Raw genomic sequence first — 112,850 nt, 5'->3', positions numbered from 1 at the left:
AATCCGTTCAGTATGCATCAGTTCAGTCCCTCTTACGGTATTTGGCCAGAGAAAATACCGCAGCATGCCACAACGCATTCATTTCCATTGAAATACATTAATGCCGGATTCGGTACCTAGTGTTCTGGCAAAACGGATCCGGGTTCCTGGTCTGCGCATGCGCAGACCTTTAAAAATGCGAAAAGATAAATAAATACCAGATTCGTTTTTCCAGATGACACCGGAGAGACGGATCCGGAATTTCAATGCATTTGTCAGACGGATCCGCATCTGGATCTGTTTACAAATGATATCTGTTTGCAACGGAACTGCCTGCCGGATCCTCACAACGCAAGTGTGAAAGTTGGGAGGTATGTGAACGGGTTAAAAAAAAACTACATAACATACTCATTACAAATACAGTCGTGTACACGAAGCCTGTTCACATTTCAGAGCCGGGCGCGTTACCGGCATAGCATGCATGTGTTTTTCTGCGCGTGCTCACTACTACGGTACCTACTCGGGCGAAAACGAAATGAAATTACGACAGCCCAGAGCCTGACTCCTCCCACACATGTGACAGATCACATGATCATGACATCACCAAAGGTCCTTGAGCTCAGCAGGATCTAGCATCTACGGTAAGTTTTGGGAAGCTGGGCCGGTGAGTACAAGACAGGTGTAGACCCCGGAGTATACTGTGCCCTTTGTGAATCCGGTACAGGGGAGGCGTCTACCTGTACAATGGCTGGCCGCAGGGTTGGACGTGAGCAGCCAGTGCCAGTTTCTGGAATACTGTTTGTTACTGTCACCCCTTAGACGTTATGGTTTGTTCTATAAAGGCAAGGACTTGAAGTATGGACTGATCCAAAAAAGCGCTATCTGGGGGAGGCTAATAACTGGGTTTCTAAGTAATGATCCCACTTTAGTGTGAAGCCTGGATCTAGTAAGTGTAGCTAGCCACAGGCAGGGTGGCAGTGTGACCAGTGTCAGTGCGCTGCTTGTAAAGCTTGTGCTCTGTAATAACGATGTTTCTTTGTTTAACTGCCAAGTGCTTGCTGCTTTCTCATGGCCTGAACATCTTCACACCCCAGGGCAGTGATCTGTAACCTGTGGCTCCAAAACTACAACTCCCAGTATGCCCTAATGGCTGGTGTCTGGGACTTGTAGTGTCACAACACCTGGATAGCCTCAGGTCCCTGATCACTGCAGTTTTGTCAGTGTGTAATATGTGTATTGTATCCATAAAGTGACACAAATGTGGCCTCAAAAGGGAGTGGATTGGACTCCGTTCAGACCTGGTTTTTATGCCATCCTCGACAAGCCCAGTGTAGAGATCTCTGCGTCCAGATGCATACAAGACCCACTGATGCTTCTCCCATGCCCATTGTTCCTAATTAGGACAATGATTGCACTGGATTATATGAGTGTTGAAGGGGTTCTCCGGGCTTTGGTCAAAATCCTCCTGGGTGCTGACCTGTGGAGGGAACAGAGTCTCTTCCACTCAGGTCAGCACCAGATGTAGTCCTGAGTCTTCCTGTTCAGCTGCATTTACAGCACTCCAGGTGTTGTGGAACTACATCTCCCATCATGCACACTCGCTTGGCTGTTCTCTAAACTTTCACACAAGTGGAAGGAGCATGCTGGGAGTTGTGGTTTCACAACAGCTGGGAGTGCCGATGGTTGCTGATCCCTGACTTACAGTATGCAGGAACACATGTGGTCGGGACCCAGCTGCCAGTCCCGGTGGTCACGTGAGCACACTATTTTTCCCCAAACCCCTTTTAAGTAGTAGTCCGGCCTAGAAGCAGAAAATTCCTGTGGTCCTAACGTGTGGCCCATAACAAAACAAAAAACCACACACCAGGAAGTGGCCTTGTCCCGTGACAACTGCAGTGAGTTCCAGTCCTTAGTGGTCACCAGTGATGGCCAGTTCGCCAGCGAACACATGCGGGCTGCCATCTTGACTCACCCGTCCGGCAATGCACAGGTAAGCCCTTGCCTGCGCCGCGAGCCGATCTGAAACAAATGCGGTCACCGGGAGCAGGCAGTTCAGAGAACAGCCCGATGAAGGCCCCCGGCGGCTGTTCTCGGAACTGCCTGCTCCCGGTGACCGCATTTGTTTCAGATCGGCTCGCGGCACAGGTAAGTACTTACCTGTGCCTCGCCGGACTTGTGAGTTAAGATGGCAGCCCGCATGTGTTCGCTGGCGAACACTACGAACTGGCCATCACTGGTCGTCACATCTGCTTGAACGCTATGGCGCTGTGACATATCATTCAAGCAGATGTGACCACTGAGGACCAAACGAACCACACGTTAGGACCATGAGGATTGTTGGCTCCTAGGCTGGACAACTCCTTTCAAGCCTCGTGCACATGACCGTGTCCATGTTTCCATCAGATACTTTCCATGTGCGCTCTGCATTTTTCTCACTCCCATCAGTATAACTGACGGTTCTCATGTGCCATACGGGCCAGAATAATATATGAAGCGGATGTACGGGTCTTTTTTTTCTTTTTCTTTTTTTGGTGGACGACCCATAAATAAACGTGTGTTATCCACAAACTATGTGGATGCAAAATACGGTCTTGTGCATGAGGCCTAGAGCTCGTATAAGATCCAGTCCTGAAGTGGGAGTGAAATAAAAAGAAACAATATAAAGAATTGTTTAAAAATATATCTTTTTTAAAAGCCATCACACTGCTCAATCACCAGAAGAGAGCAAGATAAAACGTAAAAAAGGAATATACGCAGAGTGCATATGAAGTGTGGGGGCGCCAAAGAAATGCCAATCCTAGGTGTGTTAGCTAGTGAAGAATTACAATAAATCCCCTTCCTCAGGAGCAAGATATACAAGCTTGTACGTCTTGCTCCTGAGGAAGGGGATTTATTTACTTCCCCGAAACGCGTCAAGCTCATTTTAATTGGCATAAAGTAACCTTCTGATCCTGTGAGGTCCCTGTTTTACCACTCTGGGATAAGGAAGCCATCTCGGTAAGGGTACGAGTGTATTGAGTTTATCTCGTACTCCCCTCCTTGGTAAAGTACATGGTTAATATACCGTTTCAAAACCAGTATATCTACCTCACTCAGAAGTAGGTCGATTTTTATCTTTTACTTTGTAATTCTTCACTAGCTAACACACCTAGGATCGGCATTTCTTTGGCGCCCCCACACTTCATATGCCCTCTGTGTATATTCCTTTAAGTTTTATCTAGCTCTATATTGACAGTTCACCCGTTTGGCGCATTTACACATACGTAGATTTTTACGGACCACGGTCTGTGAAAACCCATCCTGCTGAGTGCACGAGCGCTCGGCGTCCTTGGTTGCTATGACACCGTGCGCTTCGTGCTGCCACTACTACATCAACTAGTTCTTTCTGTAGTGCTGAGCTGCAGAATGAAGTTAAAGGGGTTGTCCCATCTTTGTATTTATGGCTTATCTACAGTGTGAGTCCCATCACTGGGATATGCCATGAATGTCCAGATGGGCATACCCCTTTATCATATCATTTATATTGTACAGTGAACGCCATAAGTTTTTCAAAACGCAATGAAATAAATTCAGCTCTTTCCTTATGGCTTTTAGGAAGACAGAAAAAGTTATGGCCCCTTGGAATACGATGGTGGGGAAAAAAAAAACATAAAACACCGTGGTGCCCTGAGGGCCAAAACAGGCCTTGTTCACATTTCCGTGTCCACCCATTAGGATCCGTGTGTCCATTTTTTACCCTCTGTGTGTCATCCATATTTCACGGATGCTGCTCATCTGAAAATCAATTTCCAGAGCATCTCCTATCGGTGGTCAGTGAAAAACGGACACAACAAGGATGCCATTGTAGAATTCAATGGGCGTGTTTGGTCCACATCACGGACCAAAGTAGTGCATGTCTCTGTGATTTTATTTATTTTACTGACCCACAATCAGTAATAAAATACTGATATGTGCACAGACATATTAAAATAAATAGGTACGTGTGCTGTCCGCATTTTCCACGTCAGTGGAAATGTGAATGAGGCCTTAGAGGGGATTTTCTGATATTTAGTAAAATTAGTTGAGGGGCAGTGTAAAGTAAAAAAAAATAATATATACTTTCTAGTAAAATATTTAGTACCGCCACTCCAATCCCCGCTTGGCCTGCAGCGGTCCAGTGGGCCAGCGACTGTAGGAACTGTATATGTAACGTAATCAGTTATTTTGCTGATAAGAGAGACTTCAGGTTCGGATACTTTTTAGGCCTCTTGCACACGACCGTATGGCTTTTTCAGTATTTTGCGATCCGCAAAAAATACAGATGACGTCCGTGTGCATTCCGTTTTTTGTGGAAAGGAACAGCTGGTCCCTGATAGAACAGTACTATCCTTATCCGTTATGCGGATAATAATAAGACATATTCTATCTTTGAACGAAAATACGGAAACGGAATGCATACGGAGTACCTTCCGTTTTGTTTTTTTTGCGGATCCATTGAAATTAATGGTTCTGTATACAGTCCGTATATGGAACGCAAAAAAACCTGAACGGAAACAGAAAAAAAAAACGTTTGTATGCAAAAGGCCTGAGGCCTCTTGCACACAAACTTTTTTTTGTTCCGTTTTTTGAGGCCTAAGGCCTCTTGCACACAATTTTTATTTTTTTCCGTTTTACGTCCTGTTTTCTTGTGTTCCGTATACGGACCCATTCATTTCAATGGATCCGCAAAATACTGAAAAAGCCATACGGTCGTGTGCAAGAGGCCTTAAAGAGAGACTCTTAGGCTACATGCACACAAACGTATTTTGTTTCCGTGTCCGGTCCGTTTTATTTTTTTGGGGGGTTTTTTTGCGGATAGGACGCGCCCATTCATTTTAATCCGTGTGCTGTCCGCATCAGTATGTCCGTTCCGTAGCCCTGCAAAAATAATAGAACATGTCCTATTCTTGTCCGTTTTAGGCATTGTTACAATGGATCCGCAAAAAAAAAAACAATGGCATACGGATGACATCCGTTTTTATTTGCGGACCTCAAAACACATATGGTTGTGTGCATGTAGCCTTAACTGAACTAGGGCTATACTTCAAAGGAAGGTTTATATTTTATTAAATATAATAAGTAGTATATACATATAGCAATATAATCTAATATATAAAGCTGAGTGTATGTCCGCTAAAGGAATCCGCACCGTCGCATTTACAATCACGAAATTTGGCACACAGGTACATCAGGTGTCCGGGACGGTTTTAAAATAAATTGAGTATAGCCCAGTCCATGGGTTTTATCTCAGTCTGTGACAATTGAAGCCGTTGATGAAGTATGGAGTATGTTTTAAAGCTTTTTTGTGTTCTTTACTTCCCACCACCCGCTTCAGGTGGATGAAATAAAACCAACAATTAGGACTTTTGTCGGTCCAGCACTGCTTTAAAATACCATTGCCGAATAAAACCACTGAGATCCTCTGCTAAAGCAAAATCCATTTTTCTAAACCCTATACCTTACATAGTTGTCTGTATATTAAGAAATATACACCTGTTCTCAACTCCACATATAATCAACTGGTAATAATTCTTCAAACAAAAACAAACCGATATATTTAGCAATTTGGCCTTCATAATGGTCATCTTCATTCTTGACACATTAAATAAACAATGGCAAACCATTTTCAGAACACATTGTGGTGTAAGAGAAAAACACATTTTCTTCACTATAAACCTTTTAACCACTAATATCAGTCTAATCATATGCCCTTAATTATTATAGGCTGTTTGTTTATATTTTTTACACTGCTAGGCAGATACTTTCACCTAGCAGTGTTCCCGGTGATGTCGCCGGCACTGATGGGCGGACTTTGGCACTGCCCTAGCCGTTTTACAGACTAGGGCATCGCTAAAGCCCGCCCAATAGTGTCGGTGACGTCACCGGGCTCACTGCTAAGCAGAAGCCTCCCCCTAGCATTCTTTGTGGAGAGCCCGGGACGTTAACGGATCTCCAGAAAAAAGCCTTTGCTGTGCGTGATTCAGCACACGGCAAAGGAGTGCTGATATCTGAGGGGCTGCCTGGGTGAAAACGGGGATATGTCCGGGTTCAGCTCTGAACCCGAACAACGCCTTTTACTTTAGTTAAAAGCTTTGTCCTTTTCCATAAGAATATATACACTGCTCAAAAACATAAAGGGAACACAAAAATAACACATCCTAGATCTGAATTAATAAAATATTTTCTGAAATACTTTGTTCTTTACATAGTTCAATGTGCTGACAACAAAATCACACAAAAATAAAAAAATGGAAATCAAATTTTTTAACCCATAGAGGTCTGGATTTGGAGTCACACTCAAAATTAAAGTGAAAAAACACACTACAGGCTGATCCAACTTTGATGTAATGTCCTTAAAACAAGTCAAAATGAGGCTCAGTAGTGTGTGTGGCCTCCACGTGCCTGTATGACCTCCCTACAACGCCTGTGCATGCTCCTGATGAGGTGGCAGACGGTCTCCTGAGGGATCTCCTCCCAGACCTGGACTAAAGCATCTGCCAACTCCTGGACAGTCTGTGGTGCAACGTGACGTTGGTGGATAGAGCGAGACATGATGTCCCAGATGTGCTCAATTGGATTCAGGTCTGGGGAACGGGTGGGCCAGTCCATAGCATCAATGCCTTCGTCTTGCAGGAACTGCTGACACACTCCAGCCACATGAGGTCTAGCATTGTCTTGCATTAGTAGGAACCCAGGGCCAACCGCACCAACATATGGTCTCACAAGGGGTCTGAGGATCTCATCTTGGTACCTAATGGCAGTCAGGCTACCTCTGGCGAGCACATGGAGGGCTGTGCGGCCCTCCAAAGAAATGCCACTCCACACCATTACTGATCCAATGCCAAACCGGTCATGCTGGAGGATGTTGCAGGCAGCAGAATGTTCTCCACGGCGTCTCCATTCTCTGTCACATGTGCTCAGTGTGAACCTGCTTTCATCTGTGAAGAGCACAGGGCGCCAGTGGCGAATTTGCCAATCTTGGTGTTCTCTGGCAAATGCCAAACGTCCTGCACGGTATTGGGCTGTAAGCACAACCCCCACCTGTGGACGTCGGGCCCTCATATCACCCTCATGGAGTCTGTTTCTGACCGTTTGAGCAGACACATGCACATTTGTGGCCTGCTGGAGGTCATTTTGCAGGGCTCTGGCAGTGCTCCTCCTGTTCCTCTATGCACAAAGGCGGAGGTAGCGGTCCTGCTGCTGGGTTGTTGCCCTCCTACGGCTTCCTCCACGTCTCCTGATGTACTGGCCTGTCTCCTGTTAGCGCCTCCATGCTCTGGACACTACGCTGACAGACACAGCAAACCTTCTTGCCACAGCTCGCATTGATGTGCCATCCTGGATAAGCTGCACTACCTGAGCCACTTGTGTGGGTTGTAGACTCCGTCTCATGCTACCACTAGAGTGAAAGCACCGCCAGCATTCAAAAGTGACCAAAACATCAGCCAGGAAGCATAGAAACTGAGAAGTGGTCAGGTCACCACCTGCAGAACCACTCCTTTATTGGGGGTGTCTTGCTAATTGCCTATAATTTCCACCTGTTGTCTATCCCATTTGCACAACAGCATGTGAAATTGATTGTCACTCAGTGTTGCTTCCTAAGGCTGCGTTCACACGGGCGAGATTTCCGCGCGGGTGCAATGCGGTAGGTGAACGCATTGCACCCGCACTGAATCTGGACCCATTCATTTCAATGGGGCTGTTCAGATGAGCGATGATTTTCACGCATCACTTATGCGTTGCGTGAAAATCGCAGCATGCTCTATATTCTGCGTTTTTCACGCAACGCAGGCCCCATAGAAGTGAATGGGGTTGCGTGAAAATCGCATGCATCCGCAAGCAAGTGCGGATGCGGTGCGATTTTCACGCACGGTTGCTAGGTGACTGTCTATACACTGTATTATTTTCCCTTATAACATGGTTATAAGGGAAAATAATAGCATTCTGATGACAGAATGCATAGTAGGTGATCAGTTGAGGGTTAAAAAAAATAAAAAAATTAACTCACCTTCTCCGTTTGTTCGCGTAGTTCTCCCGGTCTTCAGTTCTTTAAAAAGATGAACTATGGGCTAAAGGACCTTTGATGACGTCAGATCACATGCTCCAATCACATGGTCCATCACCGTGGTGATGGACCCTGTGATTGGAGCATGTGATCTGACGTCACCAAAGGTCCTTTAGCCCATAGTTCATCTTTTTAAAGAACTGAAGACCGGGAGAACTACGCGAACAAACGGAGAAGGTGAGTTAATTTTTTTATTTTTTTTAACCCTCAACTGATCACCTACTATGCATTCTGTCATCAGAATGCTATTATTTTCCCTTATAACCATGTTATAAGGGAAAATAATTACATCTACACAACACCGAACCCAAACCTGAACTTCTGTGAAGAAGTTCGGGTCTGGGTACCACAGTCTGTTTTTTATCACGCGCGTGCAAAACACATTGCACCCGCGCGATAAAAACTGAACATCGGAACGCAATCGCAGTCAAAACTGACTGCAATTGCATTCCTACTCGCGCGGGTTTGCCGCAACACACCGGGACGCATCCGGAACTAATCCGGACACGCTCGTGTGAACCCAGCCTAAGTGGACAGTTTGATTTCACAGAAGTGTGATTGACTTGGCGTTACATTGTGTTGTTTAAGTGTTCCCTTTATTTTTTTGAGCAGTGTATAATACAAAATGTAGTCCAAATGATCAGAAACGACATCTTCACGCTTTATCAGTGTGGGACCAGACTGGCATGTAATATATTTTGCTAAGTATCCAAAAAACCACTAGATATGACTGGTATAGAGTTATAGCCACAGAACCGTTGCAGAGGAATTGCTGATAATAGCTGAGTAAAATGGGACCTCGCAGCCCAATGGAATTTTTTGTGAGTTTGAGCACAGGCATCCGTTTTCACGGACGATGGGTGTGTTTGGTCCACATCACGGACCGAAGCTGTGCATGCCTCAGTTTTGTTTCAGTGGAAAACCACAGATTTCTGAATAAACATATTCAAGTCAATGAGGTATCTTCAAAAAAAAACTGGGGTAAAGGAAAACCGAAAGCAACCAGATTCCACCTTTCATTTTCCAACAGAGCGCTGAAAAATGAAAGGTGGAATCTGATTGGTTGCTATGGGTTTTCCTTTACACCAGTTTTGATGAATCTCCCCCAATGTATCCATGTGCTGTCCATGGACGGCACTCATCCAGACTCTACTGACGTGTAATAGAGGCCTTAGACAGGTAGGACAGACCACGGTTTTGGCAGTACTTGTCCTTATTTTTGAGTTTCAAGGTGTATGATGCCTTCCTGCGCTTGGTCGTGACTTCTTTTACTGCATGATAGGCCTGTCGGGGGTTGTGTGAAGGAGGAGAAGCATGTAAATGCATGTACTGTACGTTGCCAGTATTATGAGTGCTTGGTTATTGTTTTTCGGCAATGATTAACTGAGCGGTAGGCCGAGCCATGAGACAAACATTTACTTTAGCTATTGCTGACCTGTGAGGAATGCTACTGGGCTCCAGCACTGAGCTGCATGCTTCCTGTAGGTGCACCCGTATACCCGCATGCACGGAACACGCACACGCCTAGAAATCATGAACCAGGGGTCTCCGCACATATCCCCCTGGAATCATGAAAAGGCTTCATACACTTGATCTTATTACAGCTCCATCCCGCTGCTCTATGGTCCAGACATGTCTGTAATTGTATTTCCCATCATATATAATGGATCGTCGCTTCTTAGAACTCTGTATTGTGCTGTTCCTCCTAGAAATGGAAGTAGATGAGAAATTGCCTGTTGCCAGTCTGGGGGGGGGGGGGGGGGGCTCGTAGGCAGTCTGACACTGTCCGGTCAGTTCTGCTAGTGCCAGACTGTGCAAAGACTAGGAGAACGGTAACACACAATTGTCAGCTGAATAAAACATTTCTAGGAGAAGTAATAGAGGAACCGATGAACCAGCTTTATGAGCAAAGTGTTTACTGTATCGGGCAAGGCAGGTACTAATGTTATCTTATGCTGATTTCCACATCTGTGTGACACTGTACCTTTGTATCTGGGTTTTCCGCAGTCAGAGGCAGATCATGGCCATAATTTGGCCCCTTTTTAGCAATCTGGACCCCCCTCCCCCACCTTCCTGCACTTCAAGTTAGGGTACTTTCACACTAGTGTTATTCTTTTCCGAAATAGAGTTCCGTCCTAGGGGCTCAATACCGGAAAAGAACTGATTAGTTTTATCCTAATGCATTCTGAATGGAGAGCAATCGTTCAGGATGTCTTCAGTTCAGTCTTTTTGCCTTTTCAGGACGGAGATAGTACCGCAGCATGCTGCGGTACTATCTCCGTCCAAAATTCCGGTACACTTGCCGGATCCGGGATTTTTTCCCATTGACATGCATTAATGCCGGATCCGGCCCCTGCATGCTTAGACTACAGAAAAAGTGAAAAAAAAAAAATGCCGAATCAGTTTTTCCGGATGACACCGGAGAGACGGATCCGGCATTTCAATGCATTTGTATCCGCATCCTGATCCGTCTGACAAATGCCATCAGTTTGCATACGTTTTGACGGATCCAGCGACGGAACTGCCTGCCGGAATCCTCTGCCGCAAGTGTGAAAGTAGCCATAACTGAACAAATAAAAAGCATAGTCGACATTGCCTACGTATTCAGTTGTGGTGTGAACATAGCCTTTATTCATTCAATATGCATAATGGATCAGCCTCAAATTTTGGCTTTTATCAAGCCTTTATAAAATTTTTACACATTTGGGTCTGAATTCACACTTGTGGTTATTATTGTTATTTTTTGTAGTGCTGCATGTGCTGTGAATCTGCTACATATTTTTTTTAAGCAGTCTGTGGACGAGATTAAAGGGACACTCCTTGTCTCTGCATGAGCTTACTTCTACAAAATTATACCGGAAGAATTATAAATCCTCATCAATACCGTGCACTCCTGCAAAACCAGCAGTGTCCATAACGGGAATCGCACACGGAGCGTGATTCCTGCACAGGACCCGCTCAGTCACATGTCTGTCAAGCAGAACCGGCAGAGAACAACCTGCCATATCCGACATTGCCGCATTCTCTAGTTCACCACTGGATCCCTATTGACTGTAATGAGGTCCGGCAGTGATCCGGCCACTTTGTCATATATGGCAGATTTCGGCAGGACAAAAACCGTTGCACACGCCTTTTATTTTTTTGTCCAGGTGACAGCTGCCGTTTGTGCAGGATCTGCTTGACGAAGATGTGAACGAGGCCTAAAGTGCGACGCTCTAAGCCACTCATCCCCCTTTACTCTCTGCCCATAGTGAAGCTGACATTAAGAGCCCGGACAGGAAGTAGAATACGTGGTGTTAAATCCAGAAAATTATATCCAGAAAACCATTCAACCATTAAAAAATGTAGAGGATTTACACATAGGCTGTTAATATGTAATACAAAATGTTCATGGGGTGTCCCTTTAAGTAAAATCTCATCACTTTGCTGTAAAATGCTGTGGATTTTCCTCCCAAAATTCTGCAACAAAAAATCTGCATTGTATTTGCTGCGTGTGAACATACCATTAGGGTACGACAACAGACAGAATTTTCATGCATGGCTACTTACGAGACTGCTGACGGCCATTGCAATCGATCGTTCTCGCAGTTGGATGACATCGTCGACTCCTGACAACTTTTCTCTCATGTGTATGGCCAAAATCAGGTGTGGATCATAAAAGGAGAGAAATTAAAAAAGACAAATAGTAGTTTATTTGAATCTTGCCCCAAAAAACCCATTCTTGCAGAACCCCTTTAAGCTGATCTTGAGAGATTAGGTGCCTTCTCTATAAACAGCTGATCGGTGGGGGTCCTGGGTGTTGGACCCCCACGATCAGATACTGATGAGCGAATCGAGCTTCGGATCATAGTGCCGCCCTGATGGAGGCCAATAGGACACTCTTGGCCTCAGCTGAGGAGAGCCTATGGGTATGTTTGGCATGCATTATATTTCCCAGGAGTGATTAGAGCTGTGGCCTACCTGAGTTCTACCGATACAGATATTTGCTCTGGTGTTCATATTTCTATACCCAAGTATTCCCTCATTACTGTAGCATAATGATGACGCAGACAGTGTGGTAATATCGTGCTCGGTTTTCTCTGGTCTTCTCGGCGTGTGACAATTTAATTTGTAACCTGTCGAAGGAAAGTATAACTTTAGGCCAAATTTCTCCTTTACAGCAGATATGGCTATGACTGAGCAGACTCCATGTTTCCCTATGAGCAACCACACAAAGGAGCGGGTTACCATGACCAAGATGACGCTGGAAAACTTCTACAGTAACCTCATCGCCCAGCATGAAGAGCGAGAGCTCAGGTATGTGGTGCATTCAGCTTCTGTCTATGTGATCAATCTGTCCATATATGTAACAATAATTCAAGGGGTTTTCTGGGACTTTGAAGGGCATTTGTCAGCAGATTTCTACCTAGGACACTGGCTAACCTTTGCATGTGTGCTTGGCAGCTGAAGGCATCTGTGTTGGTCCCATGTTCATATGTGCCCGCATTGCTGAGAAAAATGATGTTTTACTATATACAAATGAGCGTTTGGGAGCAACAGGGGCGTTGCCATTACTCCTAGAAGCTCCACTGTCTCTGCAATGGCCGTGCCCCCTGTACTTTCATTGGCAGGACCAGGCAGTGAAAACGTCATCAGGTCTGGCCCTGACTTTTCCTAAAGTCAATTAAAGTGCAGAGCGTGTGGAAATTGCAGAGAGAGCAGAGCCTCTAGGTCTAACAGCAACATCCCCAGTTGCTCCTAGAGGCTCATTTGTATATATTAAAACATAATTGTTTTCAGCAATGCGGACACATATGAACATGGGTCCAACACGGATGCCTTCAGCTGCCAACAGGTCATCCAGTTTTATAGCTACACACCTGCTGATACATGCCCTTTAATATTGATAGCCTCTTATTAGGGCAGTCCAGTGTTAGATTGGTGAGGGTCTGACTCCCGGATTCCCCACTGATCAGCAGAATGAAAGGGTAGCTTCACTCTAGTTTGGTCACCACAACCAACTTTTTATTTTATTTAATATTTTTTGTATGTCGACCTCGCTGTGCTTGTTTTTTTTGCAGAACAAGTTGTACTTTTTAATGGCACCATTGAATGAACTATATCAAGTATTGCGAAAAAAAATTATTAAAAATATTTTGTGTGGTGGAATGGAAAAAATACACACTATTCTGCCATTTTTGGGGAAAGGTTAGTTTTTATGGCATTCACTATCCGGTAGAAGTGGCATGCTGATTTTATTCTATGGGTCAGTACAATTACGGTGATGCCACATTTATGTCGTTTTTGATTACTACTAATATATTTAAAAACTTTAGTTTTTTACAAAATAAGTTTCCAGGCTGCCGTAGCAACCGCTCAGCGCCCAGTTTTATGAGATGGGGAGGCTGCAGCATCTAGGGAGTTAGGCCCCTGTCACGAGCGTGACGGATTAGGTTCGGATGCGTTCAGGGTGCGTTCAGTGAAACTCGCACCATTTTGCAAGCAAGTTCAGTCTGTTTTGTCTGCGATTGCGTTCAGTTGTTCAGTTTTTTCCGCTCGAGTGCAATGCATTTTGATGCATTTTTCACGCACGTGATAAAAAAACTGAAGGTTTACAAACAACATCTCCTAGCAACCATCAGTGAAAAACGCATCGCACCCGCACTTGCTTGCGGATGCAATGCTTTTTTCATGTAGCCCTATTCACTTCTATGGGTCCAGGGCTGAATATAGAACATGCTGCGATGCAGAAGAGATGCGTGAAAAACAACGCTCATGTACACAGACCCATTGAAATTAATGGGTCAGGATTCAGTGTGAGTGCAATGCGTTCACGTCACGCATTGCACCCACGCGGAAAATTCGCTCTTGTGAAAGGGGCCTTAATGACCAGGATCAGGGTTCTCTCCAATCCTAGTCGTTGGTGTTAGCCGGCACCTGAGGCCTTTCCATATTTCTCTTGGGCTTTCCCACTGTACAGCAGATGTCGCCATGGTTTAACCCCTTAAAGGGGTTGTCCGAGTAATTTTTTTGTTCTTTGTTTGTTTCTAACTAATCAAATGTAACCGCTTTACCATGCACTTACTGCATCTGTAGTTGCTCCTTTCTCAGATTTCACAGATTTCTCTACCTGCTCTGATAATGTTTCGTGCACAAAGCCTGAGAGAGCAGTAATGAGTCTGTACACCAGAAGTCGCAGTGCTGGCCACGCCCCCCTGCACTGCCTTATTGCTCTCTCCCTGGATTCTTAACCCCTTTCAGGAGCACAGACTCATGGCTGAAGGCTTTACTGAGTAGCTGCAGGCAGTGAGGAGACAAATGCTGGGCACAGGAGCTGACAGATGAGTTCTGCAGAGCATTGCACAACAGGTAGGGGGAAGATCCTGTGTGTATCAGCACTGTCATTATACAGCTGGGACCTGTAGTCCTACACATACAGCATGCTGCTGAGTATCCCAGTAGTCAGACATGTCACTCAGGGCAGACTTATTCACTCCCTTTGCAGGGGTAGAGATTGTTGTTATTGCAGGTAAACCGAGGGCTAGAAGAGAACCAGAGAAACTTGCTTAGCTCAGGTATATATTGCTGCCTATCAGATTTACAGTGCTATAAAAAATATAAAAAAATTCATAACTCGGACAACCCCTTTAAAGACTTTTTTTTTTTTTTTTTCTTTTCTTCTTTTTATTTTTGAATTTTCCACCCCACATTCCAGTAGCCATAACTTTTTAACCCCTTAACCCATAGCGCCGTATATAATATGCATCTGCATGTGTATTCAGAGGGCCCGCTCCATACATGGCGGGTGCTGGCATATATCATATAGCCAGCACCCGCCCGCACTGACAGGAAGTGGCGATCGTGCCGCAATCAGCGATCACCTGTGATCGGAGCCCCAGCAGTGAAATCGCGGCTGAAGCGAACCAGGCCTGCCATGGCTTTCTCAATACTGAGCTGTGCACGAGACATAGCTCAGAATGGAGAGGGTATCAAAAGATCCCATGTAACAGGCCCCAAAGGGGGCTAATAGTTATATAAAAAATAAAAAAATACCATATACCGTATTTTCCGCTTTATAAGACGCACCCCAGATTTTAGAGGAGGAGAATAAGAAAAAAAATATTTTTCATAAGACCTCATATCGTGTCCTAAGATCAGACCCCCATAAATATCAGGACATCACATTAGACCCCCATATCAGGACATTATATCAGACCCCCATAACAGCCCTCCATGTCATACCCCCATCAGACCTCAAATCAGCCCTTTATTTCTGACCCCCATCAGACCTCATATCAGAATAAAATAAAAAGCTCCTCTTCATCTTCGGCAGAAGTCGCGCTCCCCTGTCTTCTCCGGCCCGCGCTGCACTGTCGCCTGACAGCGTGCAGCATCAGGTCATAGTGGGCGCATTACGTCCTGATGCTGTACAGGGTCAGGACAGTGTAGCGCTGGCACCAGCAAAGAAGACCAGTGATGGTGAGTACCGGAAGCACTTGCAGCGCTTCTTCTCTGCTCCTGGCACCTAATGCATACTAGTGAGCGCTCACTGGTGTTCACTTTCTAAGACGCACAGCCATTTTCCTCCCACTTTTTTGGGGGGGGGGGGGGGGGAGTGCGTCTAATACAGCGAAAAATGCGTTGTATTAAAAGTTTAACCACCTCCCGACCGCCTAACGCACGGATGCGTCCGGAAGGTGGTTGATTCATTCCTCCTGGACGCATCCGTGCGTCATCTCGCGAGACGCGAGATTTCCTGTGACCGCGCGCACACAGGCGTTCACAGGATCGGAAGGTAAGCGAGTGGATCTCCAGCCTGCCAGCGGCGATCGTTCGCTGGCAGGCTGGAGATGCGATTTTTTTTTTTAACCCCTAACAGGTATATTAGACGCTGTTTTGATAACAGCGTCTAATATACCTGCTACCTGGTCCTCTGGTGGTCCCTTTTGTTTGGATCGACCCCCCCTGTCACTTATTAACCCCTTATTAACCCCTGATCACCCCATATAGACTCCCTAAACACCCCCCTGTCATTGATCACCCCCCTGTAAGGCTCCATTCAGATGTCCGTATGATTTTTACGGATCCACTGATACATGGATCGGATCCGCAAAACGCATACGGACATCTGAATGCAGCCTTACAGGGGGGTGATCAATGACGGGGGTGATCACCCCATATAGATTCCCTGATCACCCCCCTGTCATTGATCACCCCCCTGTCATTGATCACCCCCCTGTAAGGCTCCATTCAGACATTTTTTTGGCCCAAGTTAGCGGAAATTTATTATTTTTTTTCTTTCAAAGTCTCATATTCCACTAACTTGTGTCAAAAAATAAAATCTCACATGAACTCATCATACCCCTCACGGAATCCAAATGCGTAAAAATTTTTAGACATTTATATTCCAGACTTCTTCTCACGCTTTAGGGCCCCTAGAATGCCAGGGCAGTATAAATACCCCACATGTGACCCCATTTCGGAAAGAAGACACCCCAAGGTATTCCGTGAGGGGCATATTGAGTCCATGAAAGATTGAAATTTTTGTCCCAAGTTAGCGGAAAGGGAGACTTTGTGAGAAAAAAATATATATATCATTTTCCGCTAACTTGTGCCAAAAAAAAAAATTTTCTATGAACTCGCCATGCCCCTCATTGAATACCTTGGGGTGTCTTCTTTCCAAAATGGGGTCACATGTGGGGTATTTATACTGCCCTGGCATTCTAGGGGCCCTAAAGTGTGAGAAGAAGTCTGGGATCCAAATGTCTAAAAATGCCCTTATAAAAGGAATGTGGGCCCCTTTGCGCATCTAGGCTGCAAAAAAGTGTCACATCTGGTATCGCCGTACTCAGGAGAAGTTGGGCAATGTGTTTTGGGGTGTCATTTTACATATACCCATGCTGGGTGAGAGAAATATCTTGGTCAAATGCCAACTTTGTATAAAAAATTGGAAAAGTTGTCTTTTGCCGAGATATTTCTCTCACCCAGCATAGGTATATGTAAAAAGACACCCCAAAACACATTGCCCTACTTCTTCTAAGTGCGGAGATGCCACATGTGTGACACTTTTTTGCAGCCTAGGTGGGCAAAGGGGCCCACATTCCAAAGAGTACCTTTCGGATTTCACAGGTCATTTACCTACTTACCACACATTAGGGCCCCTAGAATGCCAGGGCAGTATAACTACCCCACAAGTGACCCCATTTTGGAAAGAAGACACCCCAAGGTATTCCGTGAGGGGCATGGCGAGTTCCTAGAATTTTTTATTTTTTGTCACAAGTTAGCGGAAAATGATGCTTTTTTTTTTTTTTTCTCCTTACAAAGTCTCATATTCCACTAACTTGTGACAAAAAATAAAAACTTCCATGAACTTACTATGCCCATCACGAAATACCTTGGGGTGTCTTCTTTCCAAAATGGGGTCACTTGTGGGGTAGTTATACTGCCCTGGCATTTTAGGGGCCGAATGCGTGAGAAGTGGTTTGAAATCAAAATCTGTAAAAAATGGCCGGTGAAATCCGAAAGGTGCTCTTTGGAATGTGGGCCCCTTCGCCCACCTAGGCTGCAAAAAAGTGTCGCACATGTGGTATCGCCGTACTCAGGAGAAGTTGGGCAATGTGTTTTGGGGTGTCTTTTTTCATATATATCTTGGCAAAAGACAACTTTTCCCATTTTTTTTTTTTTTATATACAAAGTTGGCATTTGACCGAGATATTTATCTCACCCAGCATGGGTATATGTAAATTGACACCCCAAAACACATTGCCCAACTTCTCCTGAGTACGGGGATACCAGATGTGTGACACTTTTTTGCAGCCTAGGTGGGCAAAGGGGCCCACATTCCAAAGAGCACCTTTAGGATTTCACCGGCCATTTTTTACAGATTTTGATTTCAAACTACTTACCACACATTTGGGCCCCTAGAATGCCAGGGCAGTATAACTACCCCACAAGTGACCCCATTTTGGAAAGAAGACACCCCAAGGTATTCGCTGATGGGCATAGTGAGTTCATAGAAGTTTTTTATTTTTTGTCACAAGTTAGTGGAATATGAGACTTTGTAAGAAAAAAATAAAAAATAACAAAAATCATCATTTTCCGCTAACTTGTGACAAAAAATAAAAAGTTCTATGAACTCACTATGCCCATCAGCGAATACCTTAGGGTGTCTACTTTCCGAAATGGGGTCATTTGTGGGGTGTTTGTACTGTCTGGCCATTGTAGAACCTCAGGAAACATGACAGGTGCTCAGAAAGTCAGAGCTGCTTCAAAAAGCGGAAATTCACATTTTTGTACCATAGTTTGTAAACGCTATAACTTTTACCCAAACCATTTTTTTTTTTTACCCAAACTTTTTTTTATTTTTATCAAAGACATGTAGACAATAGATTTAGAGAAAAATTTATATATGGTGTGGCAAAACCAACCTCGCCACTGGGTTTTGGAGAGGACTGGCTGCTGGCCTCTTGCCCCTGGATTATGGGCCATATACTAACCCCTGAACCTATTCAAGTGAATTTTGGATAGGTTTGTCCCAAAGTTATACTGTTTAAATTGATGTTAGATATATGTGTGGCCAATGTAAACTCACAAAGTTGTAACAATTTATAATAAGTGTAACTTGTCAGCTTGGGAGGAAAATGCTGGGTGTGTTTCTATTGTGCCATTGTCCCATTGTGTGTTTAAATAGTGATGTCTGTTCTGTTGTCCTCACATGTGTATTGGCGATCTCCCTTTGTCCTCAGAGATAATTGGATTGCTCCTCAGGTTGTCTCCGGGACAGAGAGGAGGAGACCATGATGCATTGTGGGGATATGTTGTATTTGTCCTATGTCACAGTCTTCATTCTGGTCCTCTGGGGGCGTGAATGATTGGTTGCTGTAGTTACATTGTATGTGTTGTAAATTACTGATTGGTTGTATTTCAAACCCCTGTGGGCAGTACTATGTTTGTGGTTTATGAATAAAAGAGGCTGTACGTGAAGTACAGTCAGACCACTGCTTGACCCTCAACACGGAGCCTTGTCTCGTTATTGGGGGGATCCGCTGTATGCTGTTAGAGGACCGATTGCCAGAAGTGTAAGATCCCTGTTCGTCTGCTAGCAGCTATTCGTGAGGTTCCAGTTTGGAGTGCTATTTTGTATCTAGTTCCGGAGTTTGGTGTATCCTGCAGTAGCTGTGCCGGTCTCTCAGAAAGGGGCTTATCGCCTAAACGGATTTTAACCCCTTGTCTGCTGAAACGGTCCGTTACATATGGATATCGTTTTTTTTGCAAAATTTTACAACTGAAAGTGAAAAATGTAATTTTTTTGCAAAAAAATCGTTAAATTTCGATTAATAACAAAAAAAGTAAAAATGTCAGCAGCAATGAAATACCACCAAATGAAAGCTCTATTAGTGAGAAGAAAAGGAGGTAAAATTCATTTGGCTGGTAGGTAAGTTGCATGACCGAGCAATAAACGGATAAAGTAGGGTAGGTCAGAAGTGTAAAAAGTGGCCTGGTCATTAAGGGTGTTTAAGCTAAGGGGGCTGAGGTGGTTAAATCACCCCCCTTTCCTAATTTTACATATAAAATATATAAACAATAAAAAAATAAACCTATTAGGTATCGCCGCATCCAAAAATGTCTGAACCATTAAAAAATTAAGAACATGTGATTTGCCTTTTTTTTTTTTTTTTTTTTTTTTCATCCTGTCCCCCAAAAAATAACAATGATCAAAAAGTCTTACATACAACAAAAATGGTACCAATAAAAACTAGTTTGTTACGCAAAAAACACACCCTCATACAGCTCTGTAGACCGAAATATAAAGAAGTTATGGTTGTCAGAATATGGCGATGCAAAGAAAAAATATATATTTTTTTTTCCAAAGGTTTTTATTGTTTTAAAAGTAGTAAAACAAAAAAAAAAAAATTCAAGTTTGGTATTGCCGCATTTGTATTCAGCCGCAGAATAAGGACGTCAGGTCATTTTTAGTACATTGTGAACGCTCTGATGTCAAAACCCCAAAAACCTTGCCGGAATTCTGTTTTCTTTTCAATTTTGCCCCACACAGAATTTTTTTCCCGTTTTCTAATACAAGACATGGTAAATTAAATGGTGGCATTAAAAAATGCATCGTGTCCTGCAAAAAATAAGCCCTCATATAACTATGTGAACGGAAAAATAAAAAAGTTATGTCTATTGGAACATGGGGAGGAAAAATCTAAAATGCATTTTTTAATGGCACCATTTAATTTACCATGTCTTGTATTGTAAAATTAAAAAAAATTAAAAATCTCAATTCCGCTAACTTTTTTTTAGGTTTTGAAAAAATGCTATATGAATTTTAAATGTGGAAACTGCTCCTAAAGGCCCCTTTACACTGGCCAAACATCGGCCAGATAATTGCTAATGAACGTTCCTTCGAGCAATCTGCCTGTTTAAAGGGGCCACGGAAAATCTCGTTCATTCAGTAATGTGGTCACAAACAATCTTATTCAGCTTTTGCCGGCAGAAGATCGTGCCACCTTAAAGGGAGTCTTTCAACTCCATATTGCCATATACAGGTGAAACTCGAAAAATTAGAATATCGTGCAAAAGTCCATTTATTTCAGTAATGCAAACTAAAAGGAATTGCATTAATGCAGCTTAAATTAGAATGTTGTGAAAAGGCTCAATATTCTAGGCTCAAAGTCTCACACTCTAGTCAGCTAATTAATCTATACCCCCTGAGCAAAGGATACCTCAAAATTGTGACTTTGGGGTTTCTTAAGCTGTAAGCCATAATCATCCAAATGATAACAAATAAAGGCTTGAAATATCTCGCTTTGCATGTAATGAGTCTCATATGTTAGTTTCACCTTTTAAGTTGCATTACTGAAATAAATGAACTTTGCACGATATTCAAATTTTCTAAGTTTCACCTGTACAGTGCTTACATTGTCCTGTAGCACACCTATACATGAATGTAATGGTACCTTTTGTCTTTTTCTTTACGCTTGCTGAAGCTGCAAAAACAAGCAAGCAAGTGCCCAGGGGCGGCGTTCACTGTGTTAGAGCCCAGGCTGCTCTGCCTTTTTTCATTGTTTCCCTGCCCCAGCCTCTGCCCGCCCTCATATTCCCTTGCGTCATCCTTCGGTCCGGCCGAGATCCCGCGCCTGCACACTCCCTCGCCGGGCCGGTATATGCACACTGCGATGCCCATTGTGGGCATGGCATCGCTTTAACTACTGCGCAGGTGAACAGCGCAAAACTAGCGGCAAGGGGGCGTTCGGCGGCGCATGCGCAGTAGTTAAAGCGATGCCGTGCCCACAATGGCAGCGAGGCAGTGCGCAGGTGCAGGATCTCGGCCAGACCGAAGGATGATGCAAGGGAATAGGAGGGCGGGAATAGGCAGAGGCTGGGGCGGGGAGACAATTAGGGCTGAAACGATTAGGCTACGTCTACACAACGACATTTTTCGCGCAACATTTTGTTGCACTAATGTCGCGCAACAATTTTTATAATGGCAGTCTATGGTGTCGCACTACAACATGCAACATGTTTCGACTGCGACAGTCGCAGAAAATCCATTCGAGATGGATTTTTCTGCGACTGTTGCGTCGCAGTCGCAGCATGTTGCAGTGCGACACCATAGACTGCCATTATAAAATTGTCGCGCGACATTAGTGCAACAAAATGTTGCGCTACAAATGTTGCAGTGTAGTTGTGCCCTATCTGTCGCGCGACAAATGTCGTCATGTAGACGTAGCCTTACTCAATTGAATTGAGTAATTCGACACAAAAAATCCTTGATGCAAATTTTTTGCATTCAGGATTCGTTTGTGTCATGTGACCACAGAGGGTGAAGAAAGCGCTTGCTATTACTCACCGCTCCGTGGTCACCCGCCAGCCCGTACCGCGCTGCAGTTTCCTGACACATTGTCAGGTCATAGTGCATGTAAGCGCGCACTATGACCCGACGCTGTGTGACTTCAGGAGGACTGTACACCACGCGGAGAAGAAGATGGAGGATCTGTGGAGCGGCGCCCCTACAGGAAAGGTAAGTACTAGCGCTGGGGAGGGCTAGGAGGGGGAGATGGTGGCACTGGCGGGCAAGCTGGTGGCACTGGGGGGGAAGCCTGATGGCACTGGGGGGCAACTGGTGGGGGGCTGATGAGTTTTTATAAAGAAAAACATTCTTTTAATAATTTTTATTACAGTACTCGATTAATCGTTGGATTAATCGATAGAATACTCTATTACAAAAATAGTCGATAACTGCAGCCCTAGAAACAATTAAAGAAGGCAGAGCAGCCTGGGCTCCTACACACTGAACACCGCCCCTGGGCACTTGCGAGTGCTCATTTGCATATGAATTAAACTTCGTTTTTCCAGCTTCTGCAAGTATAAGGTAAAAGACAAAGGTACCATTACATTCATGTATAGGTGTGCTACAGGACAATGTAAGCACTGTGTATGGTCATATGGAGGTGACAGACTCCCTTTAACAGCCTCTGCTGTCGGCAAACAATGATTGTGTATGGGGACGAGCAATGGCTTTAGTGGTCATTCATCCCCATACTGTGGAGGAGATCGCTGAATGTAAATGTCTCCTCCACTGACGAGCCGGTGATTTTCAAGAAGGAGCGTCTGCTATATCTAGCAGTGTAAAGGGACCTTAAAGGGTTTCTGTCATCAGAAAAATCGTTATGTAGCTGGCTGACATTAGCGATGTGCTAGTGTCAGCAGAACATAACTGTATGACTTATATCTCCCAGCCTGCCACCGTTCGCCCTAAATAATGACTTTAATAATATGCAAATGAGCCTCTAGGTGCTAGCGGGGCGTTGCTGCAGCACCTAGAGGCTCCGTCCTCTTGCCGTTTGGCACGCCCTTGTAAAGGTGATTGACATCCTCGGTCTCTTCTGTGCCCCGCAAATCCCGCGCCTGCGCCGTCCATTTTAGTATTAGGCTCATTTGCATATTATAAAAGTCATTATATAGCGCGAACGGCGGCAGGCAGGGAGATATAAGTCATACAGTTATGTTCTGCTAACACTAGCACATCGCTAATGTCAGCCAGCTACATAACGATTTTTTTGATGACAGAAACCCTTTAAATCCGGGCAGCAATAAAACCGTTGTGTTGCGAGTGAATGGGGTGTTAGGCTAGTTTCGCATCTGCGGCAACAATTACAGCAGCCTGCCGGAATTCTCTGGATCTAGCACTGCTGGATGCAACCAGAATGCCTGCCATCCACATTAACTATAATGGGGTCCAGCAGAGATTAGGCCGCAATCTAGCAAAAAATGCTGAGATTTGGCCAGATGGAAATTGCTGCAGTTTGTGTTTGGCCGATTCCCGACATTCTCTGCCGGAAACTGGGGGCCGGATCACAATTCTGCAGATGTTAAGGTAACCTAACATACCCTATTCAAGTCTGGATAGACTATTGACCATGCTATAGTTTTTGTTTGTTTTTTTAATCCTCTGCATGCTCATTCATGTGGATTCTGTACAGAGCAGCAATCCCTGAAAATACATACCCTACACTGATCTTTCTGGTGTCAAAATAGGGATAAACACTCCAGAAATGGCATTTAATTCATTGTGGCCGGAGAAAATTCATAGGGCATTAATGGTACTTTTCAGCAGAAGTATGATTGTATTGTGGGAAACGGCTTTATGTTTATGGCCACTACCCAAACAGTTGGATTGTCTGATCGTGGCCACATCTTTACGTGTATCGCCTTTTAGCGCCTGTCTCTTTTTCATTAGCTGATGTGAAGTACTGAAAATCGGCCCCAGAGAATGCTGCAGGCAGGTCTGCCAGCCCTCAGGCAATAATGTGGATTTCTGTAATGGAAATTTTCCGCCATGTCTGAACACTACAATTCTGTCTCGAAAAATACACAACAGAATTCGTGGCAGAAATCCAAGGCTGACCCATGTATTTTCTGTAGTGCTTGCTAAGGATAGCCCCATTAAAAGTGGCTAAGCCCGTTTTTCCACCTGTTTCTGCATGGCACAAACCTCTCGTTGACAAAAATGGGAGATGGATTTCATCAGTTAAAGGGGTTGTCTCACTTCAGCAAATAGCATTTATCATGTAGGCAAAGTTAATACAAGGCACTTACTAATGTTTCCAGATGTAAACTGGAAAACCAAAATAGCTAGTTCTGCCAGGAGTACGGATATTCTAAATTCCCTACTGGGATTATCTCTACAGCAAGTAGTGGAGGAGCCAACCCGGAAGGAGGCCATTTTAGATTTAGTATTCACAAATGGGAATTTGGTATCTGATATTACTGTAGGGGAAAGCTTGGGATCTAGTGATCACCAGTCAGTGTGGTTTACTATAAGTACAGTGACTGAGTCACACCACACAAAAACAAAAGTTTTAGATTTTAGAAAAACAGACTTTTCTAAAATTAGATTAGTGGTATACAAGTCCCTATCAGACTGGAACAGTTTCATTGGAGTCCAGGAGAAATGGGACTACTTAAAAGTGGCACTATTGAAGGCAACAGAAAATTGCATTAGGCTTGTCAGTAAAAGCAAAAAAAGGAAGAGACCACTGTGGTACTCAGCAGAAGTGGCCAAAATCATTAAAAATTAAAAAGATAGCATTTAGGAATTATAAAATAAAAACAAAACGAGGATGACAGACAAATTTATAAGATTAGGCAGAGAGAGGCCAAACAAGTTATAAGAGCTTCCAAAGCACAGGCAGAAGAGAAATTAGCTCAGTCAGGGAAAAAAGGCGATAAGACATTCTTCAGATACATAAATGAAAAAAGGAAACTAAAACAAGGAATTACCAAATTAAAAGCAAAAGAAGGAAGGTATATGGAAGAAGATAAAGAACTAGCTGACTGCCTCAATGAATACTACTGTTCAGTTTTTACAAAGGAAAATGGAGGAAAAGGACCTCAGTTAGGAAAGAAGACTAATGAATCTTTTGATGCATGTGTCTTTACAGAGGAAGAGGTTCTAAGTCAGCTGTCTAAAATTAATGCAAATAAGTCACAGGGGCCTGATGGGGGACACCCAAAGCTATTAAAAGAGCTCAGCGGTGAACTAGCAAAACCATTAACAGATTTATTTAACCAATCACTGGCAACAGGAGTCGTCCCAGAAGATTGGAAATTAGCAAATGTTGTGCCCATTCACAAGAAAGGTAGTAAGGAGGAATCGGGCAACTATAGGCCAGTAAGCCTGACATCAATAGTGGGCAAATTAATGGAAACCATACTTAAGGAGAGGATTGTGGAACATCTAAAATCCCATGGATTGAAAGATGAAAAACAGCATGGGTTTACTTCAGGGAGATCATGTCAAACTAATCTTATTGATTTTTTTTGATTGGGTGACTAAAATAATAGATTGAGGAGGTGCAGTAGACATCACTTATCTAGACTTTAGTAAGGCTTTTGATACTGTCCCACATAGAAAGCTTATCAATAAAGTGCAGTCTTTGGGCTTGGACTCCCATATTGTTGAATGGATTAGGCAGTGGCTGAGGGACAGGCAACAGAGGGTTGTAGTCAATGGAGTATATTCAGACCAAGGTCTTGTTACCAGTGGGGTACCTCAGGGATCTGTTCTGGAACCCATATTGTTTAATATCTTTATCAGCGAAATTGCAGAAGGCCTCGATGGTAAGGTGTGTTTTTTTTTGCTGATGACACAAAGATTTGTAACAGGGTTGATGTTCCTGGAGGGAAACGCCAAATGGAAAAGCACTTAGGAAAACTAGAGGAATGGTCAAAAATATGGCAACTAAAATTTAATGTTGATAAGTGCAAGATAATGCACCTGGGACGTAAAAACCCAAGAGCAGAATATAAAATCAGTGATACAGTCCTAACCTCAGTATCTGAGGAAAGGGATTTAGGGGTCATTATTTCAGAAGACTTAAAGGTAGGCAGACAATGTCATAGAGCAGCAGGAAATGCTAGCAGAATGCTTGGGTGTATAGGGAGAGGCATTACCAGTAGAAAGAGGGAGGTGCTCATTGCCGCTCTACAGAGCACTAGTGAGACCTCATTTGGAGTATTGTGCTCAGTACTGGAGACCATATCTCCAGAAGGATATTGATACTTTGGAGAGAGTTCAGAAAAGAGCTACTAAACTAGTACATGGATTGCAGGATAAAACATACCAGGAAAGGTTAAAGGACCTTAACATGTATAGCTTGGAAGAAAGACGAGACAGAGGGGATATGATAGAAACTTTTAAATACATAAAGGGAATCAACAAGGTAAAAGAGGAGAGAATATTTAAAAGAAGAAAAACTGCTACAAGAGGACATCGTTTTAAATTAGAGGGGCAAAGGTTTAAAAGTAATATCAGGAAGTATTACTTTACTGAGAGAGTAGTGGATGCATGGAATAGCCTTCCTGCAGAAGTGGTAGCTGCAAATACAGTGGAGGAGTTTAAGCATGCATGAAATAGGCATAAGGCCATCCTTCATATAAGATAGGGCCAGGGGCTATCCATAGTATTTAGTATATTGGGCAGACTAGATGGGCCAAATGGTTCTTATCTGCCGACACATTCTATGTTTCTATGTTTCTATATTGTTATTATCCATATTACTTCCTTTGATAGCTTGATTTTTCCATTACATTATACTCTTCTCATTTCCATGGTTAAGACCACCCTGCAATCCAGCAGCGGTGGTCGTGCTAGCACCCTATAGAAAAAAGCGCCGGCCTCTCTGGTGGCTTGGACTGTGGGAGTGCGCATAGGTTGTGCATGCGCAGCAGCTCCTCTCCCAGCAACCTCATATATGCGCTGCAGTGGTCGCCATAACCGCTGGAAAGAAGCTGTGTATAATGCGATGGGGGAAAAAAATTAATCAAGCCAGCAATATAAATAATAACAATACATTAGTAAGTGGCTGGTATTAATTTTGCCTGCATGATAAATGCTATTTACTGAAGTGAGACAACCCCTTTAAATCACACTGAAATCTGCATGGAATATCCGCCATGGAAACCTACCTTACTGCCTTGCTGACTGTTATCGGAAGGATGGGATTTCTGCAAGTTATGCCATTCGTGACTTATTTTATCCTAGTGAAATATGAAATATTATTTTGTAAATTGTCTTCTCAAACTGTGGGGCAAAATTTCTGCACCGGTTTTTTACGCTACTATTGCTTCTGTTTTTAGACAGAAGAGGCTAGAAAAAGTAATGGAGGAAGAAGGCCTCCGAGATGAAGAGGTAAATGTATAGCAACTGCATTGAATTCATTATAAATGACTGTGTGATAAAATCTGTATCCCAGGAACGGTGACCCGCATGGCAAAAGGGTCTTCTCACTATGATAAAAATCCTCATGCTTGTCTCTCTGCATTAAAATTCATCCAGTTCTCAGACTGCATTTGTCAACACACGTTTAGACTTTTTAAAAGTTGTGTTCACTTACACAACTAACTTTTTTGCATCTAAAATGAAAAAAATGAAGCAAATTTGCAAATAGTATGATTCAAAAAATGACTTTTTATTTGTCTGCAGTATCTATGTGGTGGTCTGATACTCCTGTCTCATCTCTCCCCTACTTACTAGCATATATTTGGTAAATTGGCTAGAAGTAAGGTATGGATGGAAGAGAGTATGACTGCAGAATCAGAATTTTTATTGAGATTATTTGCACTATTTTAAAAACCAAAACCTTTCTTGCACTTTTGACATACACAAATAATACCAGAAATACAAAAAAATAAAGATGTAATTTATATCCCATTCATATAGAGAAAGTTAATACAAGGCACTTACTAATGTATTGTTATTATCCATATTGCTTCCTTTGCTGGCTATTCACGGCTCGTATCCAGGAGTTACGACCACCCTGCAAACCAGCAGTGGTGGCCGTGCTTGCACACTATAACAAAAAAAACTAAAAACTACCAGCCTATGTTCATTCCTATGGCCCCGGCCGGCACTTTTTCCTATAGTGTGCAAGCACTGCCACCACTCATGGATAGCAGGGTGGTCATAACCATGGAAAAGAGACAGCAAAGGAAGCAATATGGACAATCACAATACATTAGTAAGTGCCTTGTATTAACTTTTACACTATTATATGTTAAATGGCGTTTGCTGAAGTGAGACAACCCCTTTAAGTTAGAAATTAAAACGGAGCCTGAAGCTGGTCATTGAGACATTTATCAGTAGATTCTTTTTGCACACAGCTTATTCTGGTAACATCTAGTCTTGGGGTAAATTTATCATGAAGGGAATTCAGTTCGTTTTGCAGGAGCCTTTATTGCTGTAATTTGCGCCAAATTGATGAAATGTTGCACAAGGTTTGATAAATTTGGTGGATCTTTAAAGGGAACCTGTCACCAGTTTTATGGTGTCCTAACTAAGGGCAACATAAATAAGTGATTGATTCTCTTAGCACAATGCTGGGTCACTTTCTTTAATAGACCCAGTTAATCTGCCAACATCTTGTATTGAAAAGCTCCAGCTGATAATGATGAGTCATGAATATTCATGAGCTCCTGACTCTCCCCGCCACCTGCTGCTGAATGACAGTTTGTTTCCATATGAACCAGCAGCATGTGGGCAAGGGAGTGGCTACAGCTCTGAATTAAATATACGCTGGACTCAATGACATCACGCTGGACTCAAAATCAGCACATTGGCATGCGACATCTTTGTGTGTATATTATGAGATAACCATCTGTCACACCAGTAAGTGAATACATCTAAGGTACTTTTTAGTAGTTAATTATTGTATATAATTAGTTAGATTATAATCAAATATCCACATGACAGGTTCCCTTTAAGTCTAACACTTCTGTCTTGATGGTAATACATGTTTTACTCCTCCCTTTCCATAAGTAAGATGACGACAGTCTTTGCGACTTTAAAAATTAGCAGTTGATAAATCTGGCTTAAGCCTCCTGCACACGGACGTATTCGTTCCGTTCCGTGCATTGGGGACTGCAATTTGCGGTTCCTAATGCACGGGGAAACTCTGTGCGGCCGCCGGGACGGATCCAGACCCATTCAACTTGAATGGGTTGGCATCCGTCCGTTCCGCAAAAAAGATAGAGCAAGTTCTATATTTTGCGCGACGGAACCCCACAAAAGCACTCCGTAGTGTTCCGTTCCGCATCTCTGGATTTGCGGACCCATTCAAGTCGATGGGTCCGCATCCGTGATGCGGAATGCACACGGTATGGTGCCCGTGTATTGCGCATCCGCAGTACGGCAACAGGACACCTACGTTCGCGTGCAGGAGGCCTTAAACCGACGAGGCACCATGCCTGCTGTCCCAGTCACTTCTCAAAAGGGAGTGAGTGGAGTAAAAATGCATAATGTTGATGCAGACAAGTCCAAAAACCTGTTTTGCAACTTTTTGAAGCCAGAATTGTAAAGCGCAGGGCTTGATAAATTTCCCCCTTAATCTTTTGTGTTTGTTTGGCTACGCAGATTGTCGGCAGATATCACCAAATTTAGCTTGATCTGCAGATTGCTATCTCCTGTATGGCTGCCCATGCACATTAGATAGCTGTTGGCCAAATGTCCCTTCAGCCGCCAGCTCACTCTCTTTCATCCCCTCCATGCATGTCCAACTTGGCAGTGTCCTGAATGGAGAGAAGGAAAATGGCTGCTGCTAGACACCTTTGGCAGCTGCTTGCCCCCCCTAGAACCGATCCTCATCACCCCCGCTATGGTGTGATTAGATGTGCCACCGCTTATCTCCACCACCTCAGAGCATATGCAACCTACAGAAAATTTCTGCAACTCTCCCATTCATCTGAAGTGTTTCTGCCACATGTGAGTACTGTGCCAATGAGAGAGCACGGTTAGCGAGGTGTCACACAGAGAAGTACATGAAGGTACAGAGATAGCTTGTGGCAGTTGGAGTGAAGGCGTGCAGACAGCTATCTCTTTCTACACCACGTCTATTAGTTTATAGCTGCCACACCTTTCTAAGAGTATGAGGAAATGAAGGCACCAGATGTTATGCAATGCTGGCACACGCTTCTTCTGTGCCCTCAGAAGTGTTCCACAGACCATCTCCTGCCTTTCCCTGCAGTTACGTACCTAGTTACACTATCTGATCTTTTCATCCTTAGAATATTCTTTCAGACTGAGGGTATTACATAAATGGCATTTGCTATGTCGCCAAAAAAAGTTGTAAATGACATAGCAACAACAAAAGATTGAAACTTGCCATCCATTCAGAATATTTGTGTATTTTGGTACTGGAGATGAAATGGTGATTATTTCAAGAGATGACTGGTCGTGTCATAAAAAAAAATCAGAGGTCATCCTTTGCCTGTTGATGAAGTGCTGTGCTCTTTTATGGGGGTAATCCCACCTCACCATTCATGGTTGAGTTTGGAATACCCATTTTATGCAGAGGCCAGATTGGCTGGAGTTACAGAGACAGCTCAGTGCACCTCTCATAGATCTGAATGGGAGCTACAGAAACAGAGTAGCACAACCTGCTCAGCTGCCCCCGTTCCTCATGCCACCCAGGGCTGAGATAAGGATACCCCTTAAACTGACACCTTTGCAACCAAGTAAGATCAACTTGAATCAAGAAGATGTCAGCTTAAAATATCATTGAAGGGAAATTTTCACCATGAAATTGAGTGTAATCTACAGGCAGCATGTTGTAAAGCAGGAGGAGCTGAGCTGATTGACGTATAGTTTTATATGACTGACAGCTATCTCTGTATACACAGTCGTACAAGGAAGGCTATCAATCACTGATAGGACTGCTTCCTCATAGAGAGAAGGCTGTCATTAGCTGTTAGCCTTCCTTCTATGAGGAGGAGGTCCTATCAATCACTGATAGGGCTGCCTCCTCATAGAAGGAAGGCTATCAATCACTGATAGGACTGCTTCATCATAGAGAGAAGGCTGTCATTAGCTGTTAGGACCTCCTCCTCATAGAAGGAAGGCTATCAATCACTGATAGGGCTGCCTCCTCATAGAAGGAAGGCTATCAATTACTGTTAGCCTTCCTTCTATGAGGAGGAGGTCCTAATAGCTAATGACAGCCTTCTCTCTATGAGGAAGCAGTCCTATCAGTGATTGATAGGGCTGCCTCCTCATAGAGAGAAGGCTATCAATCACTGATAGGGCTGCCTCCTCATAGAGAGAAGGCTATCAGTGATTGATAGGGCTGCCTCCTCATAGAAGGAAGGCTATCATTGATTGATAGGACCTCCTCCTCATAGAAGGAGGGCTATCAATTACTGTTAGGACCTCCTCCTCATAGAAGGAAGGCTATCAATTACTGTTAGGACCTCCTCCTCATAGAAGGAAGGCTAACAGTAATTGATAGCCTTCCTTCTATGAGGAGGAGGTCCTAACAGTAATTGATAGCCCTCCTTCTATGAGGAGGAGGTCCTATCAATCAATGATAGCCTTCCTTCTATGAGGAGGCAGCCCTATCAATCACTGATAGGACCTCCTCCTCATAGAGAGAAGGCTGTCATTAGCTGTTAGGACCTCCTCCTCATAGAAGGAAGGCTATCAATCACTGATAGGGCTGCCTCCTCATAGAAGGAAGGCTATCAGTGATTGATAGGACCTCCTCCTCATAGAAGGAAGGCTAACAGCTAATGACAGCCTTCTCTCTATGAGGAAGCAGTCCTATCAGTGATTGATAGCCTTCTCTCTATGAGGAGGCAGCCCTATCAGTGATTGATAGGGCTGCCTCCTCATAGAAGGAAGGCTATCAATCACTGATAGGGCTGCCTCCTCATAGAGAGAAGGCTATCAATCACTGATAGGACTGCTTCCTCATAGAGAGAAGGCTGTCATTAGCTGTTAGGACCTCCTCCTCATAGAAGGAAGGCTATCAATCACTGATAGCCTTCCTTCTATGAGGAGGCAGCCCTATCAGTGATTGATAGCCTTCCTTCTATGAGGAGGAGGTCCTATCAATCACTGATAGGGCTGCCTCCTCATAGAAGGAAGGCTATCAGTGATTGATAGGACCTCCTCCTCATAGAAGGAAGGCTATCAATCACTGATAGGGCTGCCTCCTCATAGAAGGAAGGCTATCAGTGATTGATAGCCTTCCTTCTATGAGGAGGAGGTCCTATCAATCACTGATAGGGCTGCCTCCTCATAGAAGGAAGGCTATCAATCACTGATAGGGCTGCCTCCTCATAGAGAGAAGGCTATCAATCACTGATAGGACTGCTTCCTCATAGAGAGAAGGCTGTCATTAGCTGTTAGGACCTCCTCCTCATAGAAGGAAGGCTATCAGTGATTGATAGCCTTCCTTCTATGAGGAGGAGGTCCTAACAGCTAATGACAGCCTTCTCTCTATGAGGAGGAGGTCCTATCAGTGATTGATAGGGTTGCCTCCTCATAGAAGGAAGGCTATCATTGATTGATAGCCTTCCTTCTATGAGGAGGAGGTCCTAACAGTGATTGATAGGGCTGCCTCCTCATAGAAGGAAGGCTATCAATTACTGTTAGGACCTCCTCCTCATAGAAGGAAGGCTATCAATCAATGATAGCCTTCCTTCTATGAGGAGGCAGCCCTATCAATCACTGATAGGACCTCCTCCTCATAGAGAGAAGGCTGTCATTAGCTGTTAGGACCTCCTCCTCATAGAAGGAAGGCTATCAATCACTGATAGGGCTGCCTCCTCATAGAAGGAAGGCTATCAGTGATTGATAGGACCTCCTCCTCATAGAAGGAAGGCTATCAATCACTGATAGCCTTCCTTCTATGAGGAGGCAGCCCTATCAGTGATTGATAGCCTTCCTTCTATGAGGAGGAGGTCCTAACAGCTAATGACAGCCTTCTCTCTATGAGGAGGAGGTCCTATCAGTGATTGATAGGGCTGCCTCCTCATAGAAGGAAGGCTAACAGCTAATGACAGCCTTCTCTCTATGAGGAAGCAGTCCTATCAGTGATTGATAGCCTTCTCTCTATGAGGAGGCAGCCCTATCAGTGATTGATAGGGCTGCCTCCTCATAGAAGGAAGGCTATCAGTGATTGATAGCCTTCCTTCTATGAGGAGGAGGTCCTAACAGCTAATGACAGCCTTCTCTCTATGAGGAGGGGGTCCTAACAGCTAATGACAGCCTTCTCTCTATGAGGAAGCAGTCCTATCAGTGATTGATAGGGCTGCCTCCTCATAGAAGGAAGGCTATCAGTGATTGATAGGACCTCCTCCTCATAGAAGGAAGGCTAACAGCTAATGACAGCCTTCTCTCTATGAGGAAGCAGTCCTATCAGTGATTGATAGGACTGCTTCCTCATAGAGAGAAGGCTATCAGTGATTGGCAGCCTTCCTTCTATGAGGAGGAGGTCCTATCAGTGATTGATTGCCTTCCCTCTAAAGAGCCTGTCCTATCAGTGATTGATAGCCTTCCCTCTGAGGAGGCAGTCCTAACAGCTAATGACAGCCTTCTCTCTATGAGGAAGCAGCCCTATCAGTGATTGATAGCCTTCCTTCTATCAATCACTGATAGGGCTGCCTCCTCATAGAAGGAAGGCTATCAGTGATTGATAGCCTTCCCTCTATGAGGAGGAGGTCCTATCAGTGATTGATAGCCTTCCTTCTATGAGAAGGCAGCCCTATCAGTGATTGATAGCCTTCCTTCTATGAGGAGGAGGTCCTAACAGCTAATGACAGCCTTCTCTCTATGAGGAGGAGGTCCTATCAGTGATTGATAGGGCTGCCTCCTCATAGAAGGAAGGCTATCAATCACTGATAGCCTTCCTTCTATGAGGAGGCAGCCCTATCAATCACTGATAGGACCTCCTCCTCATAGAGAGAAGGCTGTCATTAGCTGTTAGGACCTCCTCCTCATAGAAGGAAGGCTATCAATCACTGATAGGGCTGCCTCCTCATAGAAGGAAGGCAATCAATCACTGATAGGGCTGCCTCCTCATAGAAGGAAGGCTATCAGTGATTGATAGCCTTCCTTCTATGAGGAGGAGGTCCTAACAGTGATAGCCTTCCTTCTATGAGGAGGCAGCCCTATCAGTGATTGATAACAGTGATAGCCTTCCTTCTATGAGGAGGAGGTCCTAACAGCTAATGACAGCCTTCTCTCTATGATGAAGCAGTCCTATCAGTGATTGATAGCCTTCCTTCTATGAGGAGGCAGCCCTATCAATCACTGATAGGACTGCTTCATCATAGAGAGAAGGCTGTCATTAGCTGTTAGGACCTCCTCCTCATAGAAGGAAGGCTATCAATCACTGATAGGGCTGCCTCCTCATAGAAGGAAGGCTATCAATCACTGTTAGCCTTCCTTCTATGAGGAGGCAGTCCTAACAGCTAATGACAGCCTTCTCTCTATGAGGAAGCAGCCCTATCAGTGATTGATAGCCTTCCTTCTATGAGGAGGAGGTCCTATCAATCACTGATAGGGCTGCTTCCTCATAGAGAGAAGGCTGTCATTAGCTGTTAGGACTGCCTCAGAGGGAAGGCTATCAATCACTGATAGGACAGGCTCTTTAGAGGGAAGGCAATCAATCACTGATAGGACCTCCTCCTCATAGAGGCAAGTCTAACAATCACTGATAGGACTGCTTCCTCATAGAGGGAAGGATATCAATCACTGATAGGACTGCTTCCTCATAGAGAGAAGGCTGTCATTAGCTGTTAGCCTTCCTTCTATGAGGAGGAGGTCCTATCAATCACTGATAGGGCTGCCTCCTCATAGAAGGAAGGCTATCAATCACTGATAGGACTGCTTCCTCATAGAGAGAAGGCTGTCATTAGCTGTTAGGACCTCCTCCTCATAGAGAGAAGGCTGTCATTAGCTGTTAGGACCTCCTCCTCATAGAAGGAAGGCTATCAATCACTGATAGGGCTGCCTCCTCATAGAAGGAAGGCTATCAATCACTGTTAGGACCTCCTCCTCATACACTGCGTGCAGAATTATTAGGCAAATGAGTATTTTGACCACATCATCCTCTTTATGCATGTTGTCTTACTCCAAGCTGTATAGGCTCGAAAGCCTACTACCAATTAAGCATATTAGGTGATGTGCATCTCTGTAATGAGAAGGGGTGTGGTCTAATGACATCAACACCCTATATCAGGTGTGCATAATTATTAGGCAACTTCCTTTCCTTTGGCAAAATGGGTCAAAAGAAGGACTTGACAGGCTCAGAAAAGTCAAAAATAGTGAGATATCTTGCAGAGGGATGCAGCACTCTTAAAATTGCAAAGCTTCTGAAGCGTGATCATCGAACAATCAAGCGTTTCATTCAAAATAGTCAACAGGGTCGCAAGAAGCGTGTGGAAAAACCAAGGCACAAAATAACTGCCCATGAACTGAGAAAAGTCAAGCGTGCAGCTGCCAAGATGCCACTTGCCACCAGTTTGGCCATATTTCAGAGCTGAAACATCACTGGAGTGCCCAAAAGCACAAGGTGTGCAATACTCAGAGACATGACCAAGGAAAGAAAGGCTGAAAGACGACCACCACTGAACAAGACACACAAGCTGAAACGTCAAGACTGGGCCAAGAAATATCTCAAGACTGATTTTTCTAAGGTTTTATGGACTGATGAAATGAGAGTGAGTCTTGATGGGCCAGATGGATGGGCCCGTGGTTGGATTGGTAAAGGGCAGAGAGCTCCAGTCCGACTCAGACGCCAGCAAGGTGGAGGTGGAGTACTAGTTTGGGCTGGTATCATCAAAGATGAGCTTGTGGGGCCTTTTCGGGTTGAGGATGGAGTCAAGCTCAACTCCCAGTCCTACTGCCAGTTTCTGGAAGACACCTTCTTCAAGCAGTGGTACAGGAAGAAGTCTGCATCTTTCAAGAAAAACATGATTTTCATGCAGGACAATGCTCCATCACACGCGTCCAAGTACTCCACAGCGTGGCTGTCAAGAAAGGGTATAAAAGAAGAAAATCTAATGACATGGCCTCCTTGTTCACCTGATCTGAACCCCATTGAGAACCTGTGGTCCATCATCAAATGTGAGATTTACAAGGAGGGAAAACAGTACACCTCTCTGAACAGTGTCTGGGAGGCTGTGGTTGCTGCTGCACGCAATGTTGATGGTGAACAGATCAAAACACTGACAGAATCCATGGATGGCAGGCTTTTGAGTGTCCTTGCAAAGAAAGGTGGCTATATTCGTCACTGATTTGTTTTTGTTTTGTTTTTGAATGTTAGAAATGTATATTTGTGAATGTTGAGATGTTATATTGGTTTCACTGGTAAAAATAAATAATTGAAATGGGTATATATTTGTTTTTTGTTAAGTTGCCTAATAATTATGCACAGTAATCGTCACCTGCACACACAGATATCCCCCTAAAATAGCTAAAACTAAAAACAAACTAAAAACTACTTTCAAAAATATTCAGCTTTGATATTGAGTTTTTTGGGTTCATTGAGAACATGGTTGTTGTTCAATAATAAAATTAATCCTCAAAAATACAACTTGCCTAATAATTCTGCACTCCCTGTAGAAGGAAGGCTATCAATCACTGATAGGGCTGCTTCCTCATAGAGAGAAGGCTGTCATTAGCTGTTAGGACTGCCTCCTCAGAGGGAAGGCTATCAATCACTGATAGGACAGGCTCTTTAGAGGGAAGGCAATCAATCACTGATAGGACCTCCTTCTCATAGAGGCAAGTCTAACAATCACTGATAGGACTGCCTCCTCATAGAAGGAAGGCTGCCAATCACTGATAGGACTGCTTTCTCATAGAGGGAAGGATATCAATCACTGATAGGACTGCTTCCTCATAGAGAGAAGGCTGTCATTAGCTGTTAGGACCTCCTCCTCATAGAAGGAAGGCTATCAATCACTGATAGGGCTGCCTCCTCATAGAAGGAAGGCTATCAATCACTGATAGGACTGCTTCCTCATAGAGAGAAGGCTGTCATTAGCTGTTAGGACCTCCTCCTCATAGAGAGAAGGCTGTCATTAGCTGTTAGGACCTCCTCCTCATAGAAGGAAGGCTATCAATCACTGATAGGACTGCCTCCTCATAGAAGGAAGGCTGCCAATCACTGATAGGACTGCTTCCTCATTGAGAGAAGGCTGTCATTAGCTGTTAGGACCTCCTCCTCATAGAAGGAAGGCTATCAATCACTGATAGGGCTGCCTCCTCATAGAAGGAAGGCTATCAATCACTGATAGGGCTGCCTCCTCATAGAAGGAAGGCTATCAATCACTGTTAGGACCTCCTCCTCATAGAAGGAAGGCTATCAATCACTGATAGGGCTGCTTCCTCATAGAGAGAAGGCTGTCATTAGCTGTTAGGACTGCCTCCTCAGAGGGAAGGCTATCAATCACTGATAGGACAGGCTCTTTAGAGGGAAGGCAATCAATCACTGATAGGACCTCCTTCTCATAGAGGCAAGTCTAACAATCACTGATAGGACTGCCTCCTCATAGAAGGAAGGCTGCCAATCACTGATAGGACTGCTTTCTCATAGAGGGAAGGATATCAATCACTGATAGGACTGCTTCCTCATAGAGAGAAGGCTGTCATTAGCTGTTAGGACCTCCTCCTCATAGAAGGAAGGCTATCAATCACTGATAGGGCTGCCTCCTCATAGAAGGAAGGCTATCAATCACTGATAGGACTGCTTCCTCATAGAGAGAAGGCTGTCATTAGCTGTTAGGACCTCCTCCTCATAGAGAGAAGGCTGTCATTAGCTGTTAGGACCTCCTCCTCATAGAAGGAAGGCTATCAATCACTGATAGGACTGCCTCCTCATAGAAGGAAGGCTGCCAATCACTGATAGGACTGCTTCCTCATTGAGAGAAGGCTGTCATTAGCTGTTAGGACCTCCTCCTCATAGAAGGAAGGCTATCAATCACTGATAGGGCTGCCTCCTCATAGAAGGAAGGCTATCAATCACTGATAGGGCTGCCTCCTCATAGAAGGAAGGCTATCAATCACTGATAGGGCTGCCTCCTCATAGAAGGAAGTCTAACAATCACGGATAGGACTGCTTCCTCATAGAGGGAAGGATATCAATCACTGATAGGACCTCATCCTCATAGAGAGAAGGCTGTCATTAGCTGTTAGGACTGCCTCCTCAGAGGGAAGGCAATCAATCACTGATAGGACAGGCTCTTTAGAGTGAAGGCAATCAATCACTGATAGGACCTCCTCCTCATAGAGGGAAGGCTGTCAATCACTGATAGGACCTCCTCCTCATAGAGGGAAGTCTAACAATCACTGATAGGACTGCCTCATAGAAGGAAGGCTATCAATCACTGATAGGACAGGCTCTTTAGAGGGAAGGCAATCAATAACTGATAGTATTTTCTTTATAAGAAGGCGGTCCTATCAGTGATTGATTCTCTTCCTTCTACGAGGATCCGTTCCGATCAGTGATTGATAGGACCTCCTCCTTATAGAGATAAGACTATCAATCACTGATTTGACCGACTCCTCAGAGGGAAGGCTATCAATCACTGATTTGACCGACTGCCTTCCCTCTGAGGAATCAATCACTGATAGGACCGCCTCCTTAGAGGGAAGGCTATCAAACAGAGCGAGGGGCTATGAATGAGTCATAAGAAGATAAATGCAGGCTGCATAAGACAAACTGTTGAAAATCTTTAACACAATTACAAACATGAATTTTATCACATACCACATTCAATTGGATATGGAAAATACATTTAAGGTATACATAGCCTATAACCTGTTCTAGGTTCATATTAAAGGTTCTAATGTCACTGAAGCAAATGTTTGGGTTTGTCCCTGTAATTTGCTGAAAATAATTTTATGGTTTGGCATTTATAAAAGCATTTTGAGTATTGGGGATGATGCACACAACCTTGTCCATATTTCAATCTGCAAACCACAGCCCCATAAAATACGAATACCTTCTGTGTGCACTCCTCATTTTTCTCAATCCTCAATAAAAATGACTATTTTGATCCACAATGCATACCAGGGGCGGACTGGGAACTTAAAGTGGCCCTGAAAAAAATATTAAAAGTGGCCCGTTTTGTAGTTGGGTTCAAATTAATGGAAAGCAGGGCCAGCAATATCCATATTGTGGCACATTATACCATCCTAACAGATCCAAATACCACAAAATACTGCCACCAGCACAAAATACATTTCCGAAAACTTCCACTGGCCGGCCCCTGGGCTTCGGCCCACCGGGAAATTTCCCTGTAAGATCGATGGTCAATCCACCTCTGATGCATACAAGAATAGGACATGCCCTGTAATTTGCTGAAATGCCGCATGAATCCACAAAAAAAACTGATGTGTGCAAAGTCCCATAGAAATGATTGGGTCAGTGTGCCATCCACCAAAAATGCGGATAGCACGTGGATGAATTATGGTCGTGTGCATGAAGCCTTATTGAGCCAATTTAATATCATTTTGTATTTTTCATCAATTTCTAAAAAAAATTATTCAGTTGCAGGTTTTTTACAACCAAGACTCTCTCCGGTGCTAGTTATCAGACATTCTGTTAACAATTAGCATGCCTAGAAAATCGTCCTAGGAATTCAAATTATTGGAAAATAAATGAGTACAGTCTTCTCAGCAGCAATTACCACGAAAAATGAAAGTGTACTATTCCAAGAGGGTATTGGCGCAGAGTTTTTGTTTATCCATAATTCAGTACCATTAAAAGTTGCTGTATATTTACTGCCGATAACTCGACCATATCTCGTCCTTTGAGATCAGTAATGCCTTTCCCAATATACTGACCTCGCACAGGTTTAGGATCAGATCGCTTCATTAGTATAAACTGTGTGACTCCTGCACACTGTGCACTGTACCTAATTATGTATCTGCTTAGGTAGATCAGACCATCTAACGTTGGTAAGCATGGGACTAATTTTACCCTGAGTTCTCAATTATTATTTTTTTTACGCAAAATCTGAACTGCATACATGAAGACAATAACATGACATTTCTGGGTCCAAACAAGCAAATTTTACTTATTTATTTTTTTGTGCTATATTTGCACCAAAATGTACAGACCCAGCGTTATCCCCTCTAGGCCATTTCTGATGCTTCTAAGCCATGGTCAGGACATACCTGGTTTGCTGTTCAATAATCAGCATGTCAGAGAAATTTTTCCTTAGACTGTTCAAATGAATTTAGAATTTACATTGGCCCCCTTTTCAGCCAAAACTAGTTAGAGGTAACACTTTCCTTCCTGGCTTTGGCCCCTTTAGAAACAAACTGCACCAAACCCCTCTATGAAAATCTGGCTTTAAAGGGGGTTTACAGGTTGTAACAATGAGTTTTAGATTTCGTATAATGTGAAAATAAAAAATGTGTAATCTAATCCTCTTAGGCTACTTTCACATATGTGTTTAAACTGTCCGACAGGCTGTTCTGTCAGAGTTCATCGTATCCGCATAGCTGGATAGGGCCAGAACACTGCCAGACCCCATTGACTAGAAGGGGACCTGGCAGGCCTGTTTCTGGCACTAGTGCAAGCACCGTTTTTTTTGTCTAGCCCAATCCCGACACTCATGCCGGAAACGGGCCAGATCACCACGTCTCGTTCTAATCAATGGGGTCTGGCAGCCCTATCTGGCAATGTTGAATACGGTGGGACCCAGCAAAGATCCAGCCTGCTTCCGGCATTACTGCAGGATTCACCTGGACAAAAACCGTTGCTTTTACTAGTTTTTGTCCAGTCAAATACCGTCAGGTCCCGGAAACAGGCCAAATCGCCTCCAGGTCTCATTCTAGTCAATGGGGTCTGGTCGTGCTCCGGCCCTATCTGGCTATGTTGGATATAGTGAACTCCGGCAGGCTGTTTCTCTGCCGGATAGTTTATATGCATATGTGAAAGTAGCCTTATTTAGCTATTCTATTCCTGTACCGCTTTTTGACATCAGTACCTTGGTCCCAAAACAAGGATCCGTTTTGTAGACTACTTTTCACTAGCTAACATATTTTTATTGCATACAAAACTAGAAAAAGATGCGAAGGTCGGCACATGCTCGAAAAGAAACAGAGTTTCTACGACTGAAGAGAACACGCTTGGGATTAGAGGACTTTGAATCCTTGAAAGTAATAGGAAGAGGAGCTTTTGGGGAGGTAAGAAGACAAAATGTATTGCTTTCAGTTATTAGTATAACACATATAGAAATATGAACTGATGGAGAAAATTAGTGTGAATCCTAAAAAAATCTAAGTGACTTTTTTTTCTTGTAGGTCAGACTGGTTCAGAAGAAAGACACTGGTCATGTGTATGCAATGAAGATTTTGAGGAAATCCGATATGCTGGAGAAAGAACAGGTAAGCAGAAGCATCCTGTGTAGCTTATTTTAGTTGGATACTAGAGAGAGGTTGTTGATCCAGGGAGTTATTCTGATTGTCGGGAAGGAATTTTTTCCCCCCTCAAATTGGGAAAATTGGCTTGTACATAAGTTGTTGCGTGTTTTTTTTTTTTTTTTTTTTGCTTTCCTCTGGGTCAACTTGCAGGATAACAGGACGAACTGGATGGACAAATGTCTTTTTTCGGCCTTATATACAGTCATGTGAAAAAATTAGGACACCCTTTGAAAGCATGTGGTTTTTTGTAACATTTTTAATAAATGGTTATTTCATCTCCGTTTCAACAATACAGAGAGATTAAAGTAATCCAACTAAACAAAGAAAACTGAAGAAAAGTCTTTTCAAGATCTTCTGTAAATGTCATTCTACAAAAATGCCTATTCTAACTGAGGAAAAAGATAGGACACCCTCACATGTATTCCCTCTTAAATTGGCTCAGATCTCACACCAGGTGCACATAATTAGTAGATCGTTACTCTGCATGTTGAATGAGGCTTGCCCTATTTAAACCTCAGACATTTAGTTTGGTGTGCTCCTGACTGTTGAAGTGAGAGTGAGCACCATGGTGAGAGCAAAAGAGCTGTCAGAGGACTTCCGAAAAAAGATTGTAGCAGCCTATGAGTCTGGGAAGGGATTTAAAAAGATCTCAAAAGATTTTGAAATCAGCCATTCCACTGTCCGGAAGATAGTCTACAAGTGGAGGGCTTTCAAAACAACTGCCAACATGCCCAGGACTGGTCTCCCCAGCAAGTTCACCCCAAGAGCAGACCGCAAGATGCTAAAAGAGGTCTCCAAAAACCCTAAAGTGTCATCTCGAGAACTACAGCAGGCTCTGGCTACTGTTGATGTAGAAGTACATGCCTCTACAATCAGAAAGAGACTGTACAAGTTTAACTTGCATGGGAGGTGTGCAAGGAGGAAACCTTTGCTTTCCAAGAGAAACATCGAGGCCAGACTGACATTTGCCAGAGATAAAGTTGACAAAGACCAGGACTTCTGGAATAATGTTCTTTGGACAGATGAGTCCAAAATTGAATTATTTGGACACAACAGCAGAGGACATGTTTGGCGTAAACCAAACACAGCATTCCAAGAAAAGAACATCATACCAACTGTGAAGCATGGAGGTGGAAGTGTCATGGTTTGGGGCTGCTTTGCTGCAGCAGGACCTGGTCAGCTCACCATCATAGAATCCACGTTGAATTCTACTGTGTATCAGAAGGTGCTTGAAGAACATGTGAGACCATCAGTTAGAAAATTAAAGCTGAAGCGGAACTGGACCATGCAACATGACAATGACCCAAAACATACTAGTAAATCAACCAAAGATTGGCTGAAAAAGAAGAAATGGAGAGTCCTGGAATGGCCAAGTCAAAGTCCAGATTTGAATCCCATTGAGATGCTGTGGGGTGACTTGAAAAGGGCTGTACGTGCAAGAAACCCCTCAAACATCTCACAGCTGAAAAAGTTCTGCATTGAGGAGTGGGGTAAAATTTCCTCAGACCGATGTCGAAGACTGGTAGATGGCTACAAGAACCGTCTCACTGCAGTTATTTCAGCCAAAGGAGGTAACACTCGCCTATTCTAACTGAGGAAAAAGATAGGACACCCTTGCCCCTAATAGCATTTTTGTAGAATGACATTTACAGAAGATCTTGAAAAGACTTTTCTTCAGTTTTCTTTGTTTAGTTGGATTACTTTAATCTCTCTGTATTGTTGAAACGGAGATGAAATAACCATTTATTAAAAATGTTACAAAAAACCACATGCTTTCAAAGGGTGTCCTAATTAAGTCACATGACTGTACTATATTACTATGTTACTAAATTTGGAGAGAAATACACTGCCTGCCCCAAAAAAGGCAAGTCGCCACCTGGATTTAACTAAGCAAATAGTTAGTTATAAGCCTCCTATTGGATAATTACTGTATGGGCGATTATCTTTCAGCTAGCAACAAGTTATTTAACCCCAACTGGTGCAATGAGTTGCTTCTCATTTCTTAAACAACCATGTCTGTTTGAGAAGGGTGAAATCATTGGCATGCATCAAGCAGAGAAAACATCTAAGGAGATTGCAGAAACTACTAAAATTGGGTTAAGACTGTCCAATGCATTATTAAAAACTGGAAGGATAGTGGGGGACCTATCGTATTCGAGGAAGAAATGTGGCAGGGAAAAAATCCTGAATGATCGTGTAATCAAATCGAAGAAAAACAGCATTTCCACACACACAATGTGAAGGGAACTCAAGGGATTGGGACTGAACAGCTGTGTAGCCGTAAGAAAACCACTAATCAGTGAGGCAAACCAGAAAAAAAGCTTCAATTTGCTAGGGAGCATAAAGATTGGACTCTGGAGCAATGGAAGAAGGTCATGTGGTCTGAGGAGTCCAGATTTACCCTGTTCCAGAGTGATGGGCGCATCAGGGTAAGAAGAGAGGCAGATGAAGTGATGCACCCATCATGCCTAGTGCCTACTGCACAAGCCTGTGGGGGCAGTGTTATGATCTGGGGTTGCTGTAGTTGGTCAGGTCTAGGTTCAGCAACAGTATGTGCTCCAATAATGAGGTCAGGTGACTACCTGAACATAGTGTATGACCAGGTTATTCCATCAATGGATTTTTTCTTCCCTGATGGCACCGGCATATTCCAAGATGACAATGCCAGGATTCTTTGGGCTCAAATTGTGAGAGTGGTTCAGGGAGCATGAGACATCATCTTCACACATGGATTGGCCACCACAGAGTCCAGACCTTAACCCCATTTGAGAATCTTTTTTTTTTTGGACAGGCAGGCAGTGTAGTTATCTATGACTAGGGCTGCAGCTATCGACTATTTTTGTAATTGAGTATTTTATCAATTAATCGAGTACTCTAATAACAAAAAACGAATTAAAAGAATGTTTTTCTTTATAAAAACTCATCAGCTGCCCCTCTAGCCATGTCCCCAGCTCCAGTACTTACCTCTCCTGTAGGGGCGCCGCTTCACAGCTCCTCATGGTGTCACAATCGACAACTAACAAACCCCTATAATTAATACCTATAATAATAACGACTGACAACCAATTGTGGATAAATAAGGCCGCGGTCTTTATTAAATCTGGGGGCACCAATAAATATTACCACAATAAATTAATCATACTGAGTTTAAATGAAATAAATACCAAACAATCCCTTAAGTTAATATCCGTCCACCCAAAAGACTGGGCGACTAACCCCCCCCCCAAATTCAACAAGACCGCAACAAAAAACAGGGAGGGCGGGCGGGGGATGCTTCCTTCTTGATTGAAGATTCCGACAGCCAAGACCCAGGTGAGTGACTGACCTTAAATAGTGGTCCAGTTCCCGCCACAGAACCTCCAGGCCAATCCTTGATTCGGGCTAAAAATAGCCTAAGCCCAGCAACCGGACAGCAACCCTCCTGAGCCAATCACCTGCCGTCCAGTTGCCAGCTTAACCTGAGGAGAAAAACAGGGAGAGAAAAGAGAAAGGGGGGGGGGGAGAAAACATGGCCAAACCATACAATGTGTCTCAATGACACCATGAGGGGCAAGCGCCAATTTCGGCCTTGCCCCTATCATCATTTTCTCTGCACGCTGTCGCTGCACTATCGTCCTGACGTCACACAGCGTCGGGTCATAGTGCGCGCTTACGTGCACTATGACCTGACGATGTGTCAGGATACAGTACAGAGCAGCACGGTGAGGGCTGGTGGGTGACCATGAAGCCTTGATTAATAGCAAGCGCTTCACTCCCGCTTCGTGGTCACATGACACTAACGAATCCTCAATGCAAAAGATTTGCATTGAGGATTTTTTTGTGTCTAATTACTCGACTCAATCGAGTTATCGTTTCAACCCTATCTATGACACTGTTTGGAAATAAAAAAATGTCTTTAGTCTTAAGTTCATTGTAAAAGATGATTCAGTTAGTTTTTAGGAATATATTGGGCATCCAACATGGTATAAAGAGGTTTTATAATGAGCTGTTGGGTCACAGCAGTACAGAATCTATTGATTGTTATTCATACTATTGTCACTGAACACCAAGGTAGTTTTCCAATGGACCTCTCTGGATTTCCATTATTGTGATGCATAACCTAAGGTTATGTAAAATGAACAGAATGGTGTTCCCAGAAAAAATTCAACCAGAAAATTGTACTCACTTACATAGCACTGACTGCAGCACTTTACAGACATTATCATCACTTGCTGTGCCCAGTGGAGCTCACAATGTAAGTTCTCTAGCAGTATGTCTACAGAGTATGGAAGGAAACCAGATTATCTGGAGTAGACCCAGACAAGCATGGGGAGAACATGCAGATCTTGTCCTGGTTTGGATTTGAACCTAGGACCCCAGGGCTGCAAGGCACTAGTGCTAACTACTGAGCAACCGTGCTGTTCAAAAAAGTCAGATCTCTGGAGGTCTAGCATGGGATCTGTAGTGATGTTAAAGAGGACCTTTCACATATCCTGACACTGTGAACTAACTATACAGACATGGAGAGCGGCGCCCGGGGATCTCACTGCACTTACTATTATCCCTGGGCGACGCTTCGTTCTCCCGCTATGCCCTCCGGTATCTTCGGTCACTAAGTTATGGTAGGCGGAGTCTGCCCTTGTTCTGCTGTAGCGCTGGCCAATCGCAGTGCAGAGCTCACAGCCTGGGAGAAAAGAGGCTCCCAGGCTGTGAGCTCTGCACTGCAATTGGCCAGCGCTACAGCAGAACAAGGGCAGACTCCGCCTACCTTAACTTAGTGACCGAAGATACCGGAGGGCATAGCGGGAGAACGAAGCGTCGCCCAGGGATAATAGTAAGTGCAGTGAGATCCCCGGGCGCCGCTCTCCATGTCTGTATACTTAGTTCACAGTGTCAGGATCTGTGAAAGGTCCTCTTTAAGAAAGAGTTAGTCTTGGGTTGTTTTCAGAGAAAAGATCGCTATTCATACTCCTAATCGTGTCCCACACCCCAATCGAATTGTCATTATTTCTTACTGCAAACAATGATTGACTTGCAGGACCCTTCCCTGATAAAATCTTTCTTTTAGAACATTGTGGGACCTTTTATTAAGTGATTTGTGCCCTTTTGTGGCATAAAAAGTCATAAATTATGGTCTTAGTGAGAAAAGTGGGCAGGGGTTATCCGAGAGGTGCATAGCTGCCATTTTTCCATTAAATTTACCAATCCTAAGAACAGAAAGTGTTGCAAATTGTACTGCAAATTGACCCCTGTCTTTAGGACAACTAGAGATAAGCCAGATTTATTAAGCGTGTGCCATTGTCCTCTGTATTGTTTAGGATTGTCAACTGACACTGTAGCTCAGTGAAGCTTATCTGTGACCATCCAACTGTGGTAATGAAAAACGATTGTCAAATGAATGGGTGACCAAGTGAGGGGAGTACAACTCTGTCCCCCACTATGATGTCCACATAGCCCCCTTGAAGCTTCTTAATTCTTCTTTAGTGGATGATTTTGCAACTTGTGCTAATGTTAAAGGGCTTCTGTCAGCCCACTAAACCATTTTTATTTTTTTTGCTTAATAATAATCCCTATACTGCGATCTCTGCATACATAAGTTAAATAATCATTTTGGTTCAGTAGAATTTGATAAAAAGCGATTTTTAAAATATGCAAATTACCTTGCTACCAGCAAGTAGGGTGGCTACTTGCTGGTAGCAGCCGCATCCTCCGATCCTAATGACGCCCCCTCCGCATTGTGATTGACAGGGCCAGGGAACGGAATCGTTCTCTGCTGGCCCTGCCTGTTGGCATTCAAAATCTGGCGCCTGCGCCGCGGCCGTACCTTATCTTCAATCTGCGCAGGCGCACTGAGAGACGGCCACTCGCTAGGCCGCTCCATCCTCAATGCGCCTGCGCCGATGACGTCACATCTACACCCGGCGCATTGAGGAGCGAGCGGCCGCCTCTCAGTGCGCCTGCGCAGATTGAAGATACGTACGGCCGCAGTGCAGGCGCCAGATTTTGAATGCTAACAGGCAGGGCCAGCAGAGAATGATTCCGTTCCCTGGCCCTGTCAATCACAATGCGGAGGGGGCGTCATTAGGATCGGGGGATGCGGCTGCTACCAGCAAGTAGCCGCCCTACTTGCTGGTAGCAAGGTAATTTGCATATTTTAAAAATCTCTTTTTATCAAATTCTACTGAACCAAAATGATTATTTAACTTATGTATGCAGAGATCGCAGTGTAGGGATTATTAGTAAACAAAAAAAAAAAAAACGGTTTAGTGGGCTGACAGAAGCCCTTTAAAAGTTCTTTATTACCGTGATGATAAAATTGCCTTTCTGTACTCCGTTATGTCTTCTCTAGTATGTCTTTGAAGGCTGCAGTTAATTCTTCCTCAAAGCGATAGAGATGTGTTGGAAGCGCGTTGGTTAAAAGGAAGTAGGGAAATGGGTGTAGCAGTTTAACTATGATGATTTCAGAGTCTGCACTACAACACAAAACCATTTACAGTTTTATAAAGCACAATGAGATTCAGCACAGAGGGAAGGAGCCCTTTCTCTACATATCTACATTTCTAACCAATACTGGTTATTTTTATTTATTTATTTTTTTTCACCCACAATATTCTTTTGTATTGTATCACACCAGTGTAATGCAAGGCATACATAGCTCCTCACATTTATGCATTGCAATACTGCAGTGTACAGTACAGACCAAAAGTTTGGACACACCTTCTCATTCAAAGAGTTTTCTTTATTTTCATGACTATGAAGGCATCAAAACTATGAATTAACACATGTGGAATTATATACATAACAAACAAGTGTGAAACAACTGAAAATATGTCATATTCTAGGTTCTTCAAAGTAGCCACCTTTTGCTTTGATTACTGCTTTGCACACTCTTGGCATTCTCTTGATGAGCTTCAAGAGGTAGTCACCTGAAATGGTCTTCCAACAGTCTTGAAGGAGTTCCCAGAGATGCTTAACACTTGTTGGCCCTTTTGCCTTCACTCTGTGGTCCAGCTCACCCCAAACCTGTCACGTGTCTGTGCGCGATGTCAGCGTTGGAACCTGGTAAAGAGACCAGCAGGAGACCAGGGAAGCATTAGTATTAGTCCTCTTTTAAGAACATTTGCACTGTAATCCAGGTGCAGGGATATTTATCTGTGGCTTGAGTTGTGATTAAATTCTGTGCCCCCCCCCTCCTTTCATACTTATCAAGTGTTTGTCAGACTGATCAATCTTGTAAAATGTTACACTGTAGTGGTCGTGTAGGTTACACAGTGGATAAACTAAACCAAGCAATGTGTTAGCACCTACAATAAAGCACTGTAAAATCACTGGCATGTGTGTTCAAAGAGCATTGCCCAAATTGGCAGCTATTCATTTCCTTAAGGGCGTGCTCACATTGGTCTGATTTAAAATCCGACCTGTAATATCCATGGCAGAGATCTGAGCAGACCCTCAAATTTCTATTGCAAATGTGTAATTTTAATTACTGTGATTAGCCCCATCGTCATTCAGTGAGGCTAATCTTCTGCTTTTCTTTGCAGAGTCCATGAAAATAAGTAGTAAGCCACTTATTTCCATGGCTGCCCCTCAAATCTGCATGGGAGTTTTCTGATGTATGCAAGCAGAGTTTGCACACTGATATGCATGGGATGCAGGTAACAAAATGGCTAATCCAACCACTTTGGGTCTATTCGCAAGTGTTTATTAGATAAAGATTATGGCGCAGATTCCACACCAATATCTGGAATCTGCTCCATAATCTTTATCTAATCCAACACTTGATACTCTGATTTTGTTCAGCACTGGTCCAACCAAGTGCAGGGGGTAGGGTAGTCTGATGAATAAGAGACATAGAATTAGAGAGACTGCAGCAGAAAGGTGAAAAAGGAGGGCACATGATAATTTACCTTGAGCATGTTATGTGAAATGTTGAGGAGAACCACAGGGTTTAAATTTTTAGGCTGTAGTGGTCATGTAGGCTACACAGTGTACAAAATGTCTTACAATCTTTAAAGGGTAACTGTCATATTTTTTATTTGCTAGTTTATTAGAGCTAGGCATGTATATCTGAGTTAGTCTGTCAATGATTGTCAGAAGATCTGTAATTACCTTATAATAACAGCTTTCATTAATGTCCCCTGTCCCTTTCCACTGCTCCCTTAAAAGACCATTGTTAGGGCTTGTCTGTCTCCGGCTAAGAAGACAGGAAGACGGAGGGGCGGTCCTTCACACTGCATGCCTGCATTAGGCTTCAGAGTGAGGAGGCGTGTCTCTCAGTAATCCAATCTGATTGGCTGGCAGGGAGCTGCTGGCTACAGCAAGTATGTATGGGAAGTGAGGGAAAGCAGTTTTGGCCTCAGAGAACTGGCAGAGGAGCCATCTTGAGAAGGTCCTCATATTGTAAATGTTTAAACAGCCGTAACTAAGGTAAAAACTCAAGGAAAACAGTGGTATGTGGAAAAACTAAAGATTTTTTTATGCATAATTAGGGCTGAAACGATTACTCGATTAAATCGAGTAATTCGACACACAAAAATCCTCGATGCAAATTTTTTGCATCAAAGATTTGTTTGTGTCATGTGACCACTGAGCGGGAGTGAAGCGCTTGCTATTACTCCCGCTCCGTGGTCTCCCACTGCGCTTGGAATACTCACCTTTCCAGCGGGGGGCCTCCGGAAACTTCACAGCACGTCCATGGTCCCTTGCTGCACTGACCTGACGTACGCACGCCGTGACCTGACATGCTGTGTGACGTCAGGAGCAGTGCAGCGCGGAACGATGGAGTGTCGGTGGCACCCCTGCTGGAAAGGTAAGTTGGTGAAATCGAGGGGGTGGGGGCGTGACTATGGCCGGGCGCCCGGAGTGCACATCGTCATAGCAACCAATGACGCTGTGCAATCCGGGTGTCAGGAGGAGCAGGGCAGCAGAGACTATTGCACAAGGGGGGAGAGCTGATGGCCCAGTGGGGGGAGAGCTGATGGCCCAGTGGGGGGAGAGCTGATGGCCCAGTGGGGGGAGAGCTGATGGCCCAGGGGTGGGGGAGAGCTGATGGCCCAGGGGTGGGGGAGAGCTGATGGCCCTGGGGTGGGGGAGAGCTGATGGCCCTGGGGTGGGGGAGAGCTGATGGCCCTGGGGTGGGGGAGAGCTGATGGCCCTGGGGTGGGGGAGAGCTGATGGCCCTGGGGTGGGGGAGAGCTGATGGCCCTGGGGTGGGGGAGAGCTGATGGCCCTGGGGTGGGGGAGAGCTGATGGCCCTGGGGTGGGGGAGAGCTGATGGCCCTGGGGTGGGGGAGAGCTGATGGCCCTGGGGTGGGGGAGAGCTGATGGCCCTGGGGTGGGGGAGAGCTGATGGCCCTGGGGTGGGGGAGAGCTGATGGCCCTGGGGTGGGGGAGAGCTGATGGCCCTGTGGTGGGGGAGAGCTGATGGCCCTGTGATGGGGGAGAGCTGATGGCCCTGGGGTGGGGGAGAGCTGATGGCCCTGGGGTGGGGGAGAGCTGATGGCCCTGGGGTGGGGGAGAGCTGATGGCCCTGGGGTGGGGGAGAGCTGATGGCCCTGGGGTGGGGGAGAGCTGATGGCCCTGGGGTGGGGGAGAGCTGATGGCCCTGGGGTGGGGGAGAGCTGATGGCCCTGGGGTGGGGGAGAGCTGATGGCCCTGGGGTGGGGGAGAGCTGATGGCCCTGGGGTGGGGGAGAGCTGATGGCCCTGGGGTGGGGGAGAGCTGATGGCACGGGGGGAGGGGGCTGATGGCACTGGGCGGAACGGATGCACTTGGGCTGATCGACCAGGGGGGAACGAAGGGTGTTTTGGACTAATGGCAGGGGGTCTTATGAGTTTTTTTATAAAGGAAAACAGTCTATTAATGCATTTTTTCTTATTAGATTACTCGATTAATCGTAAAAAATAATCGATAGAATACTCGATTACTAAAATAATCGTTTACTGCAGCCCTACGCATAATGCTGCTGCAGCAGTAACGTATGCTAAAATTGATTTTTCTTTTAAAGAGGACCTTTCCCCGATTATGACACTATGAACTAACTATACAGACATGTAGAGCGGCGCCCGGGGCTCTCACTGCACTTACTATTATCCCCGGGCGTCGCTCCGTTCTCCTGCTATGTCCTCCGGTATCTCCGTTTCCCACGTTATGTTAGGCGGAGTCTGCCCTTGTCCTTCTGTAGCGCTGGCCAATCGCATTGCAGAGCTCACAGCCTGGGAGAAAATAACCTCCCAGGCTGTGAGCTCTGCGCTGCGATTGGCCAGCGCTAGAGCAGAACAAGGGCAGACTCCGCCTACCATAACTTAGTGACTGGAATCTCCGCCTACTATAACTTAGTGAGCGGAGATACCGGAGGGCATAGCAGGAGAACGGAGCGGCGCCCGGGGATAATAGTAAGTGCAGTGAGATCCCCGGGCGCTACTCTACATGTCTGTATAGTTAGTTCATAGTGTAATAATTGGTGAAAGGTCCTCTTTAATGAAAACATGACAGTTACCCTTTAAGATTGAGACCTGCAAGTCCGCCTTTTCAGTATGGTGCCAGCGGAGGACCTGTTATGGTGAAACAAGACTTCCATCCAAAGTCATGGCACACAACAGAATGTATGAGTTTACGTCATCTTTTACTTCATTTGTGTCAAGTGCATCCAGAAAAATTTCAGGCAATTAGTCAGCAAGTAGAAGAAAGATATCAAGTTGACAACTTTCTAAACACTAGACATTTTGTTCCCTCTAGATCTTCTTCAACATTATGTCTTGTGGCTCCCTGCCAGCACAAGCTAACATGTAGTCTTACAGGGAGCCACAAGTTATACCCTTGAGGAGGGTACATTTTAAGTCTTTGTAAGCATATCTTTCAATCCTCTGAGTACATCTTGAGCCACGTCTCCTGCCAGAAATTACAGCAGGGGACACATCGGAGAGGGCAAGTAGACCGGGTGCCTTTGCTGGGAGGCTCTCCTAGTGATGCTTACAGTACAATTGCCTAGACATCCAGACTGCTCTGTCTGCTGCATGTCGCTCCTTCACCTTTATACTTCTGGCTCGAGATGCAATCAACCCTACTTCTCTAGGCATACTGCCTGGTAGGGTTGATCCCAATGATTAAAATGATACCTATTCTTGTGAAAACATGTTGCGGTGTTCCTGAGAAAAGAGACTTTTGTTCTTCATGCAAATCAGGAACAGGGTCAGTTCAGGAAGCTGAGGTGCACAGAGGGTCTAAGCCCTGCCCCTCAGTGCCCTAAAGCCCTCATTTGTATACAGCTGGCACCCGCTGTGTATGGAGTGGTTTCAGCTTAAATACCCTGTGCGTGTATGTCAGCTATATCTGTCCTAGCACAGAGGAGTTGAAAGCATTGTCTGAGATAATTTGAAACCGTGGACAAGCTTTGGAAAACTGCCTTGAGGAAGTGTTGGTATATGTCTTCAGCAGTGACATGTACGTACCTGCAGGTCACAGTGTCATACCACTGCACAATATAAACAAGCAGCGGCGGGGGACCAGACCAGCACGGTAGTAGAGAATGGCCCTGGAGAAAGTGGCGAGTATAGTTTATTTTCAGATATTGTAGGGCTTGTTTGAGATTTTTAATTACCTCAGACAATCCCTTTAATTAAGCCTGGTAATATTAGTAACAATAGTCCCTATACAGACAATTGAACTTCTCCTAGGATAGTTATTATCTGTTCTGTACCTTTTTTATGTCTGTTTTACCTCTTTGCTATGTGAAATCGCTAAACGTTCAGATCTGAATACTTTGCTGGACCAAACTCTCCCTCTTTATTTCCCTCTATTGCTTTTCACATTCAGACTTCTCTACTGAGGGACTTCTTGGGTAGTTCAGTTTCTTGCAGTACTCGGTCTCCCTTTTCTGTAAACTGTAATGTAGTGTAGTATGGGCCAAGGGCAGCAGAATGGACGTGTAGTTTCTCACCAGACAATTCTCACCATAAGAACAGATGCTACAAGAATTGTTACTAAAACGGACATTGCAGTAGAGGTTACAAGTACTCTTTAAATTAAAGGGGTTATCCCACAAAGATGATAACAGATGGTGGGGACCAATCACCCATGTGATTTCAAAAATAAGGAATCCTCTTGTCCCCTCCACGAATGGGATGTATTTCAGCTGCCCCCCCAGAAGTAAATACCCTTCACTTATTTTGTTATCAGATGTTAAATAGTTTTCATGAGATAACCCCTTTAAGGTTTTCAGCTGAAGTGATATATATATATTTTAATCTCTGGCACATGAGATAAGCTTCAGTTGTATGTATTCATATGCCCTTGTGTTTGCTCAGTACACAGTGTGTAGCTGTTCAGAATGGAGCCATCAAAGCAACATTGTCTAGGATTAGTCCTCCGGATGTCTTGCCAAGATAACACAGTAATCAGGAAGTCCATTGCTCAAGCACTTTTAGCAAAGTCATTTTTTTGTTCTCACAGTTCAACTGTCTAATAACCCTGAACCCGATGAAGCCGCTGCCTCTCGCTTTTCTACCATATTGGCAAAAATGTATTAACGACAGGTGTATTTTCTTCTTATTTTTTTTCTTTTTCTTTGTAGGAATATAAATGCATAAAGGCACAAAGGGAAAAAAAATCCCTCCCTTTGTCTCCACCTTTCGTTTTCTTCCAGTTTTGTCTTGTGTGCAATTACAGCTAAGAAACTAACTAACTGACCGTAAGGCTGGGTTCACACGGGCGTTGTGGGAAAATGTGCGGGTGCGTTGCGGGAACACGCGCGAAAAAATCGCGGGATTGCAAAACATTGTAATGCGTTTTGCACTTGCGTGAGAAAAATCGCGCATGTTTGGTACCCAAACCCGAACTTCTTCACAGAAGTTCGGGCTTGGGATCGGTGTTCTGTAGATTGTATTTTCCCTTATAACATAGTTATAAGGGAAAATAATAGCATTCTGAATACACAATGCATAGTAAAATAGCGCTGGAGGGGTTAAAAAAAATATATTTAACTCCCCTTAGTCCACTTGATCGCGTAGCCCGGCATCTGCTTCTTTCTCCTTTGTTGAACAGGACCTGTGGTGAGCGTCCATTACAGGTCAAGGACCTTTGATGATGTCACGCCGGTCATCACATGATCCATCACCATGGTAAAAGATCATGTGACGTACCATGTGATGACCGGAGTGACGTCATCAAAGGTCCTGTTCCTGTAATTAATGCTCACCACAGGTCCTATTCAACAAAGGAGACAGAAGGAGATGCCGGGCCGCGATCAAGTGGACTAAGGTGAGTTAAATTATTTCTATATTTTTTTAACCTCTCCAGCGCTGTTTTACTATGCATTCTGTATTCAGAATGCTATTATTTTCCCTTATAACCATGTTATAAGGGAAAATAATAATGATCAGGTCTCCATCCCGATCGTCTCCTAGCAACCGTGCGTGAAAATCTTGCTTGCGGATGCTTGCGATTTTCACTCAACCCCATTCACTTCTATGGGGCCTGCACAAGTGATGCGTGAAAATCACAGCTCATGTGAACAGCCCCATATAGAAATGAATAGGTCGGTATTCAGTGCGGATGCAATGCGTTGGCATGGCATCCGCGCGGAATACTCGCCCATGTGAAAGGGGCCTAAGAGCAATACCTGCAGCCGGATCACACACCCCCCCCCCCCCCCCCCCGGCTCTGAAGTATGACATAAAGATCAAGGTGCGGGCTGAAAAGAAAGCCTCACCAGCTCAACCGCTTACCGATAAAAAATGGAGGGTGTCAGCAGGAAATTAGCCAGGGATTCTACAAGTCTTTATTTCAGGGACATTTTACTGTTTTCATTCATTACAAGGTTGAGTTCCTGTAAAGAGGATTTCCACCATGACTTGCTCTTATGGCTGTTTATGTATCTCTTCATTTAATGGAGTGTGACCATGCATTTTCTTCTTTTCTTTTTCTCCCTGCACTCTGGATCGGAGTCGGGAGGGACATGGTGTCCACCAAATGGTCACCTAGTTTTCCATCTATTGATCTACCCCTCCATTCCTGAGTTGAGGAACAGAAATTGAAATAGTTTATGCTCTTCTTTACATTACAATGTACTATGAAAGTCTTGCTTATCTAGGGCAGCAAATGATAAAGGTAGTGGACTTTGTGGTACTTTGTACTTTGTTTTTTTGACCTTGCAACGATATGATATACAGTATTTTATTTTTGTGCTTTAAAGTGGACCTGTCACCAGTTATGTAAAACTGACTACTTAGAGGGGTTATCCAATACTATAAACTGCCACCTCCCCTTATGCCGCCCCCCCACTGAATATACTTAACCCGCTTCCTGCGCCGCATCTGGGCACCGCTGCTGCTTCTCCCCATGCGCCGATGAAGGATGCCGTTTGATAAATATCCCCTAATTAGTTTTATAGTTTTTTTTAACATGAATATGTTTACTTTTCTTAGTGTGAGCTGCTTGATTTTTTTTTTTACATTATTTTAGTTGCGCACAGATATAGTTGCGCACGGATTTCTGGAATTAGACACTATTTGGGCATGTTCAAACATTTTTTCTATTTTTGTTTCTTATGTTAAGAAAAAGCATATTCAGACCATGGTCTTGTTACCAGTGGGGTACCTCAGGCATCTGTTCTGGGACCCATATTGTTTAATATCTTTATCAGCGAAATTGCAGAAGGCCTCAATGGTAAGGTGTGTCTTTTTGCTGATGACACAAAGATTTGTAACAGGGTTGATGTTCCTGGAGTGATACACCAAATGGAAAAGGATTTAGGAAAACTAGAGGAATGGTCAAAAATCTGGCAAGATAATGCACCTGGGGCGTAAAAACCCAAGAGCAGAATATAAAATCAGTGATACAGTCCTAACCTCAGTATCTGAGGAAAGGGATTTAGGGGGTCATTATTTCAGAAGACTTAGGCTCCATTCACACGTCCGTGGTGTGTTGCGGACCCGCAAATTGCAGATCCGCAACACACCAGCTCCGCACCCCTATAGAAATGCCTATTTTTGTCCGCAGCTGCGGACAAGAATAGGACATGTTCTATCTTTTGCGGAGCTGCAGGACCCGAAGATCGGGGCCGCGCTCCGCAAATGCGGACAGCACACTGTGTGCTGTCCGCATCCATTCCGTCCCCATAGAGAATGAATGGGTCCGCGCCCGTTCCGCAAAATTGCGGAAACGGATGCAGACCCATTTGCGGACGTTTGAATGAAGCCTTAAAGGTAGGCAGACAATGTCATGGAGCTGCAGGAAATGCTAGCAGAATGCTTGGGTGTATAGGGAGAGGCATTACCAGTAGAAAGAGGGAGGTGCTCATGCCACTCTACAGAGCACTAGTGAGACCTCATTTGGAGTATTGTGCTCAGTACTGGAGACCATATCTCCAGAAGGATATTGATACTTTGGAGAGAGTTCGGAGAAGAGCTACTAAACTAGTACATGGATTGCAGGATAAAACTTACCAGGAAAGATTAAAGGACCTTAACATGTATAGCTTGGAAGAAAGACGAGACAGAGGGGATATGATAGAAACGTTTCAAGGGAACCTGTCACCGGGATTTTGTCTATACAGCTTAAGACATGGGTTGCTAGATGGCCGCTAGCACATCCGCAATACCCAGTCCCCATAGCTCTGTGTGCTTTTATTGTGTAAAAAAAACCGATTTTATACATGCAAATTAACCTGAGATGAGTCCTGTACGTTAGATGAGTCAGGGACACAGGACTCATCTCAGGTTATTTTGCATATGTATCAAATCGGGTTTTTTACACAATAAAAGCACACAGAACTATGGGGACTGGATATTGTGGATGTTCTAGCGGCCATCTAGCAACCCATGTCCTCAGCTCTATACACAAAATCCCGGTGACAGGTTCCCTTTAAATACATAAAGGGAATCAACAAGGTAAAAGGGGAGAGAATATTTAAAAGAAGAAAAACTGCTACAAGAGGACATAGTTTTAAATTAGAGGGGCAAAGGTTTAAAAGTAATATCAGGAAGTATTACTTTACTGAGAGAGTAGTGGATGCATGGAATAGCCTTCCTGCAGAAGTGGTAGCTGCAAATACAGTGGAGGAGTTTAAGCATGCATGGGATAGGCATAAGGCCATCCTTCATATAAGATAGGGCCAGGCACTATTCATAGTATTCAGTATATTGGGCAGACTAGATGGGCCAAATGGTTCTTATCTGCCGACACATTCTATGTTTCTATATGTGTAATATTTTTGGTAAATAAATTCCATTAATCCATTCACAATGTCATGCAGAGGTTTTTGTTATATTATTGGGCAGTTTCTCTGCCTACAAGATATTATCACAGATGCTTGGTTTACTTTTGCAGTTCTCAAAACTGAATTTGACTCAGCAGAGATCACGTGCCTCTTCACAGCAAAAATGTTATAACATGAACAGAGTTGAGAAAAATACCTTAATCCTAACTTCTACAAACCTATGAATGCAGAATCAACCTAATCAAACTAATATGAAAAGTTGTTGTTCTAAAAATCTTCATCTACTTGCATATTATAAGTTATACCAGCAAGAATTAGTCTTTATGTTGAAAACTATGATTTAAATCAAGCCTTACTGACTAGTGATTTAAATCAAATCCACCCTGCATAAGAACATATCCTAAACGCTTCATTCACATCAGCGTTCAGACTTTCCGTTCTTCTGCTCCTTTTAGGAGCAGGAGAACGGAAAGGACGGATTCGGCACATAATTGAGCCGAACGGAACCTAAGGACCCCATAGACTATAATGGGATCCATTAGGTTTCCGCTCAGAGAAAGATTTTTGAAGTGGAGACCAAAGTACTGCATGCACTAATTTTGTCTCCGCTCCCAAATTTTCTTCTGAACGGAAACCTAACAGACCCCATTAACAAAAAGTTGTGCAATGCTATATCTATCTATCTATATCTATATCTATATATATATTGTTATATTTTTTATGTATTAGTTTTTAGAGTCTCTAAATTTTCTATTGCACTTTTTCAGGCCTTTTTTTCACCTCTTATAAAGAAGTCTAAGTCTACGAAAATTCTGAGGGGAAAAAAAGCCACACGCAGGGCGTCCTTCTTCAATTTAAAAAATATATATAAAAATGGCAACGAAGCGGCCTAAAATGCCACTACAAAAAAAAAACTGTTTGTAGATCATTTTATCATTTCCTATTGGCCAACAAGTAACACCTGGCTGCAGCATTTTTTGCTTAAAAAACAAAAACAAAACAGCCTGTTGAGAAAAGGACGAAGTGTAAAACCTCCCTAAAGTTTTTTTGTAAGACCATGCAACAGCTTTAATAATCATCTTAAAAGGGGCTCCAAACTAATGTGAATTTAGAGTACAACGTTTGAGTGGTTTTTCCACAGGGATTATTTTTACTTACCCTTTCTCCTCACCTTCATGACGCTTAGAGCAGTATTCCTGTGTTGAATGGATATGCATATCCCCGCTGGGTACTATTTGAGTTTCCATTTATTGGCTAAAAGCTTGTGCCATCTTCACCCTAAACTACTGGGTCCTCTTGATCTCCAGTCTACATCTCCTGCAATGGATTCTACATTTCTGGCCGGAGTCATGCACACACGTACTGTAGTTGGAACTACATTTTTAATTTCTGCAGCATGTTTAATGTTTGAAGAACTATAACTGGTTGTTTGCGGTTTTTCTTGACCTTATGGAGTTGATCCATTTTTCTTTTTTAGGTTGGACACATTCGTGCAGAAAGAGACATCTTGGTGGAAGCGGACAGCTTGTGGGTGGTGAAAATGTTTTATAGCTTCCAAGACAAGCTAAATCTTTATCTCATCATGGAGTTCCTACCTGGAGGTACCTATACAATGAGTGGCCCCAATATTGTAACATGTAGTGGTTCAGAATGGAGCATTTGACCAACAGTAGTAGAAACAAAACCAGGTGCATGAGACTTATTGTAGGCCATGTGCGCTGCCCTGCTCCATGAGGAGCCAGGTTGTTACTTGTCACCCTGAGGAGCCTGGTCATAACCTGGATAAACACCCAGGTGACAGAAATAGTTTGTGAGATCAGTAGTCAGAAGAGGGATTATCTTCCAGCTCTGTTCTCAGAGGTCGCCCTTTTCAGTGTGAATATGCCACTATCTGCTGGTTTGCAGGGCATAGTTGTATAAGGCTACTTTCACATCAGTGCTTTTCCTTTCCGGTATTGAGATCCATCATAGGATCTCAATACTAGAGGAAAACTCTAAAGTTATGTCCCCATTCTTTCTCAATGGGGACAAAACTGAACGGAATGCACCAGAATGCATTCCGTCCTGTTTGGTTGCATTCCCATGCCGAGTGCGACATGGGATGCGGAGCAAGACTGATCCGGCATGAAACACAATGTAATTCAATGGTGCCAGATCCGTTTTCTCGGACGCACATTAGCTATTTTAGAGATAATACAACCGGATCCGTTCTTAACGGATGCAGCCAGTTGTGAACTAATGGAAGGGTTTTTGCTGATCCATGACGGATCCAGCAAAAATGCAGATGTGAAAGTAGCCTAAACCTGATGGCCAGTTTAGGGTTAGAATTGGTGTCTACTAACTATTTTTCTGACCTGTGTGCCAAAGCTGTACCTCATGCCCCGGTTTACTATTATGTCTTACTCCATCTATTTGGCTCAAAGGCTATGTACACCTTTGGGGGTAGTTTTTTTAATTATTGCATTGTACTCATTTTGAGCTAAAAATATATATATTTAATGGGTCTTCATTAAAAATATGGCGTCCTTTTTTTCTGTACAGAGCTGAGATGCTCTAGTCCTGTGATGGCTAACCTCCGGCATTCCAGCTGTGGTAAAACTACAACCCCCAAGATGTACACTTGCTTGGCTATTCTCAGAACTCCACTGTATTTTTCACTGAAGATTGCTACCAGTCACACAGCTAGAAAAACAGTTAACCCTTTATGGCAGAACAGCTCAAAATTTGTAATAAAGGCCAAATGAAAAAAAGATTTTTAGCCAAAAATGAGTAAAATGCAACCATAAAAAAATGCCTTCAAAAGGTGTACATAGCCTTTAAAGCGTTTGTGCTATAAGCTACTTTTCACTCTAAAGTGTATTTTCGTCAATTGGATAGTTTTTTAGTTTTTCATTTTTACCTCATTTTCAGTTTTCTCTTATCCCCCATTCTTGAATCCTACTTCCTGGTTTGTCATGTGTCTGCTTTCCCATCATGCCTTTGGGCAATGAGATCTGACGTCAGCAGATCATGTAACACTAACCACGCCACTTGTTCTAATCAATGACGGTTCCTATGTCCTGCATTACAAGGCTCCAATGTAGGACGTGTTTTTCGGAAACTAAATATCAAAACAGATTTGTAATGACAGGTTAATAACTTTAGAATAAGGCACTTTTGATAAATTATGGTATTTGGGGAAAGGCATAAAAAATGAATATATTTTGGTCGTTATACATTTATATTAGTGGCACAAACCCTTTTAATTCTGGCATTTCTATTAAAAGTTACGGGTTACTTTTATGTGCCTCTCCCCTTTCTTGAATTAATGTATGCTATACTCGCACTGGCATCATGGTTTCAATTTATGTGCCAGACCCATTATATAATGACTTCAAACCCTGCATCTGCCTCTTTAAAGGGGTTGTCCGAGTTATGAAAAAAATATATAGCACTGTAAATCTGATGGGCAGCAATATATAACGAAGCTAAGCAAGTTTTAGGCCAAAAAAATTATATTTCCTCATTTCCCTGGTTCTTTTCAGGCCCTTTGTTTGTTTACCTGCAATAACAACAATCTTTGCCCCTCCCCCTGCACTACAAGTCCCAGCTGTATAATGACACTGCTAAGGGAGTGAATACAAGAGCTGCCCTGAGTGACATGTCTGCCTGCTGGGAGACTCTGCAGCATGTTGTATGTGTAGGACTACAAGTCCCAGCTGTATAATGACACTGCAAAGGGAGTGAATACAAGTGCTGCCCTGCGTGACATGTCTGCCTGCTGGGAGACTCAGCAGCATGTTGTATTTGTAGAACTACAAGTCCCAGCTGTACAATGACACTGCTGATACACACAGGATCTTCTCCCTACCTGTTCCTGTGCAATGCTCTTCAGAACACCTCTAGTCTGTTAGCTCCTGTGCCCAGCATTTGTCTCCTCACTGCCTGCAGCTACTCAGTAAAGCCTTCAGCCCGGAGTCTGTGCTGCTGAAGGGGTTAAAGTTTTTACTGAAGAGTCCAGGGAGAGAGCAAACAGCAGCAGCCGGCAGTTCAGGGGGCGTGGCCAGCACAGTGACGTCTGTGTACAGACACATAGCTGCTCTCTCAGGCTTGTGCATGAAACATCATTAGAGCAGGGAGAGAATCTGACATCACAGGTCATGTGACCCTCAGAGAAATCTGAGAAAGCAGCAACTGTAGATGCAGTAAGTGCATGGTAAAGCCTTTACATTTGATTAGTTAGAAACATACAAGGAACAAAAAAATAACTCTGGCAACTCTTTTAACTTTTAATGGGATCTGTCGTTATTCCACCAAGGCTTCCATCCATTCACTGTAAAAAGTAACTGATCCCCGAACAGTAATATATAAAGAGCCTTAGCAGAAATATAGAAAATTCTGAAGGGTCCTCCAACTTTCAAGCACTTCTCTATATTGTATTAGTATGGTTATGTAAGTTTCAGACTACTTTTCTATTGTCTGTAAACCCTTTTAGCTATAACTTCATTCATGGTACGACTGGTCTGTTCTGAAATCTAGATATTCTAGTCTTGGTGTATGATTTGCGGCATTTCTTTCTTTTTCCTGATTTCAGGTGATATGATGACCTTGTTGATGAAGAAAGATACACTTACAGAAGAAGAAACACAGTTTTACATTGCCGAAACAGTGCTGGCAATAGATTCAATCCACCGGTTAGGATTTATACACAGGGATATCAAGCCCGATAATCTTTTGCTGGACAGCAAGGTGAATATGGATGTCAGACAGTGTCACCTGAAAACAAGAGTACTGTTGCAGTGACTCCTTCTCCCTATTTAAAGGCCTCTTTACACTGCCCGAGCATCGAGCAGATAATCCCTAATAAGTACCATATTCGTAGGAACGTTTGTTATTGATTACCCGCCGGTGTAAAGGTACCACTGATTACCAGATCAACGAATGAAACACTCATTCTTCAGGTAATAAGATCATTGTGCAGTAACCTAAATTATGGCGGCAAACAGTGGTTATATATGGCATTAGCGATCATTCATCCTCATACTGTGGAGGAGAGCGCTGATGAGCAGATGATTGCTGGGAAGGAACGCTTCCTTCCCGACAATCATCCACTTAATTGAGCAGTGTAAAAGGGCCTTATTTAGGGGACTTTTACATGTGCAAATGATCTGGCAGATTATTGGGGATGAGTGTATAAAAGCTCGTTATCCCTAATCTGCCTGTGTGAAAAAAATCATCTCTCCTGTGCAGCAGATTGTACTGTCTAAACAATGATCTGCTGCACAGGAATAATGATTCTCTATGGGGACAAGTGATCTCTTTATCGGTCGCTTGTCCCCATAATGTGGAGGTGATTGCTGCATGTAAATACAACCCTCATCTCTGCTGACGATCTGACAGTTATCAGGAGAGTTTACTTTGTTCCCGATAAGCTGCCAGATCATCCGTACATGTAAGAGGACCCTTAGTGACAGCGACCTTAGGCTGAGAATAGAATATTTTTATCTCAAAAGTACAGTTGCAAGAAAAAGTATGTGAACCTTTTGGAATGATATGGATTTCTGCACAACTTGGTCATAAAATGTGATCTGATTTTCATCTAAGTCACAACAATAGACAATCACAGTCTGCTTAAACTAATAACACACACAGAATTAAATGTTACCATGTTTTTATTGAACACACCATGTAAACATTCACAGTGCAGGTGGAAAAATAATGACATCTCCAAGAGCTAATTGGAGTGAGGTGTCAGCCAACTGGAGTCCAATCAATGAGATGAGATTGGAGGTGTTGGTTACAGCTGCCCTGCCCTATAAAAAAACACACACCAGTTCCCAGTTCTGGGTTTGCTTTTCACAAGAAGCATTGCCTGATGTGAATGATGCCTCGCACAAAAGAGCTCTCAGAAGACCTACGATTAAGAATTGTTGACTTGCATAAAGCTGGAAAGGGTTATAAAAGTATCTCCAAAAGCCTTGCTGTTCATCAGTCCACAGTAAGACAAATTGTCTATAAATGGAGAAAGTTCAGCACTGCTGCTACTCTCCCTAGGAGTGGCTGTCCTGAAAAGATGACTGCAAGAGCACAGCGCAAACTGCTCAATGAGGTGAAGAAGCATCCTAGAGTGTCAGCTAAAGACTTACAAAAGTCTCTGGCATATGCTAACATCCCTGTTAGCGAATCTACGATACGTAAACAAGAATGGATTTCATGGGAGGATACCACAGAGGAAGCCACTGAAGTCCCAAAAAAAACATTGCTGCACGTTTAGTTTGCACAAGAGCACCTGGATGTTCCACAGCAGTACTGGCAAAATATTCTGTGGACAGATGAAGCCAAAGTTGAGTTGTTTGGAAGAAACACACAACACTATGTGTGGAGAAAAAGAGGCACAGCACACCAACATCAAAACCTCATCCCAACTGTGAAGTATGGTGGGAGGAGCATCATGGTTTGGGGCTGCTTTGCTGCGTCAGGGCCTGGACGGATTGCTATCATCGAAGGAAAAATGAATTCCCAAGTTCATCAAGACATTTTGCAGGAGAACTTAAGGCCATCTGTCCACCAGCTAAAGCTCAACAGAAGATGGGTGTTGCAACAGGACAACGACCCAAAGCATAGAAGTAAATAAATAACAGAATGGCTTAAACAGAAGAAAATACGCCTTCTGGAGTGGCCCAGTCAGAGTCCTGACCTCAACCCGATGGAGATGCTGTGGCATGACCTCAAGAAAGCGATTCACACCAGACATCCCAAGAATATTGCTGAACTGAAACAGTTCTATAAAGAAGAATGGTCAAGAATTACTCCTGACCGTTGTGCACGTCTGATCTGCAACTACAGGAAACGTTTGGTTGAAGTTATTGCTGCCAAAGGAGGTTCAACCAGTTATTAAATCCAAGGGTTCACATACTTTTTCCACCTGCACTGTGAATGTTTACATGTTGTGTTCAATAAAAACATGATAACATTTAATTCTTTGTGTGTTATTAGTTTAAGCAGACTGTGATTGTCTATTGTGGTGACTTAGATGAAGATCAGATCACATTTTATGACCAATTTGTGCAGAAAGCCATATCATTCCAAAGGGTTCACATTCTTTTTCTTGCAACTGTATTGTTGTTGGATGACTGAAAGCTAACTTTTTTGTATTTTCTTCCTGAAAATGATTTAAGGGGCATGTAAAGCTGTCTGACTTTGGACTGTGTACAGGGTTAAAGAAGGCCCACAGGACCGATTTTTACAGAAACCTTAACCACAGTTTACCAAGTGATGTTAGTAAGTATACCCATTTTTTTTTTTTTTGTAATTTGTAATGTACACTCCTTTTACTCAGAGGTAGTGTTAAGTGAATCGATGCAGAATTCAATCCGAAGTTTAGGAAAAATTTGATTCGCTGCAAAGCCGAATTTCCTCGCGCTTCATGGTAACGGATCTATTTTTCCTAAAATGGTGGCTGGAAATAAAGCAAAAATGATACTTGCCACTTGATTACGGAGAGGTCATCCACTCCGTCTTGAATAAACAAATCAGTCATCAGTGATGATGTCACCGTGCGTGGCCAGTGTGATCACGTGGTGACATCATCACACTCGCAGCGCAGGTCCTTTTTGGTGGGTTTTCTTCAGTCAAGATGGGAGTGGACAGCCTCTCTGTAAATGGATGAGGCAAGTACCGTAAATTTTATATATATATATATATATATATATATATATATATATATATATATATATATATATAAAAAATATTTCTAACCCTCTGAGCAGAATGTGAGTTTCAGATGCTGTGATCAGCATTGAACATCTGAGGGGTTAAATGACAGGGTTCGCCCCGCTCCATACAATGAAAAGCAATTGGTGACGTAGTAATTCGTAACAAATCGAATTTCTTCGAGGTTCGGCGAAGCTGCCAAATCAAATTTTTTAAAACTTCACATCACTAGTCAGAGGCAAATACAGATCTCATAGGGTCCCATAGCAAAACTTAGTATGGACCCCCCTATTCTACCCAGTATCCCACTACACGTATGTCAGACACCTCCAGACAACACGGAATGCAAAGCACGACGTCTGAGATTTCTGACGAATTTATTAACCACTTAAGGACCACAGGTTTATACCCCCCTAAAGACCAGGCCCTTTTTTACAAATCGGCACTCCACAACTTTAGAGGTTTATTGCTCGGTCATGCAACTTACCACCCAAATGAATTTTACCTCCTTTTCTTCTCACTAATAGAGCTTTCATTTGGTGGTATTTCATTGCTGCTGACATTTTTACTTTTTTTGTTATTAATCGAAATTTAAAGATTTTTTTTGCAAAAAAATGACATTTTTCACTTTCAGTTGTAAAATTTTGCAAAAAAAAACGAGATCCATATATAAATTTTGCTCTAAATTTATTGTTCTACATGTCTTTGATAAAAAAAAAATGTTTGGGTAAAAAAAAAATGGTTTGGGTAAAAGTTATAGCGTTTACAAACTATGTTACAAAAATGTGAATTTCCGCTTTTTGAAGCAGCTCTGACTTTCTGAGCACCTGTCATGTTTCCTGAGGTTCTACAATGCCCAGACAGTACAAACACCCCACAAATGACCCCATTTCGGAAAGTAGACACCCTAAGGTATTCGCTGATGGGCATAGTGAGTTCATAGAACTTTTTATTTTTTGTCACAAGTTAGCGGAAAATGATGATTTTTTTTTTTTTTTTTTTTTTTTTTCTTACAAAGTCTCATATTCCACTAACTTCTGACAAAAAATAAAAGCTTCCATGAACTCACTATGCCCATCAGCAAATACCTTGGGATGTCTTCTTTCCAAAATGGGGTCACTTGTGGGGTAGTTATACTGCCCTGGCATTCTAGGGGCCCAAATGTGTGGTAAGGAGTTTGAAATCAAATTCTGTAAAAAATGGCTGGTGAAATCCGAAAGGTGCTCTTTGGAATGTGGGCCCCTTTGCCCACCTAGGCTGCAAAAAAGTGCCACTCATCTGGTATCTCCGTACTCAGGAGAAGTTGGGGAATGTGTTTTGGGGTGTCATTTTACATATACCCATGCTGGGTGAGAGAAATATCTTGGCAAAAGACAACTTTGTATAAAAAAATGGTAAAAGTTGTCTTTTGCCAAGATATTTCTCTCACCCAGCATGGGTATATGTAAAATGACACCCCAAAACACATTCCCCAACTTCTCCTGAATACGGAGATACCACATGTGTGACACTTTTTTGCAGCCTAGGTGGGCAAAGGGGCCCATATTCCAAAGAGCACCTTTCGGATTTCAATGGTCATTTTTTACAGAATTTGATTTCAAACTCCTTACCACACATTTGGGCCCCTAGAATGCCAGGGCAGTATAACTACCCCACAAGTGACCCCATTTTGGAAAGAAGACACCCCAAGGTATTCGCTGATGGGCATAGTGAGTTCATGGAAGTTTTTATTTTTTGTCACAAGTTAGTGGAATATGAGACTTTGTAAGAAAAAAAATAAAATAAATAAAATCATCATTTTCCACTAACTTGTGACAAAAAATAAAAACTTCCATGAACTCACTATGCCCATCAGCGAATACCTTGGGATGTCTTCTTTCCAAAATGGGGTCACTTGTGGGGTAGTTATACTGCCCTGGCATTTTCCAGGGGCCCTAATGTGTGGTAAGTAGGTAAATGACCTGTGAAATCCTAAAGGTGCTCTTTGGAATATGGGCCCCTTTGCCCACCTAGGCTGCAAAAAAGTGTCACACATCTGGTATCGCCGTATTCAGGAGAAGTTGGGGAATGTGTTTTGGGGTGTCATTTTACATATACCCATGCTGGGTGAGAGAAATATCTTGGCAAAAGACAACTTTTCCCATTTTTTTATACAAAGTTGGCATTTGACCAAGATATTTCTCTCACCCAGCATGGGTATATGTAAAATGACACCCCAAAACACATTCCCCAACTTCTCCTGAGTACGGCGATACCAGATGTGTGACACTTTTTTTGCAGCCTAGATGCGCAAAGGTGCCCAAATTCCTTTTAGGAGGGCATTTTTAGACATTTGGATACCAGACTTCTTCTCACGCTTTGGGGCCCCTAGAATGCCAGGGCAGTATAAATACCCCACATGTGACCCCATTTTGGAAAGAAGACACCCCAAGGTATTCAATGAGGGGCATGGCGAGTTCATAGAAATTTTTTTTTTTTGGCACAAGTTAGCGGAAATTGATATTTTTTATTTTTTTTCTCACAAAGTCTCCCTTTCCGCTAACTTGGGACAAAAATTTCAATCTTTCATGGACTCAATATGCCCCTCACGGAATACCTGGGGGTGTCTTCTTTCCGAAATGGGTTCACATGTGGGGTATTTATACTGCCCTGGCATTCTAGGGGCCCTAAAGCGTGAGAAGAAGTCTGGAATATAAATGTCTAAAAAATTTTACGCATTTGGATTCCGTGAGGGGTATGGTGAGTTCATGTGAGATTTAATTTTTTGACACAAGTTAGTGGAATATGAGACTTTGTAAGAAAAAAAAATAATAATATTTCCGCTAACTTGGGCCAAAAAAATGTCTGAATGGAGCCTTACAGGGGGGGTGATCAATGACAGGGGGGTGATCAATGACAGGGGGGGTGATCAGGGAGTCTATATGGGGTGATCACCCCCCTGTCATTGATCACCCCCCTATAAGGCTCCATTCAGATGTCCGTATGTGTTTTGCGGATCCCATCCATCTATCAGTGGATCCGTCAAAATCATGCGGACGTCTGAATGGAGCTTTACAGGGGTGTGATCAATGACAGGGGGGTAATCAATGACAGGGGGGTGATCAGGGAGTCTATATGGGGTGATCACCACAGTCATTGATCACGCCCCTGTAAGGCTCTATTCAGACGTCCGTGTGCGTTTTGCGGATCCGATCCATCTATCAGTGGATCCGTAAAAATCATGCGGACGTCTGAATGGAACTTTACAGGGGTGTGATCAATGACAGGGGGGTGATGAGGGAGTCTATATGGGGTGATCACCACAGTCATTGATCACGCCCCTGTAAGGCTCCATTCAGACGTCCGTGTGCGTTTTGCGGATCCGATCCATCTATCAGTGGATCCGTAAAAATCATGCGGACGTCTGAATGGAGCTTTACAGGGGTGTGATCAATGACGGGGGTAATCAATGACAGGGGGGTGATGAGGGAGTCTATATGGGGTGATCACCACAGTCATTGATCACGCCCCTGTAAGGCTCCATTCAGACGTCCGTGTGCGTTTTGCGGATCCGATCCATCTATCAGTGGATCCGTAAAAATCATGCGGACGTCTGAATGGAACTTTACAGGGGTGTGATCAATGACAGGGGGGTGATGAGGGAGTCTATATGGGGTGATCACCACAGTCATTGATCACGCCCCTGTAAGGCTCCATTCAGACGTCCGTGTGCGTTTTGCGGATCCGATCCATCTATCAGTGGATCCGTAAAAATCATGCGGACGTCTGAATGGAGCTTTACAGGGGTGTGATCAATGACAGGGGGGTAATCAATGACAGGGGGGTGATCAGGGAGTCTATATGGGGTGATCAGGGGCTAATAAGGGGTTAATAAGTGACGGGGGGGGGTGTAGTGTAGTGTAGTGTAGTGGTGCTTGGTGCTACTTTGCTGAGCTACCTGTGTCCTCTGGTGGTCGATCCAAACAAAGGGGACCACCAGAGGACCAGGTAGCAGGTATATTAGACGCTGTTATCAAAACAGCGTCTGATATACCTTTCAGGGGTTAAAAAAAACACATCTCCAGCCTGCCAGCGAACGATCGCCGCTGGCAGGCTGGAGATCCACTCTCTTACCTTCCGCGCCTGTGTGCGCGCGTTCACAGGAAATCTCTGCTCACGCGAGATGACGCCTATTGGCGTTAGCGTAGCCTGGGGGAGCCGCCGCGATGACGCCTTTCGGCGTTACAGTTGCGGCAAGAGGTTAAGTGAAAAAATTGTAATAATAAAAAGTTCACCCTTCGCCTTACCTACTTTATTCGACTTCTATGTTGGAAAAAGTGGAACATGTACTTGATAAATATGGTGCTTGGTCTGAACACCATATTCCTTAACACATTTCACCCCGTAAAACCAGCATAAATACATGACTAAATCTCCTGCTTGTCTTCACATAGTATATTATAAAATTGGCTGCATGCAGTCACCTTTAAGGATAGATGAGTGTGTAAGAATTTATACAATCCCCATTGACTGCAATGAAAAAAAGGTCTCTGCACTTTGCTTCCTGTAGTGGTGGCTGCATGAAAAGAAGTTTAGCGCTATACGAGTATACCAATGGAGGGAAAACTTTGGGGTGATTTATCAGACTGGTGTTTTACACTGGTCTTTAAAATCTCCTTCACTCATGGAGAATGCGCCCAATTTATGATGAGGAGCACTCCAGCAGTCTGTGTGCCATAGATTTCTGTCTTCATTTGTGCTCTAAAACTGTCTATTTTCTACTCCTTGAAAACCCCTTAAAAAAAAATAGTTAGCGCTTCATAAGATGATGCTTTGTAGGATGCATTTACATTATTATATCGAACCTCTTTTGATGCAACCTTTACTATCACAAGGCGTTTTTTGTTTTATAATCTACAGTGTTTTACATTCTTACATTTTCATTTTATTGTAGATTTTCAAAACATGAACTCGAAGAGAAAAGCAGAGACATGGAAACGAAATAGACGACAACTGGTATGTTAACTGGTGAATTCATTGTTTATTCCGATCACATGTCAATTCATATTGGCTTAGACCCTCGAAAGCAGAGATATGTTGCCTGCGATCATTCTCTCTTAGGCCTCTTGCACACGACCGTATTGCTTTTTCAGTATTTTGTGGTCCGTTTTTAACGGATCCGTGTTTCAGTAGTGTTCCGTTTTGCCGTTCTGTTTGGTTTCCGTTTGTGATCAGTTTTTTGGGGATCGTAAACAGAAACAGACGCATACAATAATGTTTAAACAGTAAGTACATAATAAAATTGGACTGGGCGTAAAATTTTCCATAGATGGTTCCGCAAAAACAGAACGGATACGGATGCATTCCGTATGCAGTCCGTTTTTTTTGCGGAACCATTGACTTGAATAGAGCCACGGAACGTGATTTGCGGGCAATAATAGGACATGTTCTATCTTTGAACGGAAATACGGAAACCGAATGCATACAGAGTACCTTCCGCTGTTTTTGCGGACCCATTGAAATGAATGGTTCCGCAAAAACTGAAAAAAATAACAGCTCTGTTAGATTTCAGTTGGCCTCGAACATTTCAAAGAAACATTCATGAGGTCAACAGAACGTACCACTGTGTTCTACCTCTTTTCAATTACATGATGTTTTGTTGGCCGTTCAGACAGAAAGGTTACAGGGCTTCTTCACTTTGGACAATCCCTACTTGTAAGAAGGGTGTCTTGATCCTAATGCCCCCTTCCAAAGATGAGGGTCCTTGCAATTAATTGTAATCTGTGGGGAAAACCTGGCAGTAAGAGTTTGATTTCCCTGGAGCACCACCACAGTGGAAATGAAGAATTAGACAATGTCCATTGGCATCAATGGGCTGTCTATGTAAGAGCGAGAGGCACTCTTTATAGCCACTCTTCACTGTGAGATAAGGGTCTTGAACAGGGGATCCCCTCTCTGCCCCCCCCCCCCCCCCCCCCCCCCCTAATAGAGTGTATGAAATAGGTTTTCTAAATTAAAATGAGAGCAGCGCATTGTGGCGCTATAAACCTCTGTCTGGTCCAGACGCAACCAGCAGAAGATTGAACGTTTTTTGAAGGTGTATCAATTTCTATTTCTATTCCATTTTTCCTTGTTGTCCCGCAGTGTGCACCTCGGCATTCCTATGACCCCTTCCCCCGGTGTACAGCCCTCGAGCCATTAGACAGTGGCATTTCAATAAAACACCATATTATTGGGACAGCACTAGAAAACTAATTTTCTTTTGGTGTTTTAATATATTATTTTTATCTTTTAGGCATTTTCGACTGTAGGCACGCCAGATTATATAGCACCTGAAGTTTTCTTACAGACTGGCTATAACAAACTATGCGATTGGTGGTCGTTAGGAGTCATAATGTATGAGATGTTAATTGGTAAGTCTTAAGTGCCTCAATGTTTAAAGGGGACATACTTTCCTTGTGATAGGTACAGCCCGCATCAATTAGAAAAGCTGATCGTTTGATTAATGAAGGTGACATTATCCTAAAGGTCACTTCACTTGGGATGACTTCATCCTGAAATGAGCACCTTTCAGCCATGAAAAGTTCATAGGTGCTCATTTGAAAATCATTTAAAATGAGCCGATGCAACCTGTAAATGGGGACAAACGATCGTTAGCATGATTGTTCATCCCCCATGTAGTTTGCAGCACATCTTCAGTTTATACTGGGAAATGTGCTACTGACCATGATGATTTCTAGGCCCACATAAAAGATGTGATCAGTCGACAAACCGGCATTTGCTCTTTTGTTGGTTGATGGCTGCGCTCAGCTGATTATGGCCTATGTAAAAGGACCCAAATCTTCAGCTACATTTTATTAAAACCTATGTGAAAAAGAATATTTATAATATACTTTATTATTAAATTTTTTATCTCCTCCCCCCCTAGTGAAATTGTACACTGCTGTATATGGGAGTGTGGATTTCCCTGGGGGCACAGAGCGCTGTACAGGCTGAAGCATTGCTGCGCCTTCCTGTATTGGCCCTGCTTTACTAAAGCCTGGCTTAGATGTGCTACAGTATATCATGCTTTAGCAGAGCAGGCACAGGCAGAGAAGCAATGCAATATGTAAGCTCCTGCTCTCGCTCCGCTTAGCTAATTGCCTGCACAACCACATCGGTGCAGGGTATTAGCAGAGCAGGGCAACCGCAGGGCAAGAGCTCACATAGCACATCGCTCCTCCTGCCTATGCCAACTCTGCTAAAGCCTAACATAGGCTACTTTCACACTAGTGGCAGCCTTCTCCGGCAGGCTGTTCCGGCGGGTGAACAGCCTGCCGGCTCCGTGTCGTAGTTTTATTCTGGCCGCCTCTCGGCATGTTTGCCAGGCTGCCGCCGGAACTCCGGCTCGCCCCCATTATAGTCAATAGGGCCGGAGCGGACCTCCGGCGGCACGCGTGCACTAGCGGCAGCACGGATCTGGCACGCTGTTCACCCGCTGGTGTGAAAGTAGCCATAGTCTATCTATGCCATGGTTTAGAAGATGACCTGGATCCAGGGCAATCCTTTCTCCCATACACATTGCTATATGAGAGTACGGATACTAAAATGCAATAGGCATCTGAATTTCTGGTGCCTATTTCGCTAGGAAAAGTAAAAAAATAAAACATATTAGAAATATTCTTTTTAGCACATTTTTGGTACACGTTAAGGCTACTTTCACACTTGCGGCAGAGGATTCCGGCAAGCAGTTCAGTCGCCGGAACTGCCTGCGGAATCCGGCAATCCGGACGCAAACTGATAGCATTTGTCAGACGGATGCGAATCCGTCTGTCAAATGCATTGAAATACCGGATCCGTCTCTCCGGTGTCATCCAGAAAAACGGATCCAGTATTTATTATTTTTACATTTATAAAGGTCTGCGCAGACCAGAAAACCGGATCCGTTTTGCCGGAAGACTTAGGCTACTTTCACACTTGTGTTAGGAGCGGATCCGTCTGGTGCCTGTACAGACGGATCCGCTCCTATAATGCAAACGCTTGCATCCGTTCAGAACGGATCCGTCTGCATAACTGTTTTTTTTCAGATCTGATTTTTCACTTCATGAAAACTCAGATCCGACAGTATATTCTAACACAGAGGCGTTCCCCTGGTGATGGGGACGCTTCAAGTTAGAATATACTAAAAGAACTGTGTACATGACTGCCCCCGGCCCCCCCTCCCTCCCTCCCCTATATTTAACTCATTGGTGGCCAGTGCGGCCGCCCCCCCTCCCCCCTGTTTTTAACTCATTGGTGGCCAGTGCAGCCGCCCCCCCTCCCTCCCCCCCCTGTTTTTAACTCATTGGTGGCGAGTGCGTCCCGCCCCCCCCTCCCTCCCCCCCTAATTAAAATGACCAACCCCCCCCCATCATTGGTGGCCGCAGAGAGTTCCGATCGGAGTCCCAGTTTAATCACTGGGACTCGGATCGGTAACCATGGCAACCAGGACCCTACTGCATTCCTGGCTGCCATGGTTACTTAGCAATTTTAGAAGCATTATACTTACCTGCGATGTCTGTGACCTGCCGGGCGCTCCTCCTACTGGTAAGTGAAAGGTCTATAAGCAATGCGCCGCACAGACCTTTCACTTACCAGTAGGAGGAGCGCCCGGCAGGTCACAGACATCGCAGGTAAGTATAATGCTTCTAAAATTGCTAAGTAACCATGGCAGCCAGGAATGCAGTAGCGTCCTGGTTGCCATGGTTACCGATCCGAGTCCCAGCGATTAAACTGGGACTCCGATCGGAACTCTCCTCTGCCACCAATGATGGGTGGTCGGTCATTTTAATTAGGGGGAGGGGGGGCCGGCCGCACTGGCCACCAATGAGTTGAAAACAGGGGGGGGGGAGGGAGGGGGGGCCGGCCACACTGGCCACCAATGAGTTGAAAGCAGGGGGGGGAGGGAGGGGGGGGGCGGCCGCACTGGCCACCAATGAGTTAAAAACGGGGGGGGAGGGGGGGGCGGCCGCACTGGCCACCAATGAGTGAAAAACAGGGGGGGGAGGCCGCACTGGCCACCAATGAGTTAAATATGGGGGGGGAGGGGGGCTGGCCGCTGCAAGCTGCGTTCGGGTGTCTGCCTGCTGAGCGGAACGGAGGCCAAGCGGTGCCAAACTGATGCATTCTGAGCGGATCCGCATCCACTCAGAATGCATTGGGGCTATACGGAGCCGCTTGTGAGAGCCTTCAAACGGAACTCACAAGCGGAACCCCGAACGCAAGTGTGAAAGTAGCCTTAATGCCGGGTCCGGCACTAATACATTTCAATGGAAATTAATGCTGGCAAGTGTTCAGGATTTTTGGCCGGAGATGAAACTGCAGCATACTGCGGTATTTTCTCCGGCCTAAAAATGTAAGAGGGACTGAACTGATGTATCCTGAACGGAATGCTCTCCATTCAGAATGCATTAGGATAAAACTGATCAGTTCTTTTCCGGTATTGAGCCCCTAGGAAGGAACTCAATGCCGGAAAAGAAAAACGCTAGTGTGAAAGTACCCTAAGAGGTGGTTGGCCAGAATTAGACCATTACTGTTTAACGAATTTATTAAATGCATTGTGCATTTCATATTTACTCTGAGGAATTTAGAAAAGTTTTTTGTTCACAAATTACAGTCGTGGCCAAAAGTTTTGAGAATGACACAAATATTAGTTTTCACAAAGTTTGCTGCTAATATGCTTTTAGATCTTTGTTTCAGTTGTTTCTGTGATGTAGTGAAATATAATTACACGCACTTCATACGTTTCAAAGGCTTTTATCGACAATTACATGACATTTATGCAAAGAGTCAGTATTTGCAGTGTTGGCCCTACTTTTTCAGGACCTCTGCAATTCGACTGGGCATGTTCTCAATCAACTTCTGGGCCAATTCCTGACTGATAGCAACCCATTCTTTCATAATCACTTCTTGGAGTTTGTCAGAATTAGTGGGTTTTTGTTTGTCCACCCACCTCTTGAGGATTGACCACAAGTTCTCAATGGGATTAAGATCTGGGGAGTTTCTAGGCCATGGACCACAAATGTCAACGTTTTGGTCCCCGAGCCACTTAGTTATAACTTTTGCCTTATGCTGGAAAATGCATTGTTCTTCACCATACTGTCGTTGGATTGTTGGAAGAAGTTGCTGTTGGAGGGTGTTTTGGTACCATTCTTTATTCATGGCTGTGTTTTTGGGCAAAATTGTGAGTGAGCCCACTCCCTTGGATGAGAAGCAACCCCACACATGAATGGTCTCAGGATGCTTTACTGTTGTCATGACACAGGACTGATGGTAGCGCTCACCTTTTCTTCTCCGGACAAGCCTTTTTCCAGATGCCACAAACAATCGGAAAGAGGCTTCATTGGAGAATATGACTTTGCCCCAGTCCTCAGCAGTCCATTCACCATACTTTCTGCAGAAGATCAATCTGTCCCTGATGTTTTTTTTGGAGAGAAGTGGCTTCTTTGCTGCCCTTCTTGACACCAGGCCATCTTCCAAAAGTCTTCGCCTCACTGCGCGTGCAGATGCGCTCACACCTGCCTGCTGCCATTCCTGAGCAAGCTCTGCACTGGTGGCACTCCGATCCTGCAGCTGAATCCTCTTTAGGAGACGATCCTGGCGCTTGCTGGACTTTCTTGGACGCCCTGAAGCCTTCTTAACAAGAATTGAACCTCTTTCCTTGAAGTTCTTGATGATCCTATAAATTGTTGATTGAGGTGCAATCTTAGTAGCCACAATATCCTTGCCTGTGAAGCCATTTTTATGCAACGCAATGATGGCTGCACGCGTTGCTTTGCAGGTCACCATGGCTAACAATGGAAGAACAATGATTTCAAGCATCGCCCTCCTTTTAACATGTCAAGTTTGCCATTTTAACCAGCCTGACATAATGATCTCCAGCCTTGTGCTCGTCAACATTCTCACCTGAGTTAACAAGACGATTACTGAAATGATCTCAGCAGGTCCTTTAATGACAGCAATGAAATGCAGTGGAAAGGTTTTTTTGGGATTAAGTTAATTTTCATGGCAAAGAAGGACTATGCTATTCATCTGATCACTCTTCATAACATTCTGGAGTATATGCAAATTGCTATTATAAAAACTTAAGCAGCAACTTTTCCAATTTCCAATATTTGTCATTCTCAAAACTTTTGGCCACGACTGTATATTCCAAAAATATGTTTTATGTGCTATCAAAGCAGCCTTATTATATGATGAAAATGTGATGTCACCCTTATGCTACAATACATGTGTTATTGCTAATTATTATACATGAGCCACTTATGAAGGATTCGGAAGTTTAGCTTACTGACCCCACAGCCCTGAGGAGACAAGGCACATTTACCTTTTCTTTCTTCTTATAAAGGCTATCCTCCATTTTGTTCTGAGACACCCCAAGAGACATATAAGAAAGTTATGAACTGGAAAGAAACATTAACATTTCCTCCAGAAGTTCCAATATCCGAAAAAGCAAAGGACCTTATCTTAAGGTAAACTGGTCTTCAGAAAGGATGTATTTTTCCATATTCCTTTTCTCTTTGACACAGTATGGATGGGTGAAGGACTACTTATAAGTAATGTACCTTTTTCTCCTTTGCATTACCCTTATTAATATTGGTTAATATTGTTTTTCAGATTTTGTTGTGATTGGGAACAAAGAGTTGGGGCCTCAGGTGTAGAAGAGATAAAAGCAAACCCTTTCTTTGAAGGTGTTGACTGGGAACATATAAGGTATGTTTTTTGTTCTTTTAAAAGGAACCTAATGCTTTGAGTGCAGTCCAATCGTCTAGTCTCATGTTATCGAGCAGGGATACATTTTATGGATAAACGTATTTGTACAAATACACTTTACACTTACAGGAGCTTTTATGACATTCCATTCTAAACCCATAGGAATAAATATGGAGTTTGTTCCCCCTCTTTTTCAACTAAAACAGCTTCCACTCTTCTAGGAAGGCTTTCTACAAGACTTTGGAGTGTGTGTTTGGAGGAATTTTTGTTTGTTCATTCATTCAGAACATTTGTGAGGTCAAGCACTGATGTTGGACAAGGTGGTCTGGGTCAGTGTCCATTCTAGTTTATCCCATAGGTATTCGATGGGGTTGAGGACAGGGCTTTGTGTAGACCAGTCAAGTTCTTCTACACCAAACTCGCCCAACTATTCCTTTTATGGACCTTGCTTTGTGCACTGGGGCGCAGTCATTCTGCAACAGAAAAGGGCCTTCACCACAGTGTTACCAAAGAGTTGGAAGCACACAATTGTCCAAATGTCTTGCTATGCTGAAGAATTAATATTTCCATTCACTGGACCTAAAGGGTCTAGACCAGAAGTGGAGAACCTTTTTGCTGCCGAGGGCCATTTGGATATCTGTAACATCGTTGGGGGCTATACAAAATTCTCAACTTAAAAATTTGATGGCTATATTTGGTCAAACATATAAGTGACTTAGGGATAAGTTACAGAAATTGGCTTCAATTTAAAAAAAATCTAGAGCGCTGTATTTTTGCAACACAAAATGGCACCTGTACTATATATTACAAATGGTACAGGTGCCATTTTGACCATATATAGCAGTCTAATTTTTAAGTTGAGCCTCAGATCTGCCCCCCCCTCCTCAATCAGCCTCCTATCAGAGCCCCCAGCCTACATCAGTTTCAGATCAGACCCTCATCTGACCCTCCCCATCCTTAGATCAAACCCCCATCAGACCCTCCCCATCCTTAGATCAGACCCTCCCCAGCCTCAGATCAGCCCCCATCAGACCCTCCCCACCCTCAGATCAGCCCCAATCAGACCTCAGATCAGACATATTTTTAAAATAAAATAAAAAATATATACTTACCTCTCCAGCTCCGGGCGGCGCTGCCACTTGGTAGATTCACTTACCCTCCCTGATCGTCTTCTTGCTGTGCTGTACTGTGACCTGACAGCGCACAATGTCAGGTCATAGTGCGCGTCTATGTGCACTACGTCATGACACTGTACGTGTCAGCGTGGGGCTGGAAGAAGACCAGGGAAGGTGAGTACAGCTAGCAATGCGCTGTTCTTACCTTCCTGTGCCTCCCGCTTGCTAATTAATGCTTCCATAATGGAAGTGGTCTTTAGCATTTTCACAATATGTTCTGGTAGGGGGCCGGGAGCCACTTGAAATTGTCCCGCTGCCCGCAGGTTCCCCACCACTGGTCTAGACCAACCCCTAAAAGACAACCCTATGGCATTATCCATCTTCCACAAAACTTTTTTGTTGGCACAGTGCAGTCAGGCAGGTAACGTTTTCCTGGCATTCATCAAACCCAGACTCCCTGATATGAGCATCTGAACATTTCATGCTCTGATGCTTTCCTTTGCCCAGCACTGAATCCTGAACGGAAAGGGCATTTTTTTGGGCGATCCAGTGACGTACCGTTCTCCACGGGGAAAGCTAGGCTGAGGCTTCCGCCTAGCAGTGAGCACGGTGACGTCACCAGCTGTAAAACGGCTAGGGCAGCGTTAAAGCCCAGCCATTAGAGTCGGTGATGTCCCCGGCAACACTGCTAGGCGGAAGCCTCAGCCTAGCAGTGTAAAAACATAAACAAAAAATGCTCCAATGCTTTTATCGGGGGGGGGCTGCCTGGGTGAAAATGGGGATATGTCCGGTTCAGCACTGAACCTGGGCAAACCCTGTAATTGCCAGCTGTCAGCAATAAATGTCCATCTGGGAGTCTCCAGTTGGGAGAGTGTCACCTCACAGTCTGATAACATGCAGATGGACCTTTATTGCAGACTGCTGGCAATTCACTCATAAACGTCTATGGGGAATAATAGAGGAAGGGCACAACATAGTTATATCAAAAGATGTTGCAGAATTGTTATTACATGAGGAATGCAAGTGGTTACTAACACAGGCATGACAGAAAAGATGGCAGGTCCTCGTTATATCTCTGGTCATTCTATGTTTGAGTCCACTGGACAGTCCCACTCAGTAATTGATGGCTATCTCTATGCACACTCATTGAGTCTGCCCATTGGATTATCAAGCCCAAGTGATCAGAGATTTAAATGTATAAATTACCATATATTTTGTCTGATCAGCTCCTCCTGCTCTATAACGTGATGTATGGAGACCAGACACTGCTCATCCTGACAGTTCCCTTTAAAGCGGTTGACATTTCGATACTGATGACTTATCCTTTGGATAGGTCATCGGTATGTGATCGGTGGGGACACCCCAAATCCCCGCTGAACAGCTGTTTGGGAAGGCACCAGCACTCCTGTGAGCACCATGGTCTTCTCACAACTTTTCCTAGGCCATTGACAACACATTCATTGGTCACGTGGCCTAGGAGCAGCTCAGCCCTATAGAAGTGAATGGGGCTGAGCGCGATACTAAGCCACTGGTACGGCACTGTGCTTGGTAAGCTGCGAGAAGGCTGCACAGCTCACAGGAGTGCTGGTGCCTTCTGAAACAGCTGATCGGCGGGGGTCCTGGGTATTGGACCCCCACGGATCAGATACTGATTAAAATATCAGAAAACCCTTAAGTTTATATGCATCATTGAATATCTTTAAACATATCTTTGAGACATGTCAATAGATATTATTGATGAGGTTCTGTCAGCAAATAGCGGCGTGATTTTTTATTTATTTTTTCTGATCTAAAAGACCTCAGCTTCTCCAAATTACTTTCATACCGTTTATATGAAGATAAAGTCAGCAGCCACCACTAGGGGGATCTTACTGAAGGCTAGTTTATTGAGTTCATTGGGAGCTGTATAAACGCATCCTCGGTAATCTTCCCCCTAGTGGCATGTCTCGGTGAGATGATAAGGAGCAGAACATTGAGCTTTACACAACAAACTTGTTTTTTAGTTTCAGGATTATTTTATATTTTTTGCTGATATGATTCTTTTTAAAAGAAAAATGAACTGTATTTTAAATTATTTTACATTAACATTTTCATATTTTCATCCCCAGGGAAAGACCTGCTGCAATACCTATTGAAATAAAAAGTATTGATGACACCTCAAATTTTGATGAGTTTCCAGAATCTGACATTCTTAAACCCATGGGTGAGTTTCTAGGATGCAGGTAGTGTCAGTAGGTTTTCAGTAAGCAGTTAATTTTATTTAAAGGGTTTCTGTCGCCCCACAAAACTCTTTTTATTTTTTTTTTTTGGATAGTTATATTCCTTATAGCGCGATATAGGAGAATATAATAGTCTTACTTACTTTCATGCGGCCGATTCTTTAGAAAACGAAGTTTTATAATATGTAAATCCGGTCTCTACCAGCAAGTAGGGAGTCTACTTGCTGGTAGCCGCAGCAGAAAACCGCCCCCTCGCCGTGTTGATTGACAGGGCCAGCCGTGATCTCCTCCTCCGGCCGGCCCTGTCAGTATTTCAAAAATCGCGCGCCTCTGGTCATTCTGCGCAGGCGCTCTGAGATGAGGAGGCTTGTCTCCTCAGCACTCCCTCAGTGCGCCTGCGCCGATGACGTCTTCTCTTTCGGTGATGTCATCGGCGCAGGCGCACTGAGGGAGTTCTGAGGAGACCAGCCTCCTCATCTCAGAGCGCCTGCGCCGAATGAACAGAGGCGCGCGATTTTTGAAATACTGACCGGGCCGGCCGGAGGAGGAGATCACGGCTGGCCCTGTCAATCAACACGGCGAGGGGGCGGTTTTCTGCTGCGGCTACCAGCAAGTAACATAGTACATAAGGCCGAAAAAAGACATTTGTCCATCTAGTTCGGCCTGTTATCCTGCAAGTTGATCCAGAGGAGGCAAAAAACCCTGTGAGGTAGAAGCCAATTTTCTCCACTTTAGGGGAATAAAAAATTCCTTCCCGACTCCAATCAGGCAATCAGAATAACTCCCTGGATCAACGACCCCTCTCTAGTAGCTATAGCCTGTAATATTATTAAGCTCCAGAAATACGCCCTACTTGCTGGTAGAGCCCTGATTTACATATTATAAAACTTCGTTTTCTAAAGAATCGGCCGCATGAAAGTAAGTAAGACTATTATATTCTCCTATATCGCGCTATAAGGAATATAACTATCCCAAAAAAAAAAAAGAGTTTTGTGGGGTGACAGAAACCCTTTAATGGTTTTATATCTTTAGATGAACATTCAAGCAAGGGCCACATCGTCATTCTTCCAGAATCTCTACCCTTCATATACCTATTACTCTTAGTGTTTTTGCCAGCAAGCACAAACAGCGGCAGGTTACAAAAACATGTTAGGCCCCTTTCACACGGGCGAGTTTTCCGCACGGGTGCAATGCGTGGGTTGAACGCATTGCACCCGCACTGAATCCAGACCCATTCACTTCAATGGGGGTGTGTACATGAGCGATGCTTTTCACGCATCACTTGTGCGTTGCGTGAAAATCACAGCAAGTTCTATATTCTGCGTTTTTCACTCAACACAGGCCCCATAGAAATTAATGGGGCTGTTTGAAAATCGCAAGCAAGTGCGGATGCGGTGCGATTTTTCACGCATGGTTGCTAGTAACCCCGGACCCCATTAAATTAAATTCACTTTATTATTTTCCCTTATAAATAGTAGCATTCTTAATACAGAACCTCCAAAAGGACCTTTGATGACGTAATCGCGGTTATCGCGTGGTGACGTCAGCGCAGGGCCTGCTGAATGAAGATAGAAGAATCTTCTATCTTCATTCAGCAGGCCCTGCGCTGGCGTCACCGCGCTCACCACGTGAAAAAGATGCTGGCTGCGCGATCAAGCAGGTGAGGTGAGTTAATTTTCTTTAAAAAAAAAATTTAACCCCTCAATCAACATTTTAGTAAGCATTCTGTTTTAAGAATGCTATTATTTTCCCTTATAACCATGTTATAAGGGAAAATAATAAAATCTACAGAACACCGAACCCAAACGGGTTCGGGTCTGGGTACCACATTCAGTTTTTTATCACGCACGTGCAAAACGCATTGCATCCGCGCGATAAAAACTGAACAACGCAATCGCAGTCAAAACTGACTGAAATTGCGTGAGCACTCGGGCGGGTTTCCCGCAATGCACCCGGAGCAAATCCGGGACACCCGTGTGAAAGAGGCCTTATTAGTTTTAACTGAATACTTTTATTTTTATATATATATATATACACTGCTCAAAAAAATAAAGGGAACACTTAAACAACACAATGTAACTCCAAGTCAATCACACTTCTGTGAAATCAAACTGTCCACTTAGGAAGCAACACTGAGTGACAATCAATTTCACATGCTGTTGTGCAAATGGGATAGACATCAGGTGGAAATTATAGGCAATTAGCAAGACACTCCCAATAAAGGAGTGGTTCTGCAGGTGGTGACCACAGACCACTTCTCAGTTCCTATGCTTCTTGGCTGATGTTTTGGTCACTTTTGAATGCTGGCGGTGCTTTCACTCTAGTGGTAGCATGAGACGGAGTCTACAACCCACACAAGTGGCTCAGGTAGTGCAGCCTATCCAGGATGGCACATCAATGCGAGCTGTGGCAAGAAGGTTTGCTGTGTCTGTCAGCGTATTGTCCAGAGCATGGAGGCACTACCAGGAGACAGGCCAGTACATCAGGAGACGTGGAGGAGGCCGTAAGAGGGCAACAACCCAGCAGCAGGACCGCTACCTCCGCCTTTGTGCAAGGAGGAACAGGAGGAGCACTGCCAGAGCCCTGCAAAATGACCTCCAGCAGGCCATAAATGTGCATGTGTCTGCTCAAACGGTCAGAAACAGACTCCATGAGGGTGATATGAGGGCCTGACGTCCACAGGTGGGGGTTGTGCTTACAGCCCAACACCGTGCAGGACGTTTGGCATTTGCCAGAGAACAGCAAGATTGGCAAATTCGCCACTGGCGCCCTGTGCTCTTCACAGATGAAAGCAGGTTCACACTGAGCACATGTAACAGACGTGACAGAGTCTGGAGACGCCGTGGAGAACGTTCTGCTGCCTGCAACATCCTCCAGCATGACCAGTTTGGCATTGGGTCAGTAATGATGTGGGGTGACATTTCTTTGGAGGGCCGCACAGCCCTCCATGTGCTCGCCAAAGGTAGCCTGACTGCCATTAGGTACTGAGATGAGATCCTCAGACCCCTTGTGAGACCATATGCTGGTGCGGTTGGCCCTGGGTTCCTCCTAATGCAAGACAATGCTAGACCTCATGTGGCTGGAGTGTGTCAGCAGTTCCTGCAAGACGAAGGACCTGAATCCAATTGAGCACATCTGGGACATCATGTCTCGCTCTATCCACCAACGTCACGTTGCACCACAGACTGTCCAGGAGTTGGCAGATGCTTTAGTCCAGGTCTGGGAGGAGATCCCTCAGGAGACCGTCCGCCACCTCATCAGGAGCATGCACAGGCGTTGTAGGGAGGTCATACAGGCACGTGGAGGCCACACACACACTACTGAGCCTCATTTTGACTTGTTTTAAGGACATTACATCAAAGTTGGATCAGCCTGTAGTGTGTTTTTCCACTTTAATTTTGAGGGTGACTCCAAATCCAGACCTCCATGGGTTGAAAAATGTGATTTCCATTTTTTTTATTTTTGTGTGATTTTGTTGTCAGCACATTCAACTATGTAAAGAACAAAGTATTTCAGAAGAATATTTAATTAATTCAGATCTAGGATGTGTTATTTTTGTGTTCCCTTTATTTTTTTGAGCAGTGTGTGTGTATGTATATATATGTATATATATGTATGTATAATTTTTTTTTTTTACATTTTAAAGGGGTAGGCCCATCTCACACATTGGTGGTATATCACTAAGATATGCTACTAATGTCAGATAGGTGAGGGTTTCACCTTTCAGACCCGCACCTATCTCTAGAACGGGCATGCCAAAGCAAACTTTTGCGGGCGTTCTCTCCATTCACTTCTATGGCAGTTCCGAAAAGAGCCAAGCCAGCACTCTGCTACTTTCGGCACTCCCATAGAAGTGAAAGGGGGATGGCTGCGCTTGTGCGGGGTGCTCTAGTTTATGTTGGAGGCCTGTTCTAGAGAGAAGTCTGGGTCCTAGAGGTGGGACTCCCACTTTTCTTACATTGGTGACATATGCTAGTGATATACCCACCAGTGTGTGAGATGGGCCTACCCCTTAAACATTTGCGCTATCTGCCATTTTTGCATTAGAGAACTCACATGTTCAAGTGTCCGGCAAGGAATAGATGATATTATTCAATATTAAAAAAGGGATTTGTGAGCTCATTGTCATATATTATGTATAGGATAATAGCAGCAAATTAAGATAGCGTCCAAGCTCTTCACACTGCGCTCCACCTCCTCAAATAACCAGTGACTTTTGGAAATGGAATAGACCCAGTAGAACTTGCACCCCTTCAATATGTTAGAACATAGTGCAGTGATCAGCAGATCTCTTTAGAGGTTTGCAGACATGCCTTTAATTATACTACCAAACATTTTAAAATTCTGTTAGCATATCAGTAATCTAAAAAATGCTAGCTTATTTTAGTGTCTTTAACAGCCTGTAGTGGTGAATTCTATGTAATTGTTGGTGGATCTGATTGGTAAAGTGTACCAGTACTTAAAAAAATCTTGACATATGGAAGGTTTTGATCGGTGGGGGTCCGAGTGCTCCCCCCCCCCCCAGCAATTGCCAAAACAAGGAGATAGAAGCGCTCACTCAGATCACTGTGTCCTTGCTGAAGATGGGCTCATAGACTTTCTGCTGAGTGTGTCTTCAGCAGCGAGGAGAGACAGCGTTGTGTGTGAGATCGTTTTAGTTATTGGTAGGGCACTCTGCACTCAGAATCCATCAGTCCAAACCTTTGATATGGCACTATGACCTATCAGAAGCTTTTTTATATAAAGTACAGTTACACTTTAGCAGTGATATAAAACCCTTCCTGTGGAGTGGCAGTTAATTCCCCAGAAGAAGCCGAGCATGAGGCGAAACTCGAGTTAGACGGTTTTACATACTGCAAGTGGTTTTTAGTTGATGTGCTAAAATAAAAGTTTTAATATATGCAAAAGAGCCAGGGGCGTTGCCATTACACCTAGAGGCTCCACGTTTTCTGCAGCTGCCGCTCCCTCTGCACTTTGACCGGGCGTGATGATGTTTTTACTGCCTGACTCTGTCAAGCAAAGTGCAGAGTGCACAGCTGTTGTAGAGACCGCTCAACCTCTAGGTGTAACACCCAATTTTTCTCAGCAATGCGGGCACATATAGTCAGGTCCATAAATATTGGATGTCGACACAATTCTAAAATTTTTGGCTCTATATACCACCACAATGGATATGAAATGAAACGAACAAGATGTGCTTTAACTGCAGACTGTCAGCTTTAATTTGAGGGTATTTACATCCAAATCAGGTGAACGGTGTAGGAATTACAACAGTTTGCATATGTGCCTCCTACTTGTTAAGGGACCAAAAGTAATGGGACAGAATAAAAATCATAAATCAAACTTTCACTTTTTAATACTTGGTTGCAAATCCTTTGCAGTCAATTACAGCCTGAAGTCTGGAACGCATAGACATCACCAGACGCTGGGTTTCATCCCTGGTGATGCTCTGCCAGGCCTCTACTGTAACTGTCTTCAGTTCCTGCTTGTTCGTGGGCAATTTTTCCTTCAGTTTTGTCTTCAGCAAGTGAAATGCATGCTCAATCGGATTCAGGTCAGGCGATTGACTTGGCCATTGCATAACATTCCACTTCTTTCCCTTAAAAAACTTTGGTTGCTTTTGCAGTATGCTTTGGGTCATTGTCCACCTGCACTGTGAAGCACCGTCCAATGAGTTCTGAAGCATTTGGCTGAATATGAGCAGATAATATTACCTGAAACACTTCAGAATTCATCCTGCTGCTTTTGTCAGCAGTCACATCATCAATAAATACAAGAGAACCAGTTCTCTTCTCTTCCCATCACTCTGGTACAAGTTGATCTTGGTCTCATCTGTCCATAGGATGTTGTTCCAGAACTGTGAAGGCTTTTTTAGATGTTGTTTGGCAACTCTAATCTGACCTTCCTGTTTTTGAGGCTCACCAATGGTTTCTATCTTGTGGTGAACCCTCTGTATTCACTCTGGTGAAGTCTTCTCTTGATTGTTGACTTTGACACACATACACCTACCTCCTGGAGAGTGTTCTTGATCTGGCCAACTGTTGTTGAAGGGTGTTTTCTTCACCAGAGAAACAATTCTACGGTCATCCACCACAGTTGTTTTCTGTGGTCTTCCGGGTCTTTTGGTGTTGCTGAGCTCACCGGTGCGTTCCTTCTTTTTAAGAATGTTCCAAACAGTTGTTTTGGCCACGCCTAATGTTTTTGCTATCTCTCTGATGGGTTTGTTTTGTTTTTTCAGCCTAATGATGGCTTGCTTCACCGATAGTGACAGCTCTTTGGATCTCATCTTGAGAGTTGACAGCAACAGATTCCAAATGCAAATAGCACACTTGAAATGAACGCTGGACCTTTTATCTGCTCATTGTAATTGGGATAATGAGGGAATAACACACACCTGGCCATGGAACAGCTGAGAATCCAGTTGTCCCATTACTTTTGGTTTCTTAACAAGTGGGAGGCACATATGCAAACTGTTGTAATTCCTACACCGTTCACCTGATTTGGATGTAAATACCCTCAAATTAAAGCTGACAGTCTGCAGTTAAAGCACATCTTGTTTGTTTCATTTCAAATCCATTGTGTTGGTGTATAGGTCCAAAAATGATAGAATTGTGTTGATGTCCCAATATTTTTGGACCTAACTGTATAAACATAAGACCAACACAGATGCCTTCAGCTTCCAAGCGCACATGTAACAGGTCAGCCAGTGTCATAGGTACAAATCTGCAGATTGCATTACTGCACAGGGGCCCAGGTTTACTTATCCTGTCTAATTTGTAGACAGAGTACACTTAGACAGTCTTAACATGAGCGACATTTGTTATAGTGGCTGATGGCAGATGATAAATCCAGCACATCTTTAAAACAGAAGTCTAGTTTATACTACATATTTGTTGGGGTAACTTATGGTGAAAATCTGTCCACGTACCCTGCTAATTTTGTTCCAATGCACAGAAATTCTGGCCACCAAAAACTTAGTTGGTCTAATCTGCACTACTTTTTTGGACCAGAATTGTGGATTTCATAAATGTATCTAAAGGGTAGACAAAAGCTCGGCAGTTTAAAACCAGGAAATGACAGGGATGTTGTAAAAAGTCTTTTTTTTTTTTTTATGGCGTATCTGAATAATAAGCGCATATAAAATGAGATGCTCCAAAATTTTGGCACAAACAGCCTCACATGGTGCACTTAGCATAGTAAGTGTGCGCCATTGTTCTGACTTCTTTTTTTGAACATTGGAGGTATTGGAAGGGTATTCGATAGGCTATTTGGGGAGTTGGGCTGAAGGATAATTTACCTGGCCATCTTGTACCCCAATACCACTGGAGCTTGACAAGTAATGCAATATTCAATTCCATTTACATGTGGACGCCCTCAACTGCCCTCTTGTCACTGACTATGAAAAGTGGTTGGAGGGTGACGGTGCCCACATATTATGGGTATTATCCGACTCTGGTTACACGCTGGAAGTTCTGTATAGCTAACACAAATACATGTGTGACAGCACCCTGAAATCAAAATGTCTGTCCCTACAATGCTCGCCTCAGAGTGGAGGCCTTATATTATTCCTTAATTCCTTGATTTTTTTTTTGTAAAATTATGCATTATGAAGGATTTCCTAAAAAAAATACCCCCATGCTTTTCTGAGTGTGAAAAGGAATTGTGAAATAATAATGGGTCCATTATGCCATTTATTACATTCACCATGACCGTCATAGCCTAACTTGTGTGGGTAATGGGGGAGTCTGTTTCAGCATTGGTTCATTCTGATTTCTCTCCAAAGGTGTTGCAAGCAGCCATCCTGACTCTGACTTTAAGAACAAGGACTGGGTCTTCATCAACTACACTTACAAGCGCTTTGAAGGGCTAACAGCTAGAGGAGCTATGCCCACCTTTAGCAAACCCAGGAAATGATTCTATCCCGACGTGGCCTGATATTCATCTTAAACTTGCATTTTCTTGAAATGCTGGCATGGATGGTGCTGTTGTTGCTAGAAGTGCACCACTGGAAAATCCAAGCTTCCACATTTTTATAGCCTCTGTCTCTTGGAGAATGCAACAAACTGTGAATGATCACGGAAGGGAGTCCTGCTGCAGGTCATCATCCACAACCCAGTATTGGAACATTTGCCCCTTAGCACCGCAGGTCTCATCTGCAGCATTAAGGAATAGTTGAATTGTCTTGGCTGTGCTCTTCAAGTGATTTGGAAGGAGGGTTACTTGGTACTCAATGAAAGTTTGACTTGACTGTATTCTGTCTCTACCTGTATGTGTCTATAGCTTTAAAAGGGTTGTGCAAGAATGGGGGGGACCTTTGGCGACACACACTTGGCAGGACCTGTAAAGGAAATATTACGTACCCGCTTTGCCACTCCTTCTCCTCCATGTCTTTAATGCTCCACTGGGCTCCTTCAATGTAAACATCCGATTTGACATTGCTGCAGCCAATCATTGGCCGTAGCGGAGGCTTGATCGCCTTGTGTCATGTGAACATTTGTCATGACGTAAGGGGAGTTGGTCACTGCAGCGGCCAGTAATTGGCTGCAACGATGTCCTACCAGAGGGAGCCCAGCGGGAGCATCGCAGGCCTGGAGGAGAAGGAGCGGGAAGCAGGTAAGTAATTTTTCATTTACAGGTCCAGCCAAATTGAGGGGTATTGCCCCCTCCCTTCCTCATACTTTCACAGCTCCTTTGAAGGGAAACGGTCATGAGCTTCAATGAGTATAAAATACTGACAGGCTCCCTGTTCACAAACGGCTGCAGCCATTCAGAAAAAAAGTTTAAAAATGAGCTAGAAACAAGAAGAGACATGGGTGCGGCTCTCTGCTGGCTTTTTCAGGCCGACTTGATTGACCGGTCTCTCTCTATGCACAGATAATGAGAGATCTGTTAATCAAGCCAAGCTATTCAAGGAGTCGCCCCTTGTCTCATCTCCCTGTTCTCGGCTAGTTTTCAAACTATGTCTTCTATGACGGGCCACAGTATTTGAGAGTAAGAAGTAGTTGATTGTGAACCTGGAGCCTGTCGTTATTTCATGCGGCCTGTGGTTACTGCACCATGAAGGTCCTGAGAGGTTCCCTTTAAGAACGATGTTTAGCTCCAGCTTTATTATGCACTTATACAGCGTTAACTTGCGTAGGTATGTATGATCCTTTAAGTCAACAAACTTGGTATTTGGGACCCTATTTCATGCGAGTGTGTGTTTTTGGACTTGGCCTATTTATTTACAGTCATTTGTATATTCAAGAAATATGTTCTTAGACATAATCACGTGTGAAATATTTGGATTTTTTTCCCTTCATTTCTTTAAGAATGTTGTTTGCTATAAAATGGCATAAAAGTGCTTTTTTTGTTCTTTTTCCAGTGGGATGCACAATCTGAATGTGGTGCCTTACTCATAAAAGGGCTTCGTTTTCATACGGCTGTATTTTCATTGTCCTTATGGTCTCTTTTCAGTGGATCTGTGCTATTTAAATGGTTGTCTGTGATTTCATCTCTAAGAAAAGATGGTGTTAGGGGGTGTTCTAGAGTTGGAACTTTTTTTTTTTTTTTTTTGGAGAATGTGGTTGACTAATTTTTTCAAGCCTTAATGCAAATGCATGCTGGTGTTTCTCGTCAGCATCAGCAATAGATTCACACTCAAGACCAGGGGAACCTAGTTGACTTCAGGTCACCGGAGAGATTGGTAGCCAGCGTGGAACAAAGCCGCAGTCCTACAAGTGATCAGTAGACATGCCCATTGATCGACATTAGTACTTACAACATAAGGTTGTACTTTATTCTTGACATTCTTAAAGTGGACCTATCTCCTCTCCTGACATGTCTGTTTTAGTAACTACTTTCCTTCCCCATCTAATAACAATTGTGGGCCCTCTTTTTTTTTAGAACTATACGTTGTGCCATTCCTATGTTCCTATTAGAAGTTTATGAATAAATGTCAAGCTGGATGTTACCATTTTTTGGTGTGTCGCTGCACAGTCTGCCATTGTACAATCGTCGCTGTCAGTGGCATGACTGTGCAGGGGCATACACCAACAGGTAACACCCAATTCCACATTTATTAATAAATGTCTAGCAGGAATAATAAAGGAATGGCACAACTTACAGTTATAAGAGAAAATGTCAGGAGAGGTGACGGTCCCTCTTTAATATGTTTTTGATGATCAAAGGTTTGGGTTTCCTTTTTTGAGAAACTATGCTAAGACCTTGGTAATACTTATCACTAAATCTGTTTAAGGCTACATTCACACAACTGTATATGTTTTGCGGTCTGCAAAAAAAAAAAAAAAATGATAATGTCCTCCGTTTTTTTCCCGGATCCATTGTAGCAATGACTATCCTTGTCAGCAAAACGGACAAGAATAGGACATGTTCTATTTTTTTGGCGGGGCTACGGAACGGACATACGGATGCGCATAGCACACGGTGTGCTGCCTGCATTTTTTGCGGACCCATTAAAATGAACGGGTCTGCATCCTATCTCCCCCCCCCCCCAAAAAAAACGGAACGGACACAGAAACAAAATACTTTCGTGTGAATGTAGCCTAACTCGGACTTGCCTCCTCCTGACTAGCCCAGCTAACGTTTCCCGATAAATAAAATAATATGCTATAGCATGCTTTAAAGGACATCTTGTCTAGGTAAGTGCAGAGTACTGGAGGTGATACATAACTCTGTCCTTGCTTGTAATCAATAGAGTGCTGCAAAAATGAACTTTGAATGTAGTGAGCACTGCTTCCTTAATGTACTGTGTAGGACCACAGGCTCCAGTGCTTGAAGATTGGTGTATCACCAGCTCCACAAACCCTCTGTAGTGTCCGACCTGGAGACCACTACAACAGTTACAGAAAATAGAGGGGATAGGCTGTGGAGCTACTCCTACAATGATCCTGAAGCATTGCAGTCTGAGGGCCTGCTCCTATTCCACTTGTGGAAGTGGCACCCGCTGCATTCAGAGTTCATTATTACAGCAGCCCATTGATTAAAAGCAGGGACCGTTATGCGTAAGCTCCTGTTTTCTGCCCCTACCTATGTCTGTCAGCAGTTTTGCATCAATAAAACTCCTGACAGACTCCCTTAAAGGGCATCTGTTAGCAGATTTGTACCTTTGAAACTGGCTGACCTGTTGCATGTGTGCTTGGCAGCAGAAGGCATCTGTGTTGGTCCCATGTTCATATGTGCCCGCATTGCAGAGAAAAATGAAGTTTTAATATTTTTAAATGAGCCTCTGCAATTACACCTAGAGGCTCTGCTACTGCCGCGCTATCTTCAATTTCATTGACAGGACCAGGAGTGATGATGATTTCACTGCCTGGTCCTGTCAAAGTGCAGGGGGCACAGCAGTTGCAGAGAGAGAAGAGCCTCTAGGTGTAATGGCAACGCCCTTGTTGCTTGTATAGGCTCATTTGCATATATTGAAACTTCATTTTACTCAGCAATGCGGGAACATATGAATATGGGACCAACACAGATTACTTCAGCTGCCAAGTGCACATGTAACAGGTCAGCCAGTTTCATAGGTACAAATCTGCCGACAGATGCCCTTTAAGCTGGTCATGGACATTAGAATTCTGACGGAGGATAACACAGGTTTTGATGGTATCTGCTGTATAATATTTCTGGGACAGCTCATGGATTATGAGATGGATTTTTCCTGTCCAGTCCTTAAAGGGGTTGTCTCATCTTACTTTTACTAATGCAAGATGAGACAAAGTCTCGAACCACCAGGTGACCGGGAAGCAGCGCAGCGGGACCGCGCTCTGCTGTTTCAGTAGCTCCCATTGCATGGGAGCTATGGAAACAGTGTAGCACAGCCAGCTATGCTGTTTCCCAACTCAGAAACCACATTGCTTTTGGTGCTATTATTTTTCCTTAGCTCCCATGCACTGCAATGAAACAGCAGAGCATCGGCCCTCTGCGCTGTTTCCCAGTCGCCTGCTTGTTGGGACTTTCTCATCTCTGCCTCAGCCTTTAGTAACGGTGAGATGAGACAACCTCTTTAATTTTCCTCCAGAGATAAGCAGAAGCAGAGGTGACCAGAAGGCGCTCATCACCCGACAGACTGCATTCTCATGTCTAGAGCTAGCTGTTGAGACAAATTTACTCTCTGGTTGAGTTGAATGTAAACTCTGCTACTGATCTCATGTAGGAACTGAGAAATTACCCAGCTTTATTACCTCTTTTGTAATACGTTCCTGGATATTTCAAATGTGTATGCTGGATTCTTGTATTGTCTATACAATCTTTACTTTTTACATACATCCTACTACTTCTATCTTCCATAAACTGAGTATACACCAAGGTTTTCATCCTCTCAAGTTCCAGCTATGCATTTGGCAGTGCCTCCCAAATGGATAGTAAGAGATGCAGGTAGTCCAGAAGCCTCTTCTGCACTAAGGGCTCATTCAGACGGCCGTATGCTGTCCGCAAAAATACTGAATGCTATCCGTTTTTTTGCGGATCCGCAAAAAAAATGAAACATGTCCTATACTTGTCCGTGAAAATCAGGACATGGCCCCATTGAAGTCTATGGGTCCGCAAAAATACTGAATGCTATCCGTTTTTTTGCGGATCCGCAAAAAAACGGATAGCATTCAGTATTTTTGCGGACAGCATACGGCCGTCTGAATGAGCCCTAAAGAACAATGTACCACCTGCCCTCCTCTTGTCATTTTCAGACTTGTGGCAAGAGACGCTGCCAAACACATAGTTGAAACTAGCATTCAGTGACCCTAATTTCTAAATAGTGGGGCATATAACAATACTATTCAGCAGATCATCAGAAACCAGCCATACTTACAGTGGATTCTACATGAAGTTGTCTACATGAGGTCTCTAAAGCATTAAAGGTGTATTCCCATCTTAAACATTTATGACCTATCCACAAGGTATGCCATAAATGTCTGATCACAAAGGTAGGACCTGCAACTATCTCCTGAATGGGAGTCTTCCATATTGACAGGTAAGTTGGCTGCCAGGCGATGCATCCAAGTGAGGAATCGGTGGAGAGGTGACTACACATATCTTCAGGTCTCTCGATTCACTTCTATGGGAGCCAGAAGTAGTACCTTCATCTGTGGATATCGTGTGGATATGACATTCATGTCTAAAGTGGAAATATCTCTATAAACTAATGGTAAAGCAGCTGTATAAGATTGGCTTTGACAGGCCAAGATCATTTTTAATGTTTTAAAGGTTTTTTTTGGGCACCAGATATTGATGACCTATCTTCAGGATAAGTCATCAATATTGGATCAGTAAAGAACTGGCACTGCTTCTGACCAACCGTTTGTTCCCTGCCTCCTCAGGCATAAGGAGGCCTCAAGCACAGCTCCACTCAGTGTAGTGGCTGTGTCACTTGAAGGGGAGCTGAGCTGCAGTGACCAGTCATGGGAACTACTTCTTGTTCCATTCAAAGTGTTAGATCAGGCACAAGAAGCTGCAGGGAACAGCTGATTGGTAAGGGTGCTAGGTGTCAGACCCTCACTGATTTTGATATTGATGTCCTAAGGATAGATTATTAATATCTGGAGTCTGGAAATTCCTTTAATTAAAATGTATGCATTTATGTCAAGTAAATGTATTCACTGTGTATTAAAGTTCTGGAATGTTCTAATACTCTTTCGTGGGAATTAGTCAACCAATAGCTGGTGTACATTTGACTTTTAGGCGCGTGGGGAGGCAAATATGCGTCTAAAATGTTATGAAGAAGTCATGTTTTTCTAAAACTGGACAACTCCTTTAAAGTCTCCCTCTAGGTTTCAATTTTTCATTTTCAAGATCCCTGTTTGCAGTTAGTAAATGTGAACATTAAGTATTTCCAACCACAGAATGACAACCTTTCCTTATCTGGCCCAGCTAGCGTATCTGCCGGACTCTGATACAACTAATCAGCCATGCAGCTCCATCTCTTGAGTATAATTAGGAAGGATTTTCAGCCTGTGGACGGGAACGGTGAATGTTTGCTGACCACAAGCAGACACATTGAAAATTATGAGGGCTTGTAAAAAAAATATATATATATAGATTTGTTGTATAACTTTTCATTATACAATGATTCAGCTTTACTTATATATGAGAGATTTATCACTCCATTTATCTGACGCCATGGCATTGCATATATAGAATTTGCACAACTTTTTGCCTTTGTACATGATGTGGTCATACATGTGGAGGAGACTGAATATAATATGCCTAGTATGACGGCTGCGTGATTCCCTTTATTCGAGAGTTGTTTCTCCTTTTTGGCCTTTAAGTTTTTATTGCACTTTCTTAACTAAATAGACATTTTTACCCTTTTCTACTGCTAGGATCCTTTCTTACTCTTTCATAGTGCTGAAAAAAATGTATGAGACAACTTTTTGTATATTTAAGTGTGTGGCAGACCAGACGTTAGTAGTACCTTCTAACGGAACGGCTAAATATCTGGTTTGTGTGAGTACATGTGTATATATGTACATGCTCATGTTGCAAGTATATCATATGGCAAAATAAACTGCTTTTCTAGCTTCTCAGATACAAGGCAGACCAAACTTTTTCTATAGAATTAATTTCTCATTCCCAGAAAGCTAGTATTAAATTCTAGTTTTCCAGTGTCTCCAATTTGATCTGTTTTTCTAGTTGTACTGTATGATTGCCACAAACTACCTAATTTTGGGGAAAATAAATGTAGACACTTCTGATCTGTGTTTCTCTGCACATAATGTCTGTCATTTTTAAAAATAAAATTTGTACAAAAACAACTTGTTTCGATTCTGGCAAAGTAAATTAGAATGTGATTAGGATATATATAAAATAATCTAGAAATATTTCTTGGATAGTTATAGAAAAGGTATGCTAATTAGCCCTAATCCAGAAGAAAGAAACCTGTATCTCTAGTGATGCCTATAGGTATCTACCAGTACCCAGAACCCCACTCTATATAGACTAGAAGTAAGAACAGTGCTGTCCAAGGATGGCTGTCTTGGGTGTGACTGATATTTCCTAGTCTTGTTTCAAGGTTCTTAAACCCCTTAAATTTAACAAAATTTAGTAAATTTTCCATACTTGAATTTCTCTACTTTTAGGACGGTCAATAGTGTTGAGCAAATCGAACTTCGGATCATAGATCCAAAGTTGATACATTCTAACACTTCGTTTTAATGCTGTACGGAGACCTGTCTGACCTTTCAAATTGGCAATCCAAAGTCGGGTTTGGTACCAATTTACTAGCGTGTACCAAACCCGACTTAGGATTCCTAATTTGAAATGTTTTTAAAGATGCAGAACTGAAGACCGAATTCATTCACTGAAGTCTTACTCATCTTCGACTGAAACAAGAGGCAATACATTTTAATGTTCTACGGAGACAGGTCAAATCGACTTCCGAAGCTCGATTCACTGAACACTAATGGTCATAGCTCACAAAAAGTTAATATTTACCATATTTCCAATTTATGTTGGCATCATTGTTCACTCGTACTTTTATTTTTTGGAGAGGTTAAAAGGCTTATAAGTTTGGCAGCAATTTTACAAATTTTCAATCAAATTTCTAAATCCAATTATTTTATTTTTTTTAGGAACAATTCAGTTCTAAAGTGGCTTTGAGAGGTCTGTAAATCACTATTTTTAAAAACTTCACACTTCAAGTATTCAAAATGACATGTAGGAAGTTTTTTACCCCGTTAGGTGTTTCACAGGAAGTAATACAAAATGTTCCATCTTTGGAACACTGCAGGTAATAAAATAAAACAAATACTTCAAATTTATTATCTTGGTTCTGGAGCTTTTAGAAACATCCCTTATGTGGCCCACCTTGTGGATTTTAAGGTCTCAATTTTTCAGACACCATTTCAGGTTGCAGAGGCCTTCAGGTGCTAAAACATAAGAAACGACCCCAAAAGGCCAAATTTAGGAAACTACACTCATCAAAGAATTAATATAGGGGCGTAATGAGCATCTTGACCCCACCGATGTTTCATAGTATTAGAATTGGGGCATGAAAATCAAAAATTGTGTTAAAAATTTGAGCTAAAAACTACATATTATTATGTTTTTACAAGGGTTAACAGGAGAAAAAGAACCCCAAAAATTGTTACACCATTTCTTCCAAGTACAGCAATACCCCATATGTGGTCGTAAGCTGCTGTTTGGGGACACAGAAGGTAAGTAGAGCCATTCGGCTTTTGAAACACAGATTTTACTGGAAAGTGTTTGGGCACAATGTCGAAATTGGTACCAGTACAATCGAAACCCCAAGAAATAACCTTACTTTTGAAACTACATCCCCTCAAGGAATTCAGCTAGGGGTGTAGTGATGTTTTAGACCCTACAGGTCTTTCATAGAATTGGACCATGAAAATGAACAATTACACTTTTCCAATAGTATATTGCATTAGTCCCAAATTTTCCATTTTTGCAAGAGTAAAAACAAGAAACTGCACCAAATCTGTTATGCAATTTCTTCCAAATAAGGAAATACCCCAAATATGGTCATAAACTGCTGTTTGGGGACGTGGCGGTGCTCAGAAGAGAAGGAGCGGCATCTTGATTTTGTAACATGGAATTTGTTGAAATGGATCGTAACAGCTAAACTTTATTTTGATTTTTTTTTTTACAGAGCTGTGTGATGGCTTGTGTGTGTTTTTTGCAGGACAAGCTGTAGATTTTATTGGTACAATTTTGGAGTACATTTGGCCTTTTCATTGCTTTTTAATTTTTTGGGAGATGAGGTGGGCAAACATTGCAATTTTGTCAGTGTTTATATTTTAAGGCGTTCACCATGTAGTATATACACAGTCCAGTTGCATTATTATGACCACTTTCTATGTCTGCAGTGTGTATCTCATGATACGTGAGCTGGCTTGGTGGGTATATAAGGTGTGCATAGGCTGTCTGCGCACATATCCCTCATGGGTAAATCAGTTATCAGACTTTTCAAAAAGAAGAAATGTATAGCTTTTAGAATATGGTGACACAAAAGTGGTAAAAAGCTAAATTATATAAGCCGGTATCATTGTATCATCGAATGTCAATTATTTATCACTTGGGTTTGGTGAATGGCATGAAATAAAAAAAAAATTTAATTCCATAGATATAATAGTATAAAAAGATGAGAAAGTTATATGCTACCAATCAAAACTACAGGTTTCACTATAAATAAGCATTGAAAGAAACCATTCTGGCTCTCCGTTCTGGAAAAAATAGAAATTTGGTATCCCTGTAATAGGGAATAAAGTTAACATGTCAATTATAGTACTGGGTGAATCCTGTGGTAAAAAATGTTCTGTTCCAATTTTTTATTCATTCTGCCTCTTATAAAGTGATCAAAAAGAACTACAGTATCTCTCAAAAGTAAGTTCACCCCTCACTTTTTTTCTAAATATTTTATTATATCTTTTCATGGGACAACGCTGAAGATTTGACAGTTTGATACAATGTAAAGTAGTCGGTGTACAGCTTGTATAACATTGTAAATTTGGTGTGCCCTCAATATAACTTAACACACAGCCATTAATGTCTAAACCGCTGGCAACAAAAGTGAGTACACCCCTAAGTGAAAATGGCCAAATTGTGCCTAATGAGCCATTTTCCCTTACCGGTGTCATGTGACTTGTTAGTGTTAAAAGGTCACAGGTTGTTAAATTTGGTGTTATCGCTCTCGAACTCTCTCATACTGGTCACTGAAAGTTCAACATGACACCTCATGGCAAAGAACTAAAAAAAAAAGAAAAAAAAAAAAAGTTGCTGCTCTACATAAAGATGACCTAGACCAGGGATGCCCAACCTGCGGCTCTCCAGCTGATGCAAAACTACAACTCGGAGCATGCTTGGACAGTCTGCAGCAGGGATGCTCAACCTGCTGCAAAACTACATCTCCCAGCATGCCCGGACAGCTTACAGCAGGGCATGATGGGAGTTGTAGTTTTACAACAGCTGGAGGGCTGCAAGTTGAGCATCCCTGGCCTAGGCTATAAGAAGATTGTCAACACCCTGAAATTGAGCTGCAGCACGGTGGCCAAGACCTTACAGTGGCTTAACAAGACCGGTTTCACTCAGAACAGGCCTCGCCATAGTCGACCAAAGAAGTTGAGTGCGCATGCTCAGCATCATATCCAGAGGTTGTCTTTTCAAAATACACGTATGAGTGCTGCCAGCATTGCTGTAGAGGTTAAAGGGGTGGAGGGTCAGCCTGTCGGTGCTCAGATTATATGCCACACCCTGCATCAAATTTGTCTGCATGGCTGTCGTCCCAGAAGGAAGCCTCTTCTAAAGATGATGCAGAAGAAAGCCTGCAAACAGTTTGCTAAGGACATGGATTACTGGAACCTTGTTGTGTGTCTGAAGAGACCAAGATCAACCTATTTGGTTCAGATGGTGTCTAGCGTGTGTGGCGGCAACCAGGTGAGGAGTACAATGCCAAGTGTGTTTTGCCTACAGTCAAGCATAGAGGTGGGAGTGTCATGAGTGCTGCTGGCTGTGGGGAGCTACAGTTCATTGTGGGAACCATGAATGCCAACATGTACTGTGACATACTGAAGTAGAGCATGATCCCCTTCCTTCGTAAACTGGGCCGCAGGGCAGTATTCCAACATAACGACCCCAAACATACCTCCAAGACGACCACTGCCTTGCTAAAGAAACTGAGGGTGAAGGTGCTGGACTGGCCAAGTATGTCTCCAGGCCTAAACCCTATTGAGCATCTGTGGGGCATCCTCAAACGGAAGGAGAAGGAGCGCAAGTTCTCTAACATCAATCAACTCCATGGTCGTCATGGAGGAGTGGAAGAGGATTCCAGTGGCACCCTGTGAAGCTCTAGTGAACTCCATGCCCAAGAGAGTTAAGGCAGTGCTGGAAATAATGGTGGCCACACAAAACATTGACACAATTTGGCTATTTTCACTTAGGGGTGTACTCACCTTTGTTGCCAGTGGTTTAGACATTAATGGCTGTGTGTTGAGTTATTTTGGGGGCACACCAAATTTACACTGTTATACAAGCTGTACACTGACTACTTTATATTGTATCAAAGTGTCATATCTTCAGTGTTGTCCCATTACAAGTTACAATAAAAATATTTTCAAAATGTGAGGGGTGTACTGACTTTTTGAGATACTGGTTATGTATCCCAAAACAATCCCAAAATGGTACCAATTAAAACTACAGTTGGTCCCTCAAAAAACACGCCCCTACACAGCGCAGTTGATGGAAAATGTTCTCTATGGGGAAAAAAATGAATTCTTTGAAGTGTATTTATTGTGAAAATGTAGTAAACAATTGTGAATGCTGCATATGTATAACATAAAAAAACAACAATGGCTAAATTTCTGGGAGGGGGGGTACTAGAAGATTTAATAAAAGTTAATCAGTAAGTTATATGTACATCTCAAAATGGTGCCTTAGAAAAATACAGACCGCGCATGGAGTACTGTGTACAATTCTGGGATCCTGTGAACAAGACAGGCTTAAAGCTGGAGAGGGTTCAGAGGAGGGCAACTAAAGTAATAACTTGAATGGGTGGACTACAGTACCCTGAAAGATTATCAAAATTAGGGTTATGCCGTTTAGAAAAAAGACGACTGAGGGGAGATCTAATAACTATGCATAAATATATCATGAGTCAGTACAGAGATCTCTCCCATTATCTATTTATCCCCAGGACTTTGACAAGGGGACATCCACTGAATCTAGAGGAAAGAAGGTTTGTACATAAACATAGAAAAGGATTCTTTACAGTAAGAGCAGTGAGACAATGGAACTCTCTGCCTGAGGAGGTGGTGATGGAGAATTCACTAAAAGAGTTCAAGAGGGGCCTGGATGTATTTCTGGAGTGTAATAATATTACAGGTTACAGTTACTAGACATGGGTTCTTGATCCAGGGAGTTATTCTGATTGGAGTCGGGAAGGAGAAAAATTGGCTTCAATCTCAAGTTTTTTTTTGCCTTCCTCTGGATCAAGTTGCCGGATAACAGGCTGAACTGGATGAATGTTTTTTCCCAGTCTTACAAAGTACAGAATGTTACAGTGGATCCCCCAAAATCTAGTGGAAAAATATTGTAAAAGTGTTACAGGTCTTGAAATGGATGGAAAAATGAAAAAAATTGCTTTGTCTTAAAGGCCCAAAAAAGTTCGGTTTGGAAACATAGAATATGTCGGCAGATAAGAACCATTTGGCCCATCTAGTCTGCCCAATATACTGAGTACTATGGATAGCCCCTGGCCCTATCTTATATGAAGGATGGCCTTATGCCTATCCCATGCATGCTTAAACTCCTCCACTGTATTTGCAGCTACCACTTCTGCAGGAAGGCTATTCCATGCATCCACTACTCTCTCAGTAAAGTAATATTTCCTGATATTATTTTTAAACTTTTGCCCCTCTTAACGTTAACAAGTAGGTATCTAGGATTATTTTCTTTTTTTGTGTGTTGGAGTGAGAGGAATGAAAAAAATAATCCAAAGTTTACATCTTACCATATCACCATTTAGCTGTCCATTCTTCTGATCCGTCAGAACAACAGAAAAATTAAACAGTTTGCAGTAAAAATAACCGATTTGTTATGATCAGTTTGCATCCGTTTGTGTCGCTTCCATGACAGATCAGTTATTTTTGGCAGGAGATAAAGTACTGCATGCAGAACTTTTTATCCTGTCAAAAATAACTGATCTCTGATGGATGCAAACTGATCATAACTGAATCTCAAAATATAGGAACCATTTTTTTTTTCTTCTGACTGATCAGAACAGAAAGCTAAACAGTGATGTGGATTCAGCCTATCAAATTTGTGCGGATTCACTTAATTATGTCACTTTTATTATATAAGAAATTCAATTAATTTATTTTCTGCAAAACTTTTGTGGATTTTTTTTGTTCCACTACGTGACTTATTATTTTAATTTTAAAGGGAACCTGGACACATGCTCATAGAATTGCAGCTTATCTTTGCAGTTGACTCCTGTACTTTTTTTTTTTGTATTCTCCCTATTGGTGCTGCTAGTTTAAACGGTCCATACCAGTGAATTGTCAGGTGGATGATGGCTGTGGTGAGGTTCCATTGATGCTGACGGGTGGAGACCTCCCATTTCACTGGTATTGGATGCTGAAATTAAAGTGATTGTGTCATATCCTACATTAGGGGAAACCTCTAGGATATGCCCCCAATGTCTTATAGGTGTGGGTCTCACCTCTGGTCACCTATCTCTAAAACGGAGCCCGCAAAGAGAAAGAGTGCGGACCCTGCATACACTGCTGCCCTCCATTCATTCATATGGAACTACCGAAAATAGCCAGTGCTGGCTCTGCTATTTCCGTCAGCCCCATAGAAGTGAATAAAGCGGTGGCCGCTCGAATAAGTGCAATTCCCATTTATTACTATAGGACTTCTGAAAATAGCCGAGCTCACTGCTTAGCTATTTTCAACGCTCCCATAGAAATGAAAGGAGGGTGGCCACACATGTATGGTCCACTCTCCTCTTGGCTTCTGTTGAGAGATAGGTGCAGGTCCCAGAATTAGTGGATCTCCAACTAAAAGGAGGAAAAGCATGTCACCATGTTAGTGCTCTATTCGTTCCCCAGCTGTTTTTTTTCTTTTCGTGAACGTAGGTTACTTTAAGGGCCATAGCAGCTATTGACCATGTCACCTGTGGGGTTTAAATTAGTTGTCTCACCACAGACAATGGGGGAATATTGCTAGGATATGACCCTATTGTCTGATAGATGCGGGTCCTGCACCTATATCGAGAACTGAGCCCCAAAAGTGGTGGAGAGCGCACTGAGCATGTGCATTGGCTCGGCTATTTCCGTCAGGCCTATAGAAGTGAATGGGAGTGGTGGCCGATCATGTGCGGTGCGCTACCATTCACTTCCAGCGGGAGCGCTCTTGGTGGTGACCTGACTGGAGTCCTCCAGCCACCACCTTGCGGGTCTCTTTTCCCGATATAGGTGCGTGTCCCTAATACTTTTCTTGGTAACAAAATCTAATTTAAATTCTATTATTGTGACAAGTCTAATCCTGAGGACTGGTGATCAGCATCATCATATTGCACAGTGCCTTTAAGATTTACATGGGCTGTCTCATATGTCCTTTTAGAGCAGGGGTGGGCAATTATTTTTTCGATGGGGCCACATGAGAAACTGAAAATATTTTGGAGGGCCGGGCCAAAAGGCTAAACTCAATACTGCATAAAATCACCGCGTCCTGGCACAGGCGGGCGTGATGACATCATCATGCCTGCCTGCGCTGGGATTTCACTACCAAATAGACCTCAGGCCTGTAGCCTATGACAAGTCTTGTCGCCATCTGCAAATTTTAAGGCGCATTGGCGACCATTTTGGTCGCCATCTGGAGCGCTGTATTGCATCAGTGACATGAACACTCTCCACATAGAATGTTATATTACATCAGTGACATCACCGCTCTCCACATATAAGTGATATTTTACATCAGTGACATCACCGCTCTCCACATATAATGTTATATTACATCAGTGACATCACCGCTGTCCACATATAGGCGATATATTACATCAGTGACATCACCGCTCTCCACATATATGTGATGAGCGGTGATGTCACTGATGTAATGTATTACTTACCGGTATATGTGGACAGCAGTGATGTCACTGATGTAATATATTACTTATGTGTGGAGAGTGGTGATGTCACTGATGTAATATATCACTTATAAGTAATATATTACATCTGTGACATCACCGCTCTCCACATATAAGAGGCATATTACATCAGTGACGTCATCCCTTGGCGCTGGGGTGCGCAGCCAGGGCCGGCCTTAGGTGTTCAGGCGCCCTGTGTGAGCTAACCTTGTGGTAGTGTTACCTGCAGTCCTATGTAAAACCACAGATAACACTAGTGCTAAATAATGTAGTAGTGTTACCTGCAGTCCTATGTAAAACCACAGATAACACTAGTGTAGATCATGTGGAAGTGTTACCTTCGTCCTTAGTGTGCCTCCCTGTGTCTATCGCACAGACTCCATGCTGGCGCTGCCTCCTCTTCCATCTTCTTCCCCGCACAGAACGTTCTGAAGCAGCTGCGTCAAGACATAGGAACACTGTGGGCAAGGTGATACACACAGGGAGAGACATACACACAGGGACGGGGACACACACAAAGGGACAGACACACTCACACACACACAAAGGGACGGACACACACAAAGGGACAGACACACACGGACGGACACACACAGGGACGGGGACACACACACAAAGGGACAAACACACACACACAGGGATGGACACACACACACACACACAAAGGGACAAACACACACACACACAGGGATAGACACACACACACAAAGGGACAGACACACACACAGGGACGGACACACACACACACACACACACACACAAAGGGACAGACACACACACACAGGGACGGACACACACACACTGGCACACTCAACATCAGCAGCAAGTCCAACCCTTAATGACCCCCACAATCCCTGGGGGGGGGGGGGGTGATGTAGTAGCAGGCAGGAAAGCACACACTGTCCCCCTGTCCTATATGAGCCCCCCCCACCCCCACCAAATACCTGTAAGTTCTGTTAGTTGCTTGGCTTTGGCTGTGGCTGCTGGCTGGGGCTCCGCCTCCTTCCTCTTTCTGCCTGTGCGGCAGCTGCATCACGCTCCAGCAGCCACTGGTCTGCTCTGTTAAAGAGACAGGCAGGCCAGGCAGCAGAGCGGAGCGCAGAGCGGCCGCGGGCCCCGCCCCCTCCTCACTCCGGACAGTGACTCCGTGCTGTTACAGGGCCGGCGGCGGCGGCGGCGGCAACAAAAATGCCGGGGGCCGGATTAAAAGGTCCGCCGGGCCGTATACGGCCCGCGGGCCGTAGTTTGCCCAGGTCTGTTTTAGAGCATGCATGCTCAAACTGCGGCCCTCCAGCTGTTGTAAGACCACAACTCCCACAATGCCCTGCTGTAGGCTGATAGCTGTAGGCAGTCTGGGCATGCTGGGAGTTGTAGTTTTGCAACAGCTGGAGGGCCGCAGGTTGAGCATGCCTGTTTTAGAGCATTTACTCCTCATAGCAAGACATCTCCTATTCAGGACTCACTCTTAGTCCATAAAGAGTCATTAAGTAAGAGCAGCTCCTGCTTTGGTAGACTCTGCTGAGCCATGGTCAACCATTCATTTTGGTGAAGCAATCCCTTTAAATTAAAAAAAAGACATTGATGTATTGCTGCTAAGAAAGGTTTATGAACATAATGTTCTAGTATTAAATTGCAAGGTGGCCTCTTAAATGGGAACCTACATTATTGGGTGAGGCAGGATGTGTCAAATGTCACAACATAGCATCGGCAGGAGGTGGGTGGGACACAGCAGCCCAACAAGTTGCCCACTGCCAGATTTAAAGGGAATCTGTCACCATGATCTTCTTGGACAATTTCTGAGGTATGGTAATACACAAGAAGTACTGCAGATAAGGAGTCCAGATTGCCATTTTTTATTTTCCTACTGCCCTCAGTCCCCCACTGCCAGCACTCAAAATGTTTCAGTGCAGCTTAAAATGCTAATATTGGAAGAAGGGGGGACCTGCGGTTGGTTCAATAGGGAAATAAACTATTGTGATCTGGACTCCTTATCTGAAGTAATACATGAGTAGTACTACAGATAATAGTCTAAAATCCTGGAGACAGATTTCCGTTCCCCATATTGGGGCTGGGCCACAACGCCACCCCACGGTCAGATTACTGCACCATGTGAACAGATCAAAAAAGCTTGCCTTTTCTGTATGGTCCTAGACAACCTATTGGGTATCTCCGCGTCCATATCGACCAGCTCTATAAAATATCACGTGATCCACTCCAAAACTGTCAAAACTTTTTCCATTTCATCCTCCAAGACTGCATACCATGAAAGATGACCCTCCTCCAACCAGGTAGGGACAGGAAGTTTAAAAGTAGGCCCTCCTCCATGTCACCTTCAGTGTCTTCCTGTCCCTCCAGGTGGGGAGAGGCCATCTCTCATTGCATTTGCTATGGGACCACTCAGGGGGCAGTGCTGGGTGGAGGTGAAGAAAATCTGCCAACCTGCATGGAGGCAGACCGCAGCCCCCAACCCTTAGATAGGGTACCTGGTGGAGCGGGAGCAGTGCTTCCGGCCCGGCGTCTGTTCTGTCCTTCCTGCAGGCGCGGCAGGAAGGCCCATGCAGCGCCGGACACTCAGGGAGTCCCTCCGGTTGAGACGTGAAGCTTCCCCTGCCATTCATTAGGGTGGCTCTGGCAGGGATCCGCAGGGAAATTGCCGGACATAAGGCCATGTGAATCTAACCTGCAGCGGCATGCGGCCGTGCCGTGTGCGTGACGTGTGGGCGGATCTAAAAGATTTGAAAAAAGCGCGCCAGACTGGAAGGAAGCCCAGCTGATCTGAGGTCTGTAAGTAGAAGGGGTATATATTCTGGCATCATTTCAGCGCCCTGCAAGTGTGAGGATTACTGATCTGGGAGCTGAAGCCATGGAGACCCCTGTGGGCCCTTCTGCTGTGAGTCTTTTAAGGGGATATGCACTATTCATTATGTACATGGTGTGGTAAAGTGTATGGAAAAGTCTTGGAAGGGGTGTATATCTCACCTGGGTTCCTCAACTGGGTGAGGTAAGTAAGTGTTACAATCCTACAGGCTCACCTGAGTCAGAGGATAGCTGGCTGGAGGTGGAGCCCAGTGGCAAGGACCGCAGGCAGGTTGTAGTTGCAGGAAGTCAGACAGAGGCGTAATCGGTTAGCAGGCGGTGGGTCAGGGCAGGCGGCAGTGAGCGTGGTCAGACAATCCGGATCGGGAACGGTGGAAGCAGTTCAGTTGGTAGGGACAAGCAGAAGAGTAGTCGGGGACAATTCCAAGATCGGCAGCAGTCAAGTTGGTAGCAGTAGCAGCAGAGGAACAGCAGTAGATGCAGCAGGATCAAGTCCAGAAGAACAATAACCAGCAGGGATCTGGTGCAAGAGGCTGGGCTTATAAAGAGGAAGTAGCAGGTGCAAGGAATCACAGAGATTAACAAGGCAAGGCTGGAACAAGGTAGATCAAAGAGTTCAGTAGAAGGAAATGTCCAGAAGGGTTGGTAGTCTAGTGGCTAGAGCTACTGCCTGGGACATGGCTGGTCACTGGTTTGAATCCCGACAGTACTCCCCCCCCCTTCCAAGGTGACCTCCGGGCACCGCAGATGATGGTTTATCGGGATGTCTTTGGTGGAAAGATTTTACCAGTCTGGGGGCATGGACATTTTCCTCCGGCTCCCAGGAGTTATCCTCGGGGGAATAGCCCTTCCACCCAACTAGATACTGCAGCCTTCCACGGTGGAGTCTGGAGTCAAGGATCTTGGCCACAGTGTATTCCTCCTGGTCTTGTACTCTTACTGGAGGAGGAGGAGGGGGGTGGCGGCCTGGGAAAGTGTTCTCAGCATGTGGTTTCAGGAGAGAGCAGTGGAAAACCGGGTGCACTCGGATGGAGTCGGGAAGGTCGAGTCGGAAGGTGACTTCGTTGATTCGAGCCGTGATCCGGAAAGGACCCATGTATTTTTGGCCCAACTTCCGGGAGGGAACCTTTGGGCTTAGGTTTCTGGTGGAGAGCCACACCTTGTCCCCTACCTGGAATTCCGGAGCGGGTTTGCGGTGTTTATCCGCTGCCTGCTTGAAGCGGCTCTGGGCTCGATGTAGATTGTCCCGAATATTTTCCTGTGCCTGTTGTAGACTTGCAAGACGTTCGGCCACAGCTGGGACTGTGGTGGAAATGGGCAAGTGAGGGATGAAGGTTGGGTGTAGGCCGGTGTTAGCGTAGAACGGGCTGTATTGGGTAGAACTGTGCTCCGCATTGTTATAGGCGAACTCGGCCGTAGAGAGGTGGTCCAGCCAGTCGTCCTGCAGATGGGTGACGAAACAGCGCAAATACTGCTCGAGGGTTTGATTCGTTCTCTCGGTCTGCCCATTGGATTGGGGGTGGAACGCAGAAGACAGGTTCACCTTGATCCCAAGGGCTTGACAGAAGTTTCTCCAGAACCTGGAAGTGAACTGTACTCCCCGATCCGAAACAACATCGTCCGGGGCCCCATGTAGCCTAAAAACCTCTCGGAGTACGAGATCGGCCGTCTGTTTGGCGGTAGGTAGGCCCTTGCAGGGGATGAAGTGGGCCATTTTGGTGATACGGTCGACGACGACCAGAACGGTGTTCATGCCTTTGGAGGGAGGAAGTTCCACAATAAAGTCCATGGAGATTGAACCCCAGGGGCGGGAGGGAACCGAGAGTGGACATAGCAAGCCCACGGGGGAGGAGCGGGGGGTCTTGTTGCGGGCGCACGTCGTGCATGAGGAGACAAACCTCTCGGTATCTTTTCTGTAAGTTGGCCACCAGAAGGAACGGGAGAGGAGCTCCTGGGTCCTTCTGATACCCAGATGGCCGGCCGGTTTGGAATCGTGGTTGAGTTTAAGTACGTCAAGTCGTGCAGATTCTGGTACGTACAACTGCTGATCCCGGTACAACCAGTAGCCACCCTTGAGAGTAAGGTTTACAGCTCCAGGTGGGTAGGTGAGGAGGTGATCGTTCTCATACCCTTCCTTGAGGGAACCCAGAAGTTCCCTCAAGTAGGTGGCTCCTATGATGCTTCTGTCGGGAAGGATACCGGCCGGAGCCTCATTGATCTGAGAGGGTTCAGAGAACATCCTTGAGAGAGCATCCGCTTTGCCGTTCTTCGACCCAGGGCGATAGGAGATAACAAAATTGAATCTGGAGAAAAACAGACTCCACCTGGCCTGTCTGGCGGTGAGTCTCTTGGCGCTGCGGATAAACTCTAGGTTCCGGTGGTCAGTGTATACAGAGATGGGATTATGGGCCCCCTCCAGCAAGTGTCTCCACTCGGTGAAAGCGTCCTTGATTGCCAGCAGTTCCTTATTCCCGATGTCGTAATTCCGTTCAGCGGGGGACATCTGGCGGGAGAAGAAAGCGCAAGGGTGTAGGAGCATCTTTTCCCCTGAACGTTGAGACAGAATTGCGCCCACCGCAGCGTCGGAGGCGTCCACCTCGACCGTAAATGGTAATTCAGGGTTTGGGTGGGCCAGGATCGGGGCAGAGGTGAAGAGGGACTTCAGTTTAGCAAAGGCCTCCTGTGCCTCCGGAGTCCACCCGAAGGGGACAGTCTTTTTTGTTAGTTGAGTGATTGGGGCGATGATCTTTGAAAAGTTCCTGATGAACTTCCGATAAAAGTTTGCAAAACCTACAAACCTCTGGACCTCCTTTTCGTTCTTCGGGGCGGGCCACTCAGTCACGGCCTGGATCTTCCGGGGATCCATACTTAAGCCCTCCGGTGAAATAATATAGCCGAGGAATTGGGTGGAAGTCTGTTCAAATTCGCACTTCTCCAGCTTAATATAGAGAGACTGTTCACGGAGTTTCTGTAGCACCCTGCGGACATGCCCACGATGTTGTTCAGGGTCTTCTGAGAAAATCAAAATATCGTCCAGATATGCTACCACAAATTGGTCAAGCATGTCCCTGAGGACGTCGTTGATAAAATGTTGGAAGGTAGCAGGGGCATTGCAGAGGCCGAAAGGCATGACCAGATACTCAAAGTGACCATAGCAGGTTCGGAAGGCGGTTTTCCACTCGTCCCCCGGGCAAATTCGGACCAGGTTGTAGGCTCCTCGGAGATCGAGCTTAGTGAAGACTTTTGCCGCCCGAAGTCTCTCAAGGAGTTCAGAAATCAGGGGGAGAGGGTACCGGTTCTTCACAGTAACGTTGTTGAGCTTTCGATAATCTATGCAAGGGCGTAGAGAAGAGTCTTTTTTCTCCACGAAGAAGAAAGGGGCCCCTGCAGGGGATGTGGAAGGTCGAATAAAACCCTTTTTTAGATTTTAGTCTAAGTACTCCTTCAGGGCCTTTAGTTCCGGCTCGGAGAGGGAGTATATACTGCCGAAGGGTATTTCGGCCCCAGGTAGCAGCTCAATCGGGCAGTCATAAGGCCGATGCGGGGGCAGTTTGTCTGCATTTCTTTTGTCACAGACATCCTGGAACTCCAGATATTGAGGGGGTAAAAGCTCCTTGGTGGATAGTCCGAATATGGTAGGTTCTTCGGGCGGAGAAGGGACGGATTTACGTAAACAGTTCTGAGAACAAAAGTCTGAGCGGAACCGTATGCAGCGGGCATCCCAGTCCACCGAGGGGTTGTGAGTTTCCAACCAAGGGATGCCTAGAATCACCGGAAACTTAGGGGAGGTGATCAGGGAGAAGTGAATGGTTTCCTGATGATCGGGTTCGACGAGAAGTTGAAGATCAGCAGTCTGGTGCGTAACCGGCCCAGAAGAGAGCGGGGTCCCATCGACGGTTTCCAGATCGATGGGGGCTGCCCTGGTTACCAGTGGTATGTTGTTCTCATGGGCGAAGGTCAAGTCCATGAAATTTCCGCCGGCCCCCGAGTCAAGCATTGCGGAGCAGGGAAGCTGTCGTTCCCCAATGGTGATAAGGATGGGAACAATGAAGTGGGACCCGGTACCTGTAGTGTCCATGGTTTCAGAGGCCAAGGGTGAAATTGTAGCTTGTTGTAATTCCCGTAATTCAGTGACAGCAATGGTTCGGCAAGTCTTATTGGGGCACCTAATAGCGAAGTGCCCTGGCTCGCCACAGTAAAGGCAGAGGCCCGCGGCCAGTCGTCTCTCCTTTTCAGCAGCCGATAGAGTCTTGCGCAGTGTGTCGACCTGCATCGGTTCGGTGGAGGGTTGGTGAGCCGGCTGAGTCATTGGAGTGAAAGGGTACGCGGGCCTGTTATCTAAGGACCAGAGTCTTTCTCTCCTTCTTTCCGCGAGTCTCCGGTCAATTCGGATGCACAGTTGGATGAAGTCATCCAGATCGTCTGGGGCGTCTACCCTGGCGAGCTCATCCTTTATAAGTTCGGAGAGTCCGCGGCGAAATTGACTTTTCTGAGCAGCGGGGTTCCAGGTGGTGTCCATGACCCAGCGGCGGAACTCGGAGGAATACTCGGCTACAGAGCGTCTTCCCTGCCTTAGACTGTGCAGCCTAGCCTCGGCAGTCGCGCAGCGGTTAGGGTCGTCGAAGACTTGGCTCATGGCTGCGGTGAAGTTGTCTAGATTATTTAATAAGAGACTGTGGGACTCCACATATGGGGATGCCCATGCCAGGGCCTCATCAGTTAGAAGGTTAATGATGAACAGGATCTTCTTTCTGTCCGAGGAAAAGGAGCCCGGCTGCATCTGAAAGTAGATACGGCACTGGTTGAGGAACCCCCGAATCTGGCTCCGATCGCCGTTAAACTTTGACGGGAGGGGCATGCGGGAGTCTGTGACCGCGCTGCGTACGTCCAGTAGTTGACGCTGTAAGTCGATAATTTCTCTCTGTTGGTTCTGGATTGCGCCTTGAAGTTGAGTCATTTCCTTTTGGGCAGAGGTGCCAAACTCCTGAAGTTCGGAGACTTGTTTGCGCAGGGTGGCCATCGCGGACTCCATTTTTGGGCTGGTTATTCTGTTACAATCCTACAGGCTCACCTGAGTCAGAGGATAGCTGGCTGGAGGTGGAGCCCAGTGGCAAGGACCGCAGGCAGGTTGTAGTTGCAGGAAGTCAGACAGAGGCGTAATCGGTTAGCAGGCGGTGGGTCAGGGCAGGCGGCAGTGAGCGTGGTCAGACAATCCGGATCGGGAACGGTGGAAGCAGTTCAGTTGGTAGGGACAAGCAGAAGAGTAGTCGGGGACAATTCCAAGATCGGCAGCAGTCAAGTTGGTAGCAGTAGCAGCAGAGGAACAGCAGTAGATGCAGCAGGATCAAGTCCAGAAGAACAATAACCAGCAGGGATCTGGTGCAAGAGGCTGGGCTTATAAAGAGGAAGTAGCAGGTGCAAGTAATCACAGAGATTAACAAGGCAAGGCTGGAACAAGGTAGATCAAAGAGTTCAGTAGAAGGAAATGTCCAGAAGGGTTGGTAGTCTAGTGGCTAGAGCTACTGCCTGGGACATGGCTGGTCACTGGTTCGAATCCCGACAGTAAGGTCCAGAAAAGCTAAAGTGGTTTCAGCAAAGATGTAGCTTGCTGAGACAGTTTGCTTAAAAGTTCAAGGGCTGGATTTTATTTGGACTGGGAAGTTAGGTTTAGTAGTAGGACCCCTCCAGTACACCCCCGTTCCAGGGCAGGTTTTGCTCAGCCTAGGGGATCCCCAGGTGTAGTCAGCTGAGATCGTTAGGGGGAAATAAAAACGCATCCCAGGCTGTCAATCTGGGAGATTTATGCCTGTAAGAAGTCTAGGAAGCTGGCTGCCTTGCTGGCTAGAGACACCGGAGTCTCTATGTGTGACCTGCGCTCAATAGGTGACCTAGAAACTAATCTGTATTAGTTAGAGCCCAGAAGAGCAGGGGATTATTTTGTGTGGCTTTTTGTTTTGTGGTGCTGGAACTTCACCGTACCTAGTGAACTATAACTGGGTATGCCTGTAAACTGCCTTAGTGTCATAAAATAAAGCATCAATTTGGACTTTATTCCTGTTTTCTGCAAACAAATCTGTCCGCCACCCTGCTTGAGAGAGCAACCCCTTACAGTGGTTTTTCAGCATATCTACCCTTTTTTTTCTCTATCTCTCCATGTGTGCGTGTAGAGTGATAAAGATAGTGCTCATAAGTCTAAGACAACTGCTAAAATAAGGAAATGTGCAGTATGCTCTTCTAAATTGTCAGAATCTTCCTCAAGCAGATTATGTTCTAGGTGTACTAGTAACATCGCTAAAGATATTGTTCCTTCCCTTAAGGATGAACTTAGGGAAGTCATGAAACAAGAAATGCGGTGTGCCCTGAAAGGTTTTTCAGTTTCTGAGCCCTCTCCCTCCTGTTCGGTAAAAAAGAGAGAGTCCAAAATAGTGATTTCTGACTCCTCGGACTCAGATTAGGAGGTAGAGTCGGTTGACTCGGACGATTCACCTGGATCCGACTCTGAGTTTAAACACTATTTGTTTTCTTCTGAGTACACCAGAGAGCTTATTAAAGCCGTCAGAACCACTATGCATCTTTCAGACGAAAAGATACAAAGATCTTTACATGACAAGATGTTTAGTAACTTAGAACAAAAGAAAAGAAAGGTCTTTCCTGTTCACAAAAACCTGCATGCTTTGATAAAACGTGAATAGAACGTTCCGGATAGGAAACTTTTTGTTCCGAAAACTATTAGATGTAGACTCCCCTTTAGTGATGAGGACGAGACGTTACTAACCCAATGCCCTAAAGTGGACGTTTCCCTTACAAAGCTAGTTAAAAGCTCTAATGCACTTCCCTTTGAGGATATGGGTTCACTGAAGGATCCCATGGATAAAAAGGTGGATGCATGCCTTAAAACAGGCATGCTCAACCTGCGGCCCTCCTGCGGCACTCCCAGCATACCCGAACAGCCTACAGCTATCAACCTACAGTAGGGCATTGTGGGAGCTGTAGTTTTACAACAGCTGGAGGGCTGCAGGTTGAGCATGCCTGCCTTAAAAGTTCCTGTGATGCGGCTGCATTGTTTAAACCAAATTTGGCTGCTACTTCGGTAGCCAGATCGTTAAAAAAATTGTTGTGCCAACTAGAAACCCTTTTGAAGGATAATACCCCCTTTTGATTCTTTTAAAGACTCTTTTCTGTTACTCATTAAAGCTATTGATTTTATATCGGATGCCACTGCTGAGTCGGTCAGGATGACCGCTAGTT

At 44.1% G+C, this 112,850-nt stretch overlaps 1 protein-coding gene across 2 annotated transcripts; it reads left to right on the top strand.

Moving 5' to 3' along the window:
- The first annotated feature begins 555 nt into the window (after nucleotides 1–555).
- LOC120995060 (serine/threonine-protein kinase 38) lies at nucleotides 556–90,460 on the top strand. Of its 2 annotated transcripts, none has more exons than XM_040424032.1 (14): nucleotides 556–620; nucleotides 12,223–12,358; nucleotides 27,185–27,236; nucleotides 40,905–41,027; nucleotides 41,145–41,228; nucleotides 58,937–59,060; nucleotides 62,033–62,187; nucleotides 64,617–64,719; nucleotides 70,085–70,146; nucleotides 71,426–71,543; nucleotides 76,496–76,619; nucleotides 76,765–76,860; nucleotides 80,084–80,178; nucleotides 87,978–90,460. In XM_040424032.1, the coding sequence occupies exons 2-14, from the start codon at nucleotides 12,228–12,230 to the stop codon at nucleotides 88,106–88,108; spliced, it is 1,398 nt and encodes a 465-aa protein (XP_040279966.1). In that variant the 5' UTR covers nucleotides 556–620; nucleotides 12,223–12,227; the 3' UTR covers nucleotides 88,109–90,460. The 2 variants fall into 2 exon arrangements, with proteins under 2 accessions (XP_040279966.1, XP_040279967.1); XM_040424033.1 differs by having other exon boundaries at nucleotides 580–620; nucleotides 12,226–12,358.
- The last annotated feature ends 22,390 nt before the right edge of the window (nucleotides 90,461–112,850 follow it).

Source organism: Bufo bufo, chromosome 3 (genome assembly GCF_905171765.1).
Source record: "Bufo bufo chromosome 3, aBufBuf1.1, whole genome shotgun sequence".
Classification (NCBI taxonomy): Eukaryota; Metazoa; Chordata; class Amphibia; order Anura; family Bufonidae; genus Bufo; species Bufo bufo.
The sequence above is the reverse complement of the archived record's forward strand: the minus strand, read 5'-3'. Positions and strand labels throughout refer to the sequence as shown.

Excerpts from the sequence above, each read along its gene's own strand:
- LOC120995060 (XM_040424032.1), top strand. The coding sequence starts at position 12,228 with ATGGCTATGACTGAGCAGACTCCATGTTTCCCTATGAGCAACCACACA. Across the intron at positions 27,237-40,904 it reads AAGGCCTCCGAGATGAAGAG|AAAAAGATGCGAAGGTCGGC; the intron begins GTAAATGTATAG and ends ATACAAAACTAG. Across the intron at positions 71,544-76,495 it reads AATGTATGAGATGTTAATTG|GCTATCCTCCATTTTGTTCT; the intron begins GTAAGTCTTAAG and ends CTTCTTATAAAG.